Genomic DNA, 144179 nt, shown 5'->3' on the forward strand with positions numbered 1-144179 from the left:
CCTGAATATCATCTTTGACTTCCAGTGGGAGTTGACAGTAATGTTTAAGCAGGGGAATGATATATCAGTTTTGTTTGTTTTGTTATGCAACGTGATCTTTGTGGTGGTGTATACTCTACACAGTAAAAGATATCAAGTGGAGTAAAGAGAGACTTGTAGCCGAGAAATGAGTTAGGAGGCTATTGCACAGACCTATTTGCTGAGGGCCTCAACTGAAATGAAATTGAAGTCAGGAAGCTTGATTTGAGATATTTTTCTGATCTGGTGATATTTTTATTTCAGGATTTGATGGCAAATGGACCAGATAGATGAACAAGTTAGGAAGGTGTTGCAGTAATCCAGGTAAGAAGGGATGTGAACCCAAACAGGGTAATGATATTAGGAATGGAAAAAATTGGATGAATTCCACAGATATTAAGGAAGTAGAAGTCTCAGGACATTTTGATGGAAGAGATGTTTGGAGAAAGAGGAGAGCAAGGATGATCTTCATGTTTTAAAAATTATCTACCACAATGTACTGTTCACAAAAGTTTTTAATGTAGAAACCCCACATCTTTCTCAGATTTTTCCATGTCTCCTATTGGAATTGTCATTGGGAGAAGACCTTTCAAATAGTATTTGCCAGGGTATCCAATGTAGAAAAGCAGCATGGATGGGAACATACTCATAAAAATACCTTTCTTCATCTAGGAGGGAAAATAAAAGTGTAAACAAATAATACCTACAGGGGTCAGCAAACTATGGTGCACAGGCCAAATCTGGATGGCTGCCTGTATTTTTAATGGCCTGAGACTAAGAATGTTTTTTACATTTTAAATAGTTTTTAAACATTCAAAGAAAAATAATTTTTCAAGACACTTTAAAATGACAAAATTCAAATGTCAGTGTCCATAAATAAAGTTCTACGGAGCACAGCCATGCTCATTTGTGTACATACTGTTTATGTCTGCACTGGGGCCACAGCTGCAGATTGAATAGTTGTGACAGAGACCCTATAGCCCTCAAAGCCTAAAATATTTACTACTTGGCTCTGTACGTAGACAGTTTGCAGACTCCCGGTCTTCTATAAGCCAGATACTGTGCCAGGGCTTTCACACCGTGTCTCTTTTACTTTTCTCAAAACCTTTAGTGGTATATTAGGTTAGAGAGACATGGAGAAATTATCTAGCTGATGGAGAAAAATAACGTTTTATTTGTAAAATATTCAAATTATTTAGGCAAAGGTAATGTTACTTTTTCTTTTTCTTTTTTTTAAGGATCGTACCCTTTCCCTCCTTAAACTCTGTTATTCATTCCAAATGTTCATAGTACTAAAGCTAAATTTCCAGAACATAAGGCCCTTTGCAAATGCAACCTTTTAGTCACATTGCATCACTCTTTTCCCCACCCTTCACCACTGAATTTCTCACTGTTCTCCCATTTTGTCCAGACACAAGCTGAAAGTGACACATTCAAGATATTTAATATTCACTTCATTTAGGTCCTTTGTCCACCTTTCCCTTCTATGCTTTTCTTCACTTTACTTTCTTCATCGAAATGTCTACCATTAGGAAATATAAAAGAAATGAAGGAGGGAAACTGCAAAACACACAAGGGTTTCATTTGGGGGAGGTAAACCTCTTATCACTCTGGTCAGCCTAATTGGTCAAATCCTCGAGGGTAGGGCCGATTTTTTCTTAACGGCATCCAACATCTATGAGAGGTTCAGTGAGTGGCCATTCAGATATTAATTCTCCCCCTCCCCCTCTTCCTCTCCTTTGAGAAACCTGGAAAACAGAAAATCTTCCCACGGAAACTCCTCAGGGTCGCGCCAAGATCGAGGCTTGCGCACTGGGTCTCGGCCAGTAGCACAGCCCCGGCTTGCAAGTCCGCGGGGTCTCCGGGCAGAAACCCAGCGCGGGCTCCTGGATCGACCGCGCGCGCGTGCGCGCTCCCCCTCGGCCCCCTACCCTGCAGCAAGGGGAGCGTGACGTAATGCAACCTCAGCAAGTCAGCCGCGATATAAAGGAGGACTAGGCGGCGCGCCTCCCAGACGCAGAGTAGCTTGTGATTGGCTCGAGCTGCGGAACCTCGGAAACCCGAATGTGAGGAGCTTACGGATCCACAGCTGCCGCCCCCCGCAGAAATCCGGAGCGCGGTCAGAAGCCAACTGGCGGTGGCGGCTGCAGGTAAGGAGACTCCTGGGGAGAAAGTAGAGGGACTCGGGTCCGCTGCGCTCAGTGTCGTTAGAGTGTGTTGAAGAGAGGCTCCCACCCAGCGTGTAGTGTAGGACGAAGGGAACAATGGAAGTGGCGTCTAGTCCCTAAGCGTTCCCTCCCCCTCGGACAGACAGTGTTTCTCCTCAGCAGCAGCGGGTGGCTGGAGGAATTGAGAGAATTACTTCCCCCTCAGCCGATACGTTCATCCCCAAGGCCAGAGCCCCCGGGGGCGAGAGCCGTCGTGGAGGCCGTCGGTGGTTTAGGGTGACGGGAAAATGGCGGAAAACAAAACAGTGAAGTGAAGAATGCGGCGGCCCCCTGGCATTTTCTCTCGGCGACCCCCCCCCCCCCCCCCGCAATACTCCTCTAGGTTGCACTGCCCCTACCTTGCCCCCGCCCCCCCCGCCTGCCGCGGATGGTAACCTTGGAACGCGCGAGGGATGGCGGCGTTTGCGAGAAGGTGGCACTGAATCGGGCATTTTAGGGGCTAGGGAGCCGTCAGAGCCTGGGGTGGGGGTGGGGGGCCGTGTGCGGCAACTGTCGCCTCCGTTAAAACACCACCATTTTGGTTCCCAGCCGCCGTCTCCCGTGTAGCGGGGCAGAGGTAGCAGGAGGAGGATGAGGGGTTGGGCAGCACGGCGTGGGTAGCAGCGGTGGCGACCGCTGCACCAAGTGCGGGAGGAGGGGAAAGGGTATTCTTGTCTCTTCGCTCTCTTGACTTTCCACTGCGAAGGTTCTCTTGTTTGGTTGAAGATCCAGGCAGATGGGTAATATATGGGAGGGCACATGTGTGCATTCTGCTCAAAATGATTGAAACTTGGCATGATCATGGGAAAGGGAGACTTCTGCGGGAAGAGGGTTGCGTCCAAAGCTGCAATACTGCTACTTGCCAGGGCTCCTTTGTCTCCTATCTCTGCTAATACTACTTTCACATTCTCTTGCTCTGCCGCCTTAGGATTTCTCTCCTGTTCTTCACCCTATTTACATTATTGAGAAGCTAGGTCCTGAGTGAACTCTGTTTAGAGGAGACGAGGAGACGAATGAGAGTAAAATGTGTGTGTGGGGGGGGTTTGTCTTGTTTTGATTTTTGTTTTGTGATTTCTGCTCCCCACATATTTATGGAAAGATGTTTACTTGAAGAGTACTTGATGGTTACCTCCATTCAATAAGGATGGGAGATACACTCTTGAGAAGACTGAGAAGCCTAGCTATCTATTTGCTGTTGAATCGTTAACACACTGCTGTTCTCATACCTCATTCATTATTGATCTTATTGAAACTTCCTATATGGGAAAAAGGTGCTCCAATTTATTTATTTGGTATTCTTACAGTGTGATACTTCCCGTAATAGTTGCACTGTGTGTTAAAATTTTTACACTTCATTGAGCACTAGTGCAGATTTTTCTCTATGAATTTGGCAAGGGTAACGCTTGCCCTTGGTTGGTTCTCTTTCACTTTCCAAAATGAGGTTTTGCTAGTGATTATTAAAATATGCTTTAGGGAAGATTTTGGTTTAATCAGGTGGTCGAATTCTAAGTGAAATAACGTTGCTTATGTCATTTTAGGTAGTTGTTTCTGTTGCAATTCCTTCGGTTGCTTTTTAGATTAGCAGTTTTGAGCATATGAACCCTTCCTAATCTCACCCTGCGCAATAAAGTGTAAAGAAAAAGTCTTAAGTTGTGTAAGAGATTTGGTTTAAAATGTTTTAAAATATCTAATTATGAATGTATTTTTACAATAGGTAAAAAGAACGTTTTTCCAAAGAAAGTAACATAGTTCAGAAGGAAGAATAACAGAAAGAAAGTGCTGCAGATTTTATTTTACAATATGTAAGAAAATCAACAGTTTCTTCAGGATACTCATATTAAGGTGATTAACAAATTACTTAATGTTTTATCTTTAATAATTAAACAAAATTAAGTGTTTAAAACATTTTAAAGACATCTGTAATTGTTCTATTAGTTATGTGATAAAGAAAGCAATTACTCTAATTAAATTTGAAATAGTACACTGTTTTAAATGTTAAAAATAAGTCCTTATGGCATTTTAATTTATCTCTCTGAAGCCCCGGGTAGCTTATTGTGAACTCTCTTGGCCCCTCTTGACTTCATTTTGAAGGCAGAAAATAACGTGATATTTGAAAAAAGATAGCGAAATATAGATAAGAGTTTCTAAAAATTTGTAATTTTGCTCACACATGAAGTAATTTTGTTTGAATCATTTTAATATACAGAAAAGTAACCTACTGCTGTAGGATTTTGATATACATGACTCAAATGTTAATAAAGATTACTCTGTGAGACTTTCCTGCCTCTTTTACACCTATCAAATGTTGAGACAAGGGAAAAAATCTTAGCGATTTCTGGTACTTAAGGATAGATTAAGTTGTCTTACATGGCAGCTTTCTAAAAGTTTCTAAAACTTACTGATGCATCCTCATCTTTTGTGTGGTATAGCCCAATTTATTAAACATTCCTAACTAAAAATGAGGAAATGTTTGATAAAATTGACAGACTTTTTGGTTGATTTACTTAGAATCTTATGTTTGAAAGCGAAGTATACATGTAGTTGTAAGAAATACGTTGAGTTGAAGAACCTGACTTTAGGTTCCATACGATCTGGTGATCTTAAATATAGGATAAGTCATTTGAAATGAAATAGGTTGAGCCCTTGCTTTCAAAACTAGCATGAGGCTAGTGTGACTTTATTAATCATTAATGAAAAAAATTAGTCATACAATTACAAGTAAAAGATATTCTGAAAGAACCAATTTACTAAATGTATGTATGTGATTGATCTTATCTCCACTATATCTAGGAAGCAGTCATGTTTCATGAGTCCTCAAAACTGTGAGACAAGAGAATATAGTAGAATAAGGCCAGACGTCCTTACTGGCTCAAAGAACTCCAGGGAAACTGGGATAGAACATTTTACATTATAAGTAGAACCCCGGGAGCCAGAGGTGAAACACACGTTTATCTGCAGAACTACGCTGCAGAGCTGAGCTGGGTCTGGAAGAAATGGATGAGAGCCACTGGATGAAATTCACTAATACTAGACACCTGAGTCCTCTAGTAATGTATAAATATCCCAACTATTGTCTGTTGTCATCTTGTTCTCTTTTTTCTTCTTATTTAATAACCTATATTTTAAGTGGAAACTCAGTGCTACAATTTTGTTCTTTTGCTTGCTTCTTTCACTTCCCTATGGCTCATCACCCTTACTGTGCTTATTCTCCATTATCTTTGGTTTACTTCCATTTGATCCTTCTTTTATTTATGGTTGTCACGTAAAGCATCTAATCAAGGTTTTTGTTTGTTTGTTTTGTTTTCCTTTGTAATGAGATTTGCACACCTGGTTGAGAGGCACATTTTCAATTGCATTATTTTCTCAAAGCAACTGACTTTGGCCTAAATGTATTTAAACTATTTTAAAAACCATTTATTTTACAGAGATTTGTGAATGAACTGTGCTAAGTATGGATTCAGGTGGTGGAAGTCTTGGATTGCACACATCAGACCCTAGAATGGCACATACCATGATTATGCAGGATTTTGGTAAAGCATTTTCTTTGTTATATTTTTTCTTTCTTTTTTAAAAGTCAGAACATACTAAATATCAAAACTGTATTGGGGAAGAGGAGAAATTACAATGAAAACTTGTTCTTTTGCCAGGAAAATACATTTGTAGAGCTTATTTTCTTAAAGTAAAGCTATGTGTCAGTACTCTAGATAAAATCATTCTTATAATTTTGTGGGAAGGTTGAGGTAAGGAAACTTGGAATATAGCAGTAATATGTCATTGGGAATGAAAAACTCAGTTTGCATAAATACCTGCATCAGTTCTCATATGTAGGAAATATTAAAATATAAAATACATTTTAAGTTGCATATTTAATAAAGCTGGAAAAGGAAGTACATCAGTCATTTCAAAGAAGTTAGTTAGATGCTTATATATGATAGAGGAATATCTTGCACTAGGTGATTAATTATATTCTGATGCCATATCCTCAGAAAGTTGTTACTAATAGCATTACCTTTTTCTTTTTTTTTGAAAAAAAATCCCTACTTTTGTAGCCAAGTTTTTCAGTAGCCTCTTAACAGTAGTCATTTTGATGAAGATGATAAGACTTGCTTGACAGTCAACAAAGAAACTGAATTTGGACAGGTTTACTCTGAATGATAGAAGAGAGAGGTATCTGAAGTGTAAGAGGCGGGGATAGGGTGGTAAGAATCAAAGAAAAGATCAGAGTGAGAGTAGAAAAGATAAATGGTAAATTGGGACAAAAAGTAAACAGAAACATGAGATACTGTGGAATTGTTAAAGAAGAAATTAGGAAAGGGGGGTTACAACAAGTGATACTTTACTCAATTAAGAAAATGCTCCTACTGTTTTCAGATAATATGGTTGAATATGTTATTTTGTCTCCTGTTGTAAAGCCCACAGTAATGAGAGCCAGAAGAACTAGATTCTAGTCTTAGCAGTCCTATTAAATTATTTGTGTAAATGGGCAAATTACATATTTCACTTTTATGAAGGGGACTAGAAAACATTTAATGTCCTCCCCAGTTCTCTGATTCCTTGACATTTCTGTCTGATTGTAAAGGTGCAATGCATAGATTAAAATTTAATATGGTGGGAATCGAGATGACTGTGCAGTTGATGAAATAGAAAGGAATTATGGATTTATTCTGCTGAAAGAGTCAGAAGTGAGTTGTGTTGATTATGCATGACTTAGAAGTGATTTTATGTGAAAAAAAAGTATAGGAATAAACTCTAGAAGAAGGACAAAAGGCTGAAGCATAAGAGATTTCACAAAGAATTTTGTGAATTCTTTGCTAGAGATAGTTTTTCAAATTCTAGAACACTTGAAATTCAGTGTGATAAATTAAGTTTTGGTTGAAATTTCAACTTTAATTTTTTAAAATAAGATATTTTTAAATGGAAGAAAGGCAGTATTTTCTCTATTTAATACAAAATATTACCTACCCTGTAGCGTCTGGTAAAGTGCCAGAACCCCCCTCACTCCTGAAGAAGTTGCCCATTAGCAAGTAAAACATAATTCGTTTCAAAGAGTGAAAAAAAAATGTCTGATTGGTGCTGTCTGATTGGTGCTGTCATTCCCCAAATGTCTATTGGTGAATATTTGCTTGGTGTTCCTCTTACCTTTCTTTCTGCTGTTCCACCTCAATGTCTTGAGGTTTAATTAATCCCTTATTATATCTAATACTAAGCTTTCCAAATTCTAAAAATTGATTAGAAATTAGATACATTCTCTTTAAATTTTTGCTAACATCAAAACAGAGATATCTGCAATGCCATAAATTAATTATACTTGTGAAATATAAGAATTTAGCATACATAGGTAGAGCTAGTCAAGTAAACACTGTGGTTCAGGATCTCTAAATTCCGTAACGTTTTTGGTTAGTATGAAATGGCTACTATATTAAGAATTTAGAAACAATAAATGCTGGACAGGGTGTGGAGAAAAGGGAACACTCTTGCACTGCTGGTGGGAATGTGAATTGGTACAGCCACTATGGAGAACAGTATGGAGGTTCCTTCAAAAACTACAAATAGAACTACCATATGACCCAGCAATCCCACTACTGGGCATATACCCTGAGAAAACCATAATTCAAAGAGAGTCATGTACCAAAATGTTCATTGCAGCTCTATTTACAATAGCCAGGAGATGGAAACAACCTAAGTGTCCATCATCAGATGAATGTATAAAGATGATGTGGCAAATATATACAATGGAATATTACTCAGCCATAAAATGAAACGAAATTGAGCTATTTGTAATGAGGTGGATGGACCTATAGTCTGTCATACAGAGTGAAGTAAGTCAGAAAGAGAAAGACAAATACCGTATGCTAACACATATGTATGGAATCTAAGAAAAAAAAATGTCATGAAGGACTTAGGGGTAAGACGGGAATAAAGACACAGACCTACTAGAGAATGGTCTTGAGGATATGGGGAGGGGGAAGGGTAAGCTGTGACAAAGTGAGAAAGTGGCATGGACATATATACACTACCAAATGTAAAATAGATAGCTAGTGGGATGCAGCCACATAGCACAGGGAGATCAGCTCAGTGCTTTGTGACCACCTAGAGGGGTGGGATAGGGAGTGTGGAAGGGAAGGCGATTCAAGAGGGAAGAGGTATGGGAACATATGTATGTGTATAACTGATTCACTTTGTTATAAAGCAGAAACTAACACACCATTGTAAAGCAATTATACTCCAATAAAGATGTAAAAAAAAGAATCTGAACTATTAATTTAATTCAGAAATTTATTGGACCAGTTTCTTTTGAAGGATACTTTAGAGTTTAAATTTTACAATAGTATGCTTTACGTAATAACTTGTGCGTGTCTCAGTGTAATAGTTGCCCTTGGAATCTGTGCCATTGAATTTAACTTTTGTTCAAGATTTTATTGCTGAAAAAAGTCCATATTGCTTTGGGACTTAAGTAGCAAAAAACCTTAGATGGTGGCCCAAGATGGACCCAACAAATACCAAATTTTATGCTGTCCTTCTGGTGAAATTCCAGGTATTCACATTTAAATTAAATAACTTTAGTAAAAAGGGAAATGCTTGAAATAATGACTTGTTTCTTACTGTTATCTGGTTATCTAATTGATTTCACACGTTTTAAAATGTCTTCATATCATTTATAATTTGCTACCTAGTGAGATAAAGTCTAATGCCCTTTAATGCTGCTTACTAAATGCCTTAAATTTTAAATGAGTGACTCTATGGTAGGTCTTCTTATTCTTTCTCTTTCAAACTCTTCCTTTAGTAGTCACTCACTTGATTAGCCCTATAAATTCCTTAAAAAATAGTCTCTAGAATAAGTAAATTCTATTCTCCTCATTTAGGCAAGTTTAAAAAAAAAGCCAGTCTGGAGTAAAACAATGAGTTCAGTTCCCAGCTTGAACCTTGGGCCAGGTTATTTATTTATTTAGTTATTTATTTTTTATTTTTTAACATCTTTATTGGAGTATAATTGTTTTACAATGGTGTGTCAGTTTCTGCTTTATAACAAAGTGAATCAGTTATACATATACATATACCTCTATATCTCTTCCCTCTTGCGTCTCCCTCACTCCCACCCTCCCTATCCCACCCCTCTAGGTGGTCACAAAGCACGGAGCTGATCTCCCTGTCTGTGCTATGTGGCTGCTTCCCACTAGCTATCTATTTTACGTTTGGTAGTGTATATATGCCCATGCCACACTCTCACTTTGTCACAGCTTACCCTTCCCCCTCCCCATATCCTCAAGTCCATTCTCTAGTAGGTCTGCGTCTTTATTCCTGTCTGGGCTAGGTTATTTAATCTCTCTAAACCGTAGTTTGTTCATATTTAAAATGGGGATAATAACACTCACCTTATTACACAGTTCTGAGGCTTAAATGATATAATATATATAAAAGTATTAGGTTGCTTGGTGCATAGTACTGAATAAATATAGCTAGAGTATAGCTAAAATAAGTGACTTTGTTCAGAAATTCAGTGAAATCTAACAGATGAGTTGGTAAGAGGAAAGAGCAAAATTTAATAAAAGACATCTTGGATCTTGGTCTGAGTAATCTGCCAGTACCCTGTGAGGAACCCATCAATTCTTGGTCTAAGATCCTTAAATTATTTAGTTCAGGGCAAACAAGGATGTTTGGATATTTTTGGTTTAGATCTGATTTATTTTGACCTGTAAGTTCCTGCTAGAGTTAAGACTAGGTAAACTGGGGCTTCCCTGGTGGCGCAGTGGTTGAGAGTCCGCCTGCCGATGCAGGGGAAACGGGTTCGTGCCCCGGTCCGGGAAGATCCCACATGCCGCGGAGTGGCTGGGCCCGTGAGCCATGGCCACGGAGCCTGTGCTCTGCAACGGGAGAGGCCACAACAGTGAGAGGCCCGCGTACAGCAAAAAAAAAAAAAAAAAAAAAGACTAGGTAAACTGAAAAACACTTATTCCTTCTTCTTAGAATCCTCCCAAACAGGTTAATCTGACCCAAGCCAACACTAGCATTATTCTATCCTTCCATCCTTCCCTAGTGTCTACTCTCAGGAACCAAACTACTCTCCAGCAAATAAAATAAATGGGATTTCCCATATTTTAAGTCTAACTTATGAAAAGATTTTATAAAATACTAATTTCATTGTTCATATACATAGAATTGCAATACTGTGAATTTTATAGAGTTAACATTTAATTTTTCCCTGCTAAAAACCACATTTCCAGTCTGGTTGAATACTAAATTTGAACCCTCACCTTCTCCCTGTCTCCAAAAATGGCCAGTGGACTAATAAGTGAATAGAAAGTACTTGTTCTATACATACTCCCTTTGTCTACCAGATTTTCAAGATTGAGGCAGTGTCCTTTTGGGTAATATGGTGGTTTAGGTGAGGGTTTGAGAATAGTGAGAAGGCTACAGAAGGGTTGAAAGGAAGAGAATCCTGAAAGGCAGCTTTTCCCTTCTCACCTTATTTTTTGATGTGTTAGGGTATTAGTAGTGTTTACTTGTCTCCATCCTAATTTGCTAACAAACTTCCATAATGAATTGGTTAATAATAGTGAACAGTGTATAACAAATGGTACGCTTTCAGGTATTACTGTATAGAAAGTGATCATTATGTAGAAAAGGCTTTGTACTGGATTATTTCATGTAGGTAATTTTGTTGTAACCTGGTCCACAAACTCTGTTAATTTGTTTACTATACCACCTCAGAGAGAATGTAACAGAATTACTCATGAAGGAATTTTACACTCACAGTATTTACAAGGGGTGTAGGAGTTGGTGTTTACCGTGCTGCTCAAGAAAAACGTTATTTAAAACTTTATTCCTGCAGATTTACTAATGTAGAATTTAATGCAATTTAGAGTTTGTATATATGTTTTTTAAATGAACCAAATCTTTGTCGAAAATGAGGTTTTTTTCTCCTCAAATCAGATGTTAAAGGATGCTTTCCATTTTTGAATATAGTAATTCTTGTAAAATAAAGAAGTTCAGGGACTTTTATGTTTATAATACATATTTTCTAATGTATTAAGCTTGTCATATTTTATTAACTCAATTTAACGTATTAGCAACCTTTTATGTTTGTGTGCCCTTTTTATTTTAATTTTAATCTTTTGAAATGCTAGACTCACAGGAAGTAGCAAAAATAGTATATAGGGTCCTGTATAGCCTTTACTCATCTTCCTCCAATGGTGACATCTTTATAATAACTGTAGTACAGTATCAAAAGCAGGAAATTAACATTGGTACATTACTGTTAATGGGACTACAGATCTCATTCAGTTTTCACCATTTGTGTGTGTGAGAGTGTATATAGTTCTATGCAGTTTTATTTCATATATAGATTTATGTAGACACCACCACAATGAAGATACAGAATGGTTCCATCACCATATATATGCTGTGCCAAAATAGTCACACACACCCCCACCCTTGGCAACTGCTAATCTGTTCTCCAGCTCTATAGTTTTAGAATTTTGAGAATGTTATATAAAAGATTCCATTTATACATTATACAGTACAGTAACCTTTGGTAATTGACTTTTTTCATGCAGCATAATTTTCTAGCAGTTGATTCAGCTTGTTGAATGTATCAATAGTTTGTCCCTTTCTTTATTGCTGAGTAGTATTCCATAGTAAGGATGTGCCAGAGTTGGCTTAACCAACCATTTACCTGCTAAAGGACATTTGAGTTGTTGTATTTTTGTTTTTGATTTTTGCTACTAGGAATAACAGCTACTATGCACTGTTATGGATATTTATGTACAGCTTTTTGTGTAAACATATTTTAATATCTGTGGGAGAAATGCCACAGAGTACAATTGTTAGGTTGTATTGGTAAGTGCATGTTTTTTATAAGAAACTGGGCAAATTATTTTCCAGAGTGGCTGCTGCCATCACGTATGAAAGATCCAGTTTCTCTGCATCCTCACCAACCTGTGGTGTTATTGTTTTTTTATTTTAGTTATTCTAATTGGTGTGTAGTGATATCTCATTGTAGCTTTTTTTTTTACTTGAAAGTAAAGTACATTATTTTTAAGGTCTTAATTTAGATTTTACTAACATCGTTTTCATCCAACTCCACCCCAGTTTCTGGTTGGTGATCATTTTTATTACAGTTAAATTGTCAGTGGTTCTTTAAAATGATAGTTTGCCCAGAACTGTTTCATATTTAAAAACTATTTTATGTCATCTGATACATACATACAGTACTTTTAATTAATAAAATTACTTTTTTTGGATAATTGTTTGTATTGTAGTCGCTGGAATGGCTGGTACTGCACATATCGATGGAGACCATATTGTTGTTTCAGTTCCTGAGGCTGTATTAGTTTCTGATGTTGTCACAGATGATGGGATAACTCTTGATCATGGCCTCGCAGCTGAAGTTGTCCATGGGCCTGATATCATCACCGAGACTGATGTAGTAACAGAAGGTGTAATTGTTCCTGAAGCCGTACTTGAGGCTGATGTTGCTATTGAAGAAGATTTAGAGGAAGATGATGGTGATCACATCTTGACGTCTGAGCTAATTACAGAAACTGTTAGAGTTCCTGAGCAGGTTTTTGTGGCTGACCTTGTTACTGGTCCTGATGGACATTTAGAACATGTGGTCCAAGATTGTGTTTCAGGAGTTGACTCTCCCACAATGGTATCAGAGGAGGTTCTTGTAACTAATTCAGATACAGAAACTGTGATTCAAGCAGCTGGCAGTGTTCCTGGTTCTACAGTTACTATTAAAACTGAAGATGATGATGATGATGATGATGATGAAGATGAGGATGATGATGTCAAGAGCACTTCTGAAGACTACTTAATGATATCTTGTAAGTGAAACTTAAAGTCCATAATTACTTGGTAGAAACTGATTTATGTATAACACGGACAGGTTTTCTGGGATGGGGATCTATTCAATAAAAGTCATGGGATTGATCTTTTTGAAAAATATTTTTTTTTCAAAGCTGTGTTGTTGAGATGCTTGTTTGAATTTGTTCATGTTTTTAATTTATGAAAAATTATACCCATGGAGTAAAATAATGCAATTTATTAATATCTTAGAACAAAAATACAGATTTGGAAGGTTCAAAAAGTACATTAAGTGACACAATATTTTAATGGTAAATATATATATTTCAAAATGGGAAGTTTATTTCATGCAACCACTGCTTTCTTTTTAATATGACAGGTACTGGAGTTGTCAGTTCAGTTTTGCTTAGGAGTTTAAGCATAGAATGTTAAGAAATGTGTGATTAGTTTTTTTGAATTAAATACTTGAAAAGTAAATAATCAACTCAGATTGTGTCCTACAGTTCTGCCTGTGTTTGTTTTCTGTTGTCTATATATGTGTCTGTATAGTCTATGCAAAAATACTTCAAAATATTTATTTCAGACTGCTTTACGATGTCCTTAAGACATTCTATCTGAATGAGGAAGATAGAAATATCTTATTCTCATTTTAAGTGGTAAGTTTGCCTGAACAGCAACAATAATAAAAACCTCATGATAAGTTATTGATGGAGCATGAGGAAGAAGTGGGTCTATTCTTTATAAAATTTGAAGGCATTCTTTTATAAAAAAAATCCCTTTAAAACTTAAATAATTTTTTATTTTAGAAAATATAATATACAAAAATTAAATATTTTTATATCATTCATTCTCTTGCCATCCAGTTCCCTAACTTTTTATAATGGTTAGAATATTCAAATTGGGACTAGTTACTCTTTTTAACCATTTTCATTTATTTTATTTTATTTAGTTTTTCCTTTTTTTCTCTTCATCGCTTAATCTTTAATTCATTTTTTTACCTCTTGGTTTCTGTTGACCATTGAATCTTTCAGGAGTTAGAAAATAAATTGCCTTGAAATGTCTCAATGGTAATTTTAAAAGTCCTCTGTTTTTTTTTCCAAGATATCTTCAAACTACTCAAGGGATAAAATTGAGGACTTAAAACGGACTGTTATCTTATTCCTAAATCCCTAACTATTCCTGTAAGGAAATCTTATCAGCAGCTGAGTTTTTGTGGTAGGGAGTTTGTCTACTCTCAGTCTCTGAGGTGCATCTGAGTTTTTTCCACTTTCAGACCAAATGTCACAATTTCTTTATCTTAGCAGTTGGTCAGGCTCTTCCACCTGTGCTAAGTAACTTGGAAATTAATATAGGATAATTGTATCTGTCTAAAGTTATCCCAGGTGTGCTTTTCTTTAAAAATACCTAACACCCTCAAAACATTTATGGGTGATGATTTTCTTTATGAAAAGCTTCACCAGGGAAGGGAGGTTCCTTTAAATAATGAACCTATATAATGCATTCAAATTATTTTTTTACCTATAAAATCAATTTTTATTTCTTCCAGGAAAATAATTTTGTATAAAGCAAAATATATTGGTAGGGTCATTATGGGAAAGGCCATGAAACTTCACCAATTTCAGGGGTAAAAGAGAAAAGTTAACACCTTTGTATTTTTTTTAGTATAATATCTTTATTGAGATATAATTCACATGCCATACAATTCACTCATTAAAGGTGTGCAATTCAGTGGTTTTTCATATATTCACAGAATTGTATCACCATCACCATAATCAATTCTAGAATTTTTTCTTCCCCCCAAAAGAAACCCCCATACCCTTGAGCAATCAAACCTGCCACTCCACTCACCCCTCAGGCAACCACTAATCCAAATTCTTTCTCTATAGATTTGCCGGTTGTCAACATTTCATGTAAATGGAATCATATAATATATGGCCTTTTGTGTCTGGCTTTTTTCTCTTAGTATAATGCTTTCAAGGATCATCCATGTTGTAGCATGCATCAGTCCTTCATTCCTTTTTATTAATGAGTAATATTTCATTATATGGATATACAGTTTATTTATCAGTTCATCAGTCGATGGACATTTAGGTTGTTTCCACTTTTTGGCTGTTATGAATAATGCTGCTCTGAACATTCATGTACAAGTTTTTGTGCACATAGGTTTTCAGATGTCTTGGATATATACACCTGGGAGTGGAACACCTTTGTAATTTAAATATTACTAATTTTTGTTTGTTTCATCATTGCATAATATGGATCCATTACACATTGCCTTACCCCATCCCTGTGGTACATCAATATAGAGTTGACCCTTGAACAACACAGGTTTGAACTGTCTGGGTCCACTAATACGAAGATATTTTTCAATAAATATATACTACAGTATTACATAATCTGAGGTTAATTCAGTCCGCAGATGTGGAACTACGGATACAGAGGGGCAACTGTAAAGGTATACATGGATTTTCGACTATGTGAAGAGTCAGTGCCCCTAAGCCCTGCATTGTTCAAGGGTCAGCTGTAGTCTATACTGATGTCATATTCACCATATAATTTTGGTAGATGTAACATGAAAGGGGTACAGTAAAAAGCCTACTTAGTTTTTAAAAGGAATATTATACTGTAGATTTTGCTAAAATGAAATTTTAATCAAATTGTACCAATGGGCTATAGAAGAATATTGAACGATAGCAAACTTTGTAGGGTGGGCAAATAATGCACCTTACTGTTTTTTGGGGTTTTTTAAAATTTTTATTAGAGTATAGTTGCTTTACAATGTTGTGTTAGTTTCTGTTATACAGTAGAGTGAATCAGTTATATGTATACCTATATCCCCTCTTTTTTAGATTTCCTTCCCATTTAGGTCACCACAGAGCACTGAGTAGAGTTCCCTGTGCTATACAGTAGGTTCTCATTAGTTACCTATTTTATACGTAGTAGTGTATATATGTCAATCCCAATCTCCCAATTCATCCCACCCCCTGCACCTTACTGTTTTAATGTTATATTTAGCACCAGTAGAATTCTGCGTTGTATATAATATTACCCACTTATTACTGACTAGGATGTCATGTGGGTTGGGAAACAACACCGTGGGACTTGAATGTTGTAAGCCTTATAACAAAAGGTTAAGCTTGAATATTGGGTATTTTGAGTATTATCTGTGTAAAGAAGAGTCTTTGAGGATCTATTTCTAAAATCTGTTGATTGCCTGTTAAATCTTTGTTAACTTTGTACTTTCTCTAACAAAGGATATAGAATAAATCTTGGTGAAGTTGATGGTTTATCTCTTAAAACTGTACACTAACAAATTTAATAACTTTATCATCTTCTATGAACTTAAAATACACATCAAGTTTAATTACTCAATACATTTCAAACTTGTTCATTCTGAGGAATCTAATTAAGTAGAAAATAATGGATACGTTAAACTGTGGACCTCGAGGAAAGGTATAAGTGGAATCAGAATAGCACCAGTAATTTCAATACTTAAAGCAAAAATTATGGTACAAAACTTTTGAGAAATGACCAAACAAATGTCTATTTCATTTCATGAGCTTTAGTTTTGTGAATTACAGTTTTAATTCAGTTTATCCCAGGAGGAACTCTGATTACTTTAAACCATTGAAGTGTAATAAAGTAGTATTTATCAGATGACAGTATTTTTTTCATTAATTTACTGTTAGTCCAACCTAAGAAATTCATATTTTGGACACTTTTTGAGTGTTTTATATCCTATATCTTTATTTCCAAGAATGAGAAAGTACTTTTTTTCTGAAGACTTAACTTGCCTCTTAATTTTTTTAATGATCTCATTGTTTTATTCAACGTATTTTAAAAGAGAGGCTGTTAAAAACCAGTAATATCAGATTCTTCCTCATCTTTTTTTCTTTCATTTTAATCTGTCCCAATGTGAAAAAAATATTTGCCAAAAAAGTACTAACAAAATTAGGGTTTATGATGGAATGAAAATATTTTTTTTCTGTTTATTTTGATCATTTAGGTACTCTCTTTCATAGACAATAAACTATTTGAATTCTTAAATAGTGTGGAATCATTTATATTTAATCACAAAGTTAAAGTAGTTTTACATTGTAAGAAGAATTTCTGAAATGTGTTTTCACCATTTTGAAAGGCCAAAGGAATATTTTTGAATTTGCATGTATCAAATTTGAAACTGAGGTAGAGAAAATCTCGACTTTGACCCATTTAGATCTTACTGAAATTCCTATTTTAAGAGTACTGAGTTAAAAACTTTTTAATGTCACTTTATTCTGTTTTCAGTAGCTCTGGAGTTGTTTAGCTATAGTCAAGGCTTCATGATTTTGTTTCATATATGATACTATGATACATATAGTAGGGAGGAGCAGATTTTCAGTTAGGGTTACATTTCAGTTTTTATGGGGACAGGACAAGCATTGAAATAAAAAATGGTAGGCATATAATCTTTGGGGGAGTTTATTGTTTAATATTTATGTCCAAAGAGCAAACTTTATGAATATAATGTATTCATTGCATAGTTTATGCACAGTATTCACTTGAAACTAAATGATATTCTTAAAGAATCAAATTTTTAAATCTACTTAAAATGTAAGTAATTATTGTTGCTTTATTTTATATATGATTTGAAGCAAATCATACAATGGTAAACCTGGAAGTATACAAAATTTCTGATTTTAAGTAGCCTTCCATTGACTCAACAGGAGTTAAAAGTATTTACTAAGATTTTATTTTTATGATTTCTGAAAAGCCCTTTTTATAAAATCAGGTGTTTTCTGTTTTCTCTTTTTTTAAATACTAGATTTCATATGTTAATTGGTTTTAGATATACTGCTATTTAATTTGGGAATTGTTTGTCAGCTTATTTCATGAGTACTATATATTTTATGTTCTAATTTTTGTTATTAATTTTGGTGTTAGGATTTAGCTTAAAATGTTGAACATAATGGAAGATTATTTAATCTTCCCAAACCACTTTAATTAAAGCTGTATGGTTAAGAGTATTTCATATACATAAATTGAAATCTGTGATTATGTCTTTTATATAATTATGATCATGTAGTATATCTGTCTTGTATACTTTTTTCATGAAATATACCACTTTTAATGGTTGCATAATAGGTCATTAATTGAGTATAGTGGGTAGGTGGTTAACACATTATTTCATATTACACTAATACTTAACACCCACTAAATGTCAATGGTACTTTTTGACTGAAACAGTTTCCCGTTTATATTTTACAGTGGATGATGTTGGGGAAAAATTAGAGCATATGGGGAACACACCATTAAAAATCAGTAGTGATGGTTCACAAGAAGATGTTAAAGAAGATGGATTTGGTTCAGAAGTAATAAAAGTGTATATATTTAAAGCTGAGGCTGAAGATGACGTTGAAATAGGTACAAATAATAATTTTAATTTATTGCTATAATGGTTAGAAATTAGAACTTCTCTTTTCTGGAGATTAAGTTCTAATATTGCCTTCAAAGTGCAACTCTGGAATATTTAAAAATTATACATAAATACATACATACACAAATATAAAACAGGGATAGATAATAAGTCATCTTAAATATTTTTAAACTTGAGTAGAAGATTCCAGTTGAAATTTCAAAACATATGAGTGGAGGAGATTTGGTTTAGAGTAAGAAATTATGAGTATTTAAGGGAAGGCTAGAGGCAGGGTGCTTTGGATTTTAATCCTAGTTCTTCCATTTAGCTGAGTGACCTTTGGTGAATTACTTAACCTTCTTCTGCCTCAGTTTCCTCATCCATAAAATGGCCATAATGATAGTAACTATCTTATAATACTATTGTGAGGCTTAAATGGGTAAATACATGTAAAAAACTTAAATAGTGCTTGGCATATACAAGTGTAATGTAAGTGTTAACATTTGTTGTTATTTCTTAGTGATGACTGAAAATTTAAAGTGCAATTTATAAGAAAATTCTCTTGACACTTAGAAATTTATGTTGGAATATTTGAGGGGGAATATTTTTCTAAAGGAAAATATTTTTATGTATCCTTCTTATTAATTTAGGGAATTATTCCCTGATACTTACTGATTTTGATACATGTTTTAACTTTTAAGGTGGAACGGAAATTGTCACAGAGAGTGAGTACACCAGTGGGCATTCTGTAGCTGGAGTGCTTGACCAGAGCCGAATGCAGCGGGAGAAGATGGTTTACATGGCAGTTAAAGATTCTTCTCAAGAAGAAGATGATATCAGTAAGAAAAAAAGGCACTGTAGTGACATATCAGTAGTCATCATGCATTCTTAAAAAAAAATCTCATATTCAAGCACTACATAGGAACAAAGTTCAATAAAATAAGTCTGAACCTTCGCTATAATTAATTTAAAGGAAAAGGGTCTTTTGACTATCCGTGCATGCATGTATTGTTCAAATGAGCAAACATAAAATACTGTGTCTGAGATACTAGGGATACAGATATCAGCAAAATATGGTTCCTGACTTTAGGAGAGCCTACAAATATATAGGGAATTACTGAGAATCTACTTTGTGTGTGTTATTGAATATGTTGCATATATATTATCTCATTTAATTCTCATAATTCATCTCTGAGGTAGGTGGTATTAGCCCTGTTTTATGGAAGGAGAAAGTGCTCAAGGAAATTAATCAGTTGCCCAAGGTCATTCCAGTATTAAATGAGGAAGATAGGATTTGAACTCATGTCTGCCTAACTCTGCTGTCAGTGATCTTTGTACATGGCAGTGAGCACTGTTGACATTTCTCTGAATTTAGCAGTAGAAGGGCTAGCTGGTTGTTTTCCTTCTGCCACTGAGAGATTAGCTGAGTAAGTATTCTTCCAAGTCAAGCCACCAGGATTTTTACTTATTATGCCGTTGATGGTCTCCAAGTAGTTGCTGTTTAAGGTTTCTTGCGGCTGAGTACCACAGGGTGTAAAAAGCTCCTCACATTTCCTTTCCTGCCATGGTACACATTTCCTTATGAAGACGTTTTACTTTCTTCCTACTTTCTCCTCACCTCAGTGTAGGAATGCAGCCCTTCCCTCAGGCTTTTTCTGTCTTCTTGCCATGCTGAGACAAAAACTACTTTGCCCTAGAAGAGCAAGAGCCTCCACTTCAGTGCATTACCTTGACAATAGTTAGCTTTACCTATACTGCACTATGATCCCCACTCCTCAGATTTCCTCCCCTAGAAGTCATAGGGAGCTGAATTCCAATCCCAAACAAACATGAATAATATACCACAGCTGAAAATGTCAAAACAAATGCGTCTAGAGGATTTGGTTAGAGAGAAAAATAATTAATTTCTATTTGGTCTCTAGATTCTTTCTTTTCTTTTTTACTCATTGGTCAGGAGACTGAAGGTTAGGTTAGCTGATGCCAGAATTCCATAGGGATGTGCAAAACTTAGACCAATGTTTCCTTCTGGTTAATTGAAAGAAGGGAAACCTAGGAGAAGAGAGATACTTTTTTCCCACATTTTTCAGTAGTGAGTAGGGACTTCCCTAGTGGTCCAGTGGTTAAGACTCCATGCGTCCACTGCAGGGGGCGTGGGTTCGAGCCCTGATTGGGGAAGTTCCACATGTCGCATCTCGCGGTGCGGCCAAAAAAAAGAAAAAAAAATAGTAGAAAATCCCAGTATGTGAATCAAAGGAAAAGCGTAAATTCAAGCCAATTTTCTACTTAACATGTTAAATCCAAATGGATTATTTCACATAAAATATACCTACTGACCTTCTAGGTTTAAATTCTTTTACACTAATACTATGTTTTTTTAAATGTCTCACTTAACACTTTTGTCTTCAGTAGGGTCTCTGAAAATCCTGCCTCTTAATGGGTGTCCACATAGCCTTGAGCCACCAGCATTTTATATTATAACCATACATTATGGTTTTACTTTCATTGTTAATTATTTTTCAATTACTAGTATTTTTGACAATTTTTCATTGCATGTACAGTACTGCATTTAATTTACATGTGGAATAGCATGGACCACTTTCTAGTACTGATTCTATGGGAAATGCCTTCTGAGTTCTGAAGAACTATCAGGCAGAATTATGGAATACAGCTCTTCTTATGAATTCCTAATGCCCAATGGACTGTGAAATCAGTCAGTATATTTCAAGCGCACATTTTATATAATCTAAAAGTCATTTTCGTAGGACTAGGTTTTAAGAGGAGGATAAGAACTTTGATAAATTACTGTCTCCTAGTGGCACCAGCCTGCGAAGTGCCTAATGTAATTTTTAAATTAACCAAATTGAAATCTTGAAAGTTGAAAGATAATCGTTTGGAAATTTTTACCCATCTATTAAATACTTGGGGTTATAAACAAGCAATTATTTCTAAAATTTAGGTTGCGCTGAAATAGCAGATGAAGTTTACATGGAAGTCATTGTAGGGGAAGAGGAAGGAACTTCTCTCCCTGAGACTCAGCTTGAGGACTCTGATGTTAATAAAACAATTGTCCCTGTTGTCTGGGCTGCGACATATGGTAGGACACTGGCATTTTTTCACCTGATAAGTACATAACATATCTATTTGATCAGTCTTTAGGTCATTAAATATGCTGTGCTAATGCCCCCCATGAGTTGGCTAATACTATAAAATGTTTTGCTGTGGACTGATTCATCTCTAGTTACTTACATAATTTTTGTACCACATATCTTGTGTTATTTACAATGAACCTTGCTTAATGCATTTTGTTTTTCAGTAGGATTTATTTTAAATCCTACATGTATAAGTGAGTGCCATAAAAAGTTTTATTTTCCTAAAATAGGAATATCCTTTGAAAATTGATCCTTCCCCTTTTGGAAAAACTTATTTTATGTTTTAACACCACAAATAATAAGATATTGGGGTTTTGAAAAGGAACAGCAATCCAGGTGTGCTATTCTAGGAAGTACATAATGAAAGGTAAATTTATCAAGTTATTTTTTCCCTATCTATTTTATCTCATTCTTACTTAATTTACAAGATGGTCCAGGTATACTCTTTACTTTGAAAAATTTTGTTGTTCAAATGCATTAATTTATCTTTACTTGGTTTTTCCAAAGGTTCATTCATTCAACAGTCATTTATTGAGCATCTTCAATTTTGAGGGTATTCTGCAGAAATATCTACCCAGGTTTTATTTGAAAAGTAAGGTTGTCCTAGATGTTAGTAGTTTGAAGGATGCTGACAGCAGCCCTTATTTTCAGTGTGTGATATTATCTAATCTATGGGAGTGGAAGAACTCAACAACAAAAAAAAAGTTTAATCCAAGGAACGGTGATCAAAGTAAGATTTTGTAGATTAAGATGTGATCTACTAGTAATCATTATACTCAGTCTATCAGTTTTTAATTAGTCTTTTTTTTTAAGGAGATGAAAGAAGAGTTTCTCGAAGGTATGAAGATTGTCAGTCATCAGGTGAGAGAGCATTATATGTGAGATGTAAGTTAAGTAGCTGGTTTTGTGTACTGCTTGGTAGATACAGAGTTCTTAGTTTGTGTGTACAGACCCATTTGTTAGACTCTTTCTTGCCTGGTCATATCCAGTTAGTTAGAAGAGTTTGCCTCTTTGGGAAATTGATTACATTATATAGAGAGACATAGCGTGTGTTATTCTGTGAATGCAGTTCATTTTAGATTTACCTCGGGATTTCCCTGGTGGTCCAGTGGTTAAGACTCTGCCCTTCCACTGCAGGGGGCACAGGCTTGATCCCTGGTTGGGGAACTAAGATCCCATTTGCCACACGGCATGGCCAAAAAATAAAAATTAAAAAAAAATAGATTTACCTCGAGATACAAATATCAGGCCACTTACTACATGGGCCATAAAAAAGTTACTATGGAAAAAATTATAAAATAGAAATTATTCTGACATGAAAGTAAAAGTTGCCCATGATATCAACCACTTGTTAATGTCTTCCTTGGGATGGAACTCTTTTTTAAATTTCTATGGCAACCAGTAGATTTATATAGCTGTTACATAAAGCTCATGTGTCAGTGTCAATTTTTTTTTAGTTTTAATACACTTCATATAGTGTTATTTATTCCATGGTTGATAGTTCTTTTTATTTTCTTACACAAGGAGACTTTTTCTTATGATAAAGTGTCTATTTTGTTTCTATCTTTAGGAGGTATTTGACTCTCTAACTGTAGATTTCAGGGGAATTAATGAGAGGCATATATATCATAGCATTTAAGCTAAACAGTTTCTTAGGGCTACATTTTTAAACTAAATTGCATAACACGAGAGACTGTGAGAACTGAGATTTTATTAAGTACTTTATTCCATATACACTGATTCCACTGAAATTGCAGTAGATTTCCTGCCACATTTATCTTAACACTTAAAAAAATCAATCTTAATACTTTTTACATTAAGTAAACTATTCTAAAGCATAAATACAAGAAATCTGTTGTTTGTCATGTATTACAGTTACCATGATTGTATTGGATAACTGACATGTGTAAATTTCTTTGCTAAATCTCTTTAATTTCATCAGCCTTCATCAATGAGAAATTGATCTGATGTCAAGATTTTGTTTAGGGTCATAAAATTCAGTTTCTTATGTTTCATTCACCTTATCAGTTTGTTCCTTTAGGATGAATAAATTGGGATATTTTAAAGTTACTTTCACATGGTATCGTATTTAAAGTATTTGCATATACACATATGTGTGTAAGAGTATAAAAGAGAGAGAAGGAGAAGATGGGTGTACTTTGTGAAATTTAGTACTGCAATGGCAACTGAATGTCATGTCTTCTCTAATTCATCTAACCAAAACCAAAAAAGTATAAATATATGTAAGTTTAACGGTGTATCGATTTTTTTTTCCAGGAAATACTTTGGACTCAACCTTAGAAAACAGAAGTAGCACAGCAGCACAGTACCTTCAAATTTGTGATAACATTAATACAAATAAAGTACTTAAACAAAAAGCTAAGAAGAGGAGAAGGGGAGAAATGAGGCAGTGGCAAACAGGTAAAATACTAATACATTACTCGATGAATATTATAATTACTTGAAATGCAGTAGTATTTTTTGTAACCCAAGAATATGCCAGTTGTTTGTAGTGTAGTTAGTCCTACTCCCATGTACCTACTTGTGTTTGATCTAAATAGTTGGGTTTTTTTTAAATGTTCTACTGGTACTTAATAAAACTGTGCTTGTTTGCTTTTTACCCAAATGATGTTTTTAAAGAGAATTTTCAGGTTGGTTTAACAATAAAGGGTGCCTATTTCTAGTTTACAAAGAGCATGTGATATAGCATTTTGGCAGGTAAATAGTCTATAGTAGAGTGCTGCTCATTACTTTTTAGTGAGCTACTTTATTATAAATTGCTTTCAATGTGCATTTTATCTTATGGGATTTTATTCTACTAGTATAGTTCTCACATTGTGAATGTCAGCTAATTTTGCTGCCTTTGTGGTAAAACTGTTTAAAACAGTCTGGCCAAATTTCACAAATTCACTGTTTGTTTGTTTTTTTTTAATCTAGCTGTTATAATAGGCCCTGATGGACAGCCCCTGACAGTATACCCTTGCCATATTTGCACAAAAAAGTTTAAATCCAGGGGATTCTTGAAAAGACACATGAAGAATCATCCTGATCATTTGATGAGAAAAAAATATCAGTGTACAGATTGTGACTTTACAACTAACAAGAAAGTGAGTTTCCATAACCACTTAGAAAGCCATAAGCTTATAAACAAAGTTGACAAAACCCATGAATTTACGGAATACACACGAAGATACAGAGAGGCTAGTCCATTGAGTTCAAATAAACTTATATTAAGAGACAAGGAGCCGAAGATGCACAAGTGCAAATACTGCGACTATGAAACTGCAGAACAAGGACTGTTAAACCGACATTTACTGGCTGTTCACAGCAAGAACTTTCCTCATGTTTGTGTTGAGTGTGGGAAGGGCTTTCGACATCCTTCTGAACTCAAGAAGCATATGAGAACCCATACTGGTGAGAAGCCATATCAATGTCAGTATTGTGTCTTCAGGTGTGCAGATCAATCAAATTTGAAAACTCACATTAAGTCTAAGCATGGTAACAATTTGCCATATAAATGTGAGCATTGTCCCCAAGCATTTGGTGATGAGAGGGAACTTCAACGCCATCTGGATTTGTTTCAAGGACATAAGACACACCAGTGTCCTCATTGTGACCATAAGAGCACCAACTCAAGTGACCTTAAGCGGCACATCATATCTGTCCACACTAAGGATTTTCCTCACAAATGTGAGGTCTGTGATAAAGGTTTCCATCGTCCTTCTGAGCTCAAAAAGCATAGTGATATCCATAAGGGTAGGAAGATTCATCAGTGTAGGCACTGTGACTTTAAAACATCAGATCCATTTATTCTTAGTGGTCATATCCTTTCAGTTCATACTAAGGATCAGTCATTGAAGTGTAAAAGGTGCAAAAGAGGGTTCAGACAACAAAATGAGCTCAAAAAGCATATGAAGACTCACACTGGAAGGAAGATTTACCAATGTGAGTATTGTGAATACAGCACTACAGATGCATCTGGCTTTAAACGACATGTGATATCAATACATACAAAAGACTATCCACACAGGTGTGAATTCTGCAAGAAGGGATTCCGAAGACCATCAGAAAAAAATCAGCATATTATGAGGCACCACAAGGAGGCTCTTATGTAATAAGATCAATATAAAGAAAGAAGCTATTTAGAAAATATGACATGCTACATGGGAAGATAATTTCATGAACTGTTTCACCTGGTTACAAAGCTTGATATTAAATCATAAATTTACATTCTTTTTATTAAAGATGTTAAGATATTTGAATTGAGAGGGGATCTCATAGCCCTTTGAAATTAGTTAAAGAATTTAAGGAGCACCATAGAATGGTTGCAGAAAACCTTATTTTCTATTTAATAGTATTATAAGCATAATTCAGCTACAGAGGGGAAGAGCAAAGGCAACCACTTTATTTGGCTGATCATACTAGAGACAGATGTTTCTGAAAAGATCATATCTAATTGAGGAGTTTAGCAATGCTTTGCTATCTCAAGCAAGTGTCACTTTTATGCCGTTTTAGAAATGGAGTGGGGGAAATAAAATGCAGTCATCCATTAGTCACTTAGTCATTGAGCCTTTATATGGTACCTGGAAATTGAATTCCAGAAATGGCAAAAGTTTTGTGTATTCATCAATAGAAATTTCACTGGAAAACAGGTTAGATTAATTCAATACTATTTAAAAGAATTTCAGAGCTGCTAAGATTTTAACACAGGATAGGATGTTTAAAATATAGCATTCTGTACTGAAGTCTAAAGATTAAAGTTCCCCTGTTTTTGATGTTCAAGTTGATTGTTGTAAAGTGTGGCATATATGACAGAAGTATATTTGAGTCAAATGTGGCTTTCTAAAATGGATGCAACAGTAATGTTGCAAAGTTAGCACTATATTTCTTAATGATCTAAAGATTAAATTGAGAGAACACAGTTTTCTTAAATATTATGTTTAGAGGTTTTTTAGGACAGTCATAGCAAGTATGATTGTTCTAGTCTTACTTGCTCTAATGTTTAAAGGTGCAATTTTATGCCATTATTGAAAATTTTGATTTTTAAAATCTATATACCATATTATTAACATGCATTTTCAATATGAGGCAGTATTTATGCGGTATTTAACAAAACACTATGCTGCCAATAGAGCTTGGAGGTGGATATTCAGTTTACAGTGTATAAATTTAAAATATGCATCCCTTTAACAATGCTTTATGTTAGCATGCTGCAAATCAACATGGCGCTTAAAATAAAAAGCAGGTTTAGGGAAATTTAATGAAAATCCTGTTCATAAATGTAATGCATATGATGTGTACTTTTAAGTTTTAGTTGCTTCATGTTTACACTCAGCTGTTAAACATAATTAAAATGTAATTTTACTTCATGCTATATTGTGGCTTTGTGTTTTAAATAATGTTCACCTTTCTGTTTTTGCACCAGATAAGAATCAGTTCCTTGAGAATATTTTTTTTTATCTTTCTTAACTTCAGAATATTAAATTTGGAAATCTAAAATTGTGTCATGTGATTGTAAATGATGTATACGCTGTAAAATAAGATTGTCACTGTTACGTGGGATTATTATTTCTAAATGTTACTCATTGAAATGAGCATACAATAAAAAGCATTTATTGCACTTCAGGGTTTTGTGAGTTTATTTAAAGTTGTGTTGCAGTGTCCCTCATTAAAAGACTTCACTTAAAATTGCTCTTAGACAATTTTGTCTTCAGTTTAGCATCTTGTAGAATTTTGTGCGTTAACAGCATGAGCTAGGAATTTAAACAATTATGATGACTATGGCATGATTATTCCTCAAAATTTTGTGTTTTTGCTAAAACCGTGATGGAATGCTTTAAAGTTGCCCATCTTAAGACTTGAGACTTAGTATTACAGAGAAAACTAAAAATTCTTAACCTGCTTAAGTAACACAATCCTGAAAAATGAATCTAATTATATTCCCAATAGACCAATATACTTTCAAAAGGAAAAGTATTAAATCAAGTATTTGGGAAAGATTTCTGCAAATGAGCATAAAAATAACGTGCTGTATTCAAACTAGTCAGCATTCAGTAGAATCCATGTACCTGGATATAATATATAGTGCTATTGCTAAGACTCTGTCAATTGGGCTATTCTTTAATGATCACTAAGAGAAAAAGCATCTATTAGCCATTACATGTTAGACCGGTCCTTTAAGCTTTAATTCTATAGAGTTCATCTAGAGATCTTGTTAGAATATATATTCTAATTCCATAGGTGTAGGCCGGGGCCTACAATTCTGCATTTCTAGCAAGCCCCCAATGTGTTACTACCATAGAAATAGTAAGGTGTTAGAAAAAGCCCCTAGTGTAATTCCCGTACACTTTGCCAACTTTGCTTAAACAAATATCTATGGGTGAGTAGATAGAGGAGATCCATACTGAGGACTTGGCATTTGAGCTGAGACATGAGTGGCAGGAAAGAACCAGTCATGAAAACCTTGTGCAAGTTCAAGAGCATTCAAGGCAGAGAAATACACATGCAAATGCGAACAACCTGAGATGGTACCAGCTTTGGCTGGATCATGGTGAAGGGAGACTGATAAGGGATGACACCTGTGAGAATTTTAAATGGGAAGTCATTGGAGGGTTTTAAGGAAAGGAGTGATATGATGTGATTTACGTTTTGAAGATCACTGTAGAGGCTGTGTGAGGAATGTATTGTACAGGGCCCAAAGGAAGCAGGCAGCCATGTGAAGAGGTTATTCCAGTTGTTCGTGCTTACAGTGGTGCTGGAGAAAAGCAAATGGATTTTCTTTCTTATAAATTGGGCCTAGAAAACAGCCAAGATAGAACACATAAGAATTCAGCCCATGTTACAAACAAAAGGGAAAAAAAGGCACTTTTACAGGACAGTTAAGGGTCATTAGGGTCATTATGTGGAGATGGATTTGTCTGATTGTCACTTCTAAGTGGCCTATACCATGATGGAGAGGAAAATATTTAGAATTATTCAGGTAGACCTCTCCAATTCACGTCTCATACAGGACAACCACCAGTTTGAACCTTGTCCTTCCCTTAAAGATATGTATGATAGATGTAGTATGACAGATAACTTTTATTGTAAAAAAAATTCAACCACATACAATATAATGAACCCCCATATAGCCATTACCCAGCTTTAGCAATCATCACTTCATGGCCAATTTTGTTTCATTTTTACTCTTCCTCACTCCTGGTTTCACCAACCTGCCTCTCATTGGTTTATTTTGATACTCCCTTCTCTCACTGGCTTAATTTGAAGTAAATCCCAGACAGATTTTTAAGAATTTTTGAAGGAAAACAGCAGAGTTTAAGAACTGGACTTAACATCTCATCTACAAGAGACCAATCCAAGATTACCAAGACTGCCTGGCCATCATGTATTATAATTATGTCATACAACGATTCCAGTCTTCCTTTGTAGACTCAAAAGCAGTATGTCTTATTTTGTCACTAAAGATTAATGGTTTTATAAGACAGATGTAGTTGTTTATTCCATTCTTTGTTTTTAAAAAATATATTTTATTTATCCTAGGATGGGCTTGAAATACGTTGTATTTTTTTATTGGACAAAAAAATCCTATGGAAATCCAATAAATTCAGTAATGGTGTGTGGTGGGAGAGAGAAACCTCGTAGGGAAGTCTTTTCATGGCTTATTATTTACTTTTGAGGGAATTATGTCTACATGTTATCTTTGTAGATTATAACAGGAAAGAAGTGACAATGGCTTTTTGTTAAAGTGATCTAAATTGGGTGGTGACATGCAATTTTTTGAGCTTTATTTTTTTCCTTTTGTACTGTTTGTGTAAAAACAAAGTATAACAGTTAAAGCACCATTACAAAGATAGGAAGAATGCTTTATGGCATATAGTTATGAACTTAGTGAATTACAGAACTTAAAAGACTAGGTTTGTAAGCAAAGAAATTCTCATTTAAAGCAGAAAGCTGCATCAACCAGAGGTCCAACTATGTTAAACTGTGGTCTCTAGTAGTCCACATCAGGATTATTTTTATAGTGGTGCTTGTTAGCTCTAACATAAACATTCACATGATAATAACTTCCTGACAAAAGTATACAGCTAAGCTAAAACTACATTCCGCATGTTTCCTACTAGGACTTCCACAAAGACCATACAGATATATATTTTATTTACACACTTAAACAAATTACTTTGCATGTCATTGCACAGTCTCCATTTTATTCAACATCTAAAGCAAAATATGCTGGGAATAGAAATTAGATAAACAGACATTCCTCATCCGACAATATCTTTGCAGTTTTCAGAGATAAGTTGTGCGAAACTTGTGAGAGGAAAAAATCACTACTATTTATATTGAACTTAATCAAAAATTGGAAAAGAAATACATACATTTAACTTTGTTAAGTATAATAAGCACCTTGTTATGACCCCCATTTCTCACTATGCATGGATCAAGTGAGCCAATGAAGTGCTGACTTCTTAACTATCCCAAATTTTGGACACTGTTATTTTTATTTAAGAGTATTTTAGAAAAATCACACTTGTTCTAATTTTCAGACAGTTATGGTGGCACTTTTCTATCAAGCTACTAAAAACTTCCACTTACATGCAGTGGGTAGATAACATGTCATAATTACAGTTACACATATGAATAGTTAACAGAGGAGAAATTACCCTGTTGTTCTACACCAAGGGAAAAAAATGTAAGGACTACATAGCTCATAAAGAATATTAACATTTTCTATCACAAAATAACTAATAAGACTGGAATTGTATCAATCCACATTATAGAGCTTAACATTTAATATTTTTTAATATATTTTCTGTTTTTGGCCACACTACATGGCATGTGGGATATTAGTTCCCCGACCAGGGATCAAACCTTTGCCCCCTGCAGTGGAAGGGCAGAGTCTTAACCACTGTACCGCTGGGATGTCCCCAAGCTTAACATTTTAGTCGAGGTATTAAGAAAATAAAATAAGGCTTTTAACTTCATATAAAGATTTATTTGGATATTTATATAAGTATTAAAAGCATTTCTCTCTTCATTTATGGTTTGATTTCATGTAGTGCCTTATATGTTGCTATCTTAACAGTTTCTTAGTATAATGGATAATTATTAGAATATAATTATAAAGAATGACAGAATTCTATATAGTTACTTGCAGAGACATTTCAGTGCAAAATCTTATTCACATGTAAACCCAAATTTATTTGTTACCTTAATCTATACTTTGTCAAATGCAAACATTTTAATTTTTGCTAATTCTTAACTTTAACCAAAGGGCTTGACATTTTAAAATTTCATTCTTATCTACTAATGTATTTAGAAAATAATTTAGTTCACTTTTAGTAAGGTCATTAGAACCCAATTAATCAACCAACTTCTAAGTAAGTACATTAAATATTCTACTATAAAGTCTCTCCCAAGTAGAATACACATATCAAGTATTTGTTTTTGCTATTTTTATTCCCTAAGCTTTTACACAGTATTTCAATGTTGTTTTGTCTACTGCTATTTAAAAAAGCCCACCTTCCTTCCACCTGCTACTACAATAATAGTGTTACAGGTTTTTGTTTTTGGGTTTTTTTTTTCGGTATGTGGGCCTATCACTGCTGTGGCCTCTCCCGTTGTGGAGCACAGGCTCTGGATGTGTAGGCTCAACGGCCATGGCTCACGGGCCCAGCCGCTCCACGGCATGTGGGATCTTCCTGGACTAGGGCACGAACCCATGTCCCCTGCATCGGCAGGTGGAGTCTCAACAACTGCACCACCAGGGAAGCCCACTGTTACAAGTTTTTAAGGAAATGGGTGGGCTCATTTGGGGATGATATGCCTCAAAAGAACAGAGTCGCCAAGCTACTGATGTGTACTTAGAACCATAAGAGCATAATGTACAATTCAGTGGATTTAGGTATTTTAAAAAATATACTTCTCACTTCCCTGATAAATGAAATTAATCATCACCTTTGATTTAGTTCTGTCTCTAAGAGGTATAAATAGCATGTAATAAATCACCTCTTTTAATCACAAGGTCTAATATGAGAAAAACAAATATATGCTGTATATACCATGCACTAAACTGTTTTTTTTTAATTCAGTAGTATTGCTTGCTGTTGTTGTTGTTAAAGCATAGTATTTACTCTTGTAGCTAAATTGCACATCTAATATCATAGAAAAATCTTCTAATGGAATAACTTGTAAAATCTCTACCCCAACAAAGTTAATTCGGTGTCTAGGAAGCACCCTATTGAAAAATGTGGATTAAGTCCTACAGTGCCTGTAATTGAGTTTTAAAAGTGGTGTGTTGTCCCTTGTAAAGCAATTATACTCCAATAAAGATGTTTTAAAAAAAAGTGGTGTGTTGCTATACTGAATACAAAAATATGATAGAAAGGATTCATCCCTTATAAATAGTTGGAGAAACTCTCATCTGTATATCTAATTAATTCCATTAGACTTGCTGGGTAGTAGCTTAGTTCAAAATATTGATTGGCTTTAGCTATGGAAAAATAACAAAGTACTAATGAAGACAAAAATAATTCCTTTGAGTTGGAGATTCATTCACGGCTAGAAAAGAAAAGAAAATGTCAGTTTAGAACAGCTTATAATTAATTTTAAACATTGTAATTGTATGCACACAGTTGTAAAAATGATTTAAATTGACATGAATAATACCAAGGGAAATGTATGGCACTGTTTGGGCACTTCTTTACACATATTCAATGAAACAATGGTTTGTCTGACTTTAGCCAAAGTATATGTTTCAAATGATTTTAAGCACAAGGGAGGGAGATGTGAGTAGATTTACTCCTTGGTGTCATAGTTAGAGGTTAAATATGTCCAAAAGTCTCTGTTAATAAGTACAAATCTAACATCTGTGAATTTACTTAAATATATTTTGAATTTGCTATTAGTATCTAGTCCCTTCAGATATTGAGTTTGATGTTCATTGCTATATGCTTTTAATGAAAGGAGAAGTAATGACTATTATTCTGTAGACCCTTTATTTGGTAGATCTTCACATTGATGCCACCTCTGAGACACATGTGGTTATTAGCAGCAATTGCTTTTCAGTATTAAATTTCAGAATCAAGTAAACATTGAGTGACAAATTTTAAATCCTATGCTGACTTTCTCTTGTTGTTCAACTGATTCTTGGGCCACCAAGTACCCTTTACCAATTAATAATTAGTAATAAATAATTCTTAACTAATTAATGACCTAAGAAGCACAATATATTTCAAAGCTTAAATTTTTATTTTAGGGTTACTAAGTGTTGGTTGCTTTCACTGTTGATAGATAATCATATATACAAGATTGATGGCTTTATTGTAGTCAGAGAAGTGCTTCAGAGCTATCAACTTTCTGAATTTTTTGGTTTATTCACATATTTGAGCTTGTTCAACCAAAAGATAACTTTTTAAAGTGAGTTATTTAACAGATATTTAATTTTATTAACTACATCTGTAGTAATTTATTAGTTATATATCTGCAGTATTTTACTAATGATAAATCTACATTTAAAAATTTCCTCAAAAGGTTCTACAGAATAATTGATTGAGATATATTTATCTATTGCTCATCATGATATACTTAAGCATTTTAAGACTTTTATTGAAGTATAATAAACATAAGAAAAGTGCACATATAGGTGTACAACTAAATGAATTTTCCCAAACTGAACATGTATATGCAACTATCACTCAGATCAAGAAACAGCATATTATTAGTACCCCAGTAGTCCTCCTTTTGTTTCCTTCCAATCAGTACCTGACCTCGAGGATAACCAACCACTTCCTGACTTTAATAACCATAGATTAGTTTTACCTGCTTTCAGTACCTAAGAAGTTTTTAACATAACAAGACAAAGGCTGTCATTTTCATAGTGTTAAAAGTGAGATTCTACATCATTTTAGAATGTCCTACAATGTGCAGGGCAGTCCGCCCACATCAAATTATCCAGCCCAAAATGTTAATAGTGCTGAGGTTGAGAAACTCCGCTAACACAACACAATGGCCTTAGGATTTTTTCTCCCTAATTATATACTCGAGAAATGCCCAAGTGAACTTACACAAGTCCATTTGTCTTCTGTTTTCTCAATCACAATAGTCTGTGTGTCACTACCTGGTGGTATATATTCATAGTCATCATACAGGAGGCCTAGGATTGGATATTGTGACCTGTACCTATACAGAAAAAAAAGTTAGTTTACAAGTTGGACAAGAAAATAACTCTCATTACTTTTTAGTCACTCCTAGTTTGATCCTCCTTATTTAATTAATTTGGCTTTGAATGACTTTTAACTCTTTCTAAAAAGAAAATCTCCTCTCAGTGGTACAAAGATTTACTACTGCTATTTTCAAGAGAGTAAGAGGGAAGTACTTTTGTTTCTGGCAATAATGGACCACTGGTTGCACAAGACAGTGATCCCAGAGAAGGGAAATAAATGACATGAGCCCTGCAAGTGCCTAGCTCACTGCCTGGAGTCATAATTTGTGGAGCAGAATACCAGACAGGAAAGAGTTACATAGCTGGAGAGAGGTCACGGGATCTGTAGACAGTTCCACCACAAGTCCTTGGGTGAGCACTGATCAGTGTAGGCTTGTGAAAAAGCTACTGATGTTAGGGAAAGAAGCATTGAAAAAGTGCAGTCTTCAAATTCATGGAGTTCACATAGTAAAGGGAACTCCAGTCTGTGTTCCACTAACCAGAGTGGAAAGACTTCCTAATACCAGAGGGCATCAGGCAAATACTACAAAAGACTATTGCCTTAGTAGTGAGATAAACTACCAATGGTATTTTTCACAGAACTAGAACAAAATATTTCACAATTTGTATGGAAACACAAAACACCCAAATAGCCAAAGGAATCTTGAGACAGAAAAACAGAGCTGGAGGAATCAGGCTCCCTGACTTCAGACTATACTACAAAGCTACAGTCATCAAGACAGTATGGTACTGGCACAAAAACAGAAATATACATCAATGGAACAGGATAGAAAGCCCAGAGATGAACCCACACATATGTGGCCAACTTATCATTGATAAAGTAGGCAAGAATATACAGTGGAGAAAAGACAGCCTCTTCAAAAAGTGGTGCTGGGAAAACTGGACAGCTACATGTAAAAGAATGAAATTAGAACACTCCCTAACACCATACACAAAAATAAAATCAAAATGGATTAAATACCTAAAGGTAAGGCCAGACAGTATCAAACTCTTAGAGGAAAACATAGGCAGAACACTCTGTGACATACATCACAGCAAGATCCTTTTTGACCGACCACCTAGAGTAATGGAAATAAAGACAAAAATAAACAAATGGGACCTAATGAAACTTAAAAGCTTTTGAACAGCAAAGGAAAACATAAACAAGATGAAAAGACAGCCCTCATAATGGGAGAAAATATTTGCTAATGAAGCAACTGATAAAGGATTAATCTCCAAAATTTAAAAGCAGCTCATGCAGCTCAATATCAAAAAAAACAAGCAACCTAATCCAAAAATGGGCAGAAGACCTAAATAGACATTTCTCCAAAGAAGATATACAGATTGCCAACAAACACATGAAAGGATGCTCAACATCACTAATCATCTGAGAAATGCAAATCAAAACTACAATGAGGTATCACTGCACACCAGTCAGAATGGCCATCATCAAAATATCTACAAACAATAAATGCTGGAGAGGGTGTGGAGAAAAGGGAACACTCTTGCACTGTTGGTGGGAATGTAAATTGATACAGCCACCATAAAGAAAAGTATGGAGGTTCCTTAAAAACTAAAAATAGAGCTACCATACGAACCAGCAATACCACTACGGGGCATATACACCAAGAACACCATAATTCAAAGAGAGTCATGTACCAAAATGTTCATTGCAGCTCTGTTTACAATAGCCAGGACATGGAAGCAACTTAAGTCCATTGACAGATGAATGGATAAAGAAGATGGGGCACATATATATAATGGAATATTACTCAGCCATAAAAAGAAACAAGATTGAGTTATTTGTAGTGAGGTGGATGGATGCAGAGTTTGTCATACAGAGTGAAGTAAGTCAGAAAGAGGAAAACAAATACCGTATGCTAACACATATATATGGAATCTAAAAAAAAAAAATTGTACTGAAGAACCTAGGAGCAGGACACAAATAAAGATGCAGACATAGAGAATGGACTTGAGAACACGAGGTGGGGGAAGGGTCAGCTGGGACGAAGTGAGAGAGTGGCATGGACATATATACTCTACCAAATATAAAATAGATAGCTAGTGGGAAGCAGCCGCATAGCACAGTGAGATCAGCTCGGTGCTTTGTATCCACCTAGAGGGGTGGGATAGGGAGGATGGGAGGGAGATGCAAGAGGGAGGAGATATAGAGATATATGTTTATGTATAGCTGATTCACTTTGTTATACAGCAGAAACTAACACCCCATTGTAAAGCAGTTATACTCCAATAAAGATGTTAAAAAATAAAATGAAATAAGATCTAAGGATATTTTGTACAAAACAGGGAATATAGCCAATACTTTATAGTAACTAAAAATAGAATATAACCTTTAAAATTGTGAATCACTGCATAGTGTACTTAAAATTTATTTAATATTGTAGATCAACTATACCTCAATAAAGAAATTTGGACTAAAAAAAAAAGTACATATAAATGAAAAAAATAGCAAAAAATCATGAAGGGGAAATGGAAGTATACTACCATAAAGTTTGTATGCTACATGTGATGAGGTATATTATTTGACGATAGACTGTGATAAGATAAAAAAGGGATACTTTAAAACTTATACCAATTATAAAAAGTAATATACCCAATAAGCAAATAAAATAGATAAAAACAATAATGAAAAATTTAAGAATATCACTAAACTTGATGTAGTTCTAAGCAGTCTAGTTAGCAAAGAAACAGCACACAATTTACAGATATTAAGAAAGAGGAGCTATCACCTCACACATGTCTTAGAATGGCTATTATCAATAAGACAAGAAATAGCAAGTGTTGGCAAGATGTGGAGAAAAGGGAACCCTTGTGCACTGTTGGTGGGAATGCAAACTGGTGCAGCCACTATGAAAAACAGTATGGAGATTCCTTAAAACATCAAAAATAGAACTAGCATATGATCCAGCAATGTCACTTCTGGGTATTTATCAAGAGGAAATGAAAACACTATAATATATCTACACCCTCATATTCACTGTGGCATTATTTAAAATAGTCAAGACATGGAATCAATGTAAGTGTCCATCAATATGAGAAAGGATAAATAAAATATTATATATATAATAAATGTATAATATATATATATATTTACACACACACTGGAATACTTTTTTTAGTTTATTTTAAGTTTTGTTTATTTTTTTAATACAGCAGGTTCTTGTTAGTTATCTATTTTTTACATATTAGTGTATATATGTCAATCCTAATCTCCCAATTCATCCCACCACCACCTTGCCCCGCACTAGAATATTATTCAGCCAAAAATGAAGGAAGTCCTACCATTTATGACAGCATGGACGGACCTTGAGGGCATTAAGCATAGTGAAATAAGTCAGAGAGAGAAAGACAAATATCATATTATCTCACTTATACATGGAATCTAAAACAAATGAACTCATAGATAAAGAGAATATATTGGTGGTTGCTAGAGGTGGGGGGTGGGAGTGGGCAAAATGGGTGAAAGTGGTCAAAAGTACAAACTTCCAGTTATAAAATAAATAAGTCCTGGGGATGTAATGAACAGTGTGGTGACTATAGTTAATAATACTGTACTGGACAACTGAAAGTTGCTAAAAGATTAAATCTTAAAATGTTCTCATCACAAGAAAAAATTTGTAACTATGGATGGTGACGGGTGTTAACTAGACTTATTGTGGTGATCATTTAACAGTATACACATAGTGAATCATCATTTTGTACATCCAAAACTAAAATAATGTTATAAGTTAATTATATCTCAATTTTTAAAATTTTAAAGGAGATCCTTTGTCTTGAAAACATAATAAAGGAGTATTATGACAATTTTATGCCAAAAATACTTGATAACTTAGATGACATGCACCAATTCCTAGAGAGACACAAATTACAAAACAGAGCTGACAGAAGACCTCAAACTTCTGAAAAGACAAGAAAACCTCCACATAACCTGATAAGACAAAAGGGGGAAAAAAAAAAGGAATCAGGACAGGGAGGGAGCTGGGAAAGAAGAAAGATTCCCACACCTTGGAAAGTCTGCTCAACAGTGGAGAGATCAGACTGGATGAAGGGGGAGTTTCGGAGCCTAAGAGGGGAGAGCAGCAACCAGTTCGTGTAAGGCATAAAGGAGAGTAACCTGCACAGAGGACTGGCACTGCCACCCCGCACTCCCCAACCTGAGACACTCCTCTGTTGGTGAGGGTGGGGGTTGAGTGCTGAAGCTCAGACTCCGAACTTCGGTCCCAGGGAGAGGACCAGGGTTAAGTGTGGAAGCAGCCTGAAAAGGTCAGGCAGTGGCAACTGAAGGTATACCATGAAGAAGCCTTGGCCCACCAGAGAAGCAAGGCACCATTATTGGGAGGTGCATGAGGAGAGAGATGGGACCACAAGCTTCTTTCCCTGAGTGCTCCCAGTCAACGGAACACTGCCTAGTGGAGTTCTCAGGGTGGGTGTGAGTCACCACCTCCATCTTGGTCTCCAGAGGCAGGCACTGGTCACCTCTTCCAGACACATGGGCAGACACTGGAACCCAACTGACTGTCTCAGGAGTGCCCCGATAGCTCTCACTACAAGAAAATCCACCAGTGGGTGCTGGGACCTGCCAGTGTGTGCTAGGACTTGACCTGCTGTCCCAGGAGCACACGGAAACCTCTCACTACTAGGAAATCCATTAGCGGGTGCCAGGACCTGCCCCACTATCCAGGGAGCACGTGGATAGCTCTCGCTACAGGGAAATCTGACAGTGGGTGCCCGGACCTGCCCCACTGTCCCAGAAGGAGAGGGATAGCTCCCACCACTAGGAAATCCACCCAGAGTAGGGGCTGAAACAACAACTGAGAGCCAGGGTCTGTGTGACTAAGGATGAAGAGCTGAAATCTCTCCTCAGAGCTGAACGAACTGTGAAGTTACACCTCTGCTGATGGCTTCCTAAATTCAGCACCTGTGAAACATCCAAAAGGACAACAAGAACTCCTGTACTCTGATAGATATGGCATTAGCAGCTGTGGGATCTGTGGGCATGTACACACAGGGAATGCGCCAGACCAGAGTCTGAGCAGCCTCCATAGCTACCATGGCAGGTCCAGGTGAATGAATACTGCAGTCCTAGGAACTGACCTCAGTGGACCTGTGCCAGTGACTGGGTGAAAATAATGCCTGAGAGTCACCAGGGCCAATTGCTGGCATACCCACAGTTAAGGTGGGACCAAAAGCAGTGCCAACAACAGTGTACTTTCTGAGTCCACACAATGGATGAAAGGGGACACAACAGAGCACATTCACAGTGAACACCTCCAGAGGAGGAACACTCATTGGCTTCTCTCCCAGTGGGAGTCCTCCAATCCCACGTACCTCACACCACACTGCAGATCAGAATCACAGCCAAGAAAAAGTTCTAGGGACCTCTACTCCAACAAATAGGGAGAAGACCCCACACAGCCACTGGGAGCAAAGGGGAGGTCCTCTCAATATCCAGGGCAGGCTCTGATCACCACAACACAAATCAAACACCTTACCAATGGGATAACAGAACAAGCCAAAGGACCAACCTCACCCACCAGGCAGCAGACAACAGAAGTAAAAGGAAGTAAACTCCTGCAGGCTGTGGAAAGGAGACCACAAACACAGTAAGTCTGACGAAATGAGATGACAAAGAAATATGTTGCAGGCAAAGGAGCAAGAAAAAAACCTACAAGAACAACTAGATGAAGAGGAGATAAGTAATGTCTTAAAAAATATTCAGAGTAATGATAGTAAAGATGATCCAAGATCACAGAAAAAGAATGGAGGCATGGATTGAGAAGATACAAGAAAAGTTTAACAAACACCTAGAAAAACTAAAGAACAAACAGAGATGAACAACACATTAATGAAAATAAAAATACACTAGAGGCGGAGGACCTTTAAGAGGGCAGAGGAATAAGACGTGAAGAACACCTTCCTCCCCACAAATACAACAAAAATACATCTACAGGGCTTCCCTGGTGGAGCAGTGGTTGAGAGTCCGCCTGCCGATGCAGGGGACACGGGTTCGTGCCCCAGTCTGGGAGGATCCCACATGCCGTGGAGCAGCTGGGCCCATGAGCCATGGCCACTGAGCCTGCGAGTCCGGAGCCTGTGCTCCGCAAAGGGAGAGGCCACAACAGTGAGAGGCCTGTGTACCACGGGAAAAAAAAAATCTACAAGTGGAACAACTCCTACACAACACCTACTGAACACTGGCAGGAGACCTCAGACTTCCCAAAAGGTTGTGTGAGGAGAGAGGATTCAGAGCACTGCCTAAACGAGCTTCAGAGACTGGTGTGAGCCACAGCTATCAGCACGTACATCACAGACGGGCATGAAACGCTAACACTGCTGCTGCAGCCACCAAGAATCCTGTGTGCAAGCACAGGTCACTATCTACACCACCCATCCCAGGAGCCTGTGCAGCCCACCACTGCCAGGGTCCTGTGATCCAGGGACAACTTCCTCAAGAGAACACACAGCACACCTCAGGCTGTGGCAACGTCACTGCTGGCCTCTGCTGCCACAGGCTCGCCCTGCATTCTGTACCCCTCCCGTCCCCCGGCCTGAGTGAGACAGAGCCCCCTAATCAGCTGATCTTTTAACCCCCTCCTGCCTGGGTGAAGAACAGATGCCAGAGGGTGACCTACATGCAGAGGCAGGGCCAAATCCAAAGCAGAATCCCAGGAGCTGTGTGAACAAAGAAGATAAAGGGAAATTTCTCCCAGCAGCCTCAGGAGCAGCAGATTAAATCTCCGCAATCAATTTGATGTACCCTGCATCTGTGGAACACCTGAATAGACAATGAATCATCCCAAACCTGAGGTAGTGGACTTTGGGAGCAACTATAGAATTGGGGTTTGCTTTCTGCTACTAATTTGTTTCTAGTATTATGTTTATCTTAATTTAGTATTTAGGGCTTATTATCATTGGTAGATTCGTTTATTGATTTGGTTTCTCTCTTCCATATATACATATATATATATATATTTTTTTTCCTTTTTCCGTTTTTGTGAGTGTGTATGTATATGCTACTTTGTGTGATTTTGTCTGTATAGGTTTGCTTTTACCATTTGTCCTACGGTTCTCTCTGTCCGGTCTTTTTAGTATAGTTTCTAGCACTTCTTATCATTGATGGATTAGTTTATAGGTTTAGTTGCTGTCTTCCTTTTTTTATTAATTACTTTATTATAATATATTTTTTAATTTTTTATTTTAATAACTTTATGTTTTTTTCTTTCTTTTTTCTTTTCTCACTTTTCTTCTGAGCTGTGTGGCTGACAGGATCTTGGTTCTCTGGACAGGTGTCAGGCCTGAGCTTCTGACTTGGGAGAGCCGAATTCAGGACAATGGTCCACCAGAGACCTAACAGCCCCTCATAATATCAATCAGCAAGAGTTCTCCCAGCAATCTCCTTCTCAATGCTAAGACAAAGTTTCACTCAATGACCAGGAAGTTCCAGTGCTAGACACCCTATGCCAACCAGTAAGACAGGAACACAACCCCACCCACTAGCAGAGAGGCTGCCTAAAATCATAATAAGTTCACACACACCCCAAAACACACCATTGGACATAGTCCTGCCCACCAGAAAGAAAAGATCTAGTCTCAGCCACTAGAACACAGGCACCAGTCCCCTCCACCAGGAAGCCTACACAACCACTGAACCAACCTTACCCACTGGGGCAGACACCAAAAACAACGGGAACAATGAACCTGCAGGCTGTGAAAAGGAAACCCCAAACACATTAGGTTAAGCAAAATGAGAAGACAGAGAAACACAAAGCAGATGAAGGATCAAGGTAAAACCCACCAGACCAAACAAATGAAGAGGAAATAGGCAGTCTACTTGAAAAAGAATTCAGAGTAATGATAGTAAAGATGATCCAAAATCTTGCAAGTAAAATGGATAAAATACAAGAAACATTCAACAAGGACCTAGAAGAATGAAAGAGCAAAAAAACAATGATGAACAACACAATAAATGAAATTAAAAATTCTCTAGAAGGAATCAACATCAGAATAACTGAGGCAGAAGAACGGATAAGTGACCTGGAAGGTAAAATAGTGGAAATAACTACCACAGAGCAGAATGAAGAAAAAAGAATGAAAAGAATAGAGGACAGTCTCAGAGACCTCAGGGACATTAAACACACCAATATGCGAATTATAGGGGTCGCAGAAGAAGAAGAGAAAAAGAAAGGGACTGAGAAAATATTGGAAGAGGTTATAGTTGAAAACTTCCCTAATATGGGAAAGGAAATAATCAATCAAGTCCAGGAAGCACAGAGTCCCATACAGAATAAATCCAAGGAGAAACACGCCAAGACACATATTAATCAAACTATCAAAAATTAAATACAAAGAAAATATATGAAATGCAGCAAGGGAAAAACAACAAATAACATACAAGGAGATCCCCATAAGGCTAACAGCTGATCTTTCAGCAGAAACTCTACAAGACAGAAGGGAGTGGAAGGACATATTTAAGTGATGAAAGGGAAAAATCTACAACCAAGATTACTCGATCCACCAAAGATCTCATTCAGATTCAAAAGAGAAATTAAAACCTTCAGAGACAAGAAAAAGCTAAGAGAATTCAGCAGCACAAAACCAGCTTTACAGCAAATGCTAAAGGAACTTCTCTAGGCAAGAAACACAAGAGAAGGGAAAGACCTACAATAACAAACCTAAAACAATTTAGAAAATGGGAATAGGAACATACATATCGATAACTAACTTAAATGTAAATGGATTAAATGCTCCAACCAAAAGACATAGACTGGTGGAATGGATAATAAAACAAGACCCATATATATACTGTCTACAAGAGACCCACTTCAGACCTAGGGACACATACAGACAGAAAGTGAGGGGATGGAAAAAGATATTCCATGCAAATGGAAATCAAAAGAAAGCTGGAGTAGCAGCTCTCATATTAGACATAATAGACTTTAAAATAAATACTGTTATAAGAGAAAAGGAAGACACTACATAATGATCAAGGGATCGATCCAAGAAGAAGATATAACAATTGTAAATCTTTATGCACCCAACTTAGGAGCACCTCAACACTTAAGGCAAATGCTAACAGTCATAAGAGGGGAAATCGGCAGTAACACAATAATAGTAGGAGACATTAACACCCCATTTTCACCAATGGACAGATCATCCAAAATGAAAATAACTAAGGAAACACAAGCTTTAAATGATACGTTAAACAAGATGGACTTAATTGATACTTATAGGACATTCTCTCCAAAAACAACAGAATACACTTTCTTCTCAAGTGATCATGGAACATTCTGCAGGATAAGCCATATCTTGGGTCACAAGTCAAGCCTTGGTAAATTTAAGACAATTGAAATTGTATCATATATCTTTTCTGACCACAACACTATGGGACTAGATGTCAATTACAGGAAAAAAATCTGTAAAAAATACCAATACATGGAGGCTAAACAATACACTACTAAATAACCAAGGGATCACTGAAGAAATCAAAGAGGAAATCAAAAAATACCTAACAACAAATGACAATGAAAACATGATTACCCAAAACCCATGGGATGCAGCAAAAGCACTTCTAAAAGGGAAGTTTATAGTAATAAAATCCTACCTCAAGAAACAAGAAAAACCTCAAATAAACAACCTAACCTTACACCTAAAGCAATTAGAGAAAGAAGAACAACGACACACACACAAAAAACCCCACAGTTAGCAGAAGGAAAGAAATCATAAAGATCGGATCAGAAATAAATAAAAAGAAATGAAGGAAATGAAAGCAAAGATCAATAAAACTAAAAGCTGCTTGTATGAGAAGATAAACAAAATTGATAAACCATTAGCCAGACTCATGAAGAAAAAAAAGTAGAAGACTCAAATCAACAGAATTAGAAATGAAAAAGAAGTAATGACTGACATTGCAGAAATACAAAGGATCATAAGAGATTACTACAAGCAACTGTATGCCAATAAAATGGACAACCTGGAAGAAATGGACAAATTCTTAGAAAAGCACAACCTTCCAAGATTGAACCAGGAAGAAACAGAAAATATAAACAGACCAAGCACAAGCACTGAAATTGAAACCGTGATTCAAAATCTTCCAACAGGGCTTCCCTGGTGGCGCAGTGGTTGGGAGTCCGCCTGCCGATGCAGGGACACGAGTTCGTGCCCCTGTCCAGGAAGACCCCACATGCCACGGAATGGCTGGGCCCATGAGCCATGGCTGCTGAGCCTGCACGTCCAGAGCCTGTGCTCTGCAACGGGAGAGGCCACAACAGTGAGAGGCCTGTGTACCACAAAAAAAAAAAAAAAGAAAAAAAGAAAAAAAAATCTTCCAAAAAACAGAAGCCCAGGACCAGATGGCTTCACAGGCGAATTCTATCAAACATTTACTGAAGAGCTAACACCTATCTTTCTTAGACTCTTCCAAAATATATCAAAGGGAGGACCAGACCCAAACTCATTCTACAGGGCCACCATCACCCTGATACCAAAACCAGACAAAGATGTCACAAAGAAAGAAAACTACAGGCTAATATTAGTGATGAACATGATGCAAAAATCCTAACAAAATACTAGCAAACAGAATCCAACAGCGCGTTAAAAGGATCATACACTATGATCAAGTGAGGTTTATCCCAGGAATGCAAGGATTCAATAGAGGAAAATCAATCAATGTGGTACACCATATTAACAAATTGAAGGATAAAAACCATATGATAATCTCAATAGATACAGAAGAAGCTTTTGACAAAATTCAACACCCATTTATGATAAAAAAAATATCCAGAAAGTAGGCATAGAGGGAACTTACCTCACCATAATAAAGGCCATATACGACAAACCCACAGGCAACATCATTCTCAATAGTGAAAAACAAACCATTTCCACTAAGATCAGGAATAAGACAGGGTTTCCCACTCTCACCACTGTTATTCAACATAGTTTTGGAAGTTTCAGCCACAGCAATCACAGAAGAAAAAAGAAATGAAAAGAATCCATATCAGAAAAGAAGTAAAGCTGTCACTGTTTGCAGATGACATGGTATATACATAGAATATCCTAAAGATTCTACCATTAAACTAATAAAGCTAATCAGTGAATTTGGTAAAGTTGCAGATACAAAATTAATACACAGAAATCACTTGCATTCCTATACACTAACAATGAAAGACCAGAAAGAGAAATTAAGGAAACAATCCCATTTACCATCACATCATGAAGAATAAAATACCTAGGAATAAACCTACCAAAGGAGGCAAAGACCTATATGCAGAAAACTACAAGATGTCACTGAAAGAAATCAAAGATGACACAAACAGATGAAGAGATATACCATAGTCTTAGATTGGAAGAATCAATATTGAGAAAATGACTATACTACCCAAAGCAATCTACAGATTCAATGCAATCCTTAACAAATTACCAATGACATTTTCCACAGAAGTAGAACAAAATATTTTACAATTTGTATGGAAACAGAAAAGACCATGAATAGTCACAGGAATCCTGAGACAGAAAAACGGAGCTGGAGGAATCAGGCTCCCTGACTTTAGACTATACTACAAAGCTACAGTCATCAAGACAGTATGGTACTGGCACAAAATAGAAATATAGATCAATGGAACAGGGTAGAAAGCCCAGAGATAAACCCACGCACCTATGGTCACATAATCTATGACTAAAGAGGCAAGAATATACAATGGAGAAAAAACAGTCTCTTCAAAAAGTGGTGCTGAGAAAACTGGAGAGCTACATGTAAAAGAATGAAGTTATGACACTCCTTAACACCATACTCAAAAATAAACTCAAAATGGATTAAAGACCTAAATGTAAGGCCAGAAGCTATCAAACTCTTAGAATAAAACATAGGTAGCACACTCTTTGATATAAAGCACAACAAACTGTTTTTTGATCCACCTCCTAGCATAGTGAAAGTGAAAATAAAAACAAAAATAAACAAATGGGATCTAATTAAACTTAAAAACTTTTGCACAATGAAGGAAGCCATAAACAAAACAAAAAGAGAATCCTCAGAGTGGGAGAAAATATTTCCAAATGAAGCAACCCACAAGGGATTAATCTCCAAACTATACAAACAGTTAATGAACCTCAATATCAAAAAAACAATCAAAAAATGGGCTGAAAATCTAAATAGACTTTTCTCCAAAGAAGACATACAGGTGGACAAAAAGCACATGAAAAGATGCTTAACATTGCTAATTATTAGAAAAATGCAAATCAAAACTACAATGAGGTTTCACCTCACACCAGTCAAAATGGCTATCATTAAAAAAATTACAAACAATAAATCCTGGAGAGGGTATGGATAAAGGGGAACCCTCCTACACTGTTGGTGGGAATGTCAATTGGTACAGCCACTATGGAGACCAGTATGGAGGTTCCTTAAAAAACTAAAAATAGAACTACCATATTACTCAGCAACCCAACTCCTGGGCATATTTCTGGAGAAAACCATAATTCAAAAAGATACATGCAGAACAGTGTTCACTGCATCACTATTTACAGTAGCTGGGACATGGAAGCAACCTAAAGGTTCATCAAAAGAGGAATGGATAAAGAAGATGCAGTACATATATACAATGGACTATTGCATAAAATAACAAAATAATGACATTTGTGGCAACATGGATGGACCTAGAGATTGTCATAGTGAGTAAAGTAAGTCAGACACAGAAAGACAAATACCATATGATATTGCTTATGTGTGGAATCTAAAAAAAAAAGGGTACAAATGAACTTATTTAGAAAACAGAAGTAGAGTCACATATGTAGAAAACAAACATGGTTACCAGGGGATAAGTGGGGGATGGATAAATTTGGAGGTTGGGATTGACATAAACACACTACTATATATAAAATAGATAACTAATAAGGATGTGCTGTATAGCACAGGGAAATCTACTAAGTACTCTGTACTGTTCTGTATGGGAAAAGAATCTAAACAAAGAGTGGATATATGTATATGTATAATTAATTCACTTTGCTGTACACCTGAATGTTAACACAACATTGTAAATCAACTATACTCCAATAAAATTTTTTGAAAAAGAAATTAAAGAGGACATAAATTGAAAAGGATCCCATGATTATTGACCAGAAAACAGTTTTGTTTACATGGCAATAATACCTAAAGTGTCCTACATATTCAATGAATTTTCTGTAAAAATTCCAGTGGGATCTTTTTTTAACAGAAATTAACAAGCTTAACCTAAATCTCATATGGAAAAGCAAAAGACCACAAACAGCTAAAACTTTCTTGAAAATAAAAGTTAAAAGACTCACACTCCTGATTTCACAACTTAACTAAAATGCTATAATAATCAAGACAGTGTGGTACTAGCATAAAGACAGATAAACAGATTAATGGAATAAAACTGAGAGTCTACATATTTGCCCTTACATTTATGGTAGCTTGATTGACAAGGATGCCAAGTCAATTTAATGGGGGAAAGGATAGCATATTCCATAAATGAGTATGGGACAACTGGATATCCCCATGCACAAGAATGAACTTGGATACCTAATTAACAACATATAAAAAATTAACTCAAATGGATCCTAAATCTAAATGTAATAGATACAAATATAAAACTCTTTAGAAGACAATGTGGGTGTAAATATTAAAGACCTTGTATTAGTCAATGGTTTCTTACATATGATACCAAAAGCATGAGTAAAGAAAAAATAGATGTATTGGACTTTCTCAAAATTAAAAACTTGTGCTGCAAATGATACAATCAAGATAGTGAAAAGACAATCCATGGAATGGAAGAAAATGTTTGCAACTCATATCTCTGATAAGGAACTTGTATCCAGAATATATAAATATCTCTTGCAATTCAACAATAAAATAGCAAATAATACAATTTATAAATGAAGAAAGACTTTAGTCATTTCTTCAAGAAGATATAGAAATGGCCAATAAGCACATGAAAAAATACTATGCAACACTAATTATTGGAGAACTACAAATCAAGAGTGCAATGAAATACCACTTCCCACCCCTTAGAATGGCTACAATCCAACAGATGGACAATAACAAATGTTTGGGAGGATGGAGAGAAATTGGAATCCTCTTACATCACTGGTGGGAATGTAAAATGGTGCAGCTGTTTTGGAAAAGTTTAGCAGTTCTTCAAAAAGTTAAACAGAGTTACCATGTGCTCAGCAATTCTACTCTTCTTTATATACTCAAAGAAATGAACACATATGTCCACACAGATTTGTACCCAGATATTTACAGTAGCATTTTTCAAAATTGAAAACAGCCCCTAAATGTCCATCAGTTGATGAATGGATAAATAAAAGGTTATACATCCATAAATGGACTATTATTTAGTAACAAAAATCAATGAAGTACTGACACATGCTAAAACATGGATGAATCTTGAAAACATGCAAAGTGAAAGAATTCAGTCACCAAAGACCACATTTTGATTATTCCATTTATATGAAATATCCAAAATAGACTTTGGCTGAAACTATTTATAAAGAGTCACTTTCTATTTGGTTTTGCTAAATTGTTGAGATGTAAGCTATGTTCGTACTGCTAACATGAGGAGAGACCCTGCCTAAGAATGACCTCTATGCAGGAAAGAGCAGAGCCAAAAGATAGACAGATTTCTGAAGACATATTTTGATCACACAAATCCATCTGGACACCAAGCAATCCCAATTATATGAATTAACTAATTCCCAGTTTAAGTTGGGTTTCTGGCATATGCAACTGAAAGAGTCCTGACTAATATGGTTGGTTAAACAATTAATTATTTGCTTTTCACTTTCATTGTATTTACTCTATTGTAAATACAGTAAAAGTGTGCTCTTGAATTTTATTGACCATAATAGTTATGTCTTTTTGTGAACATTCATTCTTCAGTAGAATTATTGGCCAGCAGAAAACACCAAACTCTGTCTAGGGGCATATATATCAGTTAAACGTGTGATAATTTGCATTATATCATAACCAAAGTCATATCCAAATTTCATTAAAAATACATTACTTTCTAGTGGTAATTGTCCTTCCATCACTGGAGGGTTGGTTATGAGATGCATATGTTTGTTGTCTCAACTTCCAGAGTTCCTTACAAATAAAAGACAATATAATCATTTGAAAGCCATAGAAACATGAGGTAAGAGGTATGTTTGATCATTTAACAAGGTTACTAAGAATAATTACTTTTTCCCCTTCCTTTTTAGCCTTGAGGTAAGAATGTTCCAATCCCACTTGTTGAATTCCATATAGTCTTGCTTAATGGTACCTAATCAGTTACATTATAAGCCTCTGCAGGAATCCACTAACTGGTTCTATACTTAAGGGATAACATAAGATAGAATGGGCATGATTCTCAAGATGAAGATGTGAAAATTTTTGTTCCAAAAAGATTTAAATGTGTAGCTATAGCAGAAATGTATGAAATTTCAATATGGAAGTAGATATTGTTTCCTAACAGAAAATCTATCACTGAACATTACTACAAGTACCATTTGCTCAATAACAGCAATACAACATTAGCCACCATTTGGGTAGTTTCTTCCTTCACTACCTATTTTATGACAGATCTTGGGCTACATGCTACAGACATAGAAAGGAATATAACACAGTCCCTTGCTGAAGCAGCTCACAGCCTTATTGGGAGTTTGACTGCTAATGAGGTAGAAAATCAGTGTCTTAAAATTATTAAAGGCATAATAGCACATATTTTTTGCTTCAATTCTAGCTTTCATTTGAATTATTTCTCCTGAAATGTGAGTGTTCTACTTCTCGTAGGCACTCACATTCTACTTTATGAATAAAGTAAGTCTTGGAAACATGTATAGAAACATGTATAGTTTGTGGGAAGTATTTATCCTACAGGGCTGAGTTGTATGGTTTGTCTCCTTGTTGTATGGTTTGACCCCTTCTCTGTTACCTCCGATTGACGCTTTATAAGGGAATCCTTCTCTTCCAGCAAGCTTGTCAGTTCATGAATCTTGAATTGGAAGTCACTGCAACTTCCTTCTCTTCTTGAAACATCTTTTTGGTACTGATTTAATTGAGTCTAAGGATTTAAAAAGAACTAAGAATTATTATAATTCTCATTTAACAAAATGGGTAACTGAGTTCCAGAGAGGTTAAGTGACATAAAGTCATACAGCTAGTTATGAAATGAAGAGCAAAATACCAATAGTTATAAACATTTAAAGAGCTTTATGAATGTAATATGTGAACTGAAATGCCAATTAGGAATTTCTCATTTTTTTAAGATTTATTGTTTATGTTTTATTTTTTTTTTTTATTTTTGGGTGTGTCAGATCTTAGTTGCAGTACATGGGATCTTCATTGAGGCTTCTATCTAATTGTGGCATGTGGGTTTTCTCTTCTCTAGTTGTGGCATTCAGGTTCCAGAGCACATGGGCTCTGTAGTTTGTGACAACGCGGGCTCTCTAGTTGAGGTGCACGAGCTCAGTAGTTGTGGCGCGTGGGCTCTAGTTGCCCCATGGTATGTGGGATCTTAGTTCCCTGACCAGGGATCTAACCCGAGTCCCCTGCATTGTAAGGTGGATTCTTTATCACTGGACCACCAGGGAAGTCCAAGAAATTTCTCATTTTTAAAAGGTGACTTTACTATTTAGGCTTAGGCATTACTTAAGTAAAAGTCCTAGGCAACAAGAATTAAAATAATGCTAAGAAAACAGGTACTTTATATTTCTTCAAATACTAATTAAGGAAAACTCAATAACAAGTATTATATCATAATATGCAGTTCACAACATATTCCTCCTACATGACTCATCTCAGTCCTCACAGCAGTCCTCTGAGATAAGTATTATTATAATCTTTATTTACAAAACAGGTAAGTGAGACCCAGAGACACAAAGGCACAGCAGCTAGTAAGAAACATAGCTGCAACTCCATGACAAGTATTCTGACTGCAAATCCTGTCCATTTCCCTTTTTACTGCATTATGTGTACACAGATGGCTGTTTAGGTTAAAGTGTTATTAGTAACGTTCAGATGGAAAAGAAACCAGTGGAGGACATCTGCAAGAAAAATCAGCAGAGTTTTGAACAAATTCTATTTTGTTTCGTTTTGAATTTTTGTAAAGACTGTACATTATATTTGGAGAGAAAACACTGTGGTCAGTATTTCTATTAAAATATTTGAGTTTATATAACTACAATTAGGAATCAGTAAATTAAGGGTTAGTCAATTTGACCTAGAATGACAAAATAAGGCAATGTATATTTATTCTCACAAATATCACCTTAATTTTGATGCCAATTACAGGTATATAATTCAACAGTTTTTATCCATGTACTTGACAAAACTCTTGCTAGCTATCATCCTTCAAAATCAGGTGAGGATATTTATGAAGTCAAATGTGGCTTCACTGGATAAACTTGAAAGTTGCTTGGCTGCATAGAGCAGGCTTTAGGCAAGATCATAAAGTGTTCCCCTGTCACCAAAAGTAAATAAATAAATAAAAAGAAATTAAAAATCAACAACCCTGAACTTAAGGTCTTCTTTTGCTTTCCTAGAAAAGATGAAGCTAAATTACAAGACAATTTAACAATATTCCCTACATAGTGATATGTATTTAAAGAAATGGTCTATGGCATACTCCTAAAACTCTACCTTTGGTTGATTTTTCTTTGTAGCATTAAACTTGAGACTATCATCTTATTAGAAAGTTTGTGCTGAACTGTGTATTTATGCAGTGTAGGATCTACATACCCTTAGTTTGCAGATCTCTCTATCTTTCTCCATTCTTAAGTTTTTTACCATCTCCATGTAATGGTTGCCAATCTCATCCATTTTAGCCTGCAACATCGGGCCTGTGCAAGTCTCCAAAAGCTACACAAGACAAAATAAATTTCTGTAGTTAAACTGTTATGAAGGAAATACATATTATATTACAAGACATTAATAGATGAAAACCACTTGATTAAACAAGACATTGAAATAATGAGAGTGAGTTTTAGGAACTGCATTATACAGCTCAAATGGCAGTGAGTTAAGACCTAACTGCATGTGAGATCATCAGAAAGCAGTCTACATATTTTCTCGAGATGAATTGGATATATATATATATATATATATATATATATATATATATATATATATATAGCCAATGCTAGGATTACAACCATATAACTAAGGCAATAACATACATTTAAAACAAAATTTGAATACCTGCACTCTAAGATTTTTATTATCTTGCTCTAAATTACGCTTACAGTATTCCAGTTCTTTTAGTTTATATTCTATGTCTGATAGTGTATGCCGAAGAGAAAGATTGTTTTCTTCCAATGCTTGGCATTTTGAGGTTGAGTCTTGAAGTCCTTTCTGTAAAGAAGACACAGTAAATAAAACAAATGGATTCTACTTTTTGGGAGAGAGTGCTTTTAGTTGATTAATTCAATGAAACAAAGCAAATATTGATATTTTTCCATGCCCAGTTTTCCAATATATTTAAACTTAAAAGGTAAGTTAAGGGCTTCCCTAGTGGCACAGTGGTTGAGAGTCCGCCTGCCAATGCAGGGGACACAGGTTCGTGCCCCGGTCCAGGAAGATCCCACATGCCGCAGAGCAGCTGGGCCTGTGAGCCATGGCCGCTGAGCCTGCACGTCCGGAGCCTGTGCTCCGCATCAGGAGAGGCCACAACAGTGAGAGGCCCGCGTACCACAAAAAAAAAAAAAAAAAGGTAAGTTAAATCATCTATGAAAGACATTACCCTCACTTGCCTATCTTGAGTGAGAAGGAATCAAGATTAGATGAATTTTCAAAGTACCAATCTAGCAATCTGACTCTTGCTGCTTTTTGACAATACCATAACCTGCTTTCTAGTAGGCACCAAAATGACAATATGCCTGATTATGTGACAAATGAAAACTCAACTAAAATTTGGGACTGTCATGGGAGTGAATTTTAGGAATGGATTGGCCTCAGAGACTCATTATGATTTCCTATGAATCCTCTCTGCTCAGGTATCTAGAGAAATCTTCTAGAGTTCATTCATTCAGTAATTCATTGCACAAACATGTGTTAAGATCTACAAAAACTTTTTTATTGACACATTAGTAGATTAAATGAATGAGTGAACTTAGATTTTCAATATTTATACAATTTTTGTCACCCAACAAAACAGATAACTGTGGATAGTATATACTTTATATCTAAAATACTTAGGGTTATCTATTTTTCTGAGAGGGCTTCAGTAATTGGAAATACTTAAAGCAACTCAATTCCCATATGAACAAATCGTTCCATCATATTTTAATTGTCTGGATTATATCTCATACCTCCAATGTGCTAGTAATTGTGCATATGAAAAACTATCAAATTTATTATCAAAGAAATTGTCAACTTACCTGCTGCTGGTGATTATTTGCTCTCGCTGATGCTAAGAGTTCTTCATAGTCTTTTATTTGAGTTTCTTTGAATGCCAAGTCTTTATCAAGTCTTATCTTGTCATTTTCCAGTGACTAGAAGCAAAATTACTTATGACTCAGAATTACAGAATCCTGTCAGCAGTTATGTAATACAAAGACCTGTTTACATTGGAAGGTTTAAATAAGCACTTGTTTCATTTGTAGTTGTTTAATAAAACAGAACTCTTAAAAGTTAATCAAACTATGGGATACAAAGTATTGAAAATTTAAAAACCCGCATCAATGGACATTTTGATGAATTGACTAATTATAAGTACAATGAAGCAGAACCTTTTGAACTATTTTAATGTTTTTCTTCAATCTACAAAGACTCTTGTTAATCCCAGCAGGTGGTGAATTTTCAAATTAAGAGTCTAAATGTGTTCATCAGAACCCAGAAACAAGAAAACCCACTCCAAAGTCCTCAAGGAGTTATTCATTGTATGGAAAGTATTCTGAACGTATCTAGCTGATGTCATGAAGAACACCAATTAAAATAGAAAATAGAAAATGTTAAGTTCTTGGAGAAAGAAGTTTTCAAGTATTCAAAGAAATTCAAAGTATTCTTTATTATTACAGAAAAGGGGAAATTATGAATCAGAGTCAGATAATTGTAATTTTACAAATTACTCCCTGGCTTTAAGAATTAAATTACCTTAGCAGTAAACTAAGTAATAAGTGTGCACCCAACTTTCTTTCATTTTCATATTGGCTAACTCTTTACCCCTCTCTCCCAACCCCAATTAACTGTGTCAGGAAAATAACTATATCTGGGTGAGCACAACGTTGTTGTGTTGTATTAAATTTTAAAAAGGTATACTGAATGCTTTGATTTCTATGTTATGAAGCTAGGGACTAGAAAAGATTTGGAAAGAAAAATCAAAATAAATGTTACTGTCAAGTCATTCTGAAGATGTCCAAGCTCCTCCCGTATGTTGCTGAATGTGGACAGCACTAGCCGGAGTGATTTATCAGACATATCCCTCATCTGGAGGAAGAGAATGATTGATGGTGCATTTTTACTAGCATTTAAAAATAGGCAATATAAGTAATAATAATCTTATTTTTCTATTCCTACAAGCAAACTTATTAACAGTGTCATTTTTGATATGGCAATATTATAATAGTGATGCAGGGCATTTGGTCAATAACATGCATTAGTAATCCAAGCAATATCCCTGAAGAGATCATAGCTATGCTATCAAAACAAGGGTTTCTTAGTTTTTCCATGATAAAGTATCGTCTTTCTCACAACAGAATGTATCAGCAAATTCTCAAATTTACTTTTCTTCTCTATTTAAAGATTAGAAAAGATGAGACAGTCAACCTTCAAGCAATAAATTGCATCTCCCCAAGTGTGTTGCCAAATGCATGGATTTTGCCTGAGTTGAGAAGAATCTAATAAAAATTAAGTTTAACCTTGAAGTATAGAAATATCTCAAATTTTAAAGAGGGAGAAAAACCCTTTAACTAGATTAAACTCATTTCATCACAGAAAAACGGTTTTAAAAACAGACAACTTCTGTTTCTGAAAAGATGGAGCAGAAATACTTTTCTCTATTTTTCCTGCTAAGTCTAACTAAAAACCCTGCACTTTATGTATAAAATGAACATAAAAAGACTCTGAAAGTTGAAGTCTGGTTGAAAACATTGGGAGCTAAGGAATAATACAGAAGTGATTTCCTGGGTTTTCTTCTTGCTTCATATATGAGTGGCATTGGGCAAACCAGTAACACAGAAACACCAGTGGGTACAGACAAAAAAAGTCCCTAGAAAAGCCTGCTCTCTCTACCCAAAGTACCATGAAAAGGGCAGCCTAGAAAGGCAGATAGCATTTAGATAATAACCAGTCTACTCCAGCCAAACACCACAGAAAAATATCTGCAACTCTATTCTATGCCCACCCAAACCAACAAAAGCCAAGAAGGGAACATAGACTCTCTCTCTCAACCTCCCTGCTTGTGTGATGTCACAGAATTCTTAGTGAAGTGTCAAGACTTTCATCATTGCCCAACAGAAATGAGGCCACTCACCTTGCAGTGTCAGTAGAGGCCAATGAGGGAACAGTAACACAACACACCTCCCCATCCAAACCAGGATGTTTTCAGTGGGAGCCTAGTAGAGAGCCACACTTCCTACACCTGCCAAGGAAGAACAAAGAGCTACTCCCCCAACCTGTGTCTACAGAGGCAGAGTGAGGAACCTGGACTTCCACCCCCACCTGGCAGTAATAGGTCATGCCCCTACTTCCCCTGTTGCTCAGTATCAAAGGAGGCTTGATAAAACAGAAGATGTGAATAAGATGCAAAGTCAGAACACAGGACCCAAAATGCACAAGTTTCAATTTAAAAAAATAACTATTCTAAGAACCAGGAAGTCTCAACTTGATAAGAAAAACGGGTTAATACATGCCAACATCAAGATATCAGAAAAGTTAGAATTATCTGACAAGGATTTTAAAGCAGTCATTTTAAAAAGGTTTCAAAGTGACCTAAATGTCCATCAACAGAGGAATGGATAAAGAAGATGTGGCACATATATACAATGGAATATTACTCAGTCATAAAAAGGAACAAAATAGTGCCATTTGCAGAGACGTGGATGGATCTAGAAACAGTCTACAGAGTGAAGTAAGTCAGAAAGAGAAAAACAAATATCACATAATATCACTTATATGTGGAATCTAGAAAAATGGTAGAGAAGAACTTATTTGCAAAGCAGAAATAGAGTCACAGATGTAGAGAACAAACTTATGGTTACCAATAGGGGAAGGGAGGGGTGTGATGAACTGAGAGATTGGGACTGACATAAATACACTACTATGTGTAAAATATATAACAAATGAGAACCTACTGTGTAGCACAGGGAACTCTAATCAGTACTCTGTGGTGACCTAAATGGGAAGGAAATCTAAAAAGAAGGGATATATGTGTATGTAAGACTGATTCACTTTGTTGTACAGCAAGAAACTAACACAACATTGTAAAGCAATGATACTCTAATAAAAATTAATTTAAAAAACACACCAAATTAGGGCTTCCCTGGTGGCTCAGTGGTTGAGAGTCTGCCTGCTGATGCAGGGGACACGGGTTCGTGCCCCAGTCTGGGAAGATCCCACGTGCTGTGGAGCAGCTGGGCCCCTGAGCCATGGTCGCTGAGCCTGCACGTCTGGAGCCTGTGCTCCGCAATGGGAGAGGCCACAACAGTGAGAGGCCCGAGTACCGCAAAAAAAAACAAACAAAAAAAAACCCACACCAAATTAAAAAAATTTTCAACAAGAATTTGCAAAGATTTAAAACAAATAAAAAATAGAAAATCTCAGGAACAAAGCAGAAAATCTCATAAAACAAACAGAAGCTATAAAGAGTAACTAAATGAAAATTTTAGAACTGAAAACTCAATAACTAAAAAACAAAAACAAAAACAAAAACCTCAGTGGATGGACTAAAAAGCAGAAAGGAAAGCATAGAGCAAATAATCAGTGAACTTGAAGACAGAACAATAGAAAATACTGAGTTCTGAACATCAGAGAGAAAATAGGTTGGAAGAAAATTGAACAGAGCCACAGTGTCCAATGGGAGTATGACATATATCTAACATTCATGTCATCAGAATCCTAGAAGGAAAAAAGAAAGAGGGGGGAGCTGAAAAAGTATATGAAGAAATAATGGCTGAAAACTTCCCCAAATTAGCAAAAAAACATAGACAGATTTAAGAAGTTGAGCAAACCCTAAGCAGGATAGACCCAAAGAAATCCATGCCTGGACATATGAGGTAAACTTCTTAAAACTGAAGATAAATTTACAATCTTAAAAGCAGCAAGAGAAACCTTAACTATTGGGAATTGCAATTCAAATGACAGCTGATTTCTCATGAAAAATCATAGAAGCCAGAAGGAAGTGGCATACATTTTTAAAGTGATGAATGAAAAGAATTGTCAACTACAAATTCTGTATGTGATGAAAACAACCTTTAGGAATGAAGGGGAAATCACATTTTCAGAGGTAAAGAAAAATAATTTTTCACTAGCAGACCTACCCTTAAAAAAATGGCTGAAGGAAGTTCTCTGAAGAAAAAGAACATGATAAAAGAAGGAATTTGGAATATCAAGAAGGAAGAAGTAACACAGTAAGCAAAAATATAGGTAAATACAGTGGGCTTTCCTTCTCCTTTTGCATTTTCTAAATTATATTTGAAGATTGAAGCAATATATATAACACTGTCTGATGTGGCTCTCAATGCCTGTAGAGGAAATATTTTAAAAAATTATAAATGTGGAGGTTAAAGAAAGATAAAAGAAGCAAAATTTTCTGCAGTTCACTGAAACTGATAAAACATTGACACCAATACACGGGGATAAGTTATGGGTATATAATGTAATACTTAGAGCAACCCCTAAAAAAGCTATACTACATGATACACTCAGAAGCAGTAGAGGTAAATCAAAAAGGAATTCTAAAACACATTCAAGTAATCCACATGAAAGCAAGACAAAGAAAACAGACAAACAGAAAACAGAACAAACGGAAAACACAATGGCAGATCTAGCCCTAACATATCAATAATTACAACTTGGTCTAAATACACCAGTTAAAAGACAGATTGACAGAGTGATAAGAAAAAACATGACCTCACTATGAGTTTTCTATAAGAAATTCATTTCAAAGATAATGAAAATTAAAATATACATAATGAAATTTAAAAGTTGGGAAAAAAGATATACCACGCAAACTTTAGTCAAAAGAAAGGAGTGCTATTGATATTAGATAAAAATGACTTCAGAACAAAGAAAATTACCAGGGACACAGAGGGACATTACATACTAAGAGTCAGTCCACCAAGAAGACATAGCAATCCTAAATGTTTATGCACCAAACAGAGCTACAAAGTGTATCAAACAAAAACTGATAGAACTGAAAGGAGAAATAGACAAACCCACAGATATAACTGAAGACTTTTATACTCCTCTCTCAGCAACTGATAGTACTGCTTAGCAGAAAATGAGCAAGAATACATAATACAATAATTCAACAATACCATCAACCAAAGGATCTAATCAGCATTTATAGAATACTTCATCCAACAACAAATGCAGATTCCTTTCATATACCCATGGAACATATACCAAAATAGACCATATCCTTGACTATAAAACTTAACCATTTCAAAAAAATTGATCTCATATGGAGTATATTTTCTGGCCACAGTGGAATCAAACTAGAAATGAATAACAGAAAGGCAATAGGAAAATCTCTAAACACTTGGAAAGTAAACAATACACTTCTAAATAATCCACCAGTCAAAGCAGAAGTCTAAAGGGAGATAAAAAATATATAAAACTGAAAGAAAATGAAAATACATATCATAACTTGTGGGACACAACTAAAGCCATGCTGAGAGGATATTTATAGCACTAAATGCTTACATTAGAAAATAGAAAAGGTGTGAAATCAATAATCTAACTTTCTATATCAAGAAACTAGACAAAGAAGAGCAAAATAAACCAAAAGCAAGCAAACGAAGCAAATAATACAGACGAGAAAAAAAATCAATGGAAGTGTAAACAGTAAAACAATAGAGATCAATCAAACTAAAATATAGTTCTTTGAAAAAAGTCAACAAAATTGATAAATCTCCAACAAGACTGACAATAAAAAAAGAAAGAAGACACAAATCACTAGTGTCAGGCGTTAAATAGGGAAGAGTAATACAAACCCCACAGACATCAAAAGGATAACAAGGGAATACTGTGAATAATTATGCACATATAAATTTGACAGTTTAGTTGAAATTGACTACTTCCTTGAAAAACACAAGTTACCACAACTCACCCAATATGAAACAGATCATTTGACTACACCTGTAACTACTAAGGAATTGAATTTAGAATTTTTTTAAACTCCTGAAAAATATATATCCTTGCCCAGATATTTTCACTGAAGGGTTATACCAAATGTTTAAAGAAGAGTTAACACCATGCCTATACGGTTTCTTCCAGACAACAGAAAAGGAAGAGACATTTACCAATTCATTTCATGATGCTAGATTATCCTGACACCAAAATCAAAGCAAATACAAGAAAACTACAGACTAATATTTCTCAGGAACTTAGATGCAAACATTCTCAGAGTTTTTCGAGGAAATAGGCCTTGAATGCACTTTGGATGTACATCCTGCCACCAGAAATAATATCAAGGATGTATCCAAGATTCAGGTTCTGCAGAGCATATGTGTTCTCCATACCACTGTCTCTTTACAATACAGACTGTGTGCCACTAAAAATATTTCATTTAAGTTTCACAGATAAGATGTCAGGTCCAATATCTGGATGATCAACAAAGATTTGATACCAAATATCAAACTTAGAAATTTGCCTCACTAGACAAAACTAGATTATCTTTAGAATCCTTTCTTGCAAACACATGTACTCTTCATTTTAGCCTTATTTCTTTAGCACCTATCTTGATCTGTCTTGGTCTGTCTCTCCCGTCAGTGTAGGGGAATTTACTGCTGCAGTGGTCTCTAGCATTCCACAATTCAGGAAAATCAAGTCATTGGCCTTTCCATCTGCCAGGGGTAGGGTAGGGAGGTATAGAAAAAAGAATGGAGAAGAGGAGGGCAAATCCTATAAGTTAGAGTCAGGTTGTGCTACAACAATGAGGAGAGAATAAGGGCTTTCCACAGCCCGGAATATTTCTATAATGATTTCCTGAATGCTAGTCATTCAATACTAGTGTTTGATAGTCTGACCAAACTATAATGCAACCCTTGTTTAATCAAAATGAAATCAACTCTTGTGAAATAGGAATTTTATTTGGGACTTTCTGTCCTTAATTAAAGGAAACATCTTAGGCTAGCGGTTTGTTAGTGTTGCCTTCACAGCCACTCTTGATCCCATCTCACCTGCAGAATATAGCGAATTTGCTGTTTTGTAAATTCTGACAATCCTTTAGGAATCAACGATTCAATGTCTTCTGACTGTAAGAAAAGAGAGGCTTATCCTTCAACAGATACATGTTAGTGTTTTAATCAGAGGGTCAGCAGACTTTTGTAGAGAAGGACATATTTTTATGGACAGAAGATTACTTCACTTTCTGGGTAATAGTTGCCACAAACTTTACTTCTAGCATTATCAGTTCTTACTTTTTAAAAAATTCATTATACTACATACACCATGGAAAGAACCCTGAATTCCAGGAAGCTTAGGGAGAAGTTTGGGGCAATCAATCAGATGTCCCATTTCTATTTTTTAAAAAGAGCAACTTAAAAACAAAAGGGTGGTCACTTAAATCCCATTACCACTTTATTTCCATGTATTTTTTAACAACTGGAAGTTTAGTTGGGTGGTAGATATGACACTTTAAAGGCTGATTTTTCAAATAATGAAAATTTGAGTAAATAAAATAAAATTAAAGGTTTACTGCGAATTTGCATAGAGCCGTGGTGACTTTTGAAAGATTATGATGTTGCCACAGCAACATTAAGCAGCTTCAACAAATTTTAAGTGAGAAGCTGAATTGAAGTCAATACTTCACAAAGACAATTTAGGGCTTACTGAATTATTGTAACAAATGCAGTATGTCAATACATTGGAAATAAAGATGAAAATTAACACAAAAGAAGCCATTGTGATTGTTACTTTGAAATCAGTTCTTTCTCTATTTCATGACTTATTCCATTAAAAGTAACTATTACCAAAATATATATACATAATATTTAGAACTGATACTTGAAAATATTTACTTCAAGTTGCTGGTTATTTGGCATGGGACATACAAGTTTTTGAAATACATTAAAACTAAATTTGTTATTTAATTAGTTAACATAGATTTCAGTTTTGTAAAACAGAGAGTATGTAGTCAATGAACTTTTAAATGTTCTCATAAGCAAAGACAAGTTAAATCATAAGGTGACAGCTGATAAAACATTTTTTGGGTGAATGATTATTACTTTTACAATTATCACCTTTAAAGCCATTACAAAGATATAAATGGTTATATCATTTTAAAGGCAAACGGATCATTATTTCTTTCACTAAACTGTTTCAAGTCTAATAAAAATACCAAACTAAAAACAATATTATTAATGCAGGTATCTGCTTTGTTATCTGCTTTGTTATCAACTATATTTGATTTTCAACTCTTTTTGCACTTACCTCATCTATAGACTCAAAGTCCTGTTTGCTGCAAGAATGAAAAAAAAAAAAACAGACAACCTTAGGAAAATATATACATTGATCATATATAAATGTTAGTGTTCTAAATATTTTATCTTACTTTTTGATATATAACATATCCAAATGAAATTTATAATCCTAATGAAAAATTTAAAGCTAACTAAAATGGGACTAGACAAAAATAAAGTTAATTTTCCTGGAATTAGCTAATCTATTAAAAATGAACAACATCCAAATAACAAACCAATATAATATGCAGAATTAGTACCATTCATTAACACCAGTTTATTTGTGACTAGAAGTAGAAGTCTTCAGTTTGGCAAGAAATACTATCTGAGTGAACAAATAACAATAAGTCATTTTCTATTTCCACCTCAGTTTTCTCCTTGCATTGCTCCTTTTCAATGCTGATTCCAGCTTCTCCCTACAGTGTCTTTAAGTTATTCATACCCTTTTAGTAAAAACCAAAACTTGCAAGACTGAGTAATCTACACTAATCATTCAATCTACACTACAGTATGTATAGCAGTGACAAAGCTTACAAGGATATTGGAATGTTTACATAGGGACATAGCCTTAAGCAACATGACCAAAATTCTAGTGGGATAGTAGAATTTCCAGCATCAAAATGAAGGTCTGGGGGCTTCCCTGGTAGTGCAGTGGTTGAGAATCTGCCTGCCAATGCAGGGGACACGGGTTCGAGCCCTGGTCTGGGAGGATCCCACATGCCGCAGAGCAACTGGGCCCGTGAGCCACAATTACTGAGCCTGTGCGTCTGGAGCCTGTGCTCCGCAACAAGAGAGGCCGCGATAGTGAGAGGCCCGCGCACGGCGATGAAGAGTGGCTCCCGCTTGCCACAACTAGAGAAAGCCCTCACACAGAAATGAAGACCCAACACAGCCATAAATAAATAAATAAATAAATAATTTTTTTAAAAAATGAAGGTTTGTCCATGAGGGTTGGAAGGCCCTTTGTGAAGCCATGTTAGGTAGGCAAATGCTGCAAGCGAATTGTTAGTGGTTATACCAGTCCGGCACTGACTCCTTTGGGGAATGGTGAAAGCTGGGAAGGATACAGTTCTAGCGTTGCCAGTGGCAACAGATAGGGCTTTATTTTTGCCTACTTGTTCTCTCTGCACTTCGTGGAAAAATTGGGCCCAAAATACATACGGTGAACATACTTCTCAAACAAACAAACAAAAAAACTGTACACATGTTCTGACAGCAAGACAAAGTATTTTAAAGTAAGACTATCTTAGGAAATCATAGATATATGACTGCCATATCGTCAGGTACAACAGAAAAGTATTTTAGAGATATAAGCTAGTACGTTAGCGCCTACCTTTACCTTCTAAGTAAGTGCTTATGAGTAATATATTGCTTACAGAGATAAGTGGTTCACTCACTGTGCAAAACCTCTCGCATGCATTTATAAAAATACACAAGCTAATGTGGAGAATGAGAACTGAAGATTTCATTTCCTGAGGCATGACTGCATATGTGCAATTGTCTGTCTGTATGTATGTGGTATTTCCTGGGTTGCCCAAAATAGAAATTTTGGGGAGGCCCTAGCGAAAAATAAATGAATTATCTTCTACTTTTTTAGTGTGTTACTGAAGTAACTGCATGCATATATTGGAAGCTAAAATAAGTTAAAATATGACTTACAATGCAGTTATAGTAGTCTTGCATTACTGTTAACTGGAATTATTATCACAGTATTAATAGACCTTTTATGTTTAAAATCCCAATTCCAATGCCGACCTCGTACACATGTCCCTAGCCACTTACTTCTTTCTACAAATAAGAAAACAAGACAAAGAAACAAACAAGGACCAATCAACAGCATTTAATACTGGAATTTACAAATGTAACCAAAATGGTTTCATAAGACAACCTTTCTTAATTCTGACCCTCCAGTCTACTCATTGCTGAATTGAAATTTAGAAAGAGAAGAAAAGTGGAGACAAAGGGCTGGGAGGGAGAGAGAGAAAGAGTGGAAACAAAGAGAGCAGAGGCGGGAGGTGGAAAGGCCAGTGTGGATTACATCTCCATTCAGTACAAGGTGATGGTGGCTAGAATTACAGTGGGCAGAAAAAAAAAAAAAAAAGAGAGGCACTCACTATGTCATCTCACCTCCTAGGAAGGAAGGAATGTAATAAGGAAAAAACAAAAGAAGAAATAAAGGAGGGGGGAATGAAGAGAAAGAAACTGACAACCTTCTGATAAAGAAAAACTCTTAAGCACCAAAATTTTATGAGACCCTCTCCACTCTGGAGTGTTTACTAATGTGGAGACCCCAGCTTTCTATTTTCTTTTTAGTATTTTTAGCTACTCTAGAAATTAAACTCAATGTTTTGCAGTGCTTAATTACACATTTAGGTCACCCATATACATTTATCAAAACCCTCAATGGGGCTTCCCTGGTGGCACAGTGGTTGAGAGTCCGTCTGCCGATGCAGGAGACACGGGTTCGTGCCCCGGTCCGGGATGATCCCACATGCCGCGGAGCGTATGGGCCCGTGAGCCATGGCCGCTGAGCCTGCGTGTCCGGAGCCCGCGCATCCGGAGCCTGTGCTCCGCAACGGGAGAGGCCACAACAGTGAGAGGCCCGTGTAACGCAAAACAAAACAAAACAAAACAAAACAAAAAAACCCTCAATGACAGGAAGTTATTTCAAAAACCCAGATTACATCTCTACCTGGTTGATCATTATAAAACAATTTAACTTCCCTTGCTCAATTACTTTGTCTACTTCTAATTAGTATGAGACTAATACATTTGGAATATATTTAACTCTCATTCTATAAACCTTTATTGAGTAGCGACTTTGTCAAGGCCATGTGCTCTGAACTGGATTTGAGCAATCCAAACACAAATAGTATCTTGTCCTGTACGTGACACAAACAGAAGTGATCTAAGGCAAAATTTGAGCAATGTAAAATTGTTCTAAGTCCTCCAATCTTTTCAAATTTGATGCTTCAAAAATTGATTATTTCTTTAATGTGTCTGCAATATGTTAAATAATTTAGAGACACATATCTAGTATGAAAGGTTAAGTGATTTGCCTAAGGTAAAAAGGTCCTCCCATAGATTCTAGTCTCAGATTTGCCACTTTTGTGGCCTTAGGTCAGTGGTTCTCATACTTTAGTACATATCAGAATCCTCCACAGGGTTGCTGCTTGGCCTTACCCCAGAGTTTTTGATTCTACAGGTCTGTTTCCAAGTTCTCACATGATGCTCCTGCTGCTTGTAAGTACATGTCTTAAATAAATCATTTATTGTTTATAACAAATCTATGAAATAAGTATTATTATAATCCCTATTTCACAGATGAAGAAACTGAGGTACGGAGAGGTTAAACAGTTTGTCTGATATTACACATCTAGTATGTAACAAAAGCTGGGACATGAACCCAGGGTATGAACCCTGCATCTACAATCAGGGTACTTAAGAATATATGTCTCTATATGCTCTTGATTTTACAATGTGATACTTTAACAGAAATATTCACAAGACATGATTAATGCACAGAAGAGGAACTTCTAGACAAAATAGTATCTAGAGAAGGCTTTGCAGAAAAGCTGAGTCATAGTTTATAGGTATAAGAGTACTCAAAAATGTTTGAATCCATCTCAAGCACTTAGTAGCTAAGTGATCTTAATAACTTATTCTCTTTGGGTGTCCATTTGAAATTTTCTATGGTTACTGTGCAAGTTAGATAATATTTAAAAAGCACTTAGCCGAGTGTCTGGCACAATATTGGACACTCAATACATAATAGTGTACTCAGAATGAGGGGAAATATTTTAAGGTAGTGACCTTATGCAAATGAATGAATGTGTGAAATAGTTGTTTGGATAAGGGGAGAGGATATTGATTAGTATAAAACACTGATGAAGGCCTAGCTGAAGATGGAAACCATGCGTTAATAATGACCCCAATTCAAATAAATGACTGTGCTTTTCTCTAACTGTGCTCAACTGCATGGATGTAGCATAAAGAAGGCATTCATTCATTCATTCAACAAATATTTATTAAGCACCACACTAAATCAGTCACCACACTAGGCACCAAGGAAACTAGGGTAAATGAAACAGCCCTCAGGGGGTAGTGTCTGAATTCTAGGGGTAGTGGACAGTGAGTATTGGATAGAGAAAAAAAAAAGAAAACAATAGATAAAGCAGAGAGCTAGACTAATCCAAAGTTGGGATTTTGCTAAGTGGCAGAGACAATATGATAAAGAGGCAAAGCAGTTGAGGGTGATGGTAAGAGAATGGTTGCAATCATGAATAAGAAAGCAAGAAAAGTTGGGGAGGAGGGAGCTAATAAACAGAATTGTAATAAGCAGAGAGAAAAGAGAGAAGAGATTAAAGATCTCTGAGAAGTAGAAGAATCTAGTTGGTGAAGTCTCTACTGACTTTTCTTTATCCTCCAGATTCTTCTGAGTTTATGGAGCTTTCCTAAATTTTGCCTGACAGATGACCACATATATGATGTGACTATGTAGTAGAAGGCAACTTTTGGAGTATAGCTTATGAAATTCATTTCATGACATAATGTGTTCTCATCTACACATGAACAGTTGATAAATTGTTTATGTTTATATATTTAAATATGTATTATATATTATTATATAATATTATTGTATAATATACATATTTACATTAACTTATAAATAGATATTTGTATAATGTATATTTCATACATTATATGTAATATATAATATTAAAATAACAAACATTTATAATAATATATAACCCTAAATGTATATTAAACTCTGGTCTTCATATGTTGAGCACACATCAATGGAAGATAAACAGTAGTGTGTTGGCAATGGGATTGTACCTTATATCATCAGTGTAATATCTTAAAACAAGTCATAGTATGCCACACATTTTTTGAGCTCCTTGCCTAAGTGGTTGCATTTTTCATCAAAGTACGTTAGAAAAGAAGGTCCACATTATTCTTCACTGACCCCAAAATAGCTGGTAAGATATCTTCAATGATTTTCATTAAGTACATTAACTCTTAAAATGAGATATTTCCTCAGATCTGCTCATACAGTTGCCTGTTTCCCCATTAAAAGTACTCAAGTTTTGCTGTGAACCTAAAATTGCTCTAAAAAATAAAGTCTATTAAAAAATATCAGGGTATTGTAAAATGTTTGAAAGCTACAACACCAAGCAAATGATATATTTACAGTACCTTCCTCCAATTCTCTGCAAATGTTCTAATAAGCAGTGATATAGATTCGTATTTTTATGGCTTAGATCAGCAAGCAACTCTCCAAAATATTTGGGGTCCAATTTTTCAGGGCCATCATCCTGAATTACCACCTGAAGAAAATATCAGTCACAATTATAAACAATATTAAGTTCACAGATATTTTGCTGTGAAATGAAAAAAGTGAAATAACCTATTAATACAAGTAACTCATCACAAAGTCATCACATAAATGAAGCCACTAAATTTTCTTTGTAGCTGATGTATACATTTTTCAATATGGGAGGAATTTAAAGGAAAAGCAACATTGTAATGACATTTTCAGTTTCATTTCACTCAAGTCTAAGTGATCTAATGAATGCAAAACTTGAATAATTTATGTAAAAATTCTTGAATATAGATGCTTAAGTGAAAAGTAAAACAAGTAAATCAAAATCTCTGAATTGCTCATTATCATCACATGGCTTATTCATCTGTTAGTGTCATTCCACTGATCCTCAGGTTATCTCATTGCTATAGCTAGCCAGGTAGATAACGCCTTCCTGCCTCACCTCTCTATATGTGCCCCTTCCAAAAGCATTAACTTTCCCGAGTAGAAAAGGGCATTTCTTTAACCAAGGACATTCAAGTACTGAGCTCCCTGTTAGAATCTGCACACAAGTAATTTGATACACTTAGTATTTTGCCTATTTTTCTCTCTTAGCCAATTATAATGCCCTCAAAATGCTGTGAAAACCATGGAGTTATTTTTTTTCCTTCCAGTTTAATTTGACAGAGTAATTTTATAGTTTCAAATTATCTTAAAGTATTTATTTCTTTTTTTAATTTTTGCACAAATATTCTCCTGTCATTGCACTGTACACTAGTTTACATGTTGGGTATACAATTCTTTGTCCACATTAGTAATTTTTGCCATTACTAAAACTCTTGCTCTTGTGATTTCAATGTGGCACCCAAATAAAGAGTCACAGAGTCCAGGACGGGGAATGATTTGCATCAGCCTCGTGTCTGTGTTCATAGATAAAAAGAGGTGTTAAAAGTTACCAAAGGAAAAAAAAGTCACCAAAGGGAGGTGATTTTATTTTGAGAAATGATAACAATAACTAATATTTATTTAGCTCTTACTATGTGCCAGCCATTGTGCTATGAACTTGACATAAAGATTAAATGAGGTAACGTTCTCTTGTAACCACTACACAATATTGCCTCCCAGAAGACCTCTTGTGTTTGTTTTCTCAGCAACTTAGGAATTACGCTGCCCCTAACTGCATTGTTTTTGAGGTTAGCTGGGCTAGGAGTTGAAACAGTCAAGAGTTTGATTTTCTTATTGTGAAGCTATGCAAAATATGGCTGAAGTTCAGTTAATAAATTTTAATCAGTTAGAGAAAAGGTGAGAGCATTAAAATTGAAGAATGGGTTCTTTTGACCAAGCAACCATCAAGGTAGAATAGTAAGAAGCAAAATTTCACTCCTTTGTGTATATATTCCTCCTTAGTTCTATACAGTCCACAAGTTACAGTAACATTTGAGTAACACAGTAAAAACCAAAACCCAGTTGGGTTCAAAAGTGTGGAGGGGAGAGGACAGACAGAAATCAGATTCTCTTCTGCTGTTAAGTCTTTGACAGGACTACACTCAACAATAAAATGAAATTTCCTAACCATAAACTATGACGTACCAGTTAGCAATATTTTCATTACTCAATCACAGGTCGGTAGATTTTAGTTTTATTGGAACTGTTTGTAGGTGTGATTTGGCATTTCTTTCAGAGTTGGCTCAAAATCATGTTCTTGTTGACTTGAAAAAGCCAAGATAGGAAGACTCCCAAGGAAACATGAATGTTTTCAGTCAGAATAATGGTAGGTCTAATTGATGGAGGTTTTCTCTCTGTGACAATATTGAGTTGATAGGATACTTGAAATAAAATTACCTCAAATCAGTATTTCTGCCTGATGAATGAGAGCTATCTTGAATGTCAATCTAAGATAATAGCTTAGCTTTCACATATAAACAGGGCAGGAATACAAACTGTGCTAAAGAATAGTTGTTCCCAGATACACAAAATGTGATATTTCTCAAAAAATTACAAAAATTATTAAAGATTCTTTAGCATGCATCCATCAAATACCTTTAATCAGATCACTATTTGACCTTAATAATGGCTAAGCAGTCCAACTCTTTGTGTCTGATTGCTAGTAAAAGCCTCTGATTAGAATTACTGTCACAAACCCAAGGCAAGCAACAATGTTTAAGTGTGAAACCAGAGGCAAATCAGCAGTCATTTTTCAGAAAATCTATGGAAAGGAAGTACCTTGTAAAGGAAAACCATGGGCTTCACCTCACTACTGCCTTGGAAGTTCTTGTCCTGTTTCCAGTCTGGAGTTTTGTTTCTTATTTGTGGTCTATGAGATTCCAGGTGTGGAATTTCTTTTGCTAGTATCTACATTATATAAACTTTGATATTCAAAGATGATACTTTTGACCAACCATATTTACAAAATTCAGTGGTAGTGATTATAGAGTCCTACTGATAGTAGACACACAATAGTTGCAGATTTCAGCTGAGCTATCTATATTTTCTTGCCTGGTCCCCTTCAAGCTTAGTGACATACATTTTTGAGAATGCTGTTCAGGACTAGAGATAGCCTGTGATGAAGGCACAAATCACAATCTTGTAGTAGAGGGTACTGGCTTAATTAAATTTATCCTCACTCTGTAACTGGCTTATGTATGCATTTTTCACCTATTTAGAATGGTTGCTTAGTGGATTCTAAAGTGCTTAAAATCACATGTTATATAAAAGCAATTATACATAAATGCCTAACCCTCTAAAAGGTCATGGACATGTTAACTAATAAGGTCTTCTGTGTTTAGACCCTCCTGGGTAGTAAATGTTCGCTACCTGACAACAGAAAACATCACTATTAAGGAAAGCTTACAACGTATAGATTATTATCCTGCAAACCTTATATGGTGACACTTGTAGATAAATAAGGTTACTGCTTCATTAATTTTACTTTGATTTGGGACATTTAATAGCTGTCAGATAGAATGAAACCATAGTTAATCCAGTTGGCATTAATCCCTGTGAAATGAAATGCATTTTATGTACAACGTCATTTGGCTAACAAGGTAAAAAAAAAAAACAAAACAATAATTGGTCTCTTCCTATTTTGTACCACAAGAAGAAATCCTAGGAGAAAAAGTATCAGAATTTTAGGTTCTGAAAATCCTCAGTGCTATTTTAATCTCCATAGATATTTTAGTAAAGAAATGTTGCATTATACAGTACCTGTAAGAAGCAAAATCTTCTGGTACACAGAAGATTTTCAATAAATGTTGTCACTGAATGGAATGTACTGTACAATAATTATAATTCTAAAATGGAGACTTGACTCATAAAAACAGTCCTGTACTTGAAATAAAGACCTAATTTAATTTTCTGTGAGTAACTCTAGGCAGCAAAGTGTTGCAGTGAAGAAAGAATGGAAATTGGAGCCAAAAGTGGAGCTCCCACTTCCTATTTGTGGCCTAAGTGTATGTACTGCTTAACCTCTCTGAACCTCAGGTTCGTCAACTGTAAAATGCAGGTAATTTAGAACTTGTTTTATAAAGTTGCTGGAGGTATTACTTTGGATGGGGGGCAGGTAAATTATGAAACTGTCATGTAAAAACCATCATACAAATAATGGTTTTATTTGACTTAACACATATGGACAATTGGCTATTTGAATAATGATAGAAGGAGTGGAAGATGGTTATAAATTTTCTACAAGACTCTCAGCTACCAGAGAGTAGAGACACTCTTTTTATACATTTATTTAATTCCAGAACATACCATAGTGTCCGAGTATAGTAGATCCTCAGTAAACATTTGTTGCATGAGGTAGTTGTCATAAAGGATGCAATTTGGGCTAAATGTTAACTATAATAGATGGAAAAGCACTAGCTGGAAGAGGTGCTTTAACAAGATAACTGAAGGGCTTCCCTAGTGGTGCAGTGGTTAGGAATTCGCTTGCCAATGCAGGAGGCACAGGTTCGAGCCCTGGTCCGAGAAGATCCCACATGTCCTGGAGCAACTAAGCCTGGGCGCCACAACTACTGAGCCCACGTGCCACAACTACTGAAGCCCATGTGCCTAGAGCCCAGGCTCCACAACAAGAGAAGCCACCGGAATGAGAAGCCTGCACTCTACAACGAAGAGTAGCCCCTGCTCACCGCAACTCGAGAAAAGCCCGTGCGCAGCAACGAAGACCCAATGCAGCCAAAAATAAATAAATAAATTTTTTTTTTTTTAAAGCAGCTGAAATTGACTTTATCCGAAACCTAGTCAATGCTCTCCTTGCATCCTTTTTGGTGTATATGTATAGATTTTGACATTTTACTATAAACTAAGATGATTCTTCCACTCCTCTAACAACTAAAAAAAAGTAGTTTGGATTGTCATTTTATAATGAATCCAGGTGACTAATTTGTAACTGCTTAAATTATTCTCTCTGACTGGAAAATAAAATATATTTTCCTATAACACACATGACTACTGAAAACTTATGAAACTTTTTCTCATGAACAATGGGAATTTTGCCACTGATCATGTTTTTTCCCCCCTTGTGGTTTCCAGAAATCTCAGAGCCAAGTTTTTAGCCCATTTTTACTAATGACATGGAACTCTGTGGCCTACATTTCTGTGTACTATATTTTCCTTCTGGTGTTATTGCCCCATTATATTTACACTGTCCTTGACATTTCTTTTTCTGTTCTATTACATCTTATTTGTTCTTTTAAGCCACTCTAAATACTTTTTGTAATGAAGCGGGAGATATATCCCAATGAAATTAATTTTAAATGAATATGTATTTTTTAATGCATAACTTCTTGGAAACATCTTTGTTGCTACTTTTTTATCTTCTCCACCTCTCTGTCATTTCTCTATTCTGCCATTCCTTAGTATGTAGTTTATTCAAGGAATGGAATCACTTCTTTATTATGTAAGCAAAGCCAGTGGAGGAACTCATTGCACATATGTAGTAGCTCTTTCGGTGTATTGATAATTTATCTTACATTCTAACTTTTTTTTCTTAACACAAAGGCTAAAATCTATACCCCCAAGCCACATGCAGGATTTAAAGGGTCTCAGTGGCATGATGCATTCATTCATTCAGCACACATTTATTGAGAACCTACTAAGTACTGCCTTATGGTACAGTTCTAAGTGCTACTGTGGGGAAAAAAAGACATAAGATACTGTCTCCTCCTCTCTCAAGGACCTTATGGTCTTTTAGAAAAGCTAACGTATGTATCTAAATAACTTTATATGATAGATTGCCCAGTTCATAAGAGCTATGAAGAGAAGCACAGATCACATGGTAAAAGAGTGCTCTCTTCTCTTTGGCAGCACATACACTAAAATTGGAACAATACACAGAATATTAGCATGGCACCTGTGCAAGGATGACACACAAATTCATGAAGCATTCCATATTTCTATGGGTGGGATGTGAGCCCAGGAGCCTTCACCCCAGCCTGTGGTGTCTCCCTAGGTCTTCCACAAGCTGGTCTCCTACAAGGGCTGTTTGCTGTCTCGCCTCAGCACGATGCTGAAGACGTGGGTTAGACTGCAGCCCAGGGCAGAGTCTCCTGAGAGCCTTTGTTGCCGAGAAAGCCAACTGCAAGACGCCTTGTGGCTGCTTGGAGAAAAAACCCTAAATACCTGCTGGCCAAGTACTGTGAGTGGCTCCCACAAGCCATGCAGGTTGACCTCGAGAAAGCCTGGCCGCCCACCACTGACCACTGACCCAGTGCCTGCCTGAGGGGCCAAGGACTGGCCTGCGGACCCAGGGGGACTGGCAGTGGCCGGTGGCCGGTACAGTCACCCTGACCCCAGACCGTGCCCAGGAGGCAAGTCGAGACCCTGGACACCCTCATTCATCATGGCTCGATTCTGGGCACGTGCTGCCTTCCCTGGGCAGTCCGACACAGGGGTAACTTTTTTAAACTATTTATTACAGGGTGGATAATGGTTTTATCTCCCATGCTGGCCCCATTTTAAATGTGCTCTATGTACTACATTAGTCCCTGTAGAGCAGCAAGGCTGCTGGGCAAAGGAAACCACGGGCCCTTCTTCTGCTCTCCATTCCCTGCCAGTGTGGTGCACCCTTCCCACAGCCAGGGAGGGCCCCCAAAGCTACTGCTGACTCCTGTGGAGTGGGTGTCTCCTCCCCAGGGTTCAGCCCCCCACTGGCTATATTACTGTAATAAACTTTAGCTGTGATGACAACAACAACAAAAATGATAAAAGAGTTATAGGAAGGAAATCCAACTTTCAGCTATATGAGAGTGGTTTTATGTAGGAAGATTCTTCAGACTATGACAACTGATTAGGTGTGAGGTGGCAAATGAGAGGGAAAGTAAAAAGTAATGTTAAATTTTAAGTCTGGTGATTAGGGCACTGAAGATATCATTAATAGAAATGGAGGGCATAGAATGAAAAGCTGGTATATGGTCAGTTGGAGGTGACTGTGGGACAGCCAAGTAGAGACATCAACTGGTCCATTAAAAATTATGGATTAGGGCTTCCCTGGTGGCGCAGTGGTTGGGAGTCCTCCTGCCGATGCAGGGGACGTGGGTTCATGCCCCAGTCCTGGAGGATCCCGCTTGCCGTGGAGCAGCTGAGCCCGTGAGCCATGGCTTCTGGGCCTGCGCATCCAGAGTCTGTGCTCTGAGGTGGGAGGGGCCACAGCAGTGAGAGGCCTGCGTACCGCAAAAAAAAAAAAAAAAAATGGATTAGAGCTTCGGAGGGAAGTTGTCTATGTAAGGTGATCATGTAAAGGTCATAGAAGTCAAGCTTTTACACCATATAGTCAAAGGAGAAGGGGTAGAGAAAGGAGAAGAAGGCCAAGGATGGGTTTTTGGGGAAGATCTGATGAAAGAGGGAAGAGGAGCCTGAGAAGAATTAGAAGCAGCAGTACAGTATAATGGAAAGAAAGAATATCAAGAATACAATGGATCAACATTATCAACTATTCCATCTTATTCGAACTGGAATAAGATGAAAATGAAGCAAAAAAGGAAGTGGAATTTGCAACTTAGAGGTCAATAAAAGCAGTTTCAGGAGAATGTTGAAAATAGAATCTGGTTTTCAAAGTGTTAAGGAATGTGTGGGTAATGAGGAAATGGCAGCAGTGAGTATGCCTTCCTCCTTCAGGGATTTTGCAAGTGAAGGGAACAAAAATGATTGAGATCATAAGTCATTTGATTGGTAGAGTTGCTAATGGAGTCATCTTGAAGATAAGGTTAGATTATTAATTCTCAAAGATCAGAAGAATCAAAAGTTCACTGAAAGTACAGAGAAATTTTTCAATGAAGTAGGGTGTTGAAGGAGTTCGCATAATGAACTCAAATTGTGGTCCCTGGACCAAGCAGCATTAGGATAACGAGTGAACTTGGAAATGCAAACTATCAAGTCCCAGCAATCTCTATTTAAGCAGGTCAGCCAACTGATTCTGGCACACAATAATCTGAGTTCCACTGCCCATTCTTGGTAGAAGGCAAGGTTACCTGCAGAGAGTAAGAGAACAGCAATGGGACCTGGAGCATGAAGAGGGAAAAATAAAGATTATATACTGAGGACCGGGGTGGCAAGTCAATCAGAATTAACTAAAAGGACTGTCTAGCAACAGAAGGAATCCAGCAAGACAGAGATAATCTGTACTAGACTGAATTGGCCTAGTTTTCATACTTTCTCTAGCACACAAAGTCAAAATCTAGGTGCAGAGAAAGTGGATGGCAGTCTATCCAAAGTAAGGGATTAGCAAAGTGAAGACTAATCAGAGAAGGCAACAATTTTAAGGGTTTCTAGCAAGAGCATTGTTAGGGGACACCAGCCTGGTTTGGAACTGAGGGTTAGAGAGCTTGTTGAGGGCGAGGCTCAATGGGAATTAGGGAGTAGGAGATGAAGTAAGAAAGTGATGATAAGAGAAAGAGAGATTCAGAATTCCAGATGAAACAGTTTCAAGTGATGTGGAGGTTCAAGGAGTGGCCAAAGTCTATGAAGATGTAGTAGAAATGAAGATATTAAGGGTGATGAAGAACCATGAGGACAGAGCATGAGAAAGATCTCTCATTTGAGTGAAGAAGTTCTCATAGATGATTCCAGGGCAGGGGTCAGGGGAAAGTGGGGAGAAGATTGTAAGCCTGCCAGTGAAACTGTTGAAGGATGATGAGAGTCACTAGAAGGTCAGTAGTAGTGATAATATGAGCCAAGAGGAGAGGTGTATGGGAAATGGTTGATCAACAAAAAACAGAACACTTGACTGTATAAAATTGTACTGAGAGGGCTTCCCTGGTGGCGCAGTGGTTGAGAGTCCGCCTGTTGATGCAGGGGACACGGGTTCATGCCCCGGTCTGGGAAGATCCCACATGCCATAGAACGGCTGGGCCCGTGAGCCATGGCCGCTGAGCCTGCACGTCCGGAGCCTGTGCTCCGTAAGGGGAGAGGCCACAACAGTGAGAGGCCCGCATACCAGAAAAAAAAAAAATGTACTGAGAAAATAATTAGCAATAGATACATAGAAAACCAAACAAATGAAAACATTTAGGGAATTATTAACACCAGCAGATAATAGTTGTACTAATAAAAGCAGCAAAATAGTACACAAATTGGTTCAGCAGTAAATAATACTTTCATAGCAATAATAATATAAACAGTGAATAATGATTTAGCCCAAAATATGGGGATTTAACTATAGACTATAGATGATGAAAGGGATGTAAACAGGTAGGTGGATAATTAATAGAACTAAATCCTTATGTACCAGAATTACCAACAGATAATATACAACGTTGATAAATCAAAAAATAGCAGCATAAGTATATCCATATTATTTAGCTATATGGAAGTACAGACAAGAAGAAAAAAAGCTAAGAGTTGAAAATAGTTGCCTCTAACTTCCGCCCTTTTGGCTCTCTGAGCAGCACCATGGCGGTCAGCAAGAACAAGCGCCTTACAAAAGGTGGTAAAAAGGGAGCCAAGAAGAAAGTCGTTGACCCATTTTCTAAGAAAGATTGTTATGATGTGAAAGCACCAGCTATGTTCAATATAAGAAATATTGGGAAAACAGTAGTCACAAGAACTCAAGGAACCAAAATCTCATCTGATGGCCTCAAGGGTCGTGTTTTTGAAGTGAGCCTTGTTGATCTGCAGAATGATGAAGTTGCATTTAGAAAATTCAAGCTTATTACTGAGGATGTTCAGAGTAAAAACTGCCTGACTAATTTCCATGGCATGGATTTTACCCATGACAAAATGTGCCCCATGGTAAAAAAATGGCAGACCATGACTGAAGCTCACGTTGATGTCAAGACTACTGATGATTATTTGCTTCATCTATTCTGTGTGGGTTTCACTAAAAAATGCAACAATCAGATTCAGAATACCTCTTATGCCCAGCACCAGCAGGTCCGCCAGATCTGCAAGAAGATGATGGAAATCATGACCCAAGAGGTGCAGACAAATGACTTGAAAGAGGTGGTCAATCAGGTGATTCCAGACAGCACTGGAAAAGACATAGAAGAAGCCTGCCCATCTATTTATCGACTCCATGATGTCTTTGTTAGAAAAGTAAAAATGCTGAAGAGCCCAAGTTTGAATTGGGAAAACTCATGGAGCTACATGGTGAAGGTAGTAGTTCTGGAGAAACTGCTGGGGATGAGACAGGTGCTAAAGTTGAAAGAGCTAATGGATGTGAGCTACCAGTCCAAGAATCTGTTTGAAAATCAGACTTTTAATGTTGACAAATAAAAGTTCTTATTCGTGATAAAAAAAAAAACCAGAAAATGGTTTCCTCTGGGCATCAGGCATGCATGGAAAGGGTTGGGACAGGAACTTGCTATTTGTTTTATGCCATTTAATAATATTTGACCTTTTAAGCTATCTATATGCATTACTTTGATTAAAAAAATAAAAATAAAAACTATTTTTAAAAGAGTAATTAAATAACAATTATTGTTTGCCACAGAACAAGAGTTCAAAAGAGCACAAGAGCAGGAGGTAGCAGGAGACAGATAAGGGTGGTGTTGGAGAAAAAAACTGGTCCAAAACAGATATCAATTAAATTTGGGAAAAGGATAGCAGAGAATAGAGTTTTGCACAAAAGACACTCATTTTCAATAGTGGGGATGGAGAAGGCAATAAAGATGGAGAAGGGGGCTTCCCTGGTGGCACAGTGGTTGAGAGTCCGCCTGCCGATGCAGGGGACACGGGTTCGTGTCCTGGTCCAGGAAGATCCCACATGCCGTGGAGCGGCTAGGCCCGTGAGCCATGGCCTCTGAGCCTGCGCGTCCGGAGCCTGTGCTCCGCAACAGGAGAGGCCACAACAGTGAGAGGACCGCGTACCGCAAAAAAAAAAAGAAAATGGAGAAGGACTGGAGTCACATGTGACTGAGTGAGGGAACAGGCAGAAATGCTGAGTTTATTAAGCTAAGCAGCCCAGAGTTTCCATCATTAGTGAATGACTTATGTTAAATAAACATTGTAACAAGCTTCCTGGGTACTTGTCAGAAAAAGCACCTGACACTAAGATCTGTGCTGTCTTGATGTTGACAAAAATAAAATTTTCAAATGACAGAAGAAAGGTATCACATGTTGGAGAATTTTCCATTGGCAATAGCACTATCCAAGTGAGCAGGCCTCTTCCCTTGACATCTTCCCATGATTCAAAGTTTTCTTGGAAGCCTCAAGCCAAGTGCAAAAGAGTTGTACATGTAACATATATAATTATTTGAGTCTTTCTTATAAACACCACCTGTATAACAACTTGTAAAACGAGTCCAGCTGAGCTTTTCCCTGTCACTAACGTATGTGGAATTATCTGTGCCTTGCTAATGGCAGGAAAATGATCACAGCATGTTATTCTTAATGTCCTCGGGGAAAGAAATGTGATTGGTGCTGTTTCGAATTTGAAACCAAAATAATGATCTTTCTAAGGAGAACCATGGAAAACATACATAAGTTAGTTTTATTAAAAATATTTTGAAGCCAGGTTTTTGGACATCTAATTTTCAAAAATATTTTAATACCTTTTGCTTCTTGGAAAGCACTTTAAAGGTGATTTAGTTTCACTTAAAAATATCATTACAGGAACTTCCCTGGTGGTGCTGTGGTAAAAAATCTGCCTTACAATGCAGGGGACGTGGGTTCAATCCCTGGTCAGGGAAATAAGATCCCACATGCAGAGAAAACTGAAGCCCACGCGCCACAACTACTGAGCTCGCATGCTTCAACTAGAAAGCCTGCGTGCCACAACTAGAGAAGAGAAAACCCACACAGCACAACTAGAGAGAAGCCCTCTTGCCACAACGAACGATCCCACATGCCTCAACTAAGACCCGAAGCAGCCAAAAATAAATAAAATAAGGAAATAAATAATAAATAAATCTTAAAAAGTATATCATGGATGGGGAGGGTGGGAGGGAGGGAGATGCATGAGGGAAGGAATGTGAGAACAGATGTATATGTATGACTGATTCACTTTGTTACAAAGCAGAAACTCAAAAAAAAATAGAATATCATTACAATGGAAACCAATTATTTTATTTCGATGCTTTGAAAGATTTGGGGACTGGGGTTGGGGGAGGAAAAGGCAGAGAATCAAACATTCATTTGTGTACCTAGTATGTGCTTGGCACTAAGCTGGATACTTTACATATTCTACCTCATTTAATCCATTGTAGATACACTGCACATTAAGTGTGATTCTTCCCCACATTTATAGATGGGAAAACTGAGGTGCAGTCCAGTTAAAGTCAATTACCTAGGATCATGCAACTCAGCAGAATCAGGTTTTATAAACTCAGATAATTGAATTGAAAGTCTGTGTTCTTTCTACCTTATTATACTACCTCTGAATTGCAATTTAACTCTAAACACAAACTAAAAATGGGTCATCCTTTAGTTTTAAAGAAGCCTAACTGACATCTGCTCTATTACTCTTCAGAGACTCTTCCACTCATGGGGAAGACACATGTAAACACCAAGGAGCCTAGGTGAGCCAACTCATTCTCTGCCCTGCTTTGTCCATGGGATCTGCACAATCAGGTTAACCCATCCTTACTCTGACCAGAAATGGATCCAATCCTATGTAATCCACACAGGTGGAAATGACCAGCTCTAAGCTTCCCAGGGCACTATTCCATTTTCAGAAGCACTTCAACTTTATCCACATAAAATACTGAAAAACCAGAAGAAAAGTATCTATACAAAAAGCCTCCAGCCTTTAACAAAGTTAAAAGTCGGAATCTCAAACGAAAAGATGAATAATAAAATAGAAAGTAATATATTAGTTACCCACCTCTGCCTATTTTCTAAACAAACAATATCTGGTCTGGTCAAATATATTATTAGTTGCACTAAGCTAATGAAAGGATATAACATTACCATTGTCACTGTACAAGATTCTTAATCTTATGATATTTTTCCCATCTCTGATAATTGTCCCTCACTCCATTCCTACTGTCATTATCCTAGTTTAAGTTTTACACTTTGACTACTGAAATATTTAGCTTTTAATAATCTCTCTGCAAATTCTTCTCTGTGGCATTTTTTCATGTTGTAGGCTTTAGAGTTTATAAAGCATGTCAAACATATATTTTCATTCAGTCTTTACATCAACCCTGTGAGGTAGACATCACTACCAAAATTTATGGATAAGGATATTTCTGAGAGATTTAGTATTTATTAAGAACACAAAGCTTGGAAGGGACATAGCTGGGACTGGAACCCAGGTCTTCCTACTCTGAAGCTAGTCCACTTTCTGTTACAGCATGAATATCTCCCCAGTGGCAGACTATTAATCCACTGTCCTATTCATGTTTACATTATTGACCAAGGACTCTCCATATTACTGACTCAACTTCCAGAGGGAACGCTCAATAAGCTCTGGAGTCAGACTACCTATGTATGAATCCTGGCTCTACCACATGCTAGCTATGCAAGCCTTCACAAGTAACTTAACTTCTCTGAACCTTAGTTTCCTTCTCTTGAACAATAAAGGCAACAATGATACCTTCTTCATCTGATCACTGTGCGAAGAAAACTAATCAATATTTCAATCTATCTTGTACAAAGCTTCTAGAATTAACCTCCTAAATCATACTTACCAATAGTTTCCTACTCAATAACCTTCAGTCATTCTCCATTGCCTGCCAAATAAAGTTCAAAATTTTAAACTTAACGTTCGGGAATTCCCTGGTGGTCCAGTGGTCAGGACTCTGTGCTTTCACTGACGAGGGCCTGGGTTCAATCCCTGGTCAGGGAGCTAAAATCCTGCAGTGGGAAGGACCTCATGATCTGGCCTTAAGGTATCATTTTAACCCTACACTCTAGTACTCTTCATCCCATGTCTTCCTTGCCATACAAACCAAACCACTATTCCTGAAACCCAAAGTGTACTTTCCCAAATATATGACTTTTTTTCATGTGATTCCCTGTTCTTAGGATATCCATGCCACATACCACAATAACACATTTGGAAATTCTGCTCACCCTTCAAAACCCAGGACAATCTCTTCCTCCTCAACAAAGCTTTCCTAGATCTCCCAGCTGAAATTAATTTCTTCTCTCTTCTGTTCCCAAAGCACACTGCATGATCCTCTTTTATAACAGATGCTTTGCTTTGTATAATGTTTTATGTATTTGCCACTTTCCCCTATTAGACAACAAGCACCTAAGAGAAATGTGACAATGTCTTACCCATGTTTGTATTTTTCATAGTACCTAGCGTGAAGGTTTAATGCATACAAATAATAATTACTGCTAAAAACTAGGAATTACCATTTAAGTACTTACCATCAGCACTCAACAATGGTTAAGTGCTTAACATACAAGACATAATTTATTCTTACAATAACCCTGTAAGAAATGGATGATGAATCTTTATTTTATGATGAAGAAACTGAAGCATAGCGAAGTTAAGTATTAGATTGAATCGTATGAAACTGTTGCTCTTTGATCAACTTTGACCTATAAAAATGACAATTTCAAATGATTTAACCTAATAAAATGTCTTTCTAATGGTTATTACTAATCCATTCAATTTAAGAAATTCAACACCATCTGGACCACGTTTCAGAGTAATTCTAAAGGCCAGTATTTCCATACATGATAATTTTAGGCTTTTTTAGATTAGAAAAACGTGGATATTAAATTTTTTGTGGTTCTTTTTTACCAATATGGCCAAAGTGTATATTTCAAGTTTCAGTCCTTAGAAATAATCTCATTCATATTTAATATAAAACAATCATATTCTTATGTGGCCAGGCACCCTCTATTTTTTTCTTATTCTTTTTCTTTTGTCTTTCTGTAGGAGTTGCCTATGAGAGAGGTCAATCTGAGCAAGCTATTATTAGAAAAAAATATGAAAAAATACAAACAGTGGCTTATTCCCCACAGTTCCAGGTATAATTGTTAGTTTTTCCAAGATACAAGACAATATTTTTTCTTTTAACACATGTATAACAGAGGTTTACATGATTCTAAAGTATTCAGAACATAAATTAGTTACTGATGATTGCATCCCAAGATATTTCTTCTTAGCAACTAAGTTTTAGTCTCTATTTTGTTGATGTAACAAATAATAAAATGTACGCCTATTCTGACTTGAGTTAATATGCCGTATTTTCAAAGAAAATATATAAAAAGCAATTACCAGCTTGTGAAATGTGACCATTGCAATCATCTTAGACAATACCACTTCCAATTCATTATCCACTTAAATATCATACTTCATGAAAATATTTAATGCTGCACAATTGTTGGACCCATTTTAGAACTGAGGATCAGCTAGAAATTAGGTATTCATTGATCAGTTCTTAACTCCCCTCATAGATTTAATGTATTAATAAACCTAAATTATTTTGTCTTCTGAGAAGAGATGGAAAATTTTGTTTTAAAAATGCCATAATACATATATCCTGAGAAAACCATAATTCAAAAATAGTCATGTACCACAAGTTCATTGCAGCACTATTTACAATAGCCAGGACATGGAAGCAACCTAAGTGTCCATCAACAGATGAATGGATAATGAAGATGTGGCACATATATATAATGGAATATTAGCCATAAAAAGAAACAAAATTGAGTTATTTGTAGTGAGGTGGATGGACCTAGAGTCTTTCATACAGAGTGAAGTAAGTCAGAAAGAGAAAATCAAATACTGTATGTTAACACATATATATGGAATCTAAAAAAAAAAAAAAATGGCGGGGCTTCCCTGGTGGCGCAGTGGTTGAGAGTCCGCCTGCCGATGCAGGGGACACAGGTTCGTGCCCCGGTCCAGGATGATCCCACATGCCACGGAGCGGCTGGGCCCGTGAGCCATGGCCGCGGAGCCTGCGCATCCAGAGCCTGTGCTCTGCAATGGGAGAGGCCACAGCAGTGAGAGGCCCGCGTACCGCAAAAAAAGAAAAAAAAAATGGCTCTGATGAACCTAGGGGCAGGACAGGAATAAAGACACAGTCGTAGAGAATGACTTGAGGACACGGGGAGGGGGAAGGTTAAGCTGGGATGAAGTGAGAGAGTAGCACTGACATATATACACTACCAAATGTAAAATAAATGACTAGTGGGAAGAAGCTGCATGGTACAGGGAGATCAGCTCGGTGCTTTGTGACCACCTAGAGGCGTGGGAAAAGGAGGGTGGGAGGGAGATGCAAGAGGGAGGGGGTATGGGGATATACGTATGCATATAGCTGATTCACTTTTTATACAGCAGAAATTAACACTACACTGTAGAGCAATTATACTCCAATAAAGATGTTATAAAATAAATATATATAAAAATGCCATAATAAAACATGAATCTTCATGGTATAACTCCTCAATATTTTGATGAAAATTTAATGTGGGTACCTATACAGTGGTGTGAGCAGGGTTTAAGAGATTATTTCAGTCTTACAAGGAATCAGCTCATTAATCTTACGTGCTCATGTGTATGGTTTGAGTCACTATGACACAGTTCAATTCCAGTGTTTGTAGAAATTGAATCACTTCCTGTGATGGTTTGGATTTGCTGGCTACAGTGGGATTGTTGACAGTGTAGAGAGTGGAAGATCTGGGGCTGTTGGACAATGTGATGATGGCACTGAACCTGAGGATAGCATTCCTAAAACACATACACATGCCAAAAACAGTCACTCAGAATAAAAATAACTAATAAAAGAAAAGCCAACTGAATCCACTTTAATCTTTCACAAGATAATTCAAGCCCTAGGATTTATAGTTTTAATAAGTGATATATTATTTTTTCCAATTAGTCCATTGGGAAAAATTGTATTGAACTCTATTTTTATTTAACCAGGTGGCTGTAAACATCCAAATACTTACCTAAGTTGGCCAGAGAATTGCATGTTCTGATTAAATTAATATTACAGCTATACTTAACACTAAAACTATAATAAATATTAATATTAGTATTTCTTTGATGATTCAATAGGCACTTCAGGATCTAATTACATAATAATACTGAAGATGTTGATGGATATAAATTAGAAAATAATATAATGTAGTGATTTTCAATGTCAGGAAGCATAGTAGAAACACAGCGGGGGCAGGTGAAGTTCTTATGCTTGTGAAAATCAAGCATAAATTAAGAAAAAAGATTGGAAAACAGTGACTGAGCCTTCAGATTCAGAAAACATGGATTCTAACTCTGATTCTACCACTTACTCTGTGATCTTGAGAAACTGTATATGCAACCTTTATAAGCTTCAGTTTCCTCATGTGTAAAAGTGGAGATAGTATGTACCTCACTGGCTTGCTATGAAGAGTAAATTAACTAATGTTTGTTAAGTTCTTAGTACAAAGTAGGTGGGTAATTAACATTTATTATTATTATTATCATATATTATCATTGTCATCATCATCATCAACTTAATCATCCACCCCGTTAATTCTGCAGGTGAAAAAAGAAATAACCATGAGGTCCAGAGAAGTAAGATGATTTACTTATAATGACACAAATAATTAATGGCAAAATTGGTACTGGAACTCATGATTTCTTGCTCAGAGTTCTGTCAGAACATTAAACTGAATTGGTACTGTCTTCAAAATATTTTGGAACTTCTTTTCAAACTAAATCTTTGCTATCTGCTTGCTTATTTACCATGTTTTTTTCTGGTAAGTGTAGAGCACAGAATAAAAACAGATATCTGGTTATTTCTGTTTGGGGGATTTCAGGTATGTTTGAATTTTCTATATTATTTTGTTATTATTCTACTTTGAAAGCAGGCACCTGAAAGCCAGTTTTCAAAGAAAAAAATATTCTATTTGAATCATAATGCTACATTCATGCACATACAATTAACTTTGAAAGTATAAATTCGATGCTCTATTTCCTTTTGACTGTTGGAAAGGTGACATATTAATAAAGTAAGGCACTTCAAATTTTAAAAGTTTTATATGGAACAATTTTTATTGTTTAATTTGGAATATTTATATGGAACAATTTTTATTGTTCCATATTTAATATGGAACAAGCTATATTAAATGAAGAAAGCAAGCTGCATAAGAATGAATATAGTATGCTCCTTTTGTATAATATTTTTAATGTACATACATGTGTATTTACAAATACATACAGCTGCTTTTAAATGCATGCATAGAGCAAAAAACATTTTAAGACTGACTGCCTCTGGGAGGGAGAACTGAGGGACAAGAGGATCAAGATAGAGAAGCTGTTTTTTCACTATATACATTTTTATTCTCTTTTCACACTCTTTTTGTACCTTTTTATACTTTTTATGCTTTGAAATTTTTACCATGTATACAAATATCTTTTCATGTATACAAAAATTTTTTGAAAGAAAACAATATATATATAAAGAAACACATTTTACAAGTAGACATTGCCTTGGTAGACATATAGATAATAAAGGTCATAGAATCAGTTCATAGAATGATTTTCTCTAGGCTCTCTTCAAATATGACCTACTTTACAAATATGCTAGCACTAAGTAAGAGCTCTACAGTTTAGAAGCCTGACTGTGTACTATCAGTACATCTTGTACAAATTTTGGGGGTGAATTTATCATCTGTTCCTTTATGTTACAAAATACCTTCATACACTAGATTAGAATAAAGTCAGAGTGATAGTCAGAGAAAGCTTTCACCAGTGGGGAGCTTGTACACTACTGAAGTAGAATTCCTCCTGAGAAAAAAAATGTGTCCCTTAAAAAGCAGATTAGGAAAAACTTTGAAAGGACAATAAATAAAACAAAACCCATTTCTCAATCATCTTTCTTTATTAACACATCAGTTGAATAGAATGCTGACAGTCTCTCCATCTGGGATGTCTTGTGATTTTCCTGAGCCTATTTGGCACCTGAACCACTCATTTGTACCATTAAAGTCTTAGCAGGTTTTCAGTTTCCATTCCTCACACCTGACTACTAAAATTATTGTTCCAAAGCAAGATATTCATACATTTCTCATACTTTTGAAGCATACCACAAGCTGAGTTTTTAATGTCCAAAAGATCAAACATTTCTGATTTATCATATATCTTATCTTTTTTGCACAAGAAAAAAATACACAGAGTACAATTTACATGAATTGGATAATTACCTTGCAACTGACACCACTTTACCACTCTTCTACTATAAATACCTCTTTTTTTGGACAGGTCCCATCTCCTAAGAGCTAGTCCTATTTGGATTAGTCTCATATGACATTAAGCAGGTTCATCCAGCCTCTGGCTTTATCCAGCTCATCCCACCGTATTTCTGTCACTGAGGAAACTCAACTAGGTCAAAGCAGTTGTATGCATGGTTCCTTTTACCTTGGGCCGCCTCCCATGGCAGTTCCAAAACTCCCAAATCATTTAAGTCATTAATAAGAAAAGTGGACATGTAAAAGTAAATATTCTAGTTAACAGTAAGTAGCAGCAATGTTCTCTTAAAGGAATTCTTCTTTGATTGTTCCAGATGCATAGCAGTAATAATGTACAGGATATTCAATATTTTCTTCTAGGGCCAAGATTTAGAAAAGCTGTTTATTCTCTTTGAAACAAGAAGTTGGAAGCAGCATAAAATGATGTGTCTCAAACATTCCTTCCTATTTAAAGTGTGTCAGACATTGTTTTGGCTGTCCAGTTAGATAAAGGACAGATATTATAAACTGGTAGCTTGAGGAAAATGCTTTTTGAAGAACTAAAATATTTCGAGAAATTTTTCTGTTTGGTATCATAATGTCCAGAAATATTCTGCAGTTCTTTTGGAAAATATGTATTTAATATGTACTATACTAAACCCTTCATACTATATACAGTTTTCCAAGCAGACTAGAACCTTAAAGATTTGGATATTTATAATTCTGAGAGTTTACTCTTTTTCATTTTTATTGGGTATCAAATGAGTAATAATGTATTAGTTCCTATGAATTGGATAACAACTACCCATAAATGCTCATAAAAATAAGACATGTTCTCATGCCAAGAAAAATGAAAAAAAGAGACTTTAGTATATTTTAATGTTTCAGTTGTATATGAGAAAAATGATTTTGTGATCAAAATTCATTTGATAATATTTAACTGCCTGTTTTGGGTTGAATTGTGCCTCCCCAAAAAAGATTCATTGAAGTCCTAACTCCCAGTACTTCGGAATGTGAACTTATTTGGAAACAGGGTCTTTACAGAGGTAATCAAGTTAAAATGAGGTCATTAGGATGGGTCCTAATCAAACATGACTGGTGTCCTCATAAAAAGAGAAAATTTGGACACAGAGACAAACATGCACAGAGGGAAGACCATGTGAAGACACAGAGGGAGGGTGTTATGTGACAATGGAAAATTAAAATTATGCACCTACAACCTGAGGAACACTTGAGGCCACCAGAAACTAGGAGATAGGCAGGGAAGAGTTCCTTCTATAGAGGCTCTAGAGGGGGTATGGCCCTTTAAACGTGGCAATTTTATAGTCCTGGCCTCCAGAACTGTGAGACAATAAATTTTTGTTGTTTCAAGCCACCCAGATTGTGGTACTTTGTTACCACAGCCCTAAGAAACTAATACACTGTCGTAGTTCAAGAGACAAATCCCAGGATTTGTCTGGGCTGGGAATGCTTGTACCCACTGAGGAGATCAATGTGAAACCTCTGCTGGTTACAGTAACAACTCTGCTTAAAGGACGGAAGGGCAGGGGGAGAGAGGAGCTCTAGATGCCATGGAATTACCATCACTCTGCTGCAGTTTTGTATTCTGTACTTGGTCTCTCAATTAAGCTTAATGGAATTTCAAAAACTGACTTCAAGCTTTAGCTTTCTAGACCTTTTACAGTATACAGTATTTTACAGATCTGTTCATACATAGTGTTATTTAAAAATTCACTTCATATTAAATGAATTAAGATAAAATTGCAATGTTTTAAACTATGATTTTTGTGAGCCTCATTTAAAAGAAACATACAAAGCATTGAGATATCTATATTAAGTTCAGATTCTTAATTTTTCCCGTGACTGGATATATCTTTATTCTAGTTTCCCTTTCAGTAAAATGGGGACAATAATGCTTCAAATGAGGAAATGGAAATGAAAGCGTTAAGGATGATACAAAGGGCTGTAGATATAATGAGGTATCATTATGACATAGTGAGCTTGCCTGGCACTTGACAATTGAAGGCCATTTTAGCTCTATTAAGATATTCATAATTCAAAAGTATACACTTATAAAATAAGCCTTAAAACAAATTTCACTTACTTGATCCGTATTTAGCTTCTCCACTTTTCTTATGGTTTTTTCATAAATAACATTATTTCCTGGAAAGAAATGGCCTCCTCTTAGGAATGGCGACAGTGATTCCTATAAAGACAGTTTTGCTTTGAAAGTTACCTTTTCAGAGGAATCTGAACTTAAGCAAATATGCATTCTCCAATAAACTCTGAGGTAGTGGCAGACTTTAGGAGGAAAGTGGAATGACATCCCAATAAGTTTCTGAGAGATATAAGGATATAGTAATAAAAATAGTCCATTTTCTCAAACAGAACAAACTGTATCTCCCACTACATTTTACTAAGACTAACAGTGTTTGGGGGAAATTGGAAAAAAGTGGGGAATATTTTTTTTTCTGTTCCTAAGACAAGATAAGTTTCCTCTGAGGTAGACAGGCATGAGGTCAACCTCATCTAAACTGGGTTCACTGGCAGGTTACTTTCTATGTCAAAGTATTATTAGAGAAATGCAAAATAAACATAATTCAGCACCACTGAGCCATAAAGTAGGTAGAACTGTATTAAATATTTTTTTTTCTTGGAACTCAATTTGGGTTCCCTTGAAGTGTACAATTCCTACTTGTGATTGCAATCAAAGCTAAGGCTCTCAGTACAAAGTATGTTTTGAATACTGAGAAGAGTAGAGGCTTTAAGAGCCACTGTATCTCCATATGATCAACTAAATTGATGTAAGATTATACAAGTGCTTAGAAGTTGTCACCAATGAAATAATGGGTGATGACATATCCAAGATCTGAAAGAAACCAGGAAGGGCTAATAAGAATCAGACCAGGAGTCCAAAATAAATGTACTGTGTACTATACTCCTCTCCTTTCTTTTGGTTTTCATATGACTTTTCACTTGTATAGGGGGAGTGAGGGTTATTTTGTTACAAACCAAAAATTGCATTCATTTATTTTTGTAATGCAAGGGAACAGTAGAGAATGGGATTGGCTAAACCTATTACCAGTTAATGTGCTTAGGACCATTTCAAAACCAACAAAATATGATAGCATTTTTGTAGTCTGCTATTGTAAAAACTGTTAGAACAACTGGACTAAAACACTGGTTTTTGAGAAGGCAAGACACTCTTGAACCCAAAGTATACACTTCTTGTACTCAAGTTTGGATAAAGCATGCTTTAACTTAATGTTCCTGGAATACTTTGGTAAAACAAACATATAAGTGATTCATTTTGACTAGCTGATGAATTATCAAATCTAAAGATGGATATATATTTAAAAATTCCCCTAGAAACTATTTTGTGTTTGTTTTTGTAAAAAAAAGCCTCTTTGGTAATACATGTAACAAATGTTTACATTCATGTAACACATGTTTAAGAGCTTACTATGCATAGTATAGTTTGCTAAGTATTATAAGGCATGAATCAAAGTTAGATTATTACTAGGAGCATTGAATATTGATCAGGGTTCAAACTATAGCCAGCAGCCTATACTTGTAATGTTCTCAAGCTAAGAATTGTATTTATATTTTTAAAGGATTGTAAGTAAAAAGAAGGAAGACCAAGATCCTATATTTCTAAAGGACTATAAGTAAAAAGAAAGAAGACAAAGACCCCATGTGGCCAACAAAGCCTAAAATATTTACTATATTGCCCTTTACAGGAAAAGTTTGCTAATCCCTAGTCTAGATGATATATGAACACAAATACCTATAATACAAGGGAGAAAGAGGCAAGGGCCAATAAAAAGTACAGAGAAATAACTTATGGGATGGAATTCAGAAGAAGAAAAACCGAGTTCCATTGGCAGTGCTTGGGTAGGTTACTTGGATCAGGTAGCATTTAAGAGAAGGTAAAGGTGGGCTTTAAATATAAGGGGGTGAAAGAAAATGGTATTTGAAGTGAAGGAAAAAAGTCAAGACACCAAGGTTGGAAAAGTGTAAAGTTATATGTAGGGGTCATACTTGGCAGATGGAGCTTGGTTCTGCAAGCAGTGAAATGCCCTTGAATGCTTTTAAATGGGGCTGTGATTTGAACATAAGTCTACTTCAGGAAGATTAATTGGGGAATGGAAAGAATACAGATGAGGAGACCAGTTAGAAAATTATCCTAAATCATCAAGGACAGCACTTTTCAAAGAAGACTCCAAGATCTTGAACCTGAGGAATCTACTATATGGTAAATGGGCTCAAAAACTAAAACAGTAAAAGTGGAGACACATGGAGTTTTCTGTGTTCCTGGTAAGAATCTAGGTCAGATTCATGTTTTTATTCCTCATAACACTTAGCAAAGTATATAGTGCATAGTAATCCCTTAAAAATGTATTAACTTATTGCAAATAACTAGCAAAAGAACTTTTACAGCACACAGTTGAAAATACATGTCTGGAACTAAGTGGGGATTTCATGGCTATTCTAGATTTCAGAATCATATGCTTAGAAGTTCTAGTTAAAACCATGCAATTGCTGAAAAGGCAAATGAAGATCAAAGACAGAACTACAAATCTTCAGACATGAGAATCATAAGAGGAAAATGTCATACAGTCAAGAGAAGAGAAATTTTTAAGCAATAGGAAGGTGAGTGAAGGTATAAACGCTTCAGGGAGGTCAACAGGTGAGAATTACAAAGTAGATTGGATTTGAACTACTACGAATCTTTTGGATTTCACTACTAAAATTAGTGGAAATACGTATCATAGAAAAAATTTCTGGGTTAATAAAACCTGTAGTCAGTTCTGCCTCTATCACCTACATGCTGTGGAAACTTAAGTAGTCATTTACCTTCTCTGAGGCTCAGTTCCTTTATCATAAGGATAGTAATGCAGTGTACTTTATGCCAAGCAAAATATGTATGTTAAAGTACCTTTAATCTGTCATGTTAATGTATAAAAGGCATTGGTTTTGAATAATACAGTAATATAATATTTAAAATCAATACTGGTTTTAAAATAATTTATGAGAATCTTGTTAGAACTTTTCTAGGATATCGAGTTTAAAAATACACAAAAGTAAGCTTGTTGAGGGCAGGGGTTTTATTCATCTTGAATACCCCATAGTGAATGAACAGATGATTGGATGAGAAGGGACAATATGAACTTTTATATAAGGATATAAGCATCTTCTAATAGGGGAAAAAAATAACAAAAGCATGAAATTTTCTTCTCTATGAACTAAAATTCACTCTAAATGCTGAACCATTATTATTTCTTAAGAAGAAAAAGGACTTAGATGCTAAGAGTATCAATTTTCCCTAAACTGTGTGTTGGACTTATTTTAAATGATCTACTGAAAGAAAAACTTCTAAATTTAGGGAACTATTATTTTCCCCAAATCTATAAGAAAGTAAAACCAAATATTAATATGAATAGATCACTCTGCATAAAACAGGTCAGCAAAATTAGTCAAAAGTTTTAGATTTCTAACAAATGAGTTGCTAAACAGTTTCACTATTTGGTAGCTTATTTTATTTTCTACCTGTACATTGGAATTGCTGCCAGACCCACTCTAAAAATTAACAGGTGTTTTCAAAGATGGCTGATCTTATAATTTCATTGTTACTTTTAGAACCTCTGGGAGTAGTTCTCACATCTAACAAAGTACATAACCCCCAGCATCCACTTTACTGTTCCCAGGCCATGAAACCTTGTTGGAGAACATTTTTTAAAAAAAGATTTGCTGGACTTCCCTGGTGGCGCAGTGGTTGAGAGTCTGCCTGCCGATGCAGGGGACACGGGTTCGTGCCCCGGTCCAGGAGGATCCCACATGCCGTGGAGTGGCTGGGCCCGTGAGCCATGGCCGCTGAGCCTGCACGTCCGGAGCCTGTGCTCCACAACAGGAGAGGCCAAAACAGTGAGAGGCCCGTGTACCTCAAAAAAAAAAAAAAAAAAAAAAAAAAAAGATTTGCTGATGTGGCTCAGTACGAATTCAAGTTATCCAACTTTAAGAGGCCCTCCGACTTTCATGGTCATACTTGTATTCACCAAGTTCTCTATAACTATGATTACAAATCTTATTTTTTTCCTCAAAGCCCCATGCTCATGTTTGTTCTTTCACCTTCTATTTACTGAGAAAACCAATATAATCTGTCCAATGAGATTCCTCCATTTTCCTCCCCACCTCAAAAATCTCTTCAGTTTCTGCTCGTTCCACTCATTATGGAATAACATACTCCTCTTTTATCCGGAAGTCACTTCTCTGTCTGTACCTGGAATCCTATCCACTCTAGACTCTTCCAGAATTGTGTCCCCTTTCTTCCCTTTCTCTGCTGTATCTTAAATTTTCCTTACCACTAGTTATTTCCATCTGTCTATAAATCTCTCAGATCTCCAAGATTCTGTGCTACTATCCCACCTCTCCTCCTTTGACTAATATCCTTTTTAGGAGAGTAATCCTCACGTATTTCCTCCACTTCTTGATGCAGTCACCCATTAACTTTTTGCATCCGGATTTTGCCTCCGTATATATACCACAACTGCTCTCTCAAACATCAACATTGCTTTCTTAATGGTCAAACTCTATTTTCAAACCTCATCCTCCTTGGTCCTTTGGCCATTTGAGATGGTTGACCACCCACTTTCCCTATTTGCTTCAGTTAGTCTGTGTTCACATCCCTCTCTGACCGCTCCTCTACCTGTGAAAGTGGTTCCTTCCTTCTATTCCTTTAGAGTAAGCATTTTAGTTTCTGACCTCAAGCCCTTCCATTACCCCTCAGTGATCTCACTCATTCCCACAGCTACAAAGATAACTTTAAGAGGAATAACTCCTATATCCTTATCACAAATGTGACCTTCCTCAAGTCACTTTTTAACTGCCTGTTGGGCATCTTCCCTGCCACGTGTCTCAAAGGCTACTGGTTCAAACAGATCTCACAGTCTCCCCCTTTCCCAAACCAGCTTCTCCTCTCCCCTACTTCTTACTCCTTTTAACTGGGCTACCATGATGCCAGTATCTCAAACTGAAAAGCTTAAGTCATATTTGACTTTCCTTCTTTTAACCCAAAATCCAATATAGGTTATCAAAACTTGTTAAAATTACCCCCAGAATAATGTCAGAAAAGATAGAGAGTGACACATTTAGTCAGAAGACCTAAGCAAGTCACCCTTATTTAAGCTTTTGTTTCCACATTAGTAAAATGGTACCAATAACAATGTTCATTGTAATATTTCCTTAAATACAACAATAAATCCTTTTCTGATTTCCCAAACAAATATGTTAGCTCCAGCCTCTGAACTTCAGTAAGACTTCACCTGTATTTCTCTTATGGCATCTATCATAAACCTCACCATATATTTTACATAGCTGTTTGTGGACATATCTTATTCCACTTCCTGAGAGGAACTGTAAGCTCCTTTGGTTTGGGAACCATGTCTTTTTCCCTTTTATTTTCCAATTTGAAGGCTGTAGAGTGCCCTTCCCAAAGTAGGAGTCTGTGAGTGGAAAATTAATGAAAATGATTAATATAAATTGGATTATATCTACTGATGGAGTAAAAATATTTCCCCATTTCTGAGTCATGTTATATACCAGAACGCATAAATCCCTTGACTAAAATGACAATAAATGGAAAATAAGGAAGATCAGGAGCAACCAAAAATAAAAAGGCTGAACAGAGTTAGAAGGATATCATGAGATAAGTGGATTGAAATCAGTTTAATTACGGGGAGAAGAAGTAAAGATTAGACAAACTGGAAGGTGAAAGAGGATAAAGTTGCCATTTAGGAGGCTCAGATTATTATAAATATTGTAATTTAGCCAGAATCTTCTCCTGAAGGAATTTAAAAGAACAAACAAACAGCCATATACTTAGATAAATAAAATGTATCTGGACAGGATTTTCAAGCTGCTCTGCAAAACCAGTTAGATTATTTTTGTTTACAAAGCATGGGGATTGAAATTTGTTTTATCCCTCAATAATGTAAAAAGTTAAAAGCTGAAACTGTTAAAGTTAAAATGATCATTTTTCTTTAACCCTCTGCTGCATCTTCTCCCTGAGAAACTATTTACTTCTTTGCAGTTGAACACAACCATAATGAGGCAGGCTCAGTGTTACAAATATGTTATGTACTTGCATACATACTTCTGATTTCTCTGCTTTTGTGATTACACTCTAGCTGGCGAGGATGGAGGAGAGAAGTGGTATGTGGGCGGCTATCTGGATCCTAATTCACCTACATCATCAATCGTCCTTAATTCACAAATGTTCCTCTCCCATATCTTCACTGTTCAATTTCAGTTCCAACTCTGCTGTTTTATAACCAAATGGTTTGAGGTCAGTTAAGAACTTCAGTTCCAAGGAGGTTGGGACCTTGTTTTGTTCACTGCTCTATCCCAGTTCTTGGGGTAATTTTTGGTTCATAGTGGGCAATCGATAAAAATTCACTGAATAGGCAGGAGCTTCAATAAAAATTCACTGATAGGTGGTAGTGGGCAACCGGGCACAGAGGGGCAAAGCTGCTGGGTCCTTCATGGTGAAAGATTTGTGGATATTTCTCTCTCCTTTATGTAGTTGATAGTTTGGGCAGTGAAGAGATGGCGTACAGTGTCAAAACTTTTCTATAGTACCTTGCTAGGGGAATCAAATACTCCATCTGGGGAATTTGTACCATCTCAAAGCTAGATGGTCAAAGTCAACAAAAGAGAGAGGAGCAGCGTCGAAGAAGGGCAAGCAGTGTACTGGCTCAGAGGAAAGCCCAGAGTATAGAGAGGAAGCAAGACAGTGAACCACATATTGTTAGTAGAATTTTTCAGTGCTGCACTTGGAATGGTGGAGTATTCTGGTTGTCTCCTCGTTTTACTGAGTGTTTATTCCTGTGCTTCAGTCATCAGTGGGCCAAATTTTGGTGAACCATCACTTCCTGGGGATGTTTGGTCGTGGCTAGAATTCTTCCTCACATCAATTTTAAGCGCTCGTTGGGTGCTCCCCCTGTTTGTGCTTAGCAAAGTTGTGAACGCAATCGGGTTTCAGGATATAGCTGGTCTGGCATGCAAGGTATCAAGGATGAAGGCTCACCCATTCGTTAGTTTCAGCAAAATAATTGCTGACATGCTTTTCAACCTTTTGCTGCAGGCTCTTCTTCTCCTCCAGGGGATGTTTATGAGTCTCTTCCCCATCCATCTTGTTGGTCAGCTGGTTAGTCTCCTACACATGTCTCTTCTCTACTCACTATACTGCTTTGAATATCGTTGGTTCAATAAAGGAATTAAAATTCAACAGCAGTTGTCAAACATAGAAAGAATTGGCCTTACTACTTTGCATTTGGATTGTCCTTGTCTTTCCTCACAGCAATGCAGTCCTCCTACGTTGTCAGTGCCTCCCTCTTCTCTATTCTCTTTCCTTTATTCATTATCAGTGCCTTTCCAATTGCACCTCTTCTCCTTGGTGGTTTTCTTAAGCAACAGATTTTTCCACAAGGCAGTCTACCTGCAGTCTGCCCTGAGTAGCTCAACTTCTGCAGCGAAGTTCCCCTCACCTCACCCATGTTATGCCAAACTGAAAGCTGCTGCGGGCCACTGAGTCAACTGCTTTCAAGAGAGGATGAGAGGGATTAGAGGGGCACCATGGTAGCTCTTTTCCTTGTTCACCTCCCCCACCAGGGAAGGCAACACCAACTCTGCCAAGGGCCCTGTGTATATTCTCCTATTTCTGAGAAATCGGGAATTTTTTGTTTAACATCTTTATTGGACTATAATTGCTTTACAATGCTGTGTTAAATTCTGCTTTATAACAAAGTGACTCAGCTATACATATACATATATCCCCATCTCTTCCATCTTGCATCTCCCTCCCTCCCACCCTCCATATCGAACCCTCTAGGTGGTCACAAAGCACCAAGCTGATCTCCCTGTGCTATGCGGCTGCTTACCACTAGCTATCTATTTTATATTTGGTAACATATATAAGTCGATGCCACTCTCTTTGTCTCAGCTTACCATTCCCCCTCCCCATATCATCAAGTCCATTCTCTAGTAGGTCTGAGTCTTTATTCCTGTCCTGCCCCTAAGTTCTTCATGACAATTTTTCTTTTTTTTCTTGATTCCATATATATGTTAGGATACGGTATTTGTCTGTCTCTTTCTGACTTACTTCACTCTGTATGACAGACTCTAGGTCCATCCACCTCACTACAAATAACTTAATTTTCTTTCTTTTTATGGCTGAGTAATATTTAATTGTATATATGTGCCACATCTTCTTTATCCATTCATCTGTTGATGGACACTTAGGTTGTTTCCATATCCTTCCTATTGTAAATAGAGCTGCAATGAACATTTTGGTACATGACTCTTTTTTAATTATGGTTTTCTCAGGGTATACGCCCAGGAGTGGGATTGCTGGGTCATATGGTAGTTCTATTTTTTTAGTATTTTAAGGAACCTCCATACTGTTCTCCATAGTGGCTGTATCAATTTACATTCCCACCAACAGTGCAAGAGGGTTCCCTTTTCTCCACAACCTCTCCAGCATTTATTGTTTCCAGATTTTTTGATGATGGCCATTCTGACCAGTGTGAGATGATACCTCATTGTAGTTTTGATTTGCATTTCTCTAATGATTAATGATGTTGACCATTCTTTCATGTGTTTGTTGGCAATCTGTATATCTTCTTTGGAGAAATGTCTATTTAGGTCTTCTGCCCATTTTTGAATTGGGTTGTGTGTTTTTTTGATATTGAGCTGCATGAGCTGCTTGTAAACTTTGGAGATTAATCCTTCATCGGTTGCTTCATTTGCAAATATTTTCTCCCATTCTGAGGGTTGTCTTTTGGTCTTGTTTATGGTTTCCTTTCCTGTGCAAAAGCTTTTAAATTTCATTAGGTGCCATTTGTTTATTTTTGTTTTTATTTCCATTTCCCTAGGAGGTGGGTCAAAAAGGATCTTGCTGTGATTTATGTCATAGCGTGTTCTGCCTCTGTTTTCCTCTAAGAGTTTGATAGTGTCTGACCTTACATTTCGGGCTTTAATCCATTTTGAGTTTATTTTTGTGTATGGTGTTACAGAGTGTTCTAATTTCATACTTTTACATGTACCTGTCCAGTTTTCCCAGCACCACTTATTGAAGAGGCTGTCATTTCTCCACTGTATATTCTTGCCTCCTTTATCAAAGATAAGGTAACCAGGCTTCCCTGGTTGCACAGTGGTTGAGAATCTGCCTGCCAATGCACGGGACATGGGTTTGAGCCCTAGTCCAGGAAGATCCGACATGCCACGGAGCAACTAAGCCCATGCACAACAACTACTGAGGATGCGCTCTAGAACCCGCGAACCACAACTACTGAGCCCATGTGCCACAACTACTGAAGCCCGCAAGCTGTAGGGCCTGTGCTCCACAACAAGAGAATCCACCTCAATGAGAAGCCTGCCCACCGCAACGAAGAGTAGCCCCTGTTCGCCGCAACTAGAGAAAACCTGTGCAGCAATGAAGACTCAACGTAGCCAGAAACAATAAATAAATAAAATAAATTTATTTTTAAAAAAAGATAAGGTGACCATATGTGCATGGGTTTATCTCTGGGCTTTCTATCCTGTTCTATTGATCTATATTTCTGTTTTTGTGCCAGTACCATACTGTCTTCATTGCTGTAGCTTTGTAGTATAGTGTGAAGTCAGGGAGCCTTATTCCTCCAGCTCCCTTTCTCTTTCTCAAGATTGCTTTGGCTATCCGGGGTCTTTTGTGTTTCCATACAAATTGTGAAAATTTTTGTTCTAGTTCTGTGAAAAATGCCATTGGTAGCTTGATAGGGATGACATTGAATCTGTAGATTGCTTTGGGTAGTAGAGTCATTTTCACAATGTTGAATCTTCCAATCCAAGAAAATGATATATCTCTCCATCTGTTTGTATTGTGTTTAATTTCTTTCATCAGTGTCTTATTTTCTGAACACAGGTCTTTTGTCTCCTTAGGTAGGTTTATTCGTAGATACTTTATTCTTTTTCTTGCAGTGGTAAATGGGAGTGTTTTCTTAATTTCACTTTCTGATTTTTCATCATTAAGGTATAGGAATGCAAGAGATTTCTGTGCATTAATTTTGTATCCTGCTACTTTATCAAATTCATTGATCAATTGTAGTAGTTTCCTGGTAGCATCTTTAGGATTCTCCATGTATAGTATCATGTCTTCTGCAAACAGTGACAGCTTTGCTTCTTCTTTTCCGATTTGGATTACTTTTATTTCTTTTTCTTCTGATTGCTGTGGCTAAAACTTCCAAACCTATGTTGAATAATAGTAGTCAGAGTGGGCAACCTTGTCTTGTTCCTGATCTTAGTGGAAATGTTTTCAGTTTTTCACCATTAAGGATGATGTTGACTGTGTGTTTGTCATATATATGGCCTTTATTATGTTGAGGAAAGTTCCCTCTATGCCTACTTTCTGCAGGGTTTTTATCATAAAGGGGTGTTGAATTTTGTCAAAAGCTTTCTCTGCATCTATTGAGATGATCAGATGATTTTTCTCCTTCAATTTGTTAATATGGTGTATCACATTGATTGATTGGCATATATTGATATTCCTTGCATTCCTGGGATAAACCCCACTTCATCATAGCATATGATGATCGTGGTGTATGGTCCATTTAAAGTGCTGTTGGATTCTGTTTACTAGTATTTTGTTGAGGATTTTTGCATCTATATTCCTCAGTGACATTTGCCTGTAGTTTTCTTTCTTTGTGACATCTTTGTCTGGTTTTGGTATCAGGGTGATGGTGGCCTCATAGAATGAGTTTGGGAGTGTCCTTCCCTCTGCTGTGTTTTCGAAGAGTTTGAGAAGTATAGGTGTTAGCTCTTCTCTAAGTGTTTCATAGAATTCGCCTGTGAAGCCATCTGGTCCTGGGCTTTTGTTTATTGGAAGATTTTTAATCACAGTTTCAATTTTATTACTTGTGATTGCTCTGATCATATTTTCCATTTCTTCCTGGTTCAGTCTTGGAGGGTTATATCTTTATAAGAATTTATCGATTTCTTCCTGGTTGTCCATTTCATTGGAATACAGTTGCTTGTAGTAACCTTTCATGATCCTTTGTATTTCTGCAATGTCAGTTGTTACTTCTCCTTTTTCATTTCTAATTCTATTGAATTGAGTCTTCTCCCTTTTTTTCTTGATGAGTCTGGCTAATAGTTTATCAATTTTGGTTATCTACTCAAAGAACCAGTTGTTTTGATTTATTTACATCTGCTAAATTTGGAGTTTTTTTCTTCTTTCTATAATTGTTTTAGGTGTAAGTTTACATTGTTTATTTGGGATGTTTACTGTTTCTTAAGACAGGATTGTAATGTTAAAAACTTCCCTCTTATAACTGCATTTGCTGCACCCCATAAGTTTTGGCTCATCGTGTTTTCATTGTCATGTTTCTAGGTATGTTTTGATTTCCTGTTTGATTTCTTCAGTGATCTCTTGATTATTTAGTAGTGTATTGTTTAGCCTCCATGTGTTTGTATTTTTTACAGACTTTTTCCTGTAACTGATATCTACTCTCATAGTGTTGTGGTCAGAAAAGATACTTGAAACGGTATCAGTTTTCTTAAATTTACCAAGGCTTCATTTGTGACCCAAGTTATGATATATCCTGGAGAATGTTCCGTGAGCACTTGAGAAGAAAGTGTATTCTGTGGTTTTTGGATGGAATACTCTATAAATCAATGAAGTTCATATTGTTTAATGTATCATTTAAAGCTTGTGTTTCCTTAATTATATTTATTTTGGACAATCTGTCCATTGGTGAAAGTGGTGTTTAAAGTCCCCTACTATGATTGTGTTACTGTCGATTTCCCCTTTTATGGCTGTTAGTATTTGCCTTATGTATTGGGGTGCTCCTATGTTGGGTACATAAATATTTACAATTCTTATATCTTCTTCTTCATTCATCCCTTGATCATTATGTAGTGTCCTTCTTTCTGTCTTGTAATAGTATTTGTTTTAAAGTCTATTTTTTCTGATATGAGAATTATTACTCCAGCTTTCTTTTAATTTCAATTTGCTTGGAATATCTTTTTCTATCCCCTCATTTTCAGTCTGTATGCGTTCCCAGGTCTATAGTGGGTCTTTTGTACACAGCATATATACGGGTCTTGTTTTTGTATCCATTCAGCCTGTCTATGTCTTTTGGTTAGAGCATTTAATCCATTTATATTTAAGGTAATTATCAATATGTATGTTCCTATTACTATTTTCTTAATTGTTTTGGGATTATTATTGTAGATATTTTCCTTCTCTTGTGTTTCCTGCCTAGAGAATTTCATTTAGCATTTCTTGTAACACTGGTTTGGTGGTGCTGAATTCTCTTAGCTTTTGCTTTTTAAAGTTTTTAAGTTCTCCTTCAAATCTGAACCAAATCCTGCTGGGTAGAGTAGTCTTGGTTGTACATTTTTCCCTTTCCTCACTTTAAATATATCCTGCCACTCCCTTCTGGCTTGCCAAATTTCTGCTGAAATATCAGCTGTTAACCTTATGGGGATTCCCTTGTATGTTATTTGTTTTTCTCTTGCTCCTTTTAATACTTTTTCTTTGTATTTAGTTTTTGATAATTTGATTAATATGTGTCTTAGCATCTTTCTCCTTGGATTTATCCTGCATGGGACTCTGTGCTTCGTGGACTTGACTATTTCCTGTCCCATATTAGGTAAGTTTTCAACTATAATCTCTTCAAATATTTTCTCAGTCCTTTTCTTTTTCTCTTCTTCTTGAGACCCCTATAATTCTCATGTTAGCACGTTTAATGGTGTCCCAGAAGTCTCTGAGTCTGTCCTCAATTTTTTTCATTCTTTTTTGTTTGTTCTGCTCTGCAGTATTTAATTCCACTCTTTTATATTCCAGGTCACCTATCCCTGCTTCTGCCTCAGTTATTCTGCTATTGATCCCTTCTAGAGAATTTTTAATTTCATTTATTGTGTTGTTCATCATTGTTTGTTTGCTCTTTAGTTCTTCTAGACCCTTGTTAAATGTTTCTTGTAATTTCTGCATTCTATTTCCAAGATTTTGGATCATCTTTACTATCATTATTCTGAATTCTTTTTAAGGTAGACTGCCCATTTCCTCTCCATTTGTTTGGTCTGGTTTGTTTTTGCCTTCCTCCGTCATCTGCTGTGTGTCTCTCTGTCTTCTCATTTTGCTTAACTTACTGTGTTTGGCGTCTCCTTTTCGCAGGCTGCAGGTTCATAGTTCCCATTGTTTTTGTTGTCTACCCTAAGTGGCTAAGGTTGGTTCAGTGGGTAGTGTAGGCTTCCTGGTGGAGGGGACTAGTGCCTGTGTTCTGGTGGATGAGGCTGGATCTTTTCTTTGTGATGGGTAGGTCCATGTCTGGTGGTGAGTTTTGGGGTGTTTCTGACCTTATTATGATTTTAGGCAGCCTCTCTGCTAATGGGTGATGTTGAGTTCCTGTCTTGCTAGTTGTTTGGCATAAGGAGTCCAGCACTGTAGCTTGCTGGTCGTTGAGTGGAGTTGGGTGTTGATGTTGAGGTGGAGATCTCTGGGAGATATTCGCCGTTTGACATATGTGGAGCTGGATGGTATCTGGTGGACCAATGTCCTGAACTTGGCTCTTCCACCTCAGAGGCACAGCCCTGACGACTGGCCCGAGCACCAATAGCCTGTTATCCACACAGCTCAGAATTAAAGGAAGAAAAAAAGAAAGAAAGAAAGAACAAAATAAAATAAAATAAAATGAAATAAAATAAGTTATTAAAATAATTATTTTTAAAAATGTAAATAAAAAAGAAAGAAGAGAGCAACCAAACCAAAAAGCAAATCCACCAATAATAACAAGTGCTAAAAACTATACTAAAAAAAAAAAAGAAAAGAAATACAAAAACAGACAGACAGAACCCTAGGACAAATGGTAAAAGCAAAGCTATACAGACAAAAATCACACACATAAGCATACATATACACACTCACAAAAAGAGAAAAAGGGGAAAAATATATACATATCTTTGCACCACCTCCTCAGTTTGTGATGATCCTTTATCTATTCAGGTATTCCACAGATGCAGGGTACATCACACTGCTGGTGGAGATTTAATTCCCTGCTCCTGAGGCTGCTGGGAGAGATTTCCCTTTCTCTTCTTTGTTCTCACAGCTCCTGGGGTTCAGCTTTGGATTTGGCCCCGCCTCTGCATGTAGGTCGCCTGAGGGTGTTTATTCTTTGCTCAGACAGGACAGGGTTAAAGGAGCAGCTCTCTTGGGGGCTCTGCCTCTTACAAGCAGGGGAAGGGAGGGGTATGAGAATGCGGGGCGAGCCTGCGGTGGCAGAGGCCAGCATGACATTGCAACAGCCTGATGTGTGCCGTGTGTTTCCCCGGAGAAGTTGTCCCTCGATCACGGGATCCTGGCAGTGGCAGGCTGCACAGGCTCCTGGGAGGGGAAGTGTGGATAGTGACCTGTGCTTGCACTCAGGCTTCTTGGTGGCTGCAGCAGAAGCCTTAGCATCCCATGCCCATCTCTGTGGTCTGCACTGATAGCCGCATCTCACACCTGTCTCTGGAGCTCAATTAAGCAGTGCTCTGAATCCCCTCTCCTAGCCCACCATGAAACAAAGAGGCAAGAAAAAGTGTCTTGCCTCTTTGGCAGCTCCAGACTTTTTCCCGGACTCCCTCCACACTAGCTGTGGCGCACTAGTACCCTTCAGGCTGTGTTCACGCAGCCAACCCCCATCCTCTCCCTGAGATCTGACCTCTGAAGCCCAAGCCTCAGCTCGCAGCCCCCGCCTGCCCCGGTGGGTGAGCAGACAAGCCTCTCGCGCTGGTGAGTCCTGGTCAGCACCGATTCTCTGTGCAGGGATCTCTCTGCTTTGCCCTCTGCACCCCTGTTGCTGCACTCTCCTCCTTGGCTCTGAAGCTTCCCCCCTCCGCCACCGAGTTTGCACCCACAAAGGGGCTTCCTAGTGTGTGGAAACCTTTCCTCATTCACATCTCCCTCCCAGAGGTGCAGGTCCCATCCCTATTGTTTTGTCTCTGTTTTTTCTTTTGCCCTACCCAGGTACGTGGGGAGTTTCTTGCCTTTTAGGAGGTCTGAGGTCTTCTGCCAGCGTTCAGTAGGTGTTCTGTAGGGGTTGTTCCACATGTAGATGTATTTGTGGGGCGGAAGGTTATCTCCACGTCCTAATCTTCTTCCATTTTCAGGAATCGGGATTTTTGTCTCTGGTGCAGGTAAGGCAGAATCTTCCTGACATCAGTATGGATTTTAAACACTGGTGAGTCTGAAAGGACCACAGGTTTTTCTGCAGTTCTTTTCTAGCATTTGCCAGCCCCCATGCCTGGACTGATTTGAATTTCTCCCTGTGCCATTTATCTTCCCACTTCCCCTTCCTGCCTTCCGCCACCCTTGGTTGAATGGGTTTTTGTAATTCTAGCTGTTGTATTTTGTGGACTTGTTATTTTTGTTTTTCTGTGAAGTACATATATTGGATGTGGGAGGTAAAGGAGGCTCTGCTGCTCCTGGTCACTCCCTTTATAGCCATCACTGTCTTTTTTCTTGTAACTCAGATTACATTTGTTCTCTTGCTCCACTTCAAGGAAAACAAGCCTGAAGAGATGGAATAGGAGGAAAGACCTCACAGCTAGATCTGCTGGGTTTTGAGAAGTGATTTTCTTTCTTCCCCTTGAAGGGGAAAAAGCTTTTTTCACTGGTACATTTAATGTGCTCCCAACTATAGGGAGGTACCAATTTTGGACAAGTGTCATTGCAACACAGAATGCTCAGAGAACCTGAACTTTTAAACTCTGGAGGTCTGAACTTTACTGTTGGCCACTGATGGGTCTGTCTGGTATTTCAAAGTATATTGGGTGCTGCAAATAGGAACTGAAAGGGTAAACTTATTAAACCCATTAAACCTGTGGGAAAAATATTCACCGAATAAATGGCAACTTCTCTGTGCTGCTGTTTTCTCGCTTTTTTAGAACTAAATGGGATAAAATATGTAAATTGTCTAGCATGGAGTATATATCCAATAAGTATTAATTCTTCCATTTCCTCATTACCTAAAGAATAAGAAGGCATCCAAAGTCACATAAGAATCACTTGCAAAGAAGGCTGGGATTCAAATAATTCGATATTTAAAATCTCTCCACAGATATATCTTAGGCAAACACAACATTTCTCACATCAAAAAAAAAGTGCTATCTAGAACTAATTCTTTGAGAGCCAGGGATATCAAGTGTAATATGCATTCAAGTACGCATATTCCCCAGTTTATTTGTGAAAGGAAGAAAAAGAGAATGAGAGGAAAAAGGGGAAAGCATAAAGTGATTGGCCAAGTTTAGAAAGAGGCACAGTCTCATCTCTGAGGCCTTCCTCATGTCTCCCTTCTCCCACACACATTTTTCAGATTTGTTGCTTAAACACTTGATTCTGCAAAAGGAGCAAGCAGCTGCTTTACTATAATCACATTCTCTCTTGATTTTTACATAGATGTATGAAAACTCAAGGAAATGTCCAAAACAATCACCCCCTCCAACACAGAGCCTGTAAGCTCATAGGTTCACACACGCACATGTGCACAACCAACAGCCTCTCTAGCTAAAGAGACATGAGATGATAAATTTTAAATGAATAAAGAAAGAAGAAAGATGGGAGATAGATACAAGCAGAATAGTATTAATATATACTTCCCACTCAACTAGACTAGTACCAAGTGTGTTACCCTAATTTAACACTTTGTTTTCCACAACTGAAGCAAATGATCAATTTTATTTTTGAGAGAGAGGAGAACTGTTTCCTGCAGTAGTAGAAAAATAAAATAAAGAGAAAAGCAAAGAATTGTGGTATTACTATCCGGGGCACACTGTTTCTATTTGTGAAACTTTTGTCCTTATAACCCCATAGAAGAACCTCCTGTTGCAGTTAAAGTAAGGCTGTGTGTGTGTGTGTGTGTGTTGAGGAAGGCTTATTACTGTGGAAAAAATATTTTTCTTAATTTTCTTCTCAAAATGAGTCAGAGAATAGTATCCTAGTTTGTATAATATAAGTTTAAATATCTTTGTAGAAAATATAATAATGTAATTTTCAAAAGACCTCATTTCTAGGCACAAAAGTTCATACACCATAGGAAACAAAGGCATGGAGACACATTTGAACCTTTGACTTTTCATTTTCTTCTTCCTAGCCCATATCTCAATGGCAAATCTAAATAGACTAAAGACTCCAACCGCCGATGCAACAGGTGATAGTTTTATATGAAGCCTGTGAAAGAACTTTGTCCCTTTTTTCTTTGGTTCAAAGTGCACAAAGGGTGGTGCTATAGAAGCAGAAAGACTTTATAACCCAAGAATTTCCATGTTACTTGGAACTGTTGCATCTCTGAGGCACATGGTTGTCTGGAGCTAAAGATGACTTTGTTAATATTAATGATCAGAAAGTAACTTTATAACTGGAAGAACTCCAACAATCTGATTTTAGCAATCTAGTAGCTGACTCACCCTTCTTGTTTAAGCTATCAACTTCTGAGGAATTACTAGGTTGGGACAAGAGTTTGCATGATATAGCTTACCTGTTCAGGATTTTGCACTACATATTGCCTGATAGTGGTCTGAGGATATGTAGTGACTTTCACTGTTGGAGAATGGAGTTCCTGTGAAGGAAAGATAAAAGCTGCATATAATCATAGTTATTTAGTGACCTTTCAGCCAGAATAATAGGGAGCAATTTTCAGAGTGAAATTTTAAAAACCATTTACATAAATGATGGTATATGAATTTATGTTTTTGTTAATTTCAGTCTGAAAAACATACATGAAAGAGTGTGTTTATGGGTTCAGCACCATTCTAGGTGTTTCTATTATATTCATCACATAGTAATTCATCACACATTCCAAACTATATTTGATGAGAGTTTCAAAATATTTGTTTCATTGTAAACACCCCCACATGATTAGAAGAAAATATAGCTTAATATTTATTAATCAGATCTTCTGTTTGGAAAGGACATCCTATATTTTACAAATGAAAGGAGAGGCAAAGAGAAAACTGTGTGTGTGTACACGTAAACATTTAAATCTTTAGTGTGGTGGCAGGCGAGGGCCATAAATAACATTAAAAGGGAGACAAAACACCAGAACAAAGTAATTTGTAAATTTTTAATGGAAAAAGAGTGGGTATCATTAATATAAAGAGAGTTTTTATACCTCAGTGAGAAAAAAAATTCACACTAATAGAAAAATGAGCAAACGGTATGAAAGCAGAAAAGAAAAAAAGCAAATGATTAACAAACAACAAAAAATATTCAAACAAACTAAGAATCAAATAAACATAACAAAAGAATACCATATTTTAACTGGGAAAATGTTAAAATAATAAAGCTGATGAGGGCACAGTAGGAGGAGCATTTTCCTGTAGAGAGTGGAAAGATTAAATAATCATTCATAAGCTGAAATATGTAGCCATTGAAATAATGATCTTGATAATACAAATTTACATTAAAAAGTTCATAAAATTATGTAAGATTAAGTGAGAATGAAGATATAAAACTGCATACATGGTATGATCTTATTTTTTTATTTGAATGGAAGAAATCACAACAAAATGCTAAGAGTACTATCTCTGGGTAGGGGACAGGTCATGAGTGAATTTTATATTTTCTTCTTTATGTTCTTTTGTATTTCCAAATTTTCTAGAAAAAAACATTTTCTGTCAGAAGTAAAATTTACAGCAAACTTAATTATAGAGCCCTTTATCATGAAAAGTAACAGTAAATGCAATTTTATGACTGGATTTGAGTGTAGTGAACAGCTCTGTGATTTAAGTAGACTTACTTTTCTGAGCTAATCCTATCTTGGTGGTCCATCCCGTGGGGCTCCACTTTTAACTCAATTGTAAACTTTATTCCACTGTCTTATGTTTTGTTAGGTCTGTGACCCATTTTAGTCTGAGTTCTTTGGGAGTAATGATTGGTTCCAATTCACCTTTGTGCAATATTTGGTACATACTTGGCACTCAGCAAATGTTCACTGAATAAATGCATGACTCTAACTGAACTAGCTCTAGGCCAGGCTGAATTGGGACATGGTAGGCAAACTTTTCTTTGATAATCTTACTTGTTCTGCATAATGTCACCTTTTCCTCACTGTACCCCAGGTCTCGAGACCAGCTTTTGTCCATTTGTCCCTTCACTATTCAAGTTCACATCATGACACTTCAGTCTGGGCAGGCATGTTTTCTCAGAACAGTATCTTTCTTCCTCCTATCCTCCAAATCCTGCAGCCTTTATACTCCCCTCCTGTGTACTAACAAACTTAGGATGTCATATGGTTTATTTACTCAGAATTTACTTTTTAATATGTGAGACTAGATCATTAAACACATATTTGTTAATATGGTATTTAATTATTATTACAGGTACCTTTTGGAGATATAATGTGTACACTCAAAAATAATCTTAAAAGTGGGATTATTAGGTCACAAAGGTTAAGGGAACTTGACCTTGTGTGTCTTTCAAATCATGTACCTTGGAGAAGGGCTAGTTCTAACCCTGTAAGTTATTCTCTCTGGATATAACTGTACAGTATTATCACTCACAAAGCCATGTCCTCAATCAATCCAAGATCTAGGTACTTCATTTCTGCTCAGATCAAGGACCCTTAAAATATACATAATCAGTGAGAGATCCTTGGTGAAAAATAAACTGCACTCAAACAAAAGCAATCAGATTGAGTAGACAATGAAATTGAAAAAACTCAATTCACAGCACTTGCTTCACTTTCCTATAATGGGCTGAGCTGACTTTCATATCTAAGGCTCTCCTTTCCAGTTTTATGTTCCTGAATTTTTGTGAATGTATAAAGCTTTATGAAGGGCTAAAGATCACTTAAACGTACAAGCAAGGTTTACACAAAAAGAAAGTAATCTAACCTAATCCATATCTTATTTTACCTGTTCAGTATTTGGGGTTATATGTAGCGTGCTTGGGGCACAAGTAGATATTTTCAGAGTTGGAGAATAAAGTTCTTGTTGATAGAAACAAAAGGGGGTTCAGAAACTATTATTGAGCAGTGTCATTTAAATGTCTTAGGTTCTTAAAGTATTATTATTTCCTTTATTTTTATAATAACCCAATTTATCAGAAATAAGAACGTTATTTAGTGCTTTCTTAGATGATGTCCATCTTTCCAAAGAGCACATTACCAATTCCTTTGTCAGCATTGCAAGTAATCTAATGAAAAATAATTTCTAGAATGCTTTCATAACAACACATACTTCTTGCACTTTTAGTTTGCATCCCTTTTATTGCTTTTTTGAGAACTCAGCTGATGTATCCCCTGATGTTATTGTATGTCTGCAATTAACAAGATTTAAAGTTTCACAAACAAAAAAATTAAATGTAAAAAAATCTGAAACCAATATAGGAAACTACCTGTGAAAACTCAACTAAGACTACTGCTCTTAGATTACTTCAAGCTAATTTTTATTTATGCTTTGTGTGATCTGCTTCTAGTTTAATTTCAAAGAGTAGGTTCTGAGGTTAAAGAATGACCCATAAAGATGAGAGTATGATTTTTGATAATGTTTAGATAAAATGTTCACTCTATCAATTATGCTGGAATTCTTTACATTTTTCCTAGATCAGCAAATTGCATAACTTTATCAGTGTGAACAGAGTTGACAGCATTACTCAATTTCTTCATACATTGCTATAATTTACAACCAATTGACACAACTCCAGGATATATTCCTAAAATGATAAAAATAATGCTTTCTTCAGATCAAGGAGGTATTAAAGTCAGAATCACAGACATACAAGGGAAACACTGACAGACTCATACCGAAGTATAGCTATAATGTAGGTGTAACGTGCTGTTCTTAAAACAGGACTGTGCATTTACTCAGACTGCCAAATGTTCTGCACGCTGTGGTTTTCCTTTTGGTTCAACTTGTAACATTTTCGTCCTTCCTCCCTCTGTTACATCAACAGCAATACTGCAAGCTTAATGTTTCTAGGCAGACTTTGAATAGGTTCCCAGATTTCCTGCTGGTAGCTGAGGATAATTGCTCAGACAAACGCACAGAATTAAAGACTTTAGACCAAAACGGTACGTGTTCTTCAGTTTAGGAAAGTGGTTACAAATGCAACCAAGTGCAGGTGGATTTGGCCCACAGATCCAACAGGAATAAGTTCAGAAAGACAAAACAGGTGCTTTTTAGTTATGCAATAGTGCATGAATACACTCTAACATAAAAATTTATAAAGTCAAAGATCTTCCCTTAACCATCCTCCCTTCATTCAAATCTCTTACCCATATTTATACATATATGTATAAATAATATTTACTGCTTTTATTATTCTGCAATGTAAGCCTAACAATATCTCATATTATAGATTAATGTCTTAATACATTATTTTAAATTATAGTGTTCCATAATGTTTGTTTGATAGTTTACTTATCTATCTTTTTAAATTGTTTCCAGGTTTCCACTATGATGCAAACAGCATCCTTGTGCAATGTGAGTATTTCTCTAGAATCCCACAAAGTGGAATTACTAGGGTACAGAGTATGTGCATTATTCATTTTAACACATACTGCCCAATTGATTTCTCAAATGGCTATGCCAATTCCACATCCATCAGCAAAGTGTAAAATTACTCATGTGTGAAACACGCTTTTATGAAAACTTTTAGCCTTTTTAGGCTGTGGCTAGTAATACTAGGGTTATTTTAAGAATATTGTTAGTGCACACTGCCTGGTACCTGGTTCTATAGATGGTAGTTCTTTCCCCTTCCCTTTACCCTATTCAAATCTGATGACATCAGCAAATTAAACAGAATGGAACTTAACTAGCTATGTGGAGTAGCTTTTAGGATGAAAGAGTATACTAAGGAGTTTTATAAACTTGCTGAAATTAACCCAAGTAGGAATACACACACATACACAAATATATATATATGTGTGTGAGTATATGTATCTTACATATTTAGGGTATATATTGATAGGCAGTTACTTTACTCAGATGCCAAGATAGCAGATATTCAAAAGGCAAATTGGTGTATTTGCACAAAGACTAGTCTAGTGCTAAAATGAAGAAATTATTCAATCTTCTTATATTTGGAAAGCTGGTACATTAATTCCACAAATTATGCTTTTCTTAATTGTTCTGAGCCTTCATTATTAGATTGATCTAGGCAAATGTGGCTTTTCCCATACAAACCTTATGGAAACGAAGGACAAATGGAATGACTTCAAAAAGTAAAATATTAAGGTGGTAGCTTAATATGGGTCAAAGAGATTAAGATATATGGCAGTGACCAGCATGAGTTTAAATTGCAGCAGTATTAGACTTATCATAAGGTGGGAAAAAATTTATCTGAATATAAGGTGTGTTAATTTCAGAAAAACTTGCTAAAGAAAACCCTTTTCCCCTGAAAGTCTACGGAATTAGGTTAGTGTGTGTAAAGGTCCAAAATGAACATTGTCTTGATGATTGAAGTTACTTTCAGTGGCATCTAGCTCTAGGCAGGATTGCAGCAAGTCATCCCACAAGTAGCCATTGCCTATTCTACAGGAAGTGATCAAAAATGTTTGTGGATGAATGAAGAGGATGTCTTAGTTTTAAAGGCATCTCAGGAATAGAAATCTAAATCTATCTCTTGATAACCTACATCAGTGTTTAATTTTCAGTGTCACTCATCTGTACAGAGCTTCCCTAAACCCTTCATGTTGAAATCATTAAATCTAATGAATAGTTACATCTTTTGTACTTATGCCCTCTATGCCATAGCCCCATGTTCCTTATAACAAAATAATTGAAGGTTGGGGAAGGGGTGGTGGTGACTATCATAATATAGTGGAAAGAGTCCTGTGCTTGAAGTCCAGAGCCCTAGGTTCTACTTCTAGTTATACCACTATACCACCAGCCAGCTATGATAATGAACAACTCAAGCAATCTTCCTGAGCTTGTTTCCTCATGTGAGAAACTGGATGTGGGTATGTGTAAGTGTGGATTGGAGGATCTTTAAGCCCCATTCTATTTCCGACATTCTGTGAATATGAGAGGTTACTCCCAGCTTATTTTTCCATACAGAAAAGACAATTTCAAATCCTTCAAATTTGTCAGTCTTGTTTTCCTTTGATTAAGATGATAATGACAACTAACACCTATTAAGAGCTTTCTATACCAAATATGTTACATAGATCATCTTAGTTAATATTCAGAAAAACTGCCATCAGAAAGGTACTACTATAATAACCCCATTTTACATATGAGTAAAGTTAGACAAAGATAGGTTAAGTAGCTAGCTGAAGATCACACAGCTAATACTAAGGTGTTGGGATTCCAACTCAAGTAGCATGATGCTACTTAATCACTAAATCCAGAACTCATGCCCTTAATCACTATACTTTCCCACACCTATAGCCTGCCTCATTCTATTTTCTGTTCTTCAAGTTGTGGAACAAAATTCTATGCTAGATTTGACTAATTCTCATAATAGGAGGCTAGATATTTGACTCTTTTTATTATCTACTATCAAAAGTAACTTTTTGGTGCCTGAAAACAAGAAATCCTCCCATAACTGACCTTGTGAGAGAATAGCCCTGATTAAATATTTTAAACTTCTACAAATTCAATAGGGTTTTGTTTTTAAAGTAGACAGCATGATATATTTACAGAGTGTACATACAGAACTCTAAACTCAATAAAACATTGAATTTTTATTTAATTCTCATATCATTTAAGCCCTTTGATTTTGCAGGAAGGCCCTACTTTTTCTGATCACATATTCAGCCTAGTATTGAGTCGTTTACTCCTGTGGCTCATATTTGCTAAATACATAAATATTGCCTGTTGGCAACATTCTTTAGGTAGAGTTTTGTTGAAAAATAATTTTGTTTATAATTAGTAGATTTAGGCTTAGTATGAAATCCAAGGCTGTTTTTCCCACAATGACTAAAGTCATTATCTACTTTGGGAAAGTTGTAGCAGCTTTCTTGTCTCTTCCTCTTCCTCCCCACCTTTTTCCTTCTCCTTCTCCTCCTCACCCTTCTCTTTCCCTTTTTCTCCTCCTCCTCCTCTTATAAAGTGCATGTGGCATTACAAATTTTAAGATCAGAGTGGATTAAAATCAGTCTATTTTTCTGGGATAATTTTATAACATCACTTGAGATAATTGTTCATACCTTGGTTTAACCTAAATCATAGTTGGGGTACAGGAATCAGATATCAGAGACTGTATGACGTAAATAAGAGTCAAATGTATAGATCAGGAATATCCAGTATAGCATGGTAGTTACAAGTATAGACCTAGAACTAGACTGCTTAGATTTAAATCCCAGTTCTACCACATACTAGCTGCATGAACTTGAGCAAGTTACATAGCACTCCTGTGCCTTTGTTACTTCATCAGTAAAAATGAGAATGATATTTGAACTTTACTTACTAAAGTTTAAAATTAATTCAGTAGCTTAAGGGACATAGGCAGTTCCAGAGAGGCTACGAAACCCAGATCATGTGCTAAAAGAAAGGAAGGTGCATTTTGATTGAGGGGGGTTATTTCATCTTTTTCCTCTATTTAAATATTTACTCCTTCAAAAAGTAACATTCTGGAGAAATTATGTAAAGGATAGATACAGTCACCCCTCCGTATCCACAGGTTCTGAATCTGCAAATTCAACCAATGAAGGATTGAAAATAAAAAAAAAAATCTGGAGAGTTTCAAAAAGCAAAACTTGAATTTGGTGTGATCTGGCAACTATTTATATAGTATTTACATTGTATTTACAAATCTAAAGATGATTTAAAATACAGGGAAAGATATGCATAGGTTATATAAGATACTTGAGCATCTGTGGATTTTGGTATCCGGAGCAGGGGTCCAAGTACCAATCCTCCTCAGATAGCAACAGATGACTATATCTGCATACATACATAAAAATATTTCATTCAGCTCTTTTTAAAAAGTTTTATTAATTTAATTCTTCTTCTACTGAAATTGTCATTCTAAACTTATACTTTGAATGTTTGTGGCTTCATTTTTTGTTTCATTCCTATGTGTCCGTTAAAGCTGATCATGTACTTTGGCAGTCCTTTGATCGCACATTTGCACCACCATGAATTTCTTTGAATTGTGATGATCTTAGAGGTAGTTCTATACTTAAATGAGTAGCTTGAATATATAAATCTGTAGTGTCCAGTAGAACTCTCTGCAGTGGTGGAAATGCCCTGTATCTGTGCTGTACAGTACAGTAGTCACTAGCCACATGTGACTGTTGAGCACCTAAAATGTGGCTATTGCAACTGAGGAACTGAATAATTAGTTTTATTGGATTTGAATTAATTTAAATATAAATGTAAATAACCACATACTACCCTACTGGAAGTGTAGCTCTAGAGGAAGCATTAGGTAAGAGGCAGACTGCAAGCAAACTTTAATGTCAACATCACTACATTTTAAAAAGGAAAAAGAAAAAAAACACACACTAAAAAAACTTCATTTCAAATATTGAGGTTCAAGTTCAAAGACTCTAAGAGCATGGGAACTTCCAAATTACTCTTTCTAAAGGATATTTATGCCAGTAAACATTATAAATACATTCCTGCTGCTCCAGTCTTTTGATCATACATCATGTTTTAGAAAATTGCTTTAATGCTTTTCCTCGTTAGTCTTTCTTAGCTAGTAGAGCCCTAATAAGCCTTTCAAGAATATATGTTTACCTAATCTTCCCAGTGTCAAAGGAACCCTTACTTTATAGTCTATTCATTTAGTTTATTACCGTAGTTTGTGCAGCTAATGGTTTTTGTTGGCTATATTTTTATAAATCAATAATACAAACAGGAAGAATTATCCAGTACTAACTCTGTGCTGGACACTTTCACATGTTATCTCAGTACTCACTACAACTCTGAAGGAAGGTATTACTGTCCCCACTTTACAAATGAGGACACAAGGTCATGAGACATCAAGTCATTTATTCTGGGTAATACAACATTAACACTTACTATGTGTCTGGCACTGTGCTGTGTATTTTTCACCATATATTATCGCATTTGACTCTAATAACAATCCTATGACTTAGGTGTTATTATCACCCCATTTTATAGATGAGGCAACTGAAGCATATAGCTAGCAAGTCCCTGAACCAGCAATTAAACGAAAGAAGTTTAAAATCTAAGCTTACACTATTAGCCACTACACTTGACTGTTTCATAGTTCAGTTCTCCCCAAGTCTACCTCATCAATGCACATTTATTATTTGTAGCTCTCCCTAGGACACTACACATAGATTCATTTGGATGGGTATTTTCTCCATAGTGTTCTCTGTGACTGATCTTTAGGCTCTATGTAATATGAACATTTTCAGTCAATACCTATTGGCTTTCATTTTCCTATTGATAGCTCTGATCAAAGAGTTCAAGACCTTGGTGCAGTATGTAAAGGAGAGACAGCAAGACTGCTGGGAACGAGAATTAGGTAATAGAACAGATTACATGCATAGTACAGGACTTTGTTCTTTAAATATTTGGAATCTTGTTGAAATAAACATGGCACTCTTTCATGTTGTCTAATTTGAATTTTAAAACTTTACTTAAAAACTAATACATAATATAATGTTCCAAGAAGGAAAACCATGGGAGCCTTGTATGTGCTCTTGTCAGTTTTAATGACTATGAGAATCACTGAAAGTAATAATAGTGACTTAGGAAAAGGCTAGGCTGAATAGTTTCAAAAGTGGCAGTATCTTTAAAAACCACCTGACATTTATGCTGACAGAATTTGCCAAGGCAAACGGCCATTTAAATAGGCCATTTAAATAAATTTTCGGAGTAGTTTGGGAGATGATTTTGTTAGAACCTGTCAAAGACAGTAATATGGTTAAACACTTGCCTTAGGTTATTGTTGAGATGCTGTTCTGAACTTTGTACAGGAAGAAACATGTAAATTATAATGACCTCTGTTTATGTGAAACAAACACTTCCTTAATTTAGGATAAAATCTGTGATTCTGTTCTCATGTAAAGAAAGCAATAGAATGTAATAGTAATAGAACTCCTTCCACTCATCCCTTCCCTCCAAGGAAAATCTCTCATTTAAGAGACCCATTCCTGGATTATTTCCTTTCTTGAAGGCAACTAGGAGAGAAAATAAAGTATACAGTCACTTTGCAGCGCATGCTTTTTGTCTTTAAAAACTGAAAGTACATATGTTCCATTGGAAGCCAAATAAGGATGGCTATTAAGATAACTGTTGTTGTGAAGAAAAAGTTAGCTCAAATATATTTGTTTAGAAAGGTTTTCACTTTTAAGTAGGGTTTAAGAGCATATGAAACTTGCACTTATTTTACCAAGAATTGTCAAGAAATAAAATTTGGATCACAACAGTTAAAGGAAAAGTTCACCTCCCTCCCCTTTGACCCCACCACCTTCTCTCTCTCTCTCTCTCACTCACACTCACACACACACACACACACACACACACACACAATGATAGCTCGTGAGTTCCATTGACTCAAAACAGGCCTAGCAATTTATCAGACCTCCTTTAAACAAGAGACAATTGGCAAGGGTATTTTCACCCAGCAATTAGTTGCACTCAATTTCTATAGCTTCATTTAATTGTAAGCACAAAAGCGATGACCAAAGCTGAAAACTGGGCCTCTTTATCCTATAACCTCATTGCTTTCTCAGGCAACGTACTTCCCTGAATAATCATTCACTTTATTGACCACTCCTTTGAACAACAATTTTTCAAAGCAACACACCCATCCCCACAGAACAGGAAAATTTTCTGATAGTGTATAGAAATCTTGGCACAGTAAGGGAACTATCCACTATCTCTGTAACCAAAGAAAAAGGAAAAAAGTCATGTAAACAAAGAAAAGCCCAAGCTGGGTAATTATTGAGAGCAGAGGCCACTCATAAACTCACTCACATTCTCCCCTGGGCTGCTTTCTGGAGCTAAATTTGGTTGCAAGTTTCAAATTTAAAAATATGGTAATCCTTAAAACACAATCTTTAAGAGATCCCTTCTTGCACCAAAATGTTTTATTCAATAAAATATTGACGGCTAAAGCACAAAATTATATTTTAAAATGAAATACAAACATATAGGACACCTACAGACCAGGTCATATATATCTGTCCTCAATATGGACTCTCCCTGGATAAGCAAATGGTATTTATCCAGATAATCATGGTGCTTCTTACATAATAGGCACTTAATAAATATGTGTTCAATGAATGACTGGTATTAAAAATTTTATTTTGATCAATTTATCTCTCTCACAACAGAACTCCTCTGTATACATGGAAAATATCTTGAACTTCGTAAAAAGCTAAAATTAATGGAAGAGAAATACATATGTCCAATACATATTAGCATCAATGCTGTTTATTTGAGGCAGTGTTTCATTCTGAGTTAACGATGGTTGTTTAATATTTAAGCCTTTTAAAAGGTTGAGCCATAAGGTTTTTGTTTTCTTTAGTTTTATGTAGTTTCTAGAATTCCATTTATTTACAAGACTATATTCAGTTCTAAAATGCACATATGACCTTGATTACACCTGCTTTTGATTTTTCCTGCTCATATGGATAAACTTAGTAATTTTAATTCTACCACCAATTTAGACAATTTCACCATACCTGGTTTCTATAGTCAGTTTTCTCTGAGAAAAACTTTATCAGTCAGACAAAATAATAACTGAGGGAATCATAAAATATATCTGATCAATTTTAGACAAGAAGCAAAGCAACATTATATCTGGAGAAATTTAAAATATGTTTATGTCTATAAACACTATTTTAGTGCACAAGAAAGGAAAAATGTGGAGGAAAAATGTGGGCCAAAAAGCCAGAAATAGAAAATACTAAAGTGCTGCAAAAAGCATTTGGTTAAATCTAAAATGTCTACTACATAAGCGAAAATCAAGATTCAGGAAGCAAAGCAGAGTGATATCAATTTTGGTTTCTCGAAGGGAACATATTTTACTACTGGCAATTATATGATTTTTTAATCTTAGGAATTCTTTTACTATCATCCAAACACAAAAATGCTAAAAAAATTCAAGTAAAATTTTAATTGAATTCATGATAACCAACAATTGATTATAATACTTATCTTCCTAGCTGCCATGGTCACAAACTTTAGCATCAGAATAATTGCTATATACCAACTCAAAATGTCATTGAAACATGGCATATTAAGGAGAGAATTTTAAAGCATAAAACAAAAAGTGTTTTAAGTAATGTGTACTGCTTGCTTGTGCTTGGCATGATATATAATAAAGCTGCCACCACATCTTACCCATTTCGTTAACATAAAGGTAATTTCAGATCAATTTTAGGTCTTACTTTATACAGTGCCATCCTGCCACTAAACAGGGAGAAAAGAAATAAAATAACGGAATAATAGTTTCCTCGTCACATTCTTTGTGGCAGCTATCTAAAAGCTTTCTTGCCAAATTATCTTTTAGTGGATTTATGAATGCCCTTTGATATCGAACTCAGTTTGAAATTTTATAGTCAAATTTTCTTTCTTATTTCACTAAGAGAATGAAGAGTCTTATTTTTTTCCTTTACCACATATCTAGAAGTTCACCTCTCTCTTCCTCACCCAGCCCTTTTCTTTCTTTTCAATTATAAATCACTTCAGACTTCACAACACCCTCCATTCCAATCTCTTTTCCCTGTTTCTGCGGCCACACTTTCTGTTCCTAAGGCTCTATAAACTCCTTTGGGGAACAACACTTCAGGACAGAGCTAGTCTTGTGAGGATCACTTAGCAAATATCAAGTAGAAAGGTGAGTCTCGTAAAAAACTCAACCAGCCTGGTCCCAGGAATATTAAAAAGGAAAGTTGAACTATGGAGTATACAATAAAGTGTGACCCTAAAATTTGTTCTGTGGTCAATGTTTATAATTTGCCAAATTTCAGCTTTTTTAATTTTTATCTATTTATTTTTCTTTTACTAGGAAGTTGATAAGAAAAGAGGTTAATGTATTTAAATAACTACCCAAGATAGGGTGATTTTAGCATTCATATGATAATGGTAACTGTTGTTTCAACTTCCCCATTGTTTTGGGGTTACTCAGGAACATAGGTGACACCCACTTTGTTGTTCATTAACATCACTGAATACTGGAATGTACATTTGCATTATTATTATCACAAACTAGTCATCTTGACCTTTTATTTTTCTTCCCTTTGACTTCAATGCAGGTGGAGTTTTTCTCAAATAGGAAATTACTGACAGTGAATACTGGGTTTTTCTTCATATTTTTCCCTCAAATTAAGCTAGGAGTGAAATAAAACAGGAAAATTGTGGCCTTTGTAGTTGTTGGATTACCTATATCTTTAAAAACTTATTTTTAAAATAGTTTCATTACATACTTTAGAAATGTTACTTCATATCCTAATTAAAATTATTGTTTTGGGAAAAATAATCCATATTATTCCAGATCAGAATAACAATGCGACATAAGATATCATCCTGATAGTTGCTTTTTGAGCTTTTCACAGTACTACTTGTATCTTGAAACAATTTCAGTTTGGACGGAAGTTTTCAGAAAGCTTAAAGACATGCAAATTTAATATAAAGAGAGTCAAAGATGAAAACAGACATAGAGCTGTTCATTTTATATTGTCTTACAGTGTTTTTTTCATATTCATTGGCAAGATTATTAACAGATACTGATGCTAAACTAACCCCTTTAAAAACAAATTTGTTTCATTTTAAAGGGTGTCTTAGACTTACACCATTTTTAGCTTTCATGTAACAATTGCTTACATCTTGCTTTCCTCAATCTTATATTCACTCTTTCAATATTCATTCTACTAATATTCATAAATTATCCACCATGACTGTACAAGAACCAATGCATCATTTTCAAAAGATGAAACACATATGACAATTCAAATAGACATTGTGCCTTTCACTTATCCTGGAGTAGCATACTATTTGCTAAACACAAATAATTGCTCGTCACTCCATACATGCCATTGTCCCTGCACCACCATATTTGATACAAAAAAAACTGTTTACTTTTGATATGAAATGAATCAGTGGGAACCTATTTTATAAAAATGACGATATTCAAGTTGAGGATTGCTTTGTGGCAGGAGCAAAAGAATACCTCAGTTCATATATTCCAATCTAATTCAACAAAAAATGAACCATCCTATGCTCTAGTTAGATTATGAAAATCACTGGAACTGATAAACAAATGGCTACAAGAACTAGTAAATGAAAGAACAGCCAAGAGATGGAATTTGGGTGACCGTACATTGCATATATAGCTGCAATCCAAGAGATAATATTCTGTAGAACAGAGCCAGAGAAGCAGAAAGAAAATAAATGAGGTTCAAAAGCAAACAAAGGCAACAAAGATTTCCCCTTTCTGGCATAGCTGTCTTTGTGGTACCTGGGAACAGTCGCTCCAAAGAAAGCTTTGGTAGGAGGAGGCAGTTTTGAGAGGGGAGAACACTTCCTGTGAGCCGATGGAGTCCAAGGCCTCAACCACCTTGTTCATGGGCCCACTGTAGGTCCTCACTCGCTCATACACTACATTTTTTTCTGGAGGCTGCTGGGCTTGGCTTGACTGATGGTAGCAGTGGTAATGCTTGGGCTGGCACTGCAGCACTTCTGGGGACTGCTGAGTCCCACAGCTGCTGCTGCTCATCTCACTCCAATAGTTTGAGCTCATCATCTTCTCAGTGGTCAGCAAGGTACTCCCCAGTTGCTCTCCCTAAGGAACAAACAGAGAGAGATCATGAAAGAAAGGGATAGGAAAGCAGGCAGGCAGGCACACGTTAGAAGACTTTTATCAAACACCTCTGCCTATAGTGGTGCCAGAGAGAGATGGGAGGAATTACCTGAGCAACAGCAGAAGCAGGTCTGGCAGCTACAGAGGAGGCAGCAAAGTAGTTGAGTGCAAATGCAAAGTGGAACCACCCCGTGAGATTGCTCCAGGAAATAATACTGCCACGCCCCTGAGGGGCAGAATCACTGGGTAGGTTTACCTGCTGGGAGAGGCCCTGCTTTGTTATGGAGATAGCTACTAGGCTGCCCTGTAGGCTAAGGAAGTCTGGAAAGAGCAGGAATGTGGAATTTCAGGGCTAAAGCCAGAGCTTCCAAATCCACAGTCTTGGAAATTCACTTGAACTGTAAATAGGCAAACAAAGACATGCCCATGCCAAAATTTACTGCAGAAAAAAGGTCACAAATGTCACATGAAAGTGGCTTTCCCATGGTTCTTAAGCTTAGCAAAGGTAATTACAAGCATGAGTATTATTATTCCAGAGTCCCAGACCAAAATAAGGGGTATTAGCCTAAGGACACATTAGTTTTCACAAATAAATCTGCGTTCTTTGCAAAACCCAGCTAGTAATTGCAGTTAAGGGAGATTGCTATGAGGCTTCCTTCTAGCAACACTCTCTAATTTGTGGACCTGTTTATCTTCCTCCAGGCCTCGTGTGGCTTTCTAATTTAAACTGAGGAAGATTTGTCTAAATGATTAAATTGCTGTCTGTACATGGGAGATTTGGTCAAGAAAAATCTAACCATTCCAGAAACGCTTTGCATTTTAGCACTTATATTTATTGTTTCACATTTTTACAAAGGAATGTACCCTGACTTGATTTGTGCCTTAGGAAACACTGAGTTTGCTTGCCTTTTTAATATTTAGGTGTTAAGGGAGTTGCAAGTCCTGAGAGGTGCCTTACCTGATATAATGAGATTAAATATGCTCAGCCTTATATTTATCACTACTTGAAATTACAATCATAAGGCCTACTTAACCACCAGGATTTTCCCTGCAAGATATTTCAGCACCACGGAACTCTAGAATACTCACTGAGGGTGTCTTCAGCAAAGGGACATCTTCCTAGTGTGTATATATACCATAGAACCCAGCACACCACCACCATTCTGGAGAGGAAGAGAATATCATCAAGCTGGCCAGCCAGGTTTTTATCTGCTAAGTGAACAAAAGGTAGTGACTTACTGGTCATTCACTCTGACCATGCGAGAAGCTTTACATGGAATATCTGTCATCCTCACAAATTTATGAGGGTTTATAGGCAAGGAACTGAGGCAGAGACACAGAGAGGCTGAAAAACTTCCAAAGTTAAACTACTAGTAAAAAGATGAGTCTGGGATTTGAACATAGAGCCTATAGCTCTACTAATTATACTGCTAAGTAAAATTTTAAATTATGTTCTATATCTGGACATCCAATACATCTTCTAAGTGGAAAACTAAAACAGTTTTGAACCATTATCACGTTAAGTGACTTTAAAAATAATCTATGGATTTTTTATAGAGGAGAGGTATGCAAAATGTTGAAAATCGACCTTAAAAACTCTTTAAAATAATTTATTGCATATTTACGTTTATATTTGCGTACTGTGCGCAGAGCTTTCAAATCTAATCCTTGTTCATTATAATGCTGTTCCTCAAGGATCAATGAAAATTTAATTAGGAACACATGACATGCCAAACAGCCTGGCAAAATATCAGATCAATAATTTGTTAATATCATTAGCAGTATAATTTTGAATAAGCTTTATATGTGAATAAGGAATGGGTATTAAGTGGGATCATCCAGTCAGCTCTGATTGTTAAAATCTGAACTTAAAACACACACAAACACATACACACAATGCTGTTAATATCTGCATCCAGTGCTATTAATATCTGTATCCTAGTAACTAAAGTAAGAGATTGAGATGAAGACTAAAAATTCCTTCACCCATACCTGCCCTTCACATTCCTTGGATATATGGCATTTTGAGGCAACCACCTTATTGCAGTTGGGCAAAGAGTAAAGTGTGAAACTGACACCCTCTTTCAATTCCTGAGTCTCATCCATCACTTTTCCACATGCCTGGATATGAGGAAGAGAGAGCTTGAAGCTCAGGGATACTATATAAGAAATGAGATTAGACATTCTCTGGCAGACAAACCACATCTAAATATGAAACAGATGTTGACCACCCTTGCACACCTCAGAGAGACTTATCAATAATTCTCACCAAAGTTTGTGCTCCTTCTCTGAGAATGCATTTGTGCCTTCGTTCATCTGCTTCTCCAATTGTTTTATTTCTCCTTTACGCAGATAATGTTAATACTCACCTATTTTTTATTAATAAATGCATATAAATTATTTGACCATTTAATAATGGTAATTGCTCTGTTTTCTACTTGAAAACCCAAGGGCTTGACACTCTGCATTCCTCAGGCTTCATGATTATGCTACACTTCTTACACTGGTGGATGAGACAGTAAGAGTTGATTTCTTATTCTCACCTCCAGACTTGTTCAGAGAATCCTTAATTATATTTCTGGCAGTTATTTTGTTTCACTCAGTAATATAGATATTTTATGTTTAGTACTGAATAAAACTCATTTATGATGATGAATTTGATTTCCCCTTAGACGTGACATCCTTTTAGAAGCTAACTCAGTTCTAACAGACTTTTAAAAACCTTTAGTGTTTTTTTTTATTATAAAAGTAATTTATTCTTTAAAAATTAAAATAACTAAAGACATGGAAAAAGTAGAAAATGAATCTTCCCATATTGATGGTAAGAACAAGGGATAGAGTAAGGATCAGGAATGTCTGCCATATACATTACTGGTAATAAAAATAACAACAACAGTGATTTGCATTTTGACTAAGCTGTTTTGAAGGCCATCTGTAGTCTTGACTTTACTTACGTCGTAAAATTGTTATTAGGTTTAAATGAAAAAGTGTCTGCTAATTGTAATACACTATCCAGATACAAACATTTTAAAATATATTATTAACAGATGCTGTTGTGTGATTTTTGTGAAATAGAAGGCTTTGAAAAGCAAAGCAAATATGAATGTCCTAAGAGGCTATAAGTCTGGTTTTTTAAAAGCTTAGCTACCTAAAACCATTGAGGTAAAATAGTTCAGTTATTTATCAAGATTGATATACAGAACTATCTTAGAATATTAAATAATAACACTAATTATAAATTTAACACCAAATGAATTTTATAAGCATTAGCAGTGGAGTTTTCATGTGTATAACTAATGCTGTACTCCACCTCTTGTTTTATGAGGCTGACTCTCAAATCTCTATCTCTAGCCCTGGTCCATTGCTTCAGGCTAATGGTGTAATGGCAAAAGATAGAGTTAAAAACAGAGTTATTCAAATATTTTTACTTTTGATTTCGCTATGATCAGGGAGAAGTATGTTCGTATAAAAAGTGTCGACAAACAATGATCAGAGGGAGCTGAAGGCCAAGGTAGAGAGATGATTGTAGGAAAGCCCCTATATTTTACTAAATAGGTCCAAGTCACTTGATCCAACAGAACTCTATTCCAGCCTTCTGACAGAACTAAAAGTTGAGCTTGCTTAACTGCTGTTGGGAAAGTTTAGACTAGGCAATATTTCAGAATATCAGATATGAAAAATCATTGTCTTGATTTAAAAAAACTGAATGGCGAAGTTTACATACTGAACAGTTTAGTCTGATATCAATTCAGGTCAAGTCTGTATCGGATTATCAAGTGTCTGATGATACACATACTTAGAATAGAGATAGTTGATCCCTGAAAGTCCTTTGGTATCCCCTATTATTGTTTCTGAATCTCTGTCCTTAAGTAAATTTTAAGTGTGGCATAATTTTGCTCAGAAATAACTAATTCTGATATTCTAAGAGTCACAATAGAGAAAATCAGACCTCGATCCTGAACAGAGTAAATAATTCTTCTGTATAGTATGAATGCAGCTGAACAGGCACCAAGCCTCTATGGTTCTAGCAGATCCCCAGGGATGCCTGATCTTTCCTGTAAAAGAGATTATTTTAGAACAGCATTTCTCAAAGTGTGTCCTGAATAACACTAGTGTACAGCATGTTATACCTGGAAAAGTGTTTTATGAACAAATAAGTTTAAGAAACACTTGGTTAAATATATTGCAAGAAGTAGCTTTATTGACCTAATTCTTATAGCTTTTCATAAGCTAATGGACACTGTGATCTTCTAAATGGGTCAATGAAGAGTAGACATTTTCAAGTTTTGCTGGTGATGAAATATATTTTGTGTGGAAAAACTTTAGTGACTGGTGCTCTTCAGACTTTTTTCTTCTCCATGCTTTTTTTTCCATATGTTTTAAACTAAACTCATTAGGTGGGAATTCATAACTAGTTTATAATTCTACGCTATTATTATGAAAACATACCAAACACCATTTGATCAGCCATATCACTAAACCAGTGATACTTGAAGTGAGGTCCCTGAACCAGAAGCAGCAGCTTCACCTGGAAAATTTACAGAAATGCAAATTCTTGGCCCCCACCCCAGATCTACTGAGTCAGAGACTCTAGGGGTGGGGCCCAGCAATCTATTTAACAAGACCTTCTGGTGATTCTGATGCACAAAATAGTATGAAAATCCCTGAATTATACCAGTATGTTGGGGGCAGGCTTGGACAAAAGAGGAAGGCAGTAGGGCCAGAGAGATGAGACTTCCTGTGTATTGGGTAAGAAATTGTAAGCAGCTCAGGAATGGGTGATTAAAAGTCTATGAGGTGATATCTCATTGTAGTTTTGATTTGCATTTCTCTAATGATTAATGATGTTGAGCATTCTTTCATGTGTTTGTTGGCAATCTGTATATCTTCTTTGGAGAAATGTCTATTTAGATCTTCTGCTCATTTATGGATTGGGTTGTTTGCTTTTTTCGTTATTGAGCTGCATGAGCTGCTTGTGAATTTTGGAGATTAATCCTTTGTCAGTTGCTTCATTTGCAAATATTTTCTCCCATTCTGAGGGTTATCTTTTGGTCTTGTTTATGGTTTCCTTTGCTGTGCAAAAGCTTTGAAGTTTCATTAAGTCCCATTTGTTTATTTTTGTTTTTATTTCCATTTCTCCAGGAGGTGGGTCAAAAAGGATCTTGCTGTGATTTATGTCATAGAGTGTTCTGCCTATATTTTCCTCTAAGAGTTTGATAGTATCTGGCCTTACATTTAGGTCTTTAATCCATTTTGAGTTTATTTTTGTGTATGGTGTTAGGGAGCATTCTAATTTAATACTTTTACATGTACCTGTCCAGTTTCCCCAGCACCACTTATTGAAGAGGCATCTCACATCGGTCAGAATGGCCATCATCAAAAAATCTGGAAACAATAAATGCTGGAGAAGGTGTGGAGAAAAGTGAACACTCTTGCACTGTTGGTGGGAATGTAAATTGATACAGCCAATATGGAGAACAGTATGGAGGTTCCTTAAAAAACTACAAATAGAGCTACCATACGACCCAGCAATCCCACTACTGAGCATATACACCAAGAAAACCATAATTCAAAAAGAGGCACATAACAAAATGTTCATTGCAGCTCTATTTACAATAGGCAGGACATGGAAGCAACCTAAGTGTCCATCAACAGATGAATGGATAAAGAAGATGTGGCACATATATACAATGGAATATTATTCAGCCATAAAAATAAACAAAATTGAGTTATTTGTAGTGAGGTGGATGGACATAGAGTCTGTCATACGGAGTGAAGTAAGTCAGAAGGAGAAAAACAAATACCGTATGCTAACACATATATATAGAATCTAAGAAAAAAAAAAAGGTCATGAAGAACCTAGAGGTAAGATGGGAATAAAGACACAGACCTACTAGAGAATGGACTTGATGATGTGGGGAGGGTGAAGGGTAAGCTGTGACAAAGTGAGAGAGTGGCATGGACATATACACACTGCCAAACGTAAAATAGATAGCGAGTGTGAAGTAGCTGTATAGCAGAGGGAGTTCAGCTAGGTGGTTTGTGACCACCTAGAGGGGTGGGATAGGGAGGGTGGGAGGGAGCGAGACGCAAGAGGGAAGAGATATGGGAACATATGTATATGTATAACTGATTCATTTTATTATAAAGTAGAAACTAACACACCATTGTAAAGCAATTATACTCCAATAAAGATATTTTTTAAAAAGTCTATGAGGAAGTAGAGGTGAGCTACAACTTTGGGTAAGAGTCTCTCTCTTCTATGTATATAAAGAAGTTAGAATGAGAATGAACTACAGTGTAGTACATTAATTTTAGCTAAGGTATTCTGATATTAAAAATAAAATATTTTCATTTTAATAAAAGGAGAATATTGAAGGTCATATAGTGTAGTGGTTATGAGCATAATTTTGCATTCAGACAGATCTGGATTTAAAATTTTGCTCTACCACATATTAGCTCTATGGCCTGGCAAATCATGTTACTTCTCTGAGCTTCTGATATTCTCAATGAAATAGATAATAGCCCCTAACAAATGGCTTGCTGTGTAGATTAGGTAAAATGCATGTAAAGTGTTTAGCATTGTGTCTGGTATCTCGTAGCTATACAATAAATGGGAGTTCTTAACATTATGCTCTAGATTTGGCTTGGGATAAAGAAAGAAAGGGCTTGCCATTGCTTTGCAGATAGAAATCTGCCTATAGTAGAAAGTATCATATGATACAGGTCTGACTTGAGGAAAGGGAAAACATCAGAAGTGGGGAAATGCCAGATGACATAGCCACAGAGAAGGCTCAGTCAACTTAACAAAAAGGAGAGATAGAATGAAGCTTGATTGTAAGGTTTTCATTTATAATTTTAAAAGCTTGGCTAGAATGGAAGAGCTTAGCTAGAAGGTAAAGTTCCGTGGTGTCTGTTCTAGGTATCTGTGTTGTAATGTAGAGAAACTATAAGGAGTAATTTTAATGTAATCAAATTACTTAAAATATATGTACAAAAGTATCCAAAGCAAACATAAGAAGGGAAATAATAAGAACTGAAATCAATGAGAAAAACAATGGAGAAAATCAATAAAACCAAAAGATGATTCTTTGAAAAAAAATCAATGAAATTAATAATCCTCTAACAAGATAAAGAAAAAAGAACGTACAAATAACCAAAATCATGAATAAAAGAGGAGATATCACTGCTGACTCCACAGACATTAATAGGATAATAAAGTACACTATGAACAGCTCTATGCACATGCATTCTCCAATTTAGATGAAATGGACCAATTCCTTGAAAACCACAAACTACCACAACTCAGACAAGGTGAGATAGATAAACTGATTAACCCTATATCTATAAAAGAACTAGAATTCATAATAGTAAACCTTCCAAAAAGAAAAATGCTGAATTTCACCAAATATTTAGGGAAAAATCAATACATTTTCTATACAATCTCATCCAGAAAACAGAAGAGGAAGGAACACTTACTAATGCTGGTAAGTGCTTTGAGACCAGCATCAAAAGAGACAAAGACAATACAAGAAAAGAAAACTATAAAACAACAACCCTCATGAATATAAACTCAAAAATCCTCAACAAAGTGTTAATTCAAATCCAACAATATATAAAAAGAATAATATATTATCAACAAGTAGAGGTTATCCCAGGAATGGAAGACTGATTCAACATTTGAAAATCAATCAATATAATCCACTATATTAACAAACCAAAAAAGAAAAAAAAATGTATAGTCATCTCAGTTGATGCAGATAAAGCAGTTGACAGGATCCTACATACATGCTTGATGATAAATCTGATAAAGGATATCTAAAAAAAACAACCTACAGAAAATATACTTAATGATGAAAGCCTGAATGTTTTCCCCTACAATCAGAAACCAGCAAGAACATCTGCTCTCACCACTCCTTGAAGTTATTGACAACGGAAAAAGGGAAGAAAACAAAATAAAAGAATTCCAAATTTGAAAGGAAAAGAATAAAACTCCCCTATTAGCAAATGACATGATTGTCTATGTAGACAATCCCAAGGAATCTACAAAAAAACTCTTGGAACTAATGTAAGTAAGTTTGGGATGACTGAAGGTTGGTTAGATGAACATACAAAAATCAATAGTATTTCTATACACTACCAATGGACAAGTGGAAATTGAAATAAAAACAAACAATATCATTCACAATACCTCCCAGGGAAATATTAAACTATATGTCAAAAAATATATGAGCTGTATGCTGAAAACTACAGAACACTGATGAAAGATATCAAATAAGGCCAAAGTAAATGAAAAACACCCCATGTTGATGGACAGGAAGATTCCATATAGTTATAATGCCAATTCTCTCCAAATTCATCTATAATTATTTTAACCATCTTCATTGGAGTATAATTCCTTTACAATGGTATGTTAGTTCCTGCTTTATAACAAAGTGAATCAGTTATACATATACATATGTTACCATATCTCTTCCCTCTTGCATCTCCCTCCCTTCCACCCTCCCTATCCCACCCCTCTAGGTGGTCACAAACCACCTAGCGGATCTCCCTGTGCTATGTGGCTGCTTCACACTAGCTATCTATTTTACGTTTGGTAGTGTATATATGTCCATGCCACTCTCTCACTTTATCACAGCTTACCCTTCCCCCTCCCCAAATCATCAAGTCCATTCTCTAGTAGGTCTGTATCTTTATTCCCGTCTTACCCCTAGGTTCTTCATGACCTTTCTTCTTCTTCTTCTTCTTCTTCTTCGATTCTATATATATGTGTTAGCATATGGTATTTGTTTTTCTCTGACTTACTTCACTCTGTATGACACACTCTAAGTCCATCCACCTCACTACAAATAACTTAATTTTCTTTCTTTTTATGGCTGAGTAATATTTAATTGTATCTATGTGCCACATCTTCTTTATCTATTCATCTGTTGATGGACACTTAGGCTGTTTCCATGTCCTGCCTATTGTAAATAGAGCTGCAATGAACATTTTGGTACATGACTCTTTTTTAATTATGGTTTTCTCAGGGTATATGCCCAGGAGTGGGATTGCTGGGTCGTATGGTAGTTCTATTTTTTTAGTATTTTAAGGAACCTCCATACTGTTCTCCATAGTGGCTGTATCAATTTACATTCCCACCAACAGTGCAAGAGGGTTCCCTTTTCTCCACAACCTCTCCAGCATTTATTGTTTCCAGATTTTTTGATGATGGCCATTCTGACCAGTGTGAGATGATACCTCATTGTAGTTTTGATTTGCATTTCTCTAATGATTAATGATGTTGACCATTCTTTCATGTGTTTGTTGGCAGTCTGTATATCTTCTTTGGAGAAATGTCTATTTAGGTCTTCTGCCCATTTTTGAATTGGGTTGTGTGTTTTTTTGATATTGAGCTGCATGAGCTGCTTGTAAACTTTGGAGATTAATCCTTTGTCAGTTGCTTCATTTGCAAATATTTTCTCCCATTCTGAGGGTTGTCTTTTGGTCTTGTTTATGGTTTTCTTTCCTGTGCAAAAGCTTTGATGTTTCATTAAGTCCCATTTGTTTATTTTTGTTTTTATTTCCATTTCTCTAGGAGGTGGGTCAAAAAGGATCTTGCTGTGATTTATGTCATAGCGTGTTCTGCCTCTGTTTTCCTCTAAGAGTTTGATAGTGTCTGGCCTTACATTTATGTCTTTAATCCATTTTGAGTTTATTTTTGTGTATGGTGTTAGGGAGTGTTCTCATTTCATACTTTTACATGTACCTGTCCAGTTTCCCCAGCACCACTTATTGAAGAGGCTGTCTTTTCTCCACTGTATATTCTTGCCTCCTTTATCAAAGTTAAGGTGACGATATGTGTGTGGGTTTATCTCTGGGCTTTCTATCATGCTCAATTGATCTATATTTCTGTTTTTGTGCCAGTACCATACTGTCTTGATTACTGTAGCTTTGTAGTATAGTCTGAAGTCAGGGAACCTGTTTCCTCCAGCTCCATTGTTCGTTCTTCAGGATTGCTTTGGAGATATGGGAACATATGTATATGTATAACTGATTCACTTTGTTATAAAGCAGAAACTAACACACCATTGTAAAGCAATTATACTCCAATAAAGTTATCAAAAAAAAAGATTACTTTGGCTATTCAGGGTCTTTTGTGTTTCCATACAAATTGTGAAATTTTTTGTTCTAGTTCTGTGAAAAATGCCAGTGGTAGTTTGATTGGGATTGCATTCATCTATAAATTTAATGCAATCCCAGTAATAACTCCAACAAGATTTGTTGTATACATACACAAGTGGGTTCTAATACTTATATGGAAGGATAAAGATACTAGAATAACCATCACCATACTAATTTTGAAAAAAAAAAAGCAAACTTGGAGGACACACACTACTCAATATTAAGATCTATTGTAAAGCTACAATAATCAAGACTGTGGTATTGGAGAAAAAATAGATACATAGATTGATAAAATCAGAAGAGAGAGTCCAGATATAGACCCAAGATGTAAAGACAATTCAGTGGAGAAAGGCAAGTCTTTTCAACAAATGGTACTGGAACAACTGATTATACACATGCAAAAAAAAAAAAAAAAAAGATGAACCTAAACCTGAACTTTTCACTATATACAAAATTTAACCCATAACGGATCATAGACCTAAATTTATGAAACTATAAAACTACAGTTTATAGTTTATAAAAAAACTGTAAAACTATAAAAACTCATAGAAGAATACATAGGAAAACATTTTCATACCCTTGGGTAAGGAGAGACTTCTTAATTATGATATCAAAAGCAAAATTTGTAAAAGAAATCCTCACTAAATTGGATTTCACCAAAATTAAATCCACTAAGTTGGGTTTCACCAAAATTAAAAACTTTTCTCTGCTAAGTACACCATAAATAGAATGAGAAGACAAGCCACAGTCTGGCAGACAATATTTGCAAAGTGTGTATCTGATAAAAGACTCGTATCCAGAATACATTTTAAAAACTTCCAAACCTCAACAATAAGAAAACAAACAACCAAATTACTAAAGATGGACAAAAGATTTTAACAAACATTTCACCAAAGAAGATAAATGGATGACAAATAAGCATGTGAAATATGCTCAGCATCATGAGTCATCAGGGCAATTTAAATTAAAACCATGAGATATCATTAAATACTTATTAGATTAGAAATAAATAGTAATAAAAACCTGACACTAGCAAGTGCTGACAAGGATGAGAAGCAATTGGAACACTCTATCATTGCTGGTGGAAGTACAAAGTGGGTGCAGCCACTTTGAAAAAGAGTTTGGCAGTCTCTTACAAAGTTAAGTATAGACTTAATATGAGACTCATCAATCACACTTCCAGATACTTAGCCTAGAGAAGTTAAAACGTATGTTTACACAAAAGCCTACATGCAAATATTTATTACAGCTTTATTCATAATTGCTCCAAACTGGAAACAGGCCAGAGGCACTTCAACTGTTGGACATCCATGCAATGGAACACTACTCAGCAGTAAAAAGGAATGGATTTCATATGTGTAAAAACATGGACGAATCTTAAGTGCACTTTACTAAGTTAAAGAATGCAGACCCAAAAGGATACATATTATATTATTCCATTTATGAGTTTATGGAAAAGGTAAATCTATAGGACAATGGATACCAGGGGTTAGTGCTGAGAAGAGGGTCTGAATACAAAGCGGGTAGCATGAGGGAATTCTTTGGAGTATTGGAATTGTTCTTTATTCTATCAGTGGTGGTGATTTCAAGGATTCATGCATGCATTAAAATTCATAGAACAGTACACTAATAGAAAATTTAATTTCACTGTATGTCAACTAAAAATAATAGTAATGAACAATTTAAAAAAAATCCAGATAACCGTTAGCACTGGGATTATGACTTACTGTTGGGCAGGTCAGGCAAACGTGGCCCAAAGGAAGCCTTCAGTCTCCTTGGTGAGTACTTTCTTGAAGGAGAGGGTTAGTATTAACTGTAAGGCCATGAATTACTAACAGGTTATATCCAAAGAAAACAGTTATCTATTATCAAGTAGGCATTCCTTACTCTGATGATAGGAAGAAGTCATCGGGAGGGCATTGCCCCTGGTCTTCTGTCCTCTCAGACCTTTTTTCAAAACCCACTAAAGGTGCATTTGTGTAGCTATATAAAAAGGTTGATATTTGTCAGTGTCATTCTTTGGGAGAAATTAATTACTTGTGAGTAGAGTAACCATGACTACCTTTCTATTTTCTTCTTCTCCCTCCTCCCTTTTAAAAGCAAAACAAAAATATTAAAATTGTCATATGCTTCTGTATAGGTAATTCTGCAACAGATTAGAAATGACTATAAATATATGCACGAGTCAGAGGTGTTACAGTTCATTCATGGTGTACCCTGCTAATTTTTATGATTTAAACAATAAAAAGTATGGAAATTAGTCACTTTCATTTTCTGGCAATGTGAAATGAAGCAGATTGTTTAGGATCTAGAATAAACAGGTTTATTTTATTATAAATCAAAGTCAAATGGACATTCCAAGTGGGCTAACAACTTTCTTTTTAAGCATGGCGTTTGCAACATCAAAATCTTCTATCTGCTTTATTTTTAGTTAAATTAGATAAAATTGAAGTGATTCCCTTAGAAAGGACATTTTTCTAAAGGAGCTATTTTCTCTAAAAGTCTAGATAGTAAATAATTTAGGATTTACAGGCCTTAGAGTCTCTTACTCAACTACTCAACTTTCCTTGCACTACAAAAGCAGCCATAGATGGGGCTTCTCTGGTGGCACAGTGGTTGAGAGCCCACCTGCCGATGCAGGGGACAAGGGTTCATGCCCCGGTCTGGGAGGATCCCACATGCCGTGGAATGGCTAGGCCCATGAGCCATGGCCGCTGAGCCTGCGCGTCCGCAGCAGGAGATGCCACAGCAGTGGGAGCCCCGCGTACCACCAAAAAAAAAAAAAAAAAAAAAAAAGCAGCCATACATAACATGCAAAGAAATGAAAGTGGCTGTGTTAAAATAAGATTTTATTTACAAAAAAATGTGTCAGCCATAGCTTGCCAACCCCTGCAATATAGGGGATGATAAGTTTTCTTTGATGTTGCTGCAATGGATAGAAAGGCTGAACAATGAAAATGGGTCTTTTCTCACACTGCTAAGAAAAATTAACTCCAAACGGGTCAAAGACTTAACATTAGACCTGATGTCATAAAACTCCTGGAAGAAAATGTAAAGAAGAAGCTCCTCGACATTGGTCCTGGCAATGATTTCTTGGATATGACACCAAAAGCAGAAACAACAAAAGCAAAAATGAACCAGTGGGACTGCATCAAACTTAAAAGTGTCTGCACAGCAAAAGAAGCAGTCAATAAAATAAAAAAGCAACCTACAGAATGGGAGAAAAATTTTGCAAACTGTATATCAAATAAGAGGTTAATATTCAAAAAAGAACTCACACCACTCAATAACAACTACAACAAACAGTCCAATTAAAAATGGGCAGAGAACTAAATAGACATTTTTCCAAATATGACATCCAAATGGCCAATAGATACATGAAAAGATTCTCAACATCACTAATCATCAGCGTAATGCAAATCAAAACCACAATGAGATATCAACCCATACTTGTTAGAATGGCCATCATCAAAAAGACAAGGAAGAGACTTCCCTGGTGGTCCAGTGGGTAGGGCTCTGTGCTTCCACTTGCAGGTTCGATCCCTGGTCGGGGAGCTGCAAGCTGTGCAGCATGGCCAAAGAAACAAAAAAGAAAAAAGAAAAGAAAAATGGAGGGTCCTCAAAATTTTAAAAATTCATCTACCATATGATCCAGCAATTCCACTTCTGAGCAAAGATCAACCCAAATATCCAAGAATGCCTTGCTCTATTCGTAATATGGACAATTATGCAGCCATTAATATTATATCATAGAAACTCATTTAATTTCATGGATAATGTTCATAAAATAATAAATTAACAAGTGGAAAAGTAGGTTGTGTAAGATGTGATTTCATTTTGGTAAAGAAAAAAAATATGCATATATAGAAAAAAGACTAGAAGGACACAACAAAATGCCTTATTGAAATAATGTATTTATAAGAATTTTTATTTGCTTTGTGTGTTACTGTTTTCCATATTTCCTACAATGAATATATGTTTATTTTGTAATATGAAATATTATTTTAAAGCAACATTTATTTTTCTTTCCCAATTCTAGCAGTAATTCATGTCTACTGTAAAATATTTGGAAAACCTAGCATGTTATAAAAAAGAAATAAAGCCTCTGCAATACGACCACCAGCAAGAGACTGTTTTGCACATTGTATATTAGGATGGTTTCATCCACAGGTAATAGAAAACTTGACTCAATGTGGCATAAACAATAAGGATATTTATTATCTTAATAAGGATCCCAGAGGTAGGAAGAGATTCAGAGATGGTTGATTCAGCAGCTCACTGATATCATTATGTTGTTAATTCTGGAGGTGGGGGTGTCTCTTGAACCTGTTCTCCACAGTATCCTACAGCAATTTCCTTTTATGTTTATATGATACTTGCCAGTAGCAACCAGGGTTATAGGCTTCCGCATTCACATCCAGCAGCAGAAATAATCTCTCTCTCACACAATCTAGAAGAACAAGTTGATTGGAAGCCCTTCAGTGGAACTGGACCAACTTGGGTCATATGCTCACTCCTCGATCTACTAGACTTACCTCTGGAAAAATAGGTAAGGTCTGTTTTCCCTGAGGCATATGAACTGAAATGAGAAAGAATGGATACCTAAACAAGATTGAGATTATTTAGAAAAGAGGAAGGGGAGAATGGTTATTAGAGAATCAACAATGTTTATTACATATATATTACTTTTATAAAAATACATCACTTATGTATGTCTTAACATCTTTGTACATCTCACAGATCCTATAATCCTATAATCTTTTGCAAAAATAAAAAGTAGTACTTGATAAATGTTTGATAATTTCTTGAAGACAAGTCTTTTATTCTACTTATGTATCTCCCTTGTCACCTAGCAGACTACTGGGAGCTAGAATAATAAAATCTTAGGGTTGGAAAGTAACCTAACTATCATGTTATTCTATGCTACTATGTTCAAGAGATTCTCAAAAGTCTGCAGCAAATATCATTTTTTTTATGTGGACCATTTTTAAAAAGTCTTTATTGAATTTGTTACAATATTGCTTCCATTATTTTATGCTTTTTTCTGGTTTTTTGGCCCTGAGGCATGTGGGATCTTAGCTCCCCAACCAGGGATTGAACCCCCACCCCCTTCATTGGAAGGCAAAGTCTTAACCACTGGACCGCCAGGAAGTCCCTGCAGCAAATATCACTGAATGACTTCTTGGTTGGTTATTTCATGTATTTATTATCTCCTTAATTGAGAAGCTAGTGACTAGCTTTCCAGATGTTCCCACATGATACGGCTGCATCTCCTTCCCAAACTCCCTCCCTCCTTTCTTTCTTCCTCTCTATTTTAACATTTACTTATTAAACTGTAAGAAAAATGCACATTTGGTTAGAAAATTCAAATGATACAGCAGGGTATAAAGTAAAAACTGAAATCCTCCTGATCTTCCCCCACTCACCCCCCATAGGTAAATAATGTTAGCAGTTTTGTGTGTATTGTGTGTATTCTCCTAGAAATTTAGATAGATAGATAAATAGATAGATAAATAGATAGATAGATAATGTATGTATACATATATATTTATATACATAGACACATATACAAATATTCTGAAATGTGCTTTCTCCTCCAAATAATTTATCATGGGCAATTTTTACATAAATATCATATTGAAAAGTCTCACTCATAAAAAGCTGCATAATATTACAGTGTATGGAGGCATTATAAATCAATCTCCATACTTGTGAACATTTAGGACCCATGTGCTTTTTCTGTATTTCAAGCAATATTGTAACATATTCCGAGTTATGGTCAAATTTTCAAACTCTTTTATTATACTAAATCTATAATGAACAAAATTTTATGCCTGAAAATCCTTGAAAACTGAAGAAAATGAATCTGAGGGATGCTTATCAATAAAAACTATTAAGCCTAAAAATACTGATTGTATACTAAGTTACATAAACAAGATTTTGTTTAAAAACCAAAATATTAAATAATAAAAGCAGAACTATTTAGTTGGGTAGGATCATTTGAAACAGATATTACTGAGCAGAAAATGACCCAGTTACTAAAGGCAAAAACTGCACAATCAAAAATTGCAACTATACAAAGTATTCAAATTTAATAGAAGCAATAAACAGTGTGCAGTTGGATAATAAAAGCTAGGATAAATAATTATAGCAGTGTAATATAAATGTGGTAGGGGAAGAGATAAGAATACTGAGAAAAAAATCACCAACACTCCCAAGGAGAATAGATTGACCATGTTCTTGAACTTTTATAGCAAGAGGTGATACTCATTAAATGATAATGTTCCCAGCATTGTCCCAATGTAAGTGTAATATTAGGTACCATCACACTACAAAGATATATTCTGTCATAAAAGCTACTTTTCAAAAGCGATCATCACTACACATAAGTATATACCATAGATAACAGGAGATTGACTTGATCTAGATTGACAGGGAATTCCTTGAGTGTAGCAATGGTGTCTAATTACATTCCTATCATCAGGAATATGGCTGGAATTGGGTTCTTTTTCCTATAGACGAATGTGCTTCACCAAGAGCATATAGACTCACAAGATATAGGTAAATCTAAAGCAATCTTAAATGTCTGCCTCCTTTTTGGTCTAGACCTAATGGAGGAAGAAAGCGAGAATCCATAGCTGAGCTAATGATTATAGCCCTCACCGCTACAGGTGGATATGGGATATACCCTGTGGCAAAGAATGGTGTAGTCTTCCTGATAGCCTGAGAGTTTCCAAGGTAATTGAAACCTTTCATATATAGTTGGAGGAGGAATAGAACCTTCACTAGTGATACAGTAGTAGCCCCACTAGATTCATGATCATGATTGCTTTAGGCTGATCTACAGAGACAAACACTGGATCCTCACCTTTACAGGGTCACTGAGTGAAATGCTGATTTTCATGGATTTTTAATGAGGGTGGCCAGACAATTAGAGACTTGGCTGCCATAATAAAATTAGCCTACCAACATTTTAAATCACATAGCCAGAAGCCAAGTGCAAACTTCTATTTCAAATTTAGCATCGATATTTAAATTCCAATTTCTTTATTACAAGCATGTTGCCTTAGTAAGATTTATTATTTAAGGACTATAGCTTCAATTCATATATGGAAGTATCTGATGATCAAATAAAGAAAATTACATCATGAAGTAACATTTACTTCAGGAGGTGCAGAGTCCATGAAGGAATTTGTCTCAGGAATATCTTATTAAGACATAGTTTGAGAATGTTTATTACTTGTCTCATATCAAACCCTGAAACATAAGAGGGAGACTGGTAGAGACTCAATTTCCTTATCTAACTCCACTCTTAAAGGAAGTATTTAATTTGTGTCTCACAGGTCCAATGGTTAGAGATAAGGCCAAGGGGAAAGGGAAGGAAATTAACATTATTTTAAGAACCTACTCTGTGTTGAATTAGACGAGTTTTTAACCAGAAAAATATATCTCCTTGCTTTTGAATCCCTATGAATCCTTGTCTGATGATCCTGCATGAATTCTTGTAATAAGCTTAATTGGTCTCTCTACTTGTAAATTCATGTCTCCCACACCATCACTCTCCCCAACTATCCATTGTATCAGCACCATCTTTCTTTAGCTAGGCATCTGTTCAAAGCTCTTTAGAATCTCATCATTCTTCTGCAAAATCAAGTCTGAACTCCTTAGCTTTACTTTCAAATACCTGGTACTTTGCAATCAATCTTGATGTTTACTCACATATTCTCTCCCTGCTTCCAACTCCTCCCCACCCACCCACTGAACCTTCCAGCCCATGGATGCCTTATTATGGATGGCTATTGAATGTTATAAAGAAATCTCAACACTTATTTCTAACATAGGATAGTAATTAACTATCTCTTTTAAAGAGGTTATTTGCTGAATCAAACATATAGTGTTATTTTATTACATATTTTATAATAACATTGACATTTCATGTTTTATACTTTCAAGGAAAAAATCTCCATTCTCCTTTCCAGTCCCATGGCCTTAATATCATCTAACTGCTGATAGCCCTCAGCTTTACATCAACAGCCTACTTCTCATATTTCCACTGCTTACTTGGCATCTCCACTTGGATATAATAGACATTTAAAACTGAACATAACCAAAACAAAACTTTTATTTCCCTATGAAAAACCCCATACCAGTCTCCTTCACCTCAGTAAATACTACTACCTCCCTTACAGTTGCTTGGGAAATAATCTTTTCAGTCATTCATAATTTCACTCTTTCCTTCATAGTCTGCATATAATCCATCAGCAAGTCCTTTCAGAAATTTATTAAAATATATCTTGAATTCATTCACTTCTCTCTCTCTCCAACTGTATTATCCCTGTCCAAGTCACTATTATTTCTCCTCTGGACTACCACAAAAATCTCCTAGCTTGTCTCCCCGTGTGTTATAAGCTGAATTGTGTCATTCCTACCCCAGATCCGTATGTTGAAATCCTAACATCCAGTACCTCAGAATGTGACTGTATTTGGAGGCAGAGTCTTTAAAGAGGAGATTAAGTTAAAATGAGGTGATTAGGGTGAACCCTAATCCAATATGACCAGTATCCTTATAAGAATAGATCAGGGACTTCCCTGGTGATACAGTGGTTAAGACTCCACACTTCCACTGCAGGGGGCATGGTTTCTAGCCCTGGTCCGGGAAGATCCCACATGCCGCAGAGCAACTAAGCCCGTGCACCACAACTACTGAGCCTGCGCTCTAGAGCCCACGAGCCACAACTACTGAGCCCGCATGCCACAACTACTGAACGTGCGTGCTGCAACTATTGAAACCCACGTGCCTAGAGCTCATGCTCCACAACAAGAGAAGACATCACAATAAGAAGCCCGTGCGCTGCAATGAAGAGTAGCCCCCGCTCGTCACAACTAGAGAAAGCCCGCAAACAGCAACAAAGACCCAACACAGCCATAAAAAGAAAAAAGGAAAAAAAAAAAGAATAGATCAGGACACAGACATACACAGAGGGAAGATCATGCGAAGACACAGGGAAAAGATAACCCATCTACAAGCCAAGGAAAGAAGCCTCAAAAGAAACCATCTCAGCTAGCACCTTGATCTCAGACTGTAAGCCTTCAGAATTATGAGAAAATAAATTTCTTTTGTTCAAACCACCTCAGTCTGTAGTACTTTGTTATAGCAGACCTAGCAAACTAACACATTTTATATTGGTTTTCTGTTGCTGCATAACAAATTACCACAACTTTGGCAGCTTAAAACAACACCCATTTATTAGCTCACAGTTCTGTAGGTCAGAGGTCTGGCATGACATGACTGTGTTCTGTGCTCAGAGTATCAAAAAGGCTGAAATTCACATGTCAGCTGGACTGAGTTCTATTCTGGAGGCTCTGAAGAAAAATACGCTTCTGAGTTGATTCTTGTTTTTGGCAGAATTCAATAAGACTGAGGTCCCCATTTCCTTGCTGACTGTCGGCCAGGAACTGCTGTCAGGTCCTTGAGGCTACCTGCATTTCTTGCCATGTGGCTCCTTTATCTTCAGACTAGCAATGCTACCAATCAGAGAAGACTCTGCTTTTAAAGGGCTCACCTGATGACATCATAGCCACTCAAATAATCTCTGTATTTTAAGGTCAGCTGATTTGGGACCTTCATACATCTGCAAAACACTTTCACAACATTACTTAGATTACAGTTTGAATAACTGAAAGAAGGTACATCTTCCTCAGAGCCCACAGTCTTGGGGGGCCATATTATTAGAATTTTGCCTAGCACACCCTGCTTTTTCTCTTGTCCTCATATGATCCATTCAGCACATGATTCCTCTAATATAGCTTTTAAAAACGTAAAACAGATATAACTCCCTTGCTTGATACACTCCAATAGCTTCCTATTGCCCTGGGAATAAAATTGACCCCTTAACTATAGACTGGACATAGCTTTTTCTACTACTGTATCAACTCAGATAGAGTGCTTTGATCTGCAGCTGTGACAATAGCTTAACATTGAGACTGATGCTTTTTTAGAATCTTCCACTGTCACACTCTGATCCCAGAGATTGTATCACATTTTCATTTATAATTTCTATATTAGTGACTCCTAAATGTATTTCTACAGCCCCAACCTCTTCTCTGATTTCTAGTCTCATCTATTCAACTTCCAGCTTGACATGTCTGTCTAGATGTCTGATAGGAATCTCAAATTAAAAACATTCAAAACAGAACATTTTTTTGTCTCCCTCCTTCCTCAATAAAAGAACCTATACTTCCCCATCTCTAAATGCTTCTATCTTCAATAAAATTGCTCAGGGTACAAACTTCAGCCTTTCTTGATTCCTCTTTCCTTCACAGTCCATATATAATCCATCATCAAGTCTAATCAGTGATATATACAAAATATATACTGAATACATCTACTTCCCTTTATCTCCACTTCCACTCCCCTGGTCCAAGTCACCATCTTCTCTTGTCTAGATTAGTGCACTATTACTTTAACTGGTTGCCCTGCTTCCACTCTTGCCCACTAAAACCAACTCTCTGCATAAGAGACAAATCCTAATTTTTTTTAAAAAAGTTAAATTAGATCATTCATCTTCACTATAAATTATCCAGTGGCTTTCCATTGTACTGATAAAAAAATCCAAACTGCTGACTATGGCTCCCCAAACCCTAAGTGGTCTGTCCCTCTACTTACTTCTCTAATGACCTAGCCACATTGGCCAAACCTGTTTTCATCTCAGGATTTTTGCCTTTGCTGTTCTTTCAGCCTAGGTCTTCTCATGCCTGCCTCCTTCTCATCACTAGGTCTCAGCTCAAGTGTCCCCTTGATCTCCATATGTAAAATACCCGCCCAAACCTACCCCCATTCTTATGCTCTCTATCACATTGCTCTGTTTCATTTCCTCAGTATTACTTACGTCTATCTGAAATGGTCTTATTTACCTATTTAGTGTCTTTCTCTTCCCACTAAGCTTATAAGTTCCATTAGAAGAAGAATACTGGCTGTCTGGTTCACTGCAGTATCCCCAGCACCTGGAATAGTGCATGACATGGAGTAGTCACTCAACAAATACTTATTGACTGAACAAACACATGAATGATCATCTGGATTTAAATGTACTCCCTCACGTTACTGAAACTTGTTTTTTTGGACAGTGTTCTTCCCTAAAGGCAGCTAGTCATTTTGCCATGACTCTTTCTCTACTCTTCACTTTGGGCCAGTCTCAGCTCCCATCAGTCTTAACATCTTCCCTCCTTACCACTGAGAACTCCTAAAAGGCTTAGTGATCAGGGCTGAGACTTTTTATTGGCTTTTAACATTATGTAAGTTTTGTGTGTACAATATTATACTTTGACATCTGTATACACTACAGCGTGCTCACCACCAAAGGTTTAGTTTCCATTTGTCACCATACAGCTGATCCCCTTTATTCATTTTGGCTCTACCCCCTTCTCCTCTGGTAACCACTACTCTGTTCTCTGAATCTGTCTGTTTGTATTTGTTTAGTTTAATTTGTTCATTTATTTTGTTTTGTTTTTATATCTAAAGAAGGCATACAGATGGTCAACAAGCACATTAAAAGATGTTAAACATGACTAATCATTAGGGAAACGTAAATCAAAACCACAGTGAGATATCACCTCACGCTTGTTAGAATGGCTATCATCAAAAAAGTCAAGAGATAACAAGGGTTGAAGAAGATGTGGAGAAAAGGGAACCCTCATACACTGTTGGTGAGAATGTAAGTTGGTGCAGCCACTATAGAAAACAGTATGGCGATTACCCCCAAAAAAATTCAGAATAGAACTACCATATGATCCAACTATTCCACTTCTGGGTATTAATCTGAAGAATACAAAAACACTAATTTGAAAAGGTATATGCACCCTTATGATCATTGCAGCATTATTTACAATAGCCAAGATATGAGAATTTTAATAGTTTTTTTTATGGGCTTTGGTAAATGTCTACAATTAACTCCAATCTATAATGCACTTTTGGGCTTCTCTGGTGGCACAGTGGTTGGGAATCTGCCTGCCAATGCAGGGGACACAGATTAGAGCCCTGGTCTGGGAGGATCCCACATGCCGCAGAGCAACTAAGCCCATGCACAACAACTACTGAGCCTGCGCTCTAGATCCCCCGAGCCACAACTACTGAGCCTGCATGCCACAACTACTGAAGCGCCCATGCCTAGAGCCCGTGCTCCGCAACAAGAGAAGCCACCGCAATGAGCGTGCACACCGCAACGAAGAGTAGCCCCCATTCACCACAACTGGAGAAAGCCCACATACAACCATGAAGACCCAAAGCAGCCAAAGATAAATAAATTTAAAATAATAATAATAATAATGCACTTTTTATCAGAACCATACATAAGACAAGTATGGATGAAGCCCCTGTTCTCAAACAGAAGATCCAATGTAAGGGCTGTTTTATTGTGATTTTAAATATATATATATATACACACACATAATTATACACACACACACACACACACACACACACATATATATACACACACATAATTTTTCAGCCAAAATGGTATTCTCTCTTAATAAAGGATTGACACCCAAGAAAGCCAGGGCTGTTATTGAAGAAAAATAGTGAGATTATTATGATACTAGAACCAATGGTTTCTAACTATTAGAAGCAACTATAGACACAACCTTCTCAAGAGAATCACTAGCAACCATGTTATTTGCCATCTTTATGCTTTCAGGAAGGGACAAAAACAACAGCTCTGTGTTTGGTTAAAGGTCATAAACGCCGTCAATTAAGAGCAATATATCTGGGGCTCCCACCTGCCCACAAGCATGGGTTTCCATTCAATTATCTCCATTTTAACAAATACCCATCTCAATGGCTGGAAAAGCACTAAATTCTAGGTAGCAAACCTAATCATGTGCTGAAATACAAACTTCTCCTTTATAGTAGTGATACAGATGACTGATTACTTAATGAAACCATAGCAAATAGTGTACAGTGTTATACTGAAATATTGAAGCTGTTTTTCACCTATAGATGGAACAGAATCAAATATTATTAGCAGGGAAGAATAACTGGGAAATTCATGACATTGATTGTAGTTTGTAGCTCTATTGTAAAAAAGAATAATCATCTGTTAGCTTAAGACTGTCCAGGATTTGGGATGTTTTATAGCCTATCCAGGGCCACTAACAGAGAAATAAATATCAAGGCCATATGAGTAGCAAGTTAATCACCTGCTTATTTTTTAATATCATGTAGTAAAATTGAATTTTTTCTTTTGGTGTACAGTTTTATGAACATTTTTATTGAAGTATAATTGATTTACAGTATTACATTAGTTTCAGGTGTACAACAGAGTGAATCTATATTTTTTATAGATTATACTCCATTTAAAGTTATTATAAAGTATTGGCTATATTCTCTGTGATGTACAATATATCTTTGTAGCTTATTTGTTTTTTACATAGTAGTTTGTACCTTTTAATCCCCTACCCTTACGTTGCCCCTCCAGCCCTCCCTCTCCCCACTGGTAACCACTAGTTTTTTCTCTATATCTGTGAGTCTGTTTATGTTTTGTTCTGTTTTGTTATATTCATTTCTCTCATTTTTTAGATTCCACATATAAGTGGTAACATAACATGTATATATTTGTGTAACCACCACAACAATCAGTGCAAAAAACTGTTCCCTCACTCTCCAAAATTCCAGTGTCACCTCTTTATAGTCACACCCACTCCTAACTCCCATCCCTGGCAACCACTGATCTGTTCTCTGTTCCTATAGTTTGATCTTTCAACAATGTTATATAAACAGAACCAAACAGCATGTAATCTTTTGAGACTGAATTCTTTTACTCATAAAATATTGTCCAGATTTATCTAAGTTGTTCTTTCCTTTTTACTGTTGAGTATCTTTTCATTGTATGAATGGACTATAGTTTGTATACCCATTTACCAATTGCAGTACCTCCTGGTTGTTACCAGGTTTTGGCAATTATAAATAGAGCTGCTATAAATACTCTTGTATAGGTATTTGTGTGAACATAGCTTTCATTTCTCTAGAATAAATACCAAATAATGTTCAGATTTAGGTCTACCATTTAATTATTTATTTTCTGTTTGTACCATCCATCTTTCTCTCTTCTGTTTCCCATTTCCTGTCTTCTTTTGGATTATTTGAATAGTTTTTAGTTTTCCATTTGGTTTTATCTATTGTATTTTAAGTATATCTCTTTACATAACTTTTTAAGTAGTTGCTTTAGGGATTATAATATATAGACTCACCTATTTCACAGTATATCTAGAATTAATATTTTACTACTTAAAGTGGAATGGAGAAAACTTACCACCATACAAGTCTTTTATACTCCCCCTTTTCTGATGTTATTCTCATGTATATTACATCTACATACATTAGCAGCAGCATAAGATAATGCTATACTTTTTGCTTTCAACAGTCAAACATATTTTAAAGAACTCAAGAGAAGAATTGTCTATTATGTTTGCCCATAATTTTACTCTTTCCCTTGATCTTTCCTTCTTCCTAGTGTTCAAAGTTTCCTTTCCTTTCTGTTTCAAGAACTTCCTTTAGCCATGCTTTCAGAACATTTCTGCTGGCTATGAATTCCCTTAGTGTTCCTTCATCTGAGAATGTCTTTATTTCACCTTTATTTCTGAATAATATTTTAGTCAGATATAGAATACTGGGTTGGCAATTCTTTTCTTTCCAGCACTTGAAAAAAAAAGGCCACTTCTTTCTGACCTCAATTGTTTCTGATGAGAAATCTGCAGTCATTTGAATCAATTTTCCCCTGTAGTTAATGTGTCATTTTTCTGTGACTGATCTCTAGTTCTCAGCAGTTTGATTATGATGTGTCTGGGCATAGATTCCTTTGGTTTTGTCTTGTTTTGAGTTTGCTCAGTTTCTTGACTCTGTGTGTTAATATCTTTCATCAAACTTGGTAAGCAGTCAGCCATTATTTCTTCAAATATTTTCATCACCACATGGTTTCTTCTCCTTTTCTGGAACTCCAATGGCATGAA

The 144179-nt window shown here is 36.2% G+C and overlaps 2 protein-coding genes and 2 pseudogenes across 8 annotated transcripts; 3 read left to right on the forward strand and 1 right to left on the reverse strand.

Annotated features, from left to right (window-relative positions):
- Window positions 1–5676: 5676 nt before the first annotated feature.
- Window positions 5677–25690, forward strand: ZNF711 (zinc finger protein 711; the record flags this gene model as incomplete). Of its 5 annotated transcripts, none has more annotated exons than XM_079727131.1 (8): window positions 5677–5755; window positions 12485–13051; window positions 18279–18434; window positions 19128–19265; window positions 21383–21520; window positions 22389–22436; window positions 23853–23996; window positions 24513–25690. In XM_079727131.1, the coding sequence occupies 8 exons, from the start codon at window positions 5677–5679 to the stop codon at window positions 25688–25690; spliced, it is 2448 nt and encodes an 815-aa protein (XP_079583257.1). The 5 variants fall into 5 exon arrangements, with proteins under 5 accessions (XP_079583257.1, XP_079583258.1, XP_079583259.1 ...); XM_079727132.1 differs by having other exon boundaries at window positions 22392–22436; XM_079727133.1 differs by lacking the exon at window positions 21383–21520.
- A 6436-nt stretch (window positions 25691–32126) lies between these two features.
- On the reverse strand, window positions 32127–118952 carry POF1B (POF1B actin binding protein; the record flags this gene model as incomplete). The annotated part of the gene is given in 18 exon segments (XM_079728066.1): window positions 32127–32132; window positions 33638–33752; window positions 48813–48892; window positions 49722–49850; window positions 51527–51646; window positions 51986–52138; window positions 53164–53277; window positions 54119–54211; window positions 60127–60201; window positions 61379–61406; window positions 66607–66737; window positions 82602–82784; window positions 87372–87473; window positions 104818–104898; window positions 105451–105467; window positions 105470–105473; window positions 107195–107269; window positions 118668–118952. Coding segments are annotated over 18 exon segments (1791 nt in total).
- LOC307068889 (small ribosomal subunit protein eS1-like) lies at window positions 75602–76395 on the forward strand (annotated as a pseudogene). The gene has a single exon. The product of its transcript is annotated as a small ribosomal subunit protein eS1-like (transcript).
- On the forward strand, window positions 93872–94912 carry LOC307068888 (etoposide-induced protein 2.4 homolog; annotated as a pseudogene). The gene has a single exon. The product of its transcript is annotated as an etoposide-induced protein 2.4 homolog (transcript).
- Window positions 118953–144179: the final 25227 nt, after the last annotated feature.

The sequence above is a fragment of the Hyperoodon ampullatus genome (genome assembly GCF_949752795.1).
Source record: "Hyperoodon ampullatus genome assembly, chromosome: X".
Lineage (NCBI taxonomy): Eukaryota > Metazoa > Chordata > Mammalia > Artiodactyla > Ziphiidae > Hyperoodon > Hyperoodon ampullatus.